This window comes from Phascolarctos cinereus, unplaced genomic scaffold (genome assembly GCF_003287225.1).
Source record: "Phascolarctos cinereus isolate Bilbo 61053 unplaced genomic scaffold, phaCin_HiC Scaffold_4;HRSCAF=312, whole genome shotgun sequence".
Taxonomy (NCBI): Eukaryota; Metazoa; Chordata; class Mammalia; order Diprotodontia; family Phascolarctidae; genus Phascolarctos; species Phascolarctos cinereus.
In genome coordinates, this window is record NW_027555847.1 from 310096282 (window position 1) to 310240460 (window position 144179).

The 144179-nt window shown below is 37.6% G+C and overlaps 1 long non-coding RNA gene and 1 pseudogene across 2 annotated transcripts; one reads left to right on the plus strand and one right to left on the minus strand.

Moving 5' to 3' along the window:
- The first annotated feature begins 12065 nt into the window (after positions 1-12065).
- On the plus strand, positions 12066-65681 carry LOC110221929 (adenosine 5'-monophosphoramidase HINT1 pseudogene; annotated as a pseudogene).
- A 14322-nt stretch (positions 65682-80003) lies between these two features.
- Positions 80004-83143, minus strand: LOC110222170 (uncharacterized). Of its 2 annotated transcripts, none has more exons than XR_002328295.2 (3): positions 82796-83143; positions 80808-80849; positions 80004-80211 (listed from the first exon to the last, which is right to left on the minus strand). It is a non-coding gene; the product is annotated as an uncharacterized LOC110222170 (long non-coding RNA). The 2 variants fall into 2 exon arrangements; XR_002328297.2 differs by having other exon boundaries at positions 80724-80849.
- Positions 83144-144179: the final 61036 nt, after the last annotated feature.

The following is a 144179-nucleotide window of genomic DNA, read 5'->3' on the forward strand; positions in this document are numbered from 1 at the left end:
ACCACCTAAACTAAAATAATAGAATTGAGACTCTAATGACTAGGAAGTCATCTCAGTAAAAGGTGGAGGTAGTTTCAAGAGGAAAGCTTGACCTTTAGGCAAGCTTCTCCAGAATGTAGGTGAAGGGTAAGAAGTTGACACTTACATGATGTGGAAGAGTATAAAACCTATGCTAGCTTGACTGTGTTTTAAAAATAAAATTAAAATCAATGTTTGATTTTATATCCCTATGGGACAAAATAGAAACACTTTAGCTTCACATTATGCCCCTCCACAATCTGATTCCAATTTACCTTATTTTATTTTACATTGTTCTCTTTGATTTTACAGCCACACTAGACTTGTAGCTCTTCTCTGAACTAGACAGCCATTTGTTAGCTCTGGACATTAATGTAGCCTAGAGGTGCCCACACAACTTCTGAGTGAAGCCAGAACCAACCAATCAATATTTCTTAAGTGCCTACCAAGGCACTTATTGTGTACAGAGTCCTCTTGGTTCTGCTCACTTCACTCAGCATCAGACCATATAAGTCTTTCCAGGTTTTTCTGAAGTCAGCCTGTTCATCATTTCTTACATTCATATACCACAACTTACTCAGCCATTCCCCAATTGATGGGCATCCTCTCAATTTCCAATTGTTTGCCACCACAAAAAGAGCTGCTATGAATATTTTTGCACATGTGGGTCCTTTTCCCATTTGTCTGATCTCTTTGGGATATAGCCCTAGAAGTGCTATTGCTGGATCAAAGGGTATGCACATTTTTGTAGCCCTTTGGGCATAGTTCCAAATTGTTCTCCAAAATGGTTGGATCATTTCACAGCTCCACCAGCAATGTATTAGTGTTCCAATTCATCACACCCTATCTTATAGCAGACTTCTCTCTTCTACTTATTTTTTCCTCTCTGGTAGATTGTAAACTCCTTAAGGGCAGATCCAAGTGTAATCTTGTCATCTTTCTGTCTATGGTGCCTTGCACAATATCTTATACATAGTAGGCTCTGAACAAATTTTTTTGAATTGTTAAATTAACTAACAGTCTCTTGGCTGGGATCCAAGGTACACACGCCTAATAGCAATTTAGCCTCTAATATACACCATTTTATAGTGAAGGTCTAATTTTTGAAAGTAAATAAACATTACCAGAAACTGAAGATTCATCCAAGACAAGAGAGAAAGGAAATTCTTTGGATAGGAAGTGAGAGTCCATGACTGCGCTATTAAAGATTTCATGATAGATAAGGGAAAGAAAGTAGGGCATAGATTCATGAATCTTAGATGTCAGGAGAGCTGATTTCAAAGACTTTAGAAATTGAAATGGTTGGATCTGATTTGCCTGGCATTCTAAATGAAGTCAACTCAAGAGGGATGGAAAGTTTCTAAGAACAAAATTCTGGTGACACAGTGGCAATTCATTAAAATGCGGAAGGAAAGAGGAAATTACCTAATGACAGATATAGCTTGATAGGGAGTTTATCCATGAATTCAGATTTATGAAGAAAAGTATGACAAAGTTTTCCATCTCCAATAGCCACATCTTCTCAGTTATGCTCCTTCTCAATTATGGTCCTTATTTGGTACAAAGGGCAAGGGGACTTGATGAGAGGATTCTTGAAAAGAATTCTTTCACCTTAACTCCAACCCGTGCCTTTGCACTTATGAGGAACTTAAGAAGATCCCCTAAGATGATCCAAAGAAACTCAGGCTTCTGACCCAAGGTATGTATGATAGGAATTAAAAGGAATTTTTGGACCTTAACTTAAGTACTGAGACTGAGATACTCTAGAGTGGTAGTGGGTAGAAAGGCAGTTCACAAGACAGGCTTTTAAATTCCTAAGAGTTTTTCCTAGCTAGCTGGCTGGGTGGAGTTGCTTGGGGTTTGTATCACAAAAGAGCTAAAAACACTCCCTGGGACTATCAAGGTAAAGAGCTGGTAGACCCCTTTCATGGCAGGGAAGAAGCTGCATCATAGCTTAAAACCTGAAGATGGCAGCAGAGAGCAACAGCAACTCTGCAGAGATTCTTAATAGAGAACAGCATGATGACATCATCAAAGACTTGAGGTAGGAAATGAAAGTAGTATATGTCAATGACACTTTCTAAGAGTTTGGCTATAAAAGAAAGAAAAGGTATAAGATAGTAGGGGTGGCAGAGTAAAGCGAAGGCTTTTTAAAGGTGGGAGAAATCTGAGCAAATTTGTAGGCAAGATGGAAGGCAAGAGGTCATTGGATAAAGATATTCAAGACTGAGGGAAAGGATGGAGCAGGAGAGACTGGAGGAGATGGGATCAAAGGCAGAAGGAGAAAGGTTGGCACTGACAAGGAGAAGAACTATGGCTTCATCAGAGAATGGAACACAAGAGAAAATTATTAGGAATGAGGGGTTTTGAGATGAGGAGTAGGGGAGAAGAGGGAAATACAGAAACAGTGGGGTTAAGCAGAAGAACCTGATCTGAAACTGTGGTGAAAAGTCATATAGGTAACAAAGAGCAGAGATTAGACTTGAACCCATGTCTCCAGACTCTAAAGTCAGTGCTTTTACACATGTTGAACTAGCTCTAGACCCTTAGCTCTCCTCTCCTCTTTCCTCTTAGCCATTCAATAATTTTCTTAAGACATATATATCTGATCAAATCATTCCTAACCTCAAAAATCTTCTTTATCCCTTCTAAGATAAAATACATACTCTTCAGCTTGACATTTAAAGCACTCTATGGTCTGGCTCCTATCTACCTTTTCAGGCTCATTTCATGTTAGCTCCTCCCCCCAACACACACACACACACACACACACACACACACACACACACACACTTTACAGACTCTATACTGTGAGATAGACTGGACTACTGTTGTTTTCTGAACTAAATCCTCCCTGTCCTGCTTCTGAGCCTTTGTAAGGCTCTCCTGAATACCTGGAATTCACTCTTTCCTTGCCTCTACCCCTTAGTATCCCTAGCTTCCTTAAAGGCTCAGTTCAAGTGAAATGTCTTTTTTGAAGCTTATCCAGCCCCCTGATTGTTTCCCTTTTCCCTCTTGTAATTATTTTTTATTTACTTCTATGTATTATATGTTGTATCCCATGGTAGAATGTTAGACTATTTCATGTTTGTCTGTGTGTCCCCATTGCCTAGCACAATATCTTGTACATAGTAGGTGCTTGATAAATATTTGTTAAATTGAATCTGTAGATCTCTGTATTTGACCTTGAGATGGCTTCCTGGTTATTGATCTCACGTTCTACTAGGCCCCTTTTCTTCAGGCTAGTTGACTCCTTTGGCCCAGAAATTACTCATAGATTAAAAAAAAACTATGCTGCACCATCCACTATCACTAACATTGTCAGGAAATAAGGACAAAACACATAGCCTGGTGAGCTAGACACTATTTCTGTAAAAATTCTGGATTAGATTATTAAAGGAATGGTTTATGAGCCATTGGGTAGGAAAGAGGTGATCACTCTAAACCAGCAAGAGTTTATTGAGAACAACTTATACCAGACTAATCTCATTTCCATTTTTAATAGTCTAGAAAATAGGAGAATGCTGTGAATAAATATCCTTAAATTTTAGCAAGGCGTTTGACAAGGTCTCCCACAATACTATTGAAGGAAAAAATAGACACACTAATATGCATTGTATAATAGTACACCAGGTAGATTGGGTACTGGTTGACTAATCAGATCCAAAGAGTGTTGGTTAATGGATCATTGTTAACCTGGAGGGAGTTCTTGAGAGGAATGCTACAGGACTGTGTTTTATTCTATTCTAGTCATTAAAAAAAAAACTAAATGACTTGTATGAAAGCCTACCTATCATATTGACAAGCTATACATGCATAGAAGAGGGTGATGGTAGATGACAGTACCACACATAATGGAAAGGAGTAAGAGGATGCATTGAGGGAAATGGGCATGTTTGGCTTGGAAGAATTAAGAGGGATGCAATAGCTGACTTCAAAGACTTGAAGGATCATCATGTAGATGATGGGTGATGCTTGTACTTGGTCTTAAACGGCAAAACTTCCACCAGGGGCCAGAAATTATAGGGAAGCAGATTCAGTTCAGTGCAGGGGAACTTCTTAATGATAAAAGTTGTCCAAAAATTAAATAGCTTGTTTTGACTGATAGCAAATTCCCATCACTTGAGGTCTTCAGATGGAGGCCAGATGACCATTTTTATGGATATTGTAGGGAGGGTTCATACTTTGGGTAGGGATTGGACAAGATGATTTCTGATGTTCCTTCCAACTATGAAATTCTTTGATTCTGTGACTCAAATTATTCTTTCATTTAAAAAAAAAGTAGAACCAAGCTTCTAAAAAACTTATATTTTCATTTTTGAAATCAGCAAAATTCCATCTTCTCTCTCTTCACCCCATCTTCCTCACCTCCCACCCAATTCAGAACAAAAGAAAAACAAAACCCTCATTACCAACATATATAATAAAGCAAAACAAATTTCTGCATTGACCATGCCCCAAAAATACATATGTCTTATTCTTCACTCTAAGTCCTTCACCTCACTTTCAGAAGATGGATAGCATAGTGGTTAGTCATTATGCTGACCAGAGTTCCTAATTCTTTCAAAGTTGTTTGTCTTTACAATATTGTTGTTATTGTATAAAATTGTTCTATTCACTTCATTCTACATCAGTTCATAGAAGTCTTCCCAGGTTTCTTTAAAACCATCCCCTTAATCATTTCTTATAGCACAATAGCATTCCATCACATTTATATACCATAACTTGTTTATCTCTTCCCCAATTCCCACACACTCAGATCCCCATTCTTTGCCAACTCAAAAAGAACTATAAATATTTTTGTACATCTTAGTTAAAGTTTGTCTTGCTTAGGACTAATCCCACCTTGAATTTTCCCTCTCTCTAGTTCCCCCTTTCCCCTTTCCTTACTTCCCAGTTGAGTGAAATGTAATTCTGAACCCAACTCTGCATGTCTGTGTATATGTGTGTATTCTTTCTTCCTTTGACCAGTTCAGATGCAAGTGAAGTTCAAGTGTCAGCCACTACCCAAACCACTCCCTCTTTGTTTGTATAGCTGTCCACTTTTATTTGTTTTTTTTTTAATTTTTAGGCAATTGGGGTTAAGTGACTTGCTCAGGGTCACACAAGTAGTAAGTGTCAAGTGTTTGGTCTGAGGCCAAATTTGAACTCAGGTCCTCCTGACTTCAGGGCCATAGATGTCCACTTTTGCATTGTAATTGTGTGGAGATAATTTTCCTTAACTTTTCTCCCCTAGTATATTCCTCTCCCCTTCTCTTTCCATTCTTCTCTTAAGATCAGAAACAAATAAAAAAGGCTTTGTCTAATTAGCTTCCTGTATGACCTCTGATTATGAGAAGGCTCAGAGGGGACATGTATTGTCTCCCCATATTTAATAATAAGCAATTTATCATTGTTTACTCATTTAAAATTTTTCATTTCTGTTTACCTTTTTTGCTTCTCTTAACTACAGTATTTACACTTCAAAGTTTCTATGCATCTCTGGTCTTTTCATCAGGAATGCTTGGAAGTCTTCTATTTCATTAACATCCATTTTCCGCCTTGTAGCCTTATACTTAGTTTTGCTGGGGTAAATTATTCTCAGCTGGAAGCCAATATTCCTTTACTTTCTGGAATATGATATTCCAAGTTGTCTGCTGCTTTATGGTGGTGGCTGCTAAATAGTTTGTGATCTTAACTATGGCTCCTCAGTACTTGAATTCTTCTCTCTGGATCCTTGTAGTATTTTTTTTCTTTGATCTAGAAGCTCTGGATTTTGGCTATTGTGTTCCTGGAAGTTTTCATCTGGGGATTTCTTTTAGGACATGACCAGTAGATTCTATTTTACTTTCCCCTTTGATTTGAAGAGATCTGGACAGTTTTCTCTTAAGATTTCTTGACATATGATGTATAAGCCCCTATTTTGGTCATAGAGTTCAGGTAGTCTGATGAATCTTTGATTTCTTCTCCTCTGTTTTCTCTTAAAGTTTTTCTCCTTGATCTATTTTCTCAGTCAGTTGTTTTTGCTATGAGGTATCTTACATTTTCTTCTATTCTCTCAGTCTCTTGATTTTGTTTTGATATTTCTTGTTGTCTCATGGAGTCATCAGCTTCTGTTTGGTCCATTCTGATTTTCAAAAAACGAATTGCTTCAATAAAGTTTTATATCTCTTCTGCCAAACTATTAATTCCCTTTCTTTTAATTATTTCTTCTATAGCTTCCAAACTTTTAATTATTTTTCCATGGCTCTCATTTCTTTTCCCGTTTTTTTCCTCTATCACTCTCATTTCATTGAAAAAATATTAAACTCTTTTTTAAAACTTTTGCTTCATCTCTTTCAGTAATCCTAGTTGAATTTGTGTCTCAGCTGTGTTTTTCCTTGAGGCTTTGCTTCTGGGTTTTTAATAATGGGATTCTCTTTTTGTTTGCTCATTCTTCTATCATATTTCCTCAATTCAGATTTGATGTTAAGTCCAGTATCTGTACACTTGTGGAGGGAAGACCTGGGCTGTCCTAGTGCCACTTTCTTGGGAGTATTGGGTTATACCTCGTTCCAGGATCTCTGGGGCAGCTCAAACAGGAGATGACAAGCTTTAAGTGCTCTCCAAATGGTCTGATACAGGGGAAAGTATGATTTCTGATCCCCTTCTCTGAGCTCTGCAAGTTCCCAACTTGGTTTGGGTCTGAGCAACAACTGACTGCTGCTATCAACTAGTTGGGAAGCTCTCCTGATTCGGAGTGACAAACCTGTAGGCTTCCCTTTGGTCTAGAATGGCTGCCCTAGAACCACTGCAGGCTTCAGAATGGGCTAGAAGCTGGAACTGGGGACTGTGCTTTTTTTCCTGAAATCTGAGTCATATTGCTACTGCTTCCTTCTGAAATTGCTCCTTTCTCAGTACACTGTCTCAGCCCTGTGACCACTCCTTACCTCAGAAAGCCACCATTATGCCCCAATATCCCACTTTCTGTACTCCTTGGATCTGTGACCCGAAACTAGGTAGTGGGTGACAAAGCAGTCAATTGGCACATGCTGCAGTTGTACTGCCGTCCTATGACTCTGGGACCTCTTCTTGCATTGGTGCACAGCTTCTCCTTTGCACCACAGTGCTCTCTGTGATGCACACCTGAACACACCCCACCCATACAACCAAATAAGCTCTGAGGAGCCATAGACCTGAGAGTATCCATAGACTTCTCTGTCTGTCTCCCTATGCTAACCTGGGCTAGAAAAAAAATGACTCACTGTGACTTTTTCTTGGATTTCCCCATTAAGATTCAAGCTGGTGCATTTTCAAGGTCTTTACAGAGAAGACGTGGTGGGGGAGCTAGGCTGGACCTCTTGTTACTCTACCATCATTGCTCTATCTCAATTGGATCAAGCTTAAATAGTACATGTGCCAAAGGTATAATACACTGTTCCTGGTTACTAGAAGTTTCTTTCTTCTATTTGTGGGGTCCTCTGGAAGTTCCTCTTAAACATAGTGAATCTGCATCCATTCATCCTTGGTTCTTGATACAGAAACTTCAAATGGGGACATCACTAGGGCCCTGATGGGAAGATAGGAGCCAGTTCTGTCCTAGGGATATGATGCTGGGACACTGATGGCAAGATGGGATATCCGTCATTCTTGGGACCGTTAGAGGCTGGCAGGGTCCTTGTCCAGACAAGGAGGATGGAGGAAGAACAGGCCAAAGCTGAAGCCAAGGCCTCTCCTTCTTCCTCAAGAAATCCTTTTTTAGGAGTTTCAGCTAGCATTTTGTACTGGTTTCAGTTTCTGGAAAAGCCTTTTCTAGTTTCTATGCTTTTAAGTAGGACCCAGTGATCATAATGAAATCCTCTGGCTAATTGTAACAGACCTCTTGTCTGATATCATTTCCCTTCATCATATGGTTTTCTAGGACTTTTTAGTCTTAAGGCCTATAAGTGATAGATTGAGATATGCTCTCACCTGCTTAAGCTATTAAGGCAAAAATGAGTTGGGATAGGGTGGTGTGACCTCACCCTTGCAAACACAAAAATCTATAACAATACATTAAGGATAAGATTGCCTCTGTGTGGAGGGAACTCCTTCCAATAGGTCGAAATCCATCTGCACAACTTAGTTGATGATGATGATGATGATAGCTAACATTTATATAGTGCTTATTATGTGTCAGGCACTGTGCTATGTATGCACTTTAGTGTGAGTAACAGTGACCTATTTCAACTTCTGGCCATATACATTTGACATTAAAGGAAGCTGCTCTCCAGAAGCAATTGCTGGAGGTTCTGAAGAGTTAATACCATGCGTGCTGTATGAAATAATGTTATTTTGCATTTAGGTTGCACATATCAAGTAAAAGCATTTCCTAAATTATGTTTGAATCAGAATTTTAGAGCAGGAAGAAAAATCTTAAGGCCCACAGAGGTTAAATGACCTACTTCAGGTCACATATTTAGCTAGCAACAGAACTGAAAATATAACCTAGGTCTTCTGACACCCTGCCCAGTGCCATCTTGCCTCTTTTCCTTAGTAGGATTTTACCCCAAGAGAGAGGACACTAGCTAAGTGACATCCCAAAAAGGTCAGGTATAATTTGGGGTTAGGACTAGGCCAGATAATTGAAAAGAAAAGAAATCGAGAGCTGAGTTATTAAAATGCCACATTCCCCAGATAATCAACTTTCCCATTTATTTTGTTCCAAATGATCAATGGCCTCATCTCCACCAGAAGGATAATTTTCATACCCACATCTATATAATGCAGTAGTCAAAGCCTTTTTGTTTTCTGTTGTAACATAAGTCTGTTGCTGTTTAGTCATTTTCAGTTGTGTCCAATTCTTCATGACCCCATTTTGGGGGTTTTCTTGGCAAAGAAGTGGTTTGCCATTTCCTTTTCCAGCTCATTTTACAGATGGGCTTAAGTGACTTGCCCAGGGTCACATAGCTAGTAAGTGGCTGAGATTGGATTTGAACTCAGGTCTTCCAGGGCCAGCAATCTACCATTGTACCACTTAGCTGGCCCAAACATAAGACTAGGCTGAATCAAATCAGCTTCATATCAGCCCAAGAACTTTAAAGCCTCCTGAAAGGCTAATTTTCTACTGAAGGAAATAGTGGCCTCACTGATTACTTGGTCGATAAATATTTTTCATCACTTATGATCTACTAAGATGCTAATCTGAGTTATAAAATTAAAATCTCCTCTGCAGTTTAATTTAGTTAGTACAATCTCAAAGAATTTTCATATTTGTAAGTGAAAAGCATATTTTGGCTGCTTAGAAGAATCAACCACAGGACAAGCAACCAAAAGTAAGGTATTGACCCAGTCAATATAGTCCTGGACAAGATAAGGAGAATTAATGCTACATGGGATCCTTTATAAATGTATTTTTTTTGTAATACCATGATATTGGTAGACATGTAATTCTGTTATGAGAATAATTTTCTGAAAACAGTGGATTGTGAACGATTCATTAAAAGATAAGAACTGGAATGTAGGAGGCTTTCTCTCTAGGCATCTTCCTCGTTAATTCTTCTTCATCAGAAACCAAAAATTAAGTGATGCTATTTTGCTAAATTCCACCAATGAAGTAAGAAAAACTAATCAACTCATGCTTGAACATCATATTTATTTGGCTGTACAGAAACAGAGTGAATGACATAAACATAATTGCTTTGTGAATCTTTTGACTTTGGCCAGGTTATTAAACACCGTTAGCATCTCAAAATATTCTAAAGGAACCTAGAGATTATCTAGACTACCCCCTTCAGAGGACCAAGATCAGGATGAGACATCCTAGCTCACACAGCTAGTTACGGACAGAGCCAGAACTAGCATTGGAGTCCCTTCATTCTGGTCCACTAGATTGCAACATGCTATTTTGTTGAAATTTGTTATTATCATCATCATCATCATTAGTATTACTACATAGTAATCCAAGAAACTTGTGAATTATTATTACCTAGGAATCCAATAAAGGCAGTTAGGTGGTTCAGTGGGTATAGCACTGGGCCTCGAGTCAGAAAGACTAGAAAGATCATAGTTCAAATCTGGCCTCAGACACTTACTAGCTTTGTGACCCCGGGCAAGTCACTTCACCCTGTTTGCCTCAGTCTCCTCATCTGTAAAATGAGCTGGAGAAGGAAATGGCAAACCACTCCAGTATCTTTGCCAAGAACATCCCAGATGGGGTCATGGAGAGTCAGAGTCAACTGAAAGAACCAAACAACAACAGAGAGAGAAAACCTTTGTTTTGCAAGGAGGCTGCTGTGTTTTCCTTCCCCAGTGGCAGCAGGAGCAAAGAGCAAGAGGAGAAATAGATGAGAAGGAACAATGATAGTGAGACAGCACGATGGAGCATGCCTGCCTCAGCTCTACCAGGGTGTTGAGAGGCTTTGTCCATAGGAGCAGCCCAGACTTCAGTGACCATGCAAGGAGGCAAACTGAAGTGTTAATGAATTGTCCCCACACCCCAAATCCAGTCAGCTGGTAGGATACTCTTCCATTCCATTTTCTGTCCCCTTTCCTCACTCCATCCTTTCAAATGGAAAATTGAGCCTGAAGCTTTCTGGGGTTTTTTTTTTCTGTTTTCTTATGGTTACAATAGTATGGAAAGCCTGCTTTCTCTAAATAAATGATGGGGTCAATTCCAACAGTTTTTTGTGTGTATCTTTAAAAGCATGTCAAATATACAGGTGGTATAAGCTCTGGGTGGGGGGTGGGGTTAGCTTACAGGAGATAAATAGTTAGAACTCTCCCTTTCCAGCTTGGTGGCTTAGATGCCACCTGGGAGCACTTCACATGATGTTGGCTTTATTTATATTTTACTAATAACCTGATAAATCTCCTAACAAGGCAGACACCCTTGAAAATGGCTTTTATTTTCTGCCTCTGGATATAAATGAAACTATTCTGTTGTAATCCCAGTGAGCAGCCCCTGGGGCTAAGTTCCTTTCTGCTCCAGACCCTTGTAAGGGAAAGAGGGCAGTCAGAGGAGGAGGCAGCGGCCAGGAAGGCCCTGCCCTCATACCCTGAGCCGCCCTTGTGGACAGAGATAAACATGTTTTGGGAGGATCTTATTTCCACCTTTTTTCTGGAAGGTGGGGAGAGAGGAGAGCCCAGCCAGTCAAAAACAGACTGTAAAATCCTATCATAACTATATGAAAATAGCTAAAAGGAAAACAGGAATCTTTGGCTCTGTCTGATTGGATGGAAAAAGGAAAGAGGAAAGAAAGTGGGACAGGGAAGGAGTGTCATCACAAGTTACCTGGATTTTAAAGTCAGAAATTGTTCATTAACATTTGGGTTTGCCTCCCCACCTGCTCACTGTTGCCCAGCCCCATCCTGATGGAGAATGCCTCAGCCACCTTGTTAGAGCCTTTGTATGCTCACTCCCATTGCACTGAGACTGAGGTTTCTAACCTCTCTATCACCTCTCCATTTTCTTTCAGCTGCTGCTGCTACTTTTGGGGGGGTGCAGCTGTTTCCCTTCTACTTCTGTTCATTCTCTGTCACCCTCAGTCCCCCAAACTTCACGGGCTTGCCTAAATTTTATATCCCTTCAAATTCCATAATCCTTCTTTTGGTCTTTTTTTTTTTAATTCAAGCTAAGAAGACTATTCTTTAAGCTACTGCACTACAAATCCCAAGATGCTTAGCTATTGTTCAAACTATCTGTGGCCTGAGTCTTTGCCACACAGGTGCTACATGCAAACCTTGCTTAGGTAATGTGGCCACAAGCAAATGTAATCATTCAAGACCTCTCTTTTTGTCTTTTATATGTACTCTAAAGCCAGCTTTAAGAAAACTTTCCTCAAGTACATCCTGTTTCCATTTGCCTATGTCTCTGTTCATCCTTAGAAGTAGAGTCACCAGGTTGCCTCCACATTTGTTGGAAGGATATATGTGAAGGTGCTTTGAAAGAGTTTTCACAACTGCACTGCTATAAGAAATCTTGGCGCCAATGAACTCTAACCATTCTAAGACCATTTACAGATGAAACTGGAATTAGGACAGCAGATGGACAAAAACTAGAATAGATTTACCAGCATACCTCTAATAATATTTTTTCATCAGTAATCACAATGAAGACTCCATATTTGCTCTCTAATACCTCAGTACCAAATATGCCATATAAGGATGTGGAGATAGTAGTGAAGAAGATAAAACCAGAAGGAACTGGGCAAGAACAAGAATACACAGAAGGCATCCATGGTGCAGGAGACTTTGGTAAGCACTGAAGGACTGATTCTGAAGATGTTTGAAGGAGGAAAAGATATCAAACAAAGGGGGAAAAATCCTAGACAATATGATAAAAATTTTAAAAGTGGTCCAGAAGACCTAAGTAACTGCTGACTCATGCACTATTTTTCTCATCTTTCCAATTTTTTAATGAAATGCATGTATTAAAGATACTTAAGATGAAAATATGAGAAGGGAATAGGAAACCTTCCACCAAAGATATGTATAGCAGGTCTTATCTTCATTGTCACACGTGTGATTAAGAATTTTAGAGAATCAAAGATTTTACTGTGCTTATTGTTTATTGATAATAATTATAATAGTAATAATAAAATACACTTGTGAATCCTTGATGTATTCCCTTCAACAAGTGTTTTTCATGCCTATAATATGAATATACAAGATTAGTAGATGCAACCACAAAGATAACTTTCCTTATCAACACACTGATGAGTATTAAATAAACTATAAAATAGGGAAATACATGTTCACTAAAGGTGTTTGCCATTGTCATGGAAGATATCCTGTGTGGAGTCCAAATGGAAGAGAGACCCCTATGGATGGTGAAAACCTTCAGAAGCTTTCAGTTTCAGATGATATTGGGCTGATTGCACCAAACCCCAGAGTACTAAAGGGCCTCCTTAGCGAGATCCATAAATAACAGTCATGTTCTAGTAAATGTTTGACAACCATTTCCCCAAGAGAAGAAAGTATGCTGGTCATACTTTAAACTTTAATCTACATTATTACCATTTTCTCCATTACTTTTTAAAGTCTAGACAATCAACAAAACTAAATCAATCATTTTTTCAGTTTCCAAGGTAGAATATGCTCCCATTGAAAATCAAAGGATGGGTTCTTATATAAGCTGGTTCAAGCTGGCCTTCTGAACTGAACACTCACAAAAGATCAGCCTACCAATCCACAAGGGAAAAAAATCACCTTACATGAACAATGGCTCTTATCCAGATGATGGAATTCAGTTGGATGGGAAGGCTGTTGAGTTAGTCCATGAGCATAAACGTCTTGGCCAGGCATTACAGATGACAGTGAACTGGGCCCAAAATTGAATAGGAGGAAGAGAAGGGGCAGAATGGCATTTGGAATATTGTGCAGAAAATTCATTATTCTTAAGTTTCCTCCAGAAACAAACACCCATCTTTTTTTTAACACCAAAATTCTTCTAGCGATACTATATAATTGTGATTCGTGCAACACTATAATCTCTAAAGAATTAAAACTATAGGTCAACCAAAGGGATGTTTGTAGGCCACAAATAAGCTGTAGGATGTTTCAAATGATGATTTACATGCAAAACTTGGCATAAAATGTTTCCATGAAATCACCATGAAATAGGTAATCAAAAAGAAGTGAACTGGTCATACAATTAAAGAAAGATATATCAGAAGGATGGCCCTAGTGTTACCCTAGCACCCATAATAAAAGACTCAGAGGGAGGCCACCAGTGCTTTGGAGAGATATTGTTTAAAGGACTTATGGGAACATGTGGGCACCCAGGATGAGAAATTGTGAATGTATGATAATCTGCATTGGTAGAAGGAATGGCTGCTTTAATGAGATCATGGATATGATGAACTCTTGAAGTAAATACAAGATAGGGCGATGATGATGATGAGGAGGAGGACATAGACAAGCATTTAACAATTTATACAGTTTTCCATTAGTCATGGTAATGGGTAACAGGGACACCATGGTTAAGTTAAATCTAGTTATGATCCCAAATAATAACTTTTAAAAACTTAAAATGTTTTTATTGATAGAAAAAAAATTTTGGTTTGTCTTTACACAGAATCACAGACCTAGAACTGGAAAGGACTCAAATTCCCTTCAAAGATTTAGTACAACCCCCTAATCTTACAGATGAGGAAACTGAGGCCAGGGAGCAGTGACTCACTCAAAATTGCCCAGGTTGAAAGCATCAGACATAGGATTTAAACCCAGGTTTTTTGACTCCAGAGTCACATTCTTTCACCTATAGTACAAGAGACACTACCTGACCATCATTCAAACAAAAACCTTTCAAAGAACATTCCTTCAAGTCAAGTAAAGTCAGCTAAATAGACCCTGGGTTCTTAAGGTTTTGTGTGTCATGGATACCTTTGCCAGTCTGGTTAAGTCCTTCTTAGAATGATATTTTAAAATACAAAAAATAACATACGTGGGATGACAAAGGAAAATAATTATGTTAAGATACAGTTATTAAATATTTTTTAAAAACTTCACAGACCCCATCTTAAGAATCCATGTTGGACTAGTCTTGACCTAGAGTAAGTACAGTAGAATAACATCTTACATAAAGGTTAAATTCTAAAGTCATCACATAAAAATTGAGTTTACTCCTGCATGTACTTTCAAAATGTTGTATCTTGTACGTAGTTAGGCATGTTGTCACTGTAATATTCTCTTATGTGATACTCTGGATATTTCCATGTCTACTGCATGTACTGTTGAAGTACATTTGTTTTAGTTCAGTTTCAGTAGAACCAAAGGTTGGTTACCTAGACACCAGGAAAATCACTCATGTTTTAAAGAGCTGATGCTCATATTTATACTGTAGAATTGCAGGTTTTAGACTTGCCCTAGCTGATCTTTGCAAGAAACTGCAAAGAATTTGGGTCCAGGGAAGGAATGTAACATGAGTGCCAAAGCCTATTGGTATGGGACTCTCTCCTTGTTGGTGGAGATCAATTCCCTGTGCCTGCATAAGAGGCAGGACAGAGTTAACAAAAGCAAAAGGGAAGAATGGTCCAGTCTCTTCAGATCTTTTCAGCATCTTCAGGTTTCCTCAATCTCTTTTGGGCTTTGAGCACTTCTGACTTCCAGCTTTGAGAAAGAAGATGGATGATACCAACCCTACTTCAGGTTGCTGAAGGGAAATTAAGACTCTGGGAAGAAATTAACAAGAGAGAGCTGGCAGTCTCCATCATGTCTCTATCCCTAGATTTTTGCACCAGAAATTTTGGGGACTTTCCCCTTGTATAAGATCTAGGACTTTCTCTTTTTTGAGCTGTTACCTTGCTCCCAATGGGAGTGTTCCTTTACTGTTTATTATCTGGTTTTTATTCTCTTAAGTACACTTTCTCTGATTTCTATTTTGCTTTTGACTTGTATTTCTTTGTGTAAATGTATTTCTTTGCTAATTTTTTTTATTGTGCTCAAAATTACCCTTGAAAATCCTTTAAATCAACCTCAAAGTATCATACAGTATCTTTAGTCAGTCATAGCTGGAAAACAGCTATGGTCTCTTTAAAAAAAAAGGAAGTCTGTATCAGTGAGCTGATGAATCTGAAATGGTTGCTAAGGAGACTATCAAAGTAAATTTATACTTCACTATACCCAGCTAAGCTATTGATCAGGAGAAAGGCAGAACTGAGAATTTTACTCACAAAGAAGGAAAGACAAAGGTATAGTCTTAGCTGGCAAGAAAACTGGTGATTAAGTTGAGGGGCAATTTCCTTAAAAGAATTTCTTATGGAAGGGTGATATATTGGAGAATAATCACATCACCATATCACTGTTGTTTCTTCTTCCTGCTTCTCCAGGGGAAGGGAAGAAACACAGAACACAGCAGAGACAGGCTGGCTGGCCAGAGATGCTAGAAAGGTCAACTAAAGCTGTCCCTCTCATTAGCTTTACCAATCGGAGCAGAATAAGTAGACTGTGGACATGATGAAGAAGAGATTCTAGAATCACACACAGCTGTAGGAGATGCTCACCCTGCAAGAGGCAGTTGGGAATAAAGAGCAACTAAAGAAACAGTGTATTCTTGTTTCCCATTTCACATCCATTAGAAGGAAAATGGAATGGCAGGCAGAACAGCCCGCATTATTTAAATTGGCCTCTCTCTCTTAATACACACATTCACACACACACACACACACACACACACACACACACACACACACACACCCCTTCTCCCTCCCACGTTCTCACTTCCTCTCTCTCTTTTGCTACACATAAATACACATAGGATATAACCCCATTATTATACCATTTGCCACTTTGGCAGTTTACTGTTCATTAATATAAAGGATGTGAGCTTTAAATTTGACAATTTGGTCCCCATGTTGTCTGCCAAAACACAAATTCAAAAATCAGATTTAATTTTGCTCTGTATTAAAGCCAAGTAGATAAGCTTACCATTTGGATCTCTACTTTCCTTTCTTTTCTTCCACAGAGATGCAAAATAAACATTGCAAGGCATGTAACAGAAAGGAAGAGTGGATGGAAGGAAGCTATTTAATTTGAGAGCCCAATAGTAATTAAGATGAGCTGCAGGAGGGGATTGCAGAGGTTGGCTCCATTATCAACCTTAGCATAGCACAAGAACTTAATAACCATGGTGGGTTTATTACTTCTGTCCCCCTGGTCACACAAACATCTATAATGCCGAGTGACATTCACTTGACAATATAGTTTTAGGCCAACACACACTCCAAGTGACTAACAAATCTCCATTTGACATTTACATCTAGGGATGAAGCAGTGGCATTAGGTGAAGTAGTAACAAGAACTTAACTTGTTAAGTAACAACAAGAACTTACTGTTGTTGTTATGAGTAAGAACAACATAGTCCCATATTCTTACTTAGAGTAAGAATGAGAAAGGGAGAAAAAGAAGAGTTTACAAGGAAGATCATTTTTGGTTGTTGGAACTCAGCCTAAATTCAAGGGTAAGATGCTCAGATTTCAAATGTGGTATTAATATGGAAACTGACAACCTATCTGGGTTTTCACTTCCTAATATCCAAATTAGGAAAAATGATTTTTAGCCTATTTAAAAGCCAATTTAAAATTAAAAAAAAATTTTTTTTGATTTTTGGTGAGACAATTGGGGTTGAGTGACTGGCTCAGAGTCACACAGCTAGGAAGTGTAATGGGTCTGAGGTCAGATTTGAACTCAGGTCCTCCTGACTCCAGGACCATCTAGCTAACCCTAAAATTAAAAAAAAATAATAAATTTTAACCAATTAAAATTTAGCAATTCTAATTATCACAGCAAATAAAAATGTTTTACAAATGGCTATCAGATAAGTTAATGATTGATAATATATTTTCTTGTGCCCCTTTACCATTCTCAACCTGTGAATCTTCATTCCTAGGTAACATTCACCATCTTCTCTCTTCTGCTACATGGTTACTAAGCATTTGTTGAAGAAAAAATGGAATTGATCTGGCATGCAACTTCAGCTGGGCTCTTGCTCCTATTTGAAAATTCTTCTGCTTTACCTTTATCAACTCTCTTAATCAATCAACAAACTTTTATTAAGTACTATATATGTGTGCATGTGTATACATACATATATATTTATATATACTTGGCACTGCCCTAAGGGATGAGAAGAAAAAGAAAAATCTAAAATCTCTGCCCTCAAAGAGCTTAGAATCAAATTGGGGAGCAAATATGTCCGTAAGTATACAATATATCCATGCTATATAATATAAGTCCACAAGATACATTCAAAATAGATACAAAGTACCACTGAAGTGGCAGCTAGGAGTCTGGGGAAAAAACTTCATGTAGCAGGTATTATTTGAGCTAAATCTTGAAGGAAGACAGGATTTTAAGAGATGGGGATGAGGAGCGAGTATGTTCCGAGCATGGAAGGACAGAAAGCTCAAAGACATACAGATGAAATGCTATGCATGACAAATAGAAGACAATATGACTGGACTATTGAGTGTGAAAATGGAGGGGCAAAATGTAAGAGATTGAAAAAGCAGGAAAGGGTCAGGTTGTGAAGATCTTTAAATACCAAATGAGGAGATCACGTGTGATCCTAGCAGTAATTTGGAGCCACTAGAATTTATTGAAGGAGAAAGGGATAAACATGGTCAGACCTGGACTTTCTCCATAAAACCCATCCTCCCAAATTTTCTTTTCTCCTCTTTCCTACAACTGCATAATGTGTCCTGATTTTTATAGCCTATGGCATTGCTTTCTACTTCACTTAGATAGGGAGGCCATTCAGCAGGAGTTCCTGCAGCCCCTATCCGCCATTTCTCATAACTTCTTCATCTCATCACTTACCGTCATATCTCTCCGTGGTCATGAAACAAGAAGAGCAATTCCTACCTAACTAAACCTAAGCCCATTTACCCCTTAGATCCGATTTCCTCCTGCCTTCTTCAGGGACTTGCACCTGCAATCATCCCCTCTTTCATTCATCTTCAATCTCTCCCTTGCCAATGGCTCTTCCCTATGTGGTGTTAATGGATAGAGGGTTGGCTTTGGAGTCAGTAAAACCTATGTTCAAATTCTCCTCAGACACTAATTGTGTGAATCTGGACAAGTCACTTATTCTCTCCACCTTTGTTTCCTCAACTGTAAAATGAGGGGATTGGCTGTAATGACCTCAAAGTTCCCTTCTACCTCCAAATCTGTGTTCCTCTGATCTGCCTAGATACATGCTAAAATCTCCTTGGGTCCCTCTATCATACCCAACTTTTGTACCAAAACTTTTTTCCCCTTACTAGCTAAACTTCAAATAAATGATAGAAATGGAAAGAATGATGTACTTGGAGTCGAGACACCTGCCTTCAAATCCATATTCTGGAACTTATTAGTTATGTGACCTTAAACACAACACTTAGTCACTTTCAGACTTGGTTTCCTCATCAATAAAGGGGGAATAAAATAATAATACCAGCAAACTCCTTACTTCATAGGATTCTTGTATCAAATGAAATAATGAAGATAAAAAGAAAGCATTCTATAAATATCAGTAATAATAATACTAATAATGAAAAGGCAGTATGGAATAGTGAGTAGAGTACTGGCTGGCCTTGGAATCAAATCCTGAATTCAAGTCCTGCCTCTAACACATACTGACTGTATGGCTCTGGGCAAGTCACTTAGCCTCTTAGGGCCCCAGATACCCCTGTAAGACTATGAGAGGCAGAGCAAGAGGTGATCTTTGCTGGTAGAGGGATTTCCTCACAGGAGTTCTCTAACAAATTTCAGGCCCAGTTAAAAACAAAAGAAATAATAATAGTTATTATTAGTGACACCTTGATGCCTTTTCTCACTATCTCCTTGCAATTTGTCTTCTGTCTTCTCTTGCTACCAAAACGGTTCTCTCAAACAAAGGTAACCAGTGACTTCTTAATTGCCAAATACATTGCCAATTTTTTTTCGGACCTCACTTTCCATGCCTTCTCAGAAGCACTTGAAGCTGTTGACGATCTCCTCCTACTTTCCTAACTTGGTTTCTAAGAGGCCCACTCCCTGCCTGTTGTACCCCTTTAATCACTCACCTGTCTCCTTCACTAGCTGTTCATTCTCTTCCTGGATGTTCTCCAAGACTCTGTCTATGCCCCTCTTATCTTTTTTTTTTTCTATTTTCACTCCTTGGAAGCCTCATTCTCTCCCAGTACTTTGGCTACCACCTCTGTGCAGATTACACCAAAATCTTCTATTTCTTTTCCAAGCTCCAGACCCACATCTCCAAATTCATACAAGATATTCCCATGTGGCTGAGCCCTAGAAACTCAAATTCATTACCAAGACTGAACCCATAAGTCCTATCCCATTCTCTCAATTTGCCCCTCCTTCTAAATGCACACTTTTTGTGTGGAGCACCACCATTCACCCAGTCTCCCATGTTTGTAACCTTGGAGCTATTTTTAACTTTTCCTTCTCCTTCTTTTCTTGTGTTTAGCAGTTGACAAACTGTTGATTCTACCTCTTCAAAATCTTTCATCTCTGACCCCTTTCTACTCACTGCTTCCACTGGCACAGACCCTCCCTCCCACTCCCCAGGGACTATGGAAGTAGGGTCCTTATAGGTTTTCTTGCCTTTACTCTCTCCTAAGATCCATCCTTTGTAACGCTAACAGAACAAATTTGCTTATTCTCAGAAATCTTCTATTTCAGTGCAAAAAAACTTTAATGGCTCCCTGAAGTAAGTTCAAACTCTTCTGCCTTGCATTCAAGGCCCTCCAGTATCTGATATCATCTTACCTGTCCAGTCTTATATCATATTCTTGCCCTCAATGCAACTTCTAGTCAAAGTGGGCTTTGTTGTTCTTGTCACTTCAGTCACGTCCAACTCTTCATGACCCTTTCTGAGTTGATTTTTGTTTGGTTTTTTTTGGCAAAGATACTGGAGTGGGTTTGACATTTCCTTCTCCAGGTCATTTTACAGACAAGAAACTGAGGCAAACAGGGTTGAGCGACTTGCCCAGGTTAATAAGTGTCTGACGGCAGATTCGAATTCAGGTCTTCCTGACTCCAAGTCTGGCTTTCTATCCACTGTGTCACCTAGTTGCCCCAAAGGGGACCATACTCCCACCACCCGAGGTTTGACTCTGGGGATGCCTCACTTAAAAGGCATGTAGCTGTACAGCAGAAGCTGAAGCAACTACTAGGTACTCATAAATGTTAATTAGTTTAATAGGGGTTGAGGTACATTGGCCCCTTTCTCACTCACTATAACACCCTTTCTGTATGTGCTTTCACTAATCAAGGTTTATTCTCCCTATTTTGGAGGCAAACATATGCTTCTAAAGCTCCTCAGCTGTCATATCCATAACCTGCTAGGGTTCTACACCTAGACCCACTCTTACCTTCACTGATTCAGTCCCACCAAATATTATTTCTTCCTCTGGTTCAGACTTGTCACTTAATTCTACCAAAGATAAAGCAAACCTTTAAAAATAAAGCAAAATTTTAAAAAAAGAATTCAGTGTATGCCTTGATGCTGATAACGATAATTGGCATTAGTTCCCTAGTGTGTGTGAGGGAGAAGTAAAATGTAAACTTCTTAATGTCAGGGGCTATTTTGATTTTGTCTTTGAATCCCCAATGATACTATCATAAAGTAAACCTTTCATAAATGTTTGTTAAAGTTGAAGTAGAGAAGAGGTTCACTTTATCTTGGGTAGAATTAAGTGATGAGGAAGAGTCTGAACCAGAGGAAGAGATAATATTTGGTGGGACTGAGTCAGTGAAGGTGAGTGAGAGTGGGTCTAGGTGAGGAACCCCTGAAACCTGGGTATGGAAACCCCAGCAGGTTATGGATCTGAGAGCTGAGAAACTCTGGAAGCTTGTGTTTGCCTCTAGAATAGGGAGCTTGAGCCTCGATCAGAGAAAACACACAAAGAAGTGGTGCTAAAGTGGATGAGACAAGGGCCAGGGTGCCTCTACTCCTGTGCTTCAAGCCTTGAGACTGTGTGAGTTCTGGAATATAGCCACCTCTCACATACCTGTATCAGTGTCAAGGGACCATTGATGACAGGGCTCCATCAGTTGCCACACATATGAAGGGTCAAACATAAGGTCCAACAGTCTTCACATGGGAGAATAAAGTGCCTGGTGTTGGTGGGAGGGAGGGCTTGTCAATAGATCTGGAGTTCAGGTGAAATTGAGAGCAGTGATATGGGGAGAGGGGATATAACATCTCTATTTGCTCTACACTCTTCTATCTGTGCTTTTGCTTGGTTATTCCCTATGCCTAGACAGGGGTGGGCCCCATGTGGCCTCCACGTTGCCGGTTCCCCACTCCTAGCCTAGAGAATCTCCATCTCCCTCTTTATCTGAATTCCTACCCATCCTTTAAAGTACAACTCAAAGGCCACCTCTTCCAAGAAGTGTTCCTTGTTTCCACTGCAGATAGTAACCTTCTCCTTCAGGCTGTAAATAGCTCTTTGTTTTGCAAATCTTAACATCTACTTAACACCTACTCTCATATAATGTAAATTAGAGTAATCTGTGATTATGTCAACACAATCCTGCATTTTTCCTCCCTGGCACTTCTCTGTAGGAGTAAGTTTGAGGAACTGGCAGTTCTCTAATTGTAGCAAAACTGTTTAAAAAATTGTGATGAGAAACACATATTTCTAGAACTCCTTGGCACTCATCAACTCTGAGACCTTGTTGTGTCTAAACTTTGTGTGGAGAGGCAGAGCCAAGATGGCAGAGTACAGGCAACAACCCAGCTGAACTCTCCCAACATTCCCGTCCAACAATTTTAAAGTAACTCCTCAGATCAAATTGTGGAGCATCAGAACCAATAAAAGGTCAGAGTGAGACATTTTTCTAGTCTAAGACAACTTAGGAGGTCAGCAGAAGAGATGTGACACTGAGGTTGGGGCCAACCCAGAGCAAAGCAGTAGAAGCTGAGGACCTTGGAGGTGGCTGTGCTGGTAGCAGCAGCTTTTGGGGCTGTCAGCCCAGAGATTTTAAGGGGATTAGACAACTGGCAAGAAGGAGATTACAAGGGACCCTTTGCTTCTTGACTGGGTGCAGCTGGCACTGATTGGCAACTCTATTGCCCATATGTAGTTGCGGGTTGCAGTCCCAAGGCAAAGAGGAGAGGCTGTGGATGATCACAGGGTGCAAGGAGTTTGTCACAGTTCCAAGGCAAAGAGGAGTGCACTAGTGCTTGTGGCTGCAGGAGAAGGGGACCTGGTCACAATTCCAGGGCCAAGAGGAATGCTAGCCCTTGTAGCTTCAGGGGGACAGGAGCTCTTCCTGGGTAAAGACCAGAGCACAAACTAAAAGAGCAACGACCACATCTCTCCCTGGATCACATCACCTTGGAAGCGCTGAAAGCTTGCAGATTCCCAGAACTAGCTCTGAAAATAGCAGTACACAAAAAATGCCTAAAGCTTGGGACAGTGCCTCACCTTCACAAGGTGAGCAGAGCTGAACTTTAACACAAAGTTCGAAGTCAAGAAATAGGCAGGGAAATGAGCAAATAACAACAACAACAAAAGAGAACTTGACCATACAAAGTGACTCTGGTGGCTTTTGTCCTGCCACTGGACTTCAATGACTCTGGAAGAAAGAGTGAAACTAAGAACTTTGTGCAACTCCATCTCACTTAAATCTAATTCACCCACAAGTTAAGACATCATCCATGATGTCACTGGATTTCTTTGAAAATGAAGGACAAACAACAACAACTATGATGGCAGGGAAGACTAAGACATAAACTCAGAAAAAGACAACAATGTGAAAACAGCTACAACCAAAGCCTCAAAGAAAAATGCTAATTGGATCCAAGCCTAACAAAAATTCCTAGAAGAGTTAAGGAAAAAGATTAGAGTAGTAGAGGAAAAGTTTGGGAAAATAAATGAAAGTGATGCAAGAAAAATTATGAAAAGAGAATGGCTTGGTAAAAAGGCAGAAAAAAATACTGAAGAAAATAACACCTTAAAAAAACAGAATTGGCCTAATGGTAAAACACACAAAAATTCACTAAAGAAAAGAACTCCTTAAAAAGCAGAATAGACCAAATGGAAACGGAGGTACAAAAGCTCGCTGGAGAAAATGATTCCTTAAAAATTAGAATTGAGCAGGTGGAAGCTAATGACTCCATGAGACATCAAGAAACAATAAAACAAATTCAAAATAATGAAAAAAATAGAGGAAAATGTGAAATATCTCATTGGAAAAACAAGAAACCTGGAAAATAAGGAGAAATAATTTAAGAATTATTGGACTAACTGAAAGTCATGATCAAAAAAGAACCTGGACTTCATATTTCAAGAAATTATAAAGAAAAACTGCTCCAAATATCTGAGATCTGGAAGGTAAAATAGAAATTGAAAGAATCTGCCAATCATTTCCTGAAAGGTATCCCATAATGGATTGAATGAACAATAGCCAAATTCCAGAGCTCTCATGTCAAGGAGAAAATACTGTAAGCAGTCGGAATTAATTCAAATATCATGGAGCCACAAATATCAGGATCACACAAGACTTAGCAGCTTCCATACAAAGAAATGTAGGGGTTGGAATATGATCATTCAGAAGGCAAAGTAGCTAGGATTATGACCAAGAATAACCTACCCAGCAAAACATGAAAGAGTAACCACAAGGGACTTAACAAAGTTAAATTGTTTACATTTTTATATGGGAAGATGATACATGTAATTCCTAAGAACTTTATCATTATTAGGGCAATTAGAAGGAGTCTGCTTTGAGGGTGTATGTGTGAGTCAATCATATTGGGATGATCTCAGAAAAAATGAAGGAGTGAGAAAGACAAATGCACTGGGAGAAAGGGGAAGTGAGAGGAAAATGGGAAAATTTTCTCACATAAAAAAGGCACACAAGAAAGAGCTTTTATAGTGGAGGAGAAAATGAGGGGGGGGGTGGCAGGTAGTGATTGAACCTTACTCTCATTGGAATTGGTTCCAAGAGGGAAGAATATATATACATACTTAGTTGGATATAGAAACCCAATGAAGAAATAGGAGGAGGAGGGGATAAGATAAAGGGGGTGGGGGATGATAAAAGGAAGAGCAAGTTAAAGGAGAAGTGGTCAGAAGCAAAATGGATTTTTGGGGAGGAACAGGATAAACAGAGAGAGAGAGAGAGAAAAAGGATAAACAGAAGAAAATAGGATAGAGGGAAATACATAGTAATCTTAACTGTGAATGTGAATGGGATAAGCTCACCCATAAAATGGAAGTGGATAGCAGAATGGATTAGAAACCAGAATCCAACAACATTTCGTATACAAGAGACATTCTTGAAACAGAAAGCCACACTCAGAGTTAAAATAAAGGACTAGATAGGATCTATTAGGCGTCAGCTGAAGTAAAAAAGGCAGGAATAGGGATCATGATTTCAGACAAAGCAAAAGCAAAAATAGAACTAATTAAAGAAATAATCAGGGAAACTACATTTTTCTAAAGGTATCATAGACAACGAAGTAATATCCAAAAAATTTATAGCAAATTTCTCTGATAAAGGCCTCATTTCTCAAATATATGGGAAACTGAGTCAAATTATAACATTATAGAATTATAAAATTATAATTATAAAAATTATAAAAACAGAAGCCATTCCTCAATTAATAAATGGTCAAAGATATGCACAGGTAGTTTTCAAAAGAAGAAACCAAAGCTATCTATAGTCATGCAAAAAAAATACTCCAGTTACTATTGATTAGAGAAATGCAAATTGAAACAGCTCTGAGGTATCATCTCACAACTATCAGAAATAACAAATGCTGGAAGGGATGAGGGAAAATAGGTACACTAATAAACTATTGTGAACCAGTCCAACCATTCTGGAGAATAATTTGGAAATATACCCAAAAGGCTGTAAAACTGTGCATACCCTTTAATCCAGCAATACCACTACTCAGTCTGTACCCCAAAAAGTTCAAAGGAAAATGACCTATATGTACAAAAAGTATTTATAGAAACTTTTTTTTAGTAGCAATTGAGGGGATGCTTATCAATTGGGGAATGGTTGAACAAGTTGTGGCATGTGACTGTGATGGAGTACTATTATGTTGTAAGAAAAGATGAGGGGGGTGGTTTCAGAAAAAAAAATCATTTCAAGATCTATATGAACTAATGTAAAGTGAAGTGAGAAGAGCCAGGAGATTACTGTACACAGTAGCAATAATGTTGTAATGATGACCAACTGTGAAAAACTTGGCTATTGTGATCAATACAATGATCCAAGACAATTCCAAAGGACTCGTAATGAAAAAATGCTATCCACCTTCAGAAAACTGATGAACTCTGAGTGCAAATTGAAGTATAATTTTCTTTTTTTAAGTTAATTTATTTATTTTTAGTTCAACAGTCACTTCCATAAGATTTTGAGTTTTAAATTTTCTTCCTCCCCCCATCTCCCTCCCTGAGACAGAACACAATCTGGTATAGGATCTACATATATATTCCTATTAAACATATTTTCACATTAGTCATGTTGTAAAGAAGAACTGGAACCAATAGGAGGAAACACAATAAAGAAGAAATAAAACAAAACAAAAGAAGAAAAAAGAACAAATAGAATGCTTCAATCTACATTCAAACTTCATAGTTCTTTCTCTGGTTGTAGGTAGCATTTATCCATCTTGAGACTTGGAGATGTCTTAGATCCTTGCATTGCTGAGAAGAGTTAAGTCTATCAAAGTTAGTCATCGTATAACATGGCTGTTACTGTGTACAACGTTCTCCTGGTTCTGCTCACTTCACCTAGCATCAGTCTGTACAAGTCTTCCCAGGTTTTTCTGAAGTCTGCTTGCTCATCATTTCTTATAGCACAATACTATTCCATTACATTCATATACCACAACTTGATCAGCCATTCCCCAATTGATGAGCATTCCCTCAATTTCCAATTCTTGGCCACCATGGAAAGAGCTGCTATAAATATTTTTGTACATGTGGGTCCCTTTCCTATTTTTATGATCTCTTAGGGATACAGCCCTAGAAGTGATATTGCTGGGTCAAAGGGTATGCACATTTCTATAGCCCTTTGGGCATATTTCCAAATTGCTCTCCAAAATGGTTGGACCATTTCACAACTCCACCAACAATGCATTAGTGTTCCAATTTTCCCACATCTTCTCCAGCATTTATCATTTTCCTTTTTTGTCATGTTAGCCAACCTGATAGGTGTGATATGGTACCTCAGAGTCATTTTGATTTGCATTTCTCTAATCAATAGTGATTTAGAGCACTTTTTCATATGACTAGATAGCTTTAATTTCTGCATCTTAGAACTGCCTGTTCATATCCTTTGACCATTTATCAGTTGGGAAATAACTTGTATTCTTATAAATTTGACTTAGTTCTCTATATATTTTAGAAATGAGGCCCTTATCAGAGACACCGATTGTAAAAATTCTTTCCCAGTTTTCTGCTTCCCTCCTAATCTTGGTTGCATTGGCTTTGTTTGTGCAAAAACTTTTCAATTTAATGTAATCAAAAATAACCATTTTGTGTTTCATAATGTTCTCTATCTCTTGTTTGGTCATAAATTCTGTTCTCCATAAATCTGACAGGTGCACTATTCCTTGTTCTCCCAGTTTACTTATAGTAACAGCCTTTATATCTAAATTGCGAACTCCGTATAATTTTCTTGCTTTATTTTTGAGGATTTAAAAATTTTTTGCAATAGAGATAGTATGTTTTGCATGATTTCACATGTATAATTGATTACCTTCTTAATTGGTGGGGGAGGGTGGGAAGGAGGGAGATAATTTGAACTCAAAATTTAAAAAGAAAAGAATGCTAAAAATTATTAAATTTTAATGAAAAAAGTAAACTTTGTGTGTTCCTCAGCATCTAGCTGAGTGTTCTATGCACACTATGCCCTTGAAAAAAAGTAGTTATCATCTACTTTATCAGTAATGACAGAAAAGGATATACGCATGTAAGGGCCATGTCCAGGACTGGAGCCCATTGACTGTGATACCACAGCTTGCTTCCTTGGAATGAGCTAGTTGGGTTACATAAGATGTGTATGTCATCTTAGTTCAGTGCCTGGCAAATAGTAGGCATTTAATAAATGCTTATTGACTGACTACGATACCAGGTAAGATGTAGACACAAATGGAATGCTTTCCCTCCATATACACAACCATCAGTAACAGATAAAAAAGAGGAAGCTGTTGCAGCTGAAAGATTACTTCTGGTCAGAATGAAGACCCTAGCTTCACAAACTCTCTTCCAGTCACCCTTGCTGTCTAAGCTATTAGTCTGACTCCTGAAAGAGCGACAGAGCCTCAGGTTGACCAAAGGGATATCCTTGGCAGCCAAATTGCCAATTCTTACTGTGCATTATAGGTGAGAAGTAGAGAAATTTACAGCTCAATTGTTTCAGGCAGAGCAATTAAAAAATAGAGAAAATTAAGTCAACAAGCAAAAAACAACAACAACAACCCAAAATAAAGCAAAAACAAACAAACAACTTCTTCAATGCTACAGAAAATGTATCTATTTTTGGTAGGATGATACCAAATTCATGAAAGGCTGAGGTGAAGATAAAATGCAGCATTTGTCTATATACATCCTTCAAAGTGAAAGTGCCGCTGTCTTCTTTGTCACTTCTGCAGGAATAGGTTTGGTAACCTAGCAAATTCACTAATTGTAGTAAAACTCTCTTTAAAGATCATGATAAGAAATATACATTTCTAGGACTTCTTGGCATTCATCAGCTCTGGAACCTCCCAGATTTGTAATGTATCCTGTGTAATGCAGCACTTCTCAACCATGACAGAATACGTGGTAATAGAATGTTACAGGAGAAATACAATGCACATAAGATGAATAGCAGCATGTTCTCCTTCTGTTTATTTTGGGTGAGGGTTTTATAATTTGATATTAAAATAGTGTTTTTATGATTTTAATGTGGCATAGTTGACAATGCAGAGTTCTGTGATGAAAAGATAATTGCTATAACATTTAAAATATTTAATTAAGGCACTCTAAAATAATAAAAATATTAAAGCCTGCTTTTGCATTTTCAATCTAGCATAAACTTTAATCGTCATTCTTATTCAAATGACAAGCTGTAGAATGCTTGAATGTTATACCTACACCCATGAATGATTTTGGGAAACTATGAAATTATATCAAATTTGAAGAATACAGCTTAGTGAAGGGGGGAAAAAAACCTAATGACTTCACCAGAGAAATATTTATTGCACTATTGTATTACATTTGTTTGTAGAATAATGGTCTCTGTGGGACCCAGTGAGATTGTTTTGATGGCTACATTTATTATATAGTTTGCAAGGGTCTGCACCTGAGGGATCTTGTTGAAAAGGGTTCTATGAACCCAGACACAATGGGGAACTTCAGCCTCTCCCTGAGAGATTCTCTGGTAGACAGAGTCAATGCCCTTGCCAACCCAAAAGCTCCACAACAGATGCTACAGAGAACAGAGGAAATGTTTCAAATAAGTGTTAGCTCAACAAGAATGCAGAGAAAACAGGATGTGTCATATTGACCTGAAGAACAGATACAATGTTGTTTTTCCAAATCTGATTTATATAAAACCTGAATAAGGTCAATAATTAGTTTTAAGGTTAATACATAAACACATATATGTGTGTATATACACATATGCATATACACTCAACTATATATGTACACACACACATATATAGCACAAATGTACACACAGTTTAAGATTATGTATATATACATATACATAGATATATAATACGAAATTATATGAGTATATACATCTACATATATATTAGAAAGGGAGTTTATTGGGAGGAACCTTAGAGCCTGTTTCATCCAACCCTGTCTTTACAGATGAGGGAAGAGAGGTTAAGTGATTTTTCCCAAGGGTTCAAGGTTAATGACAAGTACAATTTGAAATCCAGGTCCTCATTCCAAAGCCAATGATTAATTTTATATGATTTATATGCACATATACATGTATATGTGTGCATGCATGTAACTTATATGCACATATACATACATATATGCACACATATGTATATATGGCAGCTAGGTGATACAGTGGTTAAAATGTTGCATGTGGAGTTAGAAAGACCTGAGTTCAAATCCAACCTTAGACGCTTAGTAGCTGGGTGATTCTAGGCAGGTCTCTTCACCTCTTTCTGACTCAGTTTCTTCATCTGTAAAATGGAGATAATAATAACACCTACCTTCCACGGTTGTTGTGAATAGGAAGTGAAAGAATATTTGTAAAGTGCTTTGCAATCTTAAAGTGTGCTATAAATGCTAGCAATTATTATGAGTTTTTCTTTAATGGACTTCTCTCATCCTAGGGGAGCAATACATATTTGGGGACAGCTTATGTTTGGGTCAATTTGATATTTCTCTCACCTGCAAAATAGTATATTTCATTCAGCACAATGGATGACTAAAAGTTCCATGAGGCTTAATTCTTCCTAGTCATCCTTCTATAGGTCACACTCTGGAAACATCTGGGGGGAAAGTCCTTATCTTAAAGGGGCTACTTAGTGTACTGAGAGTAAGGTCAAACCCCAGGATGGTTTCTGAGCCCTCAGTCCTGCTTCAAAGTTGAGAACAGTCCTGGGGTCTCTCCTCTGCTTCACAGCACCCCTCCCCTCAAGAGGTTATATTTTGGGCACCAGAGGTAAAGAAAAGCCACCTTGAAGGAGACCCCCTAAGAAGGTGGTAAGCTAATTACACTTGTCTCAGCCTTCCCTCAAATCCCCAGAAGTCAAAGAATATCCAGTAATATTCTGCGATCAATCGATTAAACGAATGAATGAAAACACATTTACTAAGCTATGGCTTATGACTTCAAATATGCCCAAGTCTCCCCAATTCTTTAAAAAAAAAAAAGGAATCATTAGACCTGACCATTCCCTCAAGCTGTCATCCTGTATTTCTCCTCCCTTTCACAATCAATATCCTAGAAAAAGTTTACACTTTTTGACTCCACTTCTTCCTTTCTCATTGACTCCTCAAACTTTTGTAATGACTTCAACACTCAATTGAAACTCTTCTCTTCAAAGTTAATAAATCTAATGTTCTTTTTTTCACCCTCATCCTACTTAATCTGTCTGCTGCATTGACACTATTGATGAACTGCCTTCTTCTATATACTCCCTCATCTCTGGGATTTCATGACACTACTCTCCCCTAGTCCTCTTGCTACCTGTCACATTCCTCCTCAGTCCCCTTTGCTAGTTTATCATTCATAAAATGCTCTCTAATTGGATATTCTTCAAGGCTCGTCCTTGGTAGTCACTTTCTCTACATTCTCTCTCTTAGTGATTTCATCAGTTGCCATGGGCTTGATTATCATCTCTATGTGAATGACTCACTCATTTATACATCCAGTCCCAATTACTTCCCTGAGCTTCAGTCTCACATCACCAACTACATACTGGACATTTTAAACTATGTGTCCCAGAGACATCTCAAACTAAACATGTTCAAAACAAAACTTCCTATCTTCCTTCACCTCAACTCATCCTTCTCCCAAACTTCCGTATTTCATTGAATAGTACTAATATCTCCATTCTGTCCTTTCAATCTAGCCAAGGATATGGATGTCTTGCTCCTTCTTTCTTCACTTGCCTTCATGATATCTCCTAATCCTACATAGATTATTGCAATGTCCTCCTAACTGAACTTTTGTTTTAAGTCTTTCTTACTCTTACATAGCTGCCAAAGTGAGTTTCCTTAAGCTTAAGACTGATCATGTCACTCCCCTCTACTCCATAAATTCCAGTGACTCTGCACTGTCTGTAGGATGAAATACAGACTCTTAAGTTTCATTTTTAAAACTCCACACAACCTGGCCCTATCCTATCTTTCAAGCCTCATTGTGACCCCCATCTAGCCAAACTGCCTCCTCTTTGTTCTTTATATATGATGCTTCATCTCCCATCTTTGAGCTTTTTCATTGGCTGCCTTCCTTGCCTAGGATTCACTGTTTTCTCACCTCCACCTAAAGATGTTCTGGAGCTAGCTTTGACTAGCTTGAAAGCAGATTGTCAACTTTTCAGTGTAATCATTCACACCGCAAAAATTAGCAATCAATCACTACAAATCAGGGCTTGATTTGTTGTTTTATTGATTATCTAGACTTAATAAAGTGTTAATAATGAAGATTAAACTTTAAAATGTATATACATAAATTTCTTTCCCAACCCCAGATCATTTAGCACATTTAACAGAACCACCTCTGCCTCTACCACATAGAGTCTTTCTACCACCACATTCTTTTTTAAAATTTTATTTATTTTATTCTGAACTTAAGAAATAAAACAAGCATTTTTGTCACATAATAGAATAGAAAAAAAAAGATGATTGCTTTTCCCAATTCTCTCCACTGCTAGTATCATCTCTTTCTAACTAGCTTGTATTTTGGATAGGGACCACAGATACCCTGTATTTATTTTAATTTATTCTGTATATATCTTATATATGTACTTGTTTCACCATTAAAATGTCAGCTTCTTGTGGGTGGAGATTGTTTCACTCCTTGTATTTGTATTCTTTGCAACTAGCACAGTGTCTGGTATATAGTGGCACTTAACAAATGCTTATTGATTGATTAGTTAACTGCTAATAAAACAACTAATTGGCATTTCTATAATGTTTTACAATTTATAAAGGGCTTTGACAAGTATCATCTCATTGGATGATTATAGGCTATAAATGAATATTCTTTGCAGCCAACAGAGGACTATAGGATAGTACTAGCACCAATCAATGCTTATCATGCTCCTGTGAAAAGGGGTGTCGCATGGCAGGCAGCAAATATTATTAGATGTTTTCAAACTGGGATGTTTTGTCCCCAGCATTTGAATGTTCTGAATGCAGATGTCGGCAGGTAGCCAATCATTACTACATACCATAGTTAGAGAAACTGCAAAAAGGAGCATATTTGGACCACTGTACCATTATTAATAGCTATGGAAATAAGCACAGAGAGTTTAAATGATTTGTCTAAATTGCACAGCAAATTTGTGGCAGCAGCACTGGCCTGACCCACTGAGGGTGGCTAAGAGGAAGTGGCCAGCTAGTGTGATGTGACATTAAAAGGATCCCCTGCTCAAATATCTCCTCTACCAAAGTGTTAAAGTGTTTGAAATTCTACCGGTATATATTTATTCCTTTGAATTAATAACTATTTCTTCTAGATTTTCTCTTTAAAAATGAAAATGCCTCCTGAGAAAGTTATCACTAATCTCTTGTTGTGAACATGTTAATGGATTTTTCTTGAGCAAGAATCATAGGATCAAAGATTGTAAGTTGGAAAGGACCTAAGAACCTGTCTTAGTTCAACTTCCTCATTTTACAGATGAGGAAACTGAGGCCAATAGGGAGAGCAAAAACAGAGAAAGAAAACTATAGCCCAATTTCCCTAATGAATTATGTAAAATTTTTAAAGAAGGTAAGAGGTGGCATGCCCAAAGTCATGTAGGGATAAAGTGGCAGAAACAGGATTTAAACATATGTTCTCTGACCACAGATCTAGTACATTTTTCAGTGTGTCATGCAGTCTGGAACAGGAAGTGAGATACCATGCCATGCATCTGGAGGGTGAAAAGAAAAGAGAATTCTTGCAAACAATGGGAGGAAGGGTGCAAAACAGGCATTGAGTTGGCACCAAAAGCAACTTCTGCCTGCTCCATCTTTTCTGAGGACTAGCTTTAGGGGCAGTACAGTTATCAACACATGAGAAAAGACAAGCAGACAGGTCTTCAATAATTTATTATTTTATTTGTTGTTGTCCTTCATTCTGTTGTTGTTGTTGCTTTGTTTTGTTTTTTTGCTTTTTTTGGCAAAGCAATCGAGGTTAAGTGACTTGCCCAGGATCACACAACTAGTAAGTGTCAAGTGTCTGAGACTGGATTTGAACTCAGGTCCTCCTGACTCCAAGGCCAGAGCTCTGTCCACTGTACCACCTAGCTTCCCCCATCTTTCATTTTTGAAGAAGACCAAAATGTTGTCACTATTCTAGAGTCAAGTTTTAGTGTGTCCCACTGTGGCTGATTAGACCAATACAAGTTCAGAATGTTCTACCACAAGTCGGGCACAAATAGTCCATGTGAACCTTTGGGGTGGATTCTCTAAATTTATATATCTTGCATTTCTCTTGAGCTATTTCAATTCTGCTTTGCTCATAGAGTGCAGCACCTTTTCTGATGTGAGCACACCATGCTGAGCAGTCCTATGCTATTATCTCCCATGTCACACAATCAATTCCAGAGTTCTTAAGAGAGACCTTGAGAGTGTCCTTGTATTGTTTTTCTGACCACCATGTGAATGCTTGCCCTGTGTGAGTTCTACATAAAATAGTCTTTTTGGCAAGCATACATTGTGCATTCAAACAACGTGGCCAGCCCATCAGAGTTGCGCTCTCTGAAGCAAAGTTTGAATGCTTGGCAGTTTAGCTCCAGAAAGGACCTCAGTGTCTGGTATTTTATCCTGCCAGGTGGTCTTCAGAATCTTCTTAAGACAATTCAGATGGAAGTGATTGTTTCCTGGCATGGCACTGGTAGGCTGTCTAGGTTTCACAGGCATACAACAATGAGGTCAGCACAATGGCTCTGTAGACCTTCAATCAAATACCTCTTCTCTCCCATACTTCCCTTTGGAGCCCCCCAAACACTGAGCTAGCTCTGGCAATGTGTACATCAACCTCATTATCAATGTGTAGATCCCTGGAAAGTACAGTACCAAGGTAAGTGAACTCATCCACAGCATTCAAAACTTCTCCATTTGCTATAACCAATGGTTCCACATATGGATGGTGTGGTGGTGGCTGATGGAGTGCCTGTGTTTTCTTGGTGTTAATTGTTAGGCCAAAATCAGCACAAGCAGCAGAAAATCGATCCATACTTTGTTGCATCTCAGCTTTAGAAGCTGTATTGAGTGCACCATCATTTGCAAACAGAAAATTGTACGTCAACACTTTCTCTATTTTGGTCTTGGCTTGTAGCTTTTTCAGGTTGAAGAATTTACCATCAGTGCTGGAGCTGACCTTGATGCCATGTTCATCTTCATTGAAAGAATTTGACAACATGGCTGAAAACATCACACTAAAAAGCATGGGAGCAAGCACACAGCCTTGTTTCACTCCATTGGTGACTGAAAAAACGTAAGAGCCCTGTCCATTATCCAGAGCCTGGGCAAGCATACTGTCATGAAATTGACATACAATGCTGATGAACTTCCCTGGACAACCACATTTTGACATAATTTTCTATAAGCCCTCACAACTGACAGTGTGAAAGGCCTTGGTCAGATCTACAAACGTTGTGTACAGACCTCTATTCTGCTCTTGGTATTTCTCTTGGAGTTGTCAGGCAGCAAACACCATATCAACCATTCCTCCTCCCTTTCTGAAGCCACACTGAGGTAGGTGACCATCTTCCAGATGAAAGATCAGCCTATTAAGGAGGACTCTGGCAAGAATCTTGCCAGCAGTGACTAAGAGAGAGAGAGAGACCCCCCCCCTGTAATTGTCACAGGACAATCTATTTCCTTTACCTTCATAGAGATGGACAATGGAGGCATCCTTGAACTCCTGGTGGATAATCTCCTCTTGCCATACAACCTGGAAAATTTCAGTCAGCTTTTGTATGCCCAATGGACCCCCTACCTTGTCAATCTCAGCTGGAATAGAATCAGATACTTTGCCACACAAAAGGAGCCTAACGGCTCATTAAAAACCTGTTCTTCAGTTAGAACTTCAGCTAGGGAGGGATTGACTTCAACTTGAGGTAAATGGTCAATGGCTTCACCAGTGATTGATGATGGTTTATTGAGAACCTTATGTAAGTGTTCAGCCCATCTCTCTAGAATTGTGCCCTTGTCACTAATCTATGTGGCTCCATCAGCACTGAGTAGTTGAGATGCACCATAGTTCTTTGGCCCATAAATAGCCTTCAAGGCATCATAAAAGTGCTTTGGATTGTTACTATCAGCATAAAACTGAATTTCATCTGCATTCTTACTAAGCCAAGAATCCTGCATCTCTCTAAGCTTTGCTTATACTCTACAGCCAGTATTTGGGACCTAGCTGTAAATACAAGAAGAGATTATTAGATGAATAGGAAAAATGAAGGAAGGAATAAGGACCCAAAGACATAGAAGGGTCCTTGGCATTGGAGTTCGGGTATTAAAGTAACAGTTTAATGATGACCATTGTAATGGATCCCCATATTTTTTCATTATTTTTATTTTTAAAAATTTTATTTAGTATTTTATTTTTCCCCAGTTATGTGTAGAAATACTTTTTGACATTCATTTTAAAAACTTTGGAGTTCCAAATTTTCTCCCTTCCTCCCTCCCCATCTCCTCCTCATTGAGAAGCCAAGCTATTCAATATAGGTTATATACGTGTAGTCATGCAAAATATTTCAATATTAGTCATGTTGTGAAAGAAAACATAGACAAAAAAAACCTCAAGAAAATAAAGAAAGTAAAAAAGTATGCTTAAATCTATATTCAGGCACCACCAGTTCTTTGTCTGGGGATGGATAGTATTTTTCATCATAAATCCTTCAGAGTTGTCTTGGATCATTGTATTACTGAGAACAGCTAAGTTATTCACAGCTAATCATCACACAATACTGCAGTTACTTTGTACACAGTACACTTCCCTTTGCATCAGCTCATGTAAGTCTTTCCAGGTTTTTCTGAGAGCATCCAGATCATCATTTCTTATAGCACAACAGTATTCCATCATAATCATATACCAGTTTGTTCTACCATTCCCCAATTCATGGGCATCCCCTCAATTTCCAATTCTTTACCACCAAAAAAAAGAACTGCTACAAATATTTTTGTACATGTAGATCCTTTACCTTTTGGGGTTTTTTTTATCTCTTTTGGGATACAGACCTAGAAGTGGCATTACTAGGTCAAAAGATATGCATGGTTATAGCCCTTTGGGCATAGTTCCAAATTGCTCCAAAGAATAGTTGAATCATTTCACAACTCCACCAACAACATATTAATGTCTTATTTTTTCCCACATCCACTCCAACATTTGTCATTTTCCTTTTCTGTCCTGTTAGCCAATCTAATAGGTATGAGGTAGTACCTCAGAATTGTTTTAATTTGCATTTCTCCAAACAATAGTGAGTTAGAACATTTTTTCATATAACTCAGTTCTCTATATGTTTGAGAAATGAGGACTTCATCAGAGAAACTCACTTCAAATTTTTTTTCACAGTTACTATTGCTAACTGTATTTCCCTCCATCTTATTCCCCCCCACCCTGTTTATTCTATTCTCTCTTTCCTTTCACCCTGTCTCTCCTCAAAAGTGTATTGTTTCTGACTACCCCTTCCCCCAATCTGCCCTCCTTTCCGTCATCCCCCTTCTCCTATCCCCTTCCCCTCTACTTTCCTGTAGGGTAAGATAGATTCCTATATCCAGTTGCTTGCCTATGTTATTCCCTCTTTGAAGCAATTCTGATGACAGTAAGGTTCACTCACCCCCCCTCATTTCCCTCCTCTTCCCCTCCACTTTTTTTCTCCTCTTATATGTGAGATAATTTAACCCGTTCTACCTCTTCCTTTCCCTTTCTCCCAACACATTCCTCTCTCACCCCTTAGTTTTATTTTTCTTTTGGTGTCATCCCTTCATATTCAACTTGCAACTGTGCCCTCTGTCTATATATACTCTTTCTAACTGCCCTAATAATGAGAAAGATCTTTTTAGTTATAAATATCATTTTCCTGTGTAAGAATATAAAAAGTTTCACCTTATTAAGGCCCTTATGATTTCCTTTTCTTGTCTATCTTTTTATGTTTCTCTTGAGGCTTGTATTTGAAAGTCACGTTTTCTATTCAGCTCTGGTTTTTTTCATCAAGAACGCTTGAAAGTCCTCTATTTCATTGAATATCTATTTTTCCCCTGAAGGATTATACTCAGTTTTGCTGAACAGTTCATTCTTTGTTGTAATTCTAGCTCCTTTGTTCTCTGGACTATCATATTCCAAGTCTTCTCATTCTTTAATGTAGAAGCTACTAAATCTTGTGTTATCCTGACTGTGGCTCCACACTATTTGAATTGTTTCTTTCTTATTGCTTGCAATATTTTTTCCTTGACCTGGGAGCTCTGGAATTTGGCTATAATATTCCTAGCAGTTTTTATTTTAGCATCACTTTTAGGAGGTAATTGGTGAATTCTTTCAATTTCTCTTTTACCTGCTTAGTTTCAGAATATCAGGGCAGTTTTCCTTGATAATTTCTTGAAAGATGATGTCTAGGCTCTATTTTTGATCATGGCTTTTAGATAATCCAGTAATTTTAAAATTCTCTCTCCTGCATCTAATTTCCTGGTCAGTTGCTTTTCCAACGAGATATTTCACATTGTCCTCTTTTTTTCATTCTTCTGATTTTGTTTTATTGTTTCTTGATGTCTCATGAAGTCATTAGCTTCCAGTTACTCAATTCAAATTTTTAAGGAATTGTTTTCTTCAGTGAGCTTTTATACCTCCTTTTCCATTTGGCCAATTATTTTTAAGGAGTTTCTTTTTCTTCAGTGAATTTTTGTTCCTCTTTTTCCATTTGTCAGATATTCTTTTTTTAAGGCATTCTTCTCCTCATTGGTTTTTTTTTGTACCTCTTTTATTATTTAGCCTAGTCTGCTTTTTAAGGTTTTATTTTCTTCAATATTTTTGATGTCTCCTTTACCAAGCTATTGACTCATTTTTCGTGGTTTTCTTGCATCACTCTCATTCATCTTTCCAATTTTTCCTCTACCTCTCTTACTTGATTTTCAAAATCCTTTTTTGAGCTCTTCCATATTTTTCTTGGAGGCTTTGGATGTAGGAAATTTGATTTTGTTATCTTCTTCTGAGTATGTGTTTTGATTTTCCTTGTCACCACAGTAACTTTGTATGGTCAGAATTTTTTTCTGTTGTTTGCTCATTTCCCCAGATTATTTCTTGACTTTTAACTCTTTGTTAAAGTGGGGCTCTGCTTCCAGGATGAAGAGCATACTTCCCCAAGCTTCAGGGGTTTTATCCAGCTGTTTTCAGAAATACTTCTGGGGACCTGTAAGTTTTCAGTTCTTCAAAGGTGGTATGATCTAAGGAAAGTTGTGTTTACTACTCTCCTGGCCTGTGCTCTGGTCTGAGTGACCACAAGCACTCTTTTCTGCCCTGGAACTGTGAAGAAGAACCACTCCACTGCAGCTACAAATTCTAGTGTGCTAGTGCTCTCCTCACCCTGGGACTTTCACCCAGGACTGCAACCTGGATCAAAGTATGGACAAAGCAACAGAGTCCTGCCCCCAGAGCCAGGGAAGAGACCCCTGTAATCTCCTTCTGATCAATTGTTCAACTTGCTTACAGTCTGAGGGTTGAGAGCTCTGGAAGCAGCTGCTGTCATTGCTGATTCAGTGGCTCCCAAGGCCTTTTCCCAGTTTGCTGGGGCCTGATCTGTACTAGTGTGACCTGAACTGGACTTTGTTCCACTCACACTGAGGCCTGATCTTTCCTGGTGACCTTCTAAATTGTCTTTGGCTATAAAATTATTTTACCCCACCCTTTTGTGGGTTCTTCCCCTCCAGGAATTGTTTTATGGAATTATTTAAAAGTGTTTGGAGGGGTTTTGGTGAGAGCTCAGGCAAGTTGCTGCCTTTTCTCTGCCGTCTTGGCTCCACCTATCCATTTATTTATTAACTAAATGGTGCAGAGGCAGCTAGAAGGTGCAGTGGCCCTGGAGTCAGGAGAACCTGAGTTCAAATGTGGCCTCAGACACATAACACTCACTAGCTGTGTGACTCTGGGCAAGTCACTTAATCCCAATTGCCTCACCAAAAAACAGAAACAAAAACAAAAACAAAACACCCTAAATGGTGCAGTGGACAGAATGCTGGGACTTGAGTCAGGAAGACCTGAGTTAAAATCTGACCTCAGATACTTAATAGTTGTGTGACCCTGGGCAAGTCATTTAATTTCTGTTTCCCTCAGTTTCCCCTAGAGATGATAATAGTATCTGTCTCTCAAGGCTGTTGTGAGGATCAAATGACTTGATCGCTATAAAGCACTTAGCCCAGCGTCTGACATATAGTAAATGCTATGTAAGTATTAGCTATTATTATTATTGTTTTAAAAAAATTAACAAGCATTTATTTTCTCTCCACCTCACATCCCCTTCCCCTCAATTGAAAAGAAAGAAAGAAAAAGAAAACTGTGGTTAAAAAAAATATGCATAGTCAAGCAAAGTAAATTCCCTCATTGGTCTTTATGTTTTAATTGTCTTATCTGCCAGATAGAAGTGTATGATGTCACCAGGTAGGGAATTTGAGATTAATTCTAGAAAACAGATAATGTTGGAGGCTTGAGCACTGGGAATGAAATCAGGCTGCCTTGTTCCAGCCTTGCATCCTCCTAGACTTCTAGGGAAATTAGTTAAATTCTCAGGGTTTTGGAATTAGGAGCATCATAAAAAATTACCAGTCTCACTGGAATGCTGCAAATGAATCTTACCTGTATCAGAAGAGATTTTCTGAGCTAAGATGCCAGTAAAGTGAAAACTGAGAAAAACACTCATGAGAGCTTATTCTCCTCAGACTTCTAGATCATAAAATTTACCCTAAATTCCTGGAAGCACCTATAAGACTGATTAACGTGAAGGCAAATCTTCAGACATTCAATAGTTTGATGCCTTTCAGGACAAAGTAGAAGCCCAAGAAAAATATCTAGATTTTTTTAAAAGTGAAAGTAGGGAAATTTGCTCTATATTTCTTCAGAAAATTAAAATATAACAATTATGGAATAGGCGACTGGCCAATGATGGCCCAGTCCTTGGAGCATACTCACATTTGCCCTTCCTTGTGCATTATAGAGAATGTGCCTTATTCCTGCCTCCAGGAAGGACAAGAAGTAAAGGCCAAGGGAAAGGGATATGGATCCTTTCATATTCAAGTTGGCCCCTCACTTACCAAGTTATCGACCCTTCTGGGACTTCAGTCAACCAAAAAACTCTTCCTCATCCCATAGTGCCAGCCCCTTAGTCCCTCATGGCTGGAAGTAGACTCACCAAGCCTTTGTTTGTTGGGGTAGAACCAGACAAGGAATATTACTCATTAGAAAGGGCAAATCTGACTGTCTTCTAAGTCTGAGTTAAAAATCCGGTCTTAGATACTCACTGGCCGTATGACCCTAGGGAAATCAGTTAACCTCAATCTACCTCCATTTCCTCATCTTTAAAGTGGGGAAAATAACAGCACCTAACGCTCAAGGTTGTTGTGAGAATAAAATGACATACTATTTGTAAGGTGCCTAGCAAATCTTAGGGCACTATGTAAGTGCGAGTTATTATTCTTATTTTCTAAAGATTGGGCCTAATCTCTCCATTAAATGTAGTGTTTTCCAAATCTTCAATGCACTCATTTAGCATCTGATTTGTAATTTTCTATTTTTAATCCTGTACGTACATTTCATCACATTAAATATTTTCATTTAAATTTATAAACATGTTACAATAAATAGTAATTCTACATAAATGCAGTTCTAGACTGTGAATATTTACACAATTTGGCTCAATTCAACAAAGATTTGTTAAATACCACTTTGTATAAGGTAGTATACTAGGAACTGAGGATACAAAGATAAAGAACACCATAGTTTCTGCCCTCAAGAAGTTTATCTTCTACAAAAGATTCCAAAATAAGGTTTGAGGTATTTTTGAAATATTCAATCCCAGCCATCCTTGTTTTCCACTACTAGTTTAGTAGCTGAATGAAATACTGTAACATGATTACCGAATTTGAAGCCAAAGGACCTCTTCAAATTTCAGCTGAACCAGTTTGGAGAAACAGTATGGCCTAGGGGATAGAAAGGCATACTTGAAGCCATTAAGACCTGGGCCCAAGTTCCACCTCTGAATCATAATGGTTGCATAAACCTGGGTAACCACTCAATACATATGTCAGTTCTCTAAGACTTAATTGCAAGGTAGGTTTTAGATCTGCATTGGGAAAGTTCCTCAACTGGGAATCTCCTTACATAGATGAAAGCACAGTTGAGTGCAAGAACCAAAAAAATCTCAAAAACCAAAAAACAATAACAAAACAATACCTTCCCTTTATATAGTGCTTTTAAGGTTTTCTTTCTAGGAATGTTTTAAGTACCTTTTTTATTGAACGTTCATAGTTTGTCACTAATGATTAGGCTCACATTTGCAGGGTAGGTCACCTTGGGTTGCAATTTGATCTCTTATGCCCTGCAGAGCACATCATAACATTTCCTTGTGCAGTTTCTGATGGGTACAGAATAGTCTTATGTTTTATGAATTTCTTTTTCTTTATATTTAAAAGTTTTTCTCATAGCTTCTTGTAGAATTTGGTGTTTGTCAATGGAATGTTAAATGTAACCACTCTTTGTTTTGGAATTTGCAAGCTATGGTTTCTGTTGTTGTTATCATTCTTGAGGAAATCCATGGATTCTTTTGACTGGTATTTTATTTTCTGTATTAACAAGTTCTGGGCAGTTTTCTTGTATTATTTCTTACATTACAGTGTTCGGGTTTTTTGACTTGTCAAGTTCTCTTGAGAGACCTGTGATCTTTAAGTTATCTCTATATATCCTGTCTTTGAGATTGATGTGGTTTTGCTTTTGGTAATTTCATCCTTTTTTCCCTTATATTCTCCTATTACTCACTTTTTGGCTCCTTCCCCTTCAATAGCAGTTTCCCTGGAGGCTGGACCTCAAAGCTGTCTCAATGTCCACCTATACTGAGCAATTTCCATTTCATTAGTCTCAGTTTCTGCCCTAAGCAACTTCTGGAGGCAAGGCAGGGGCAAAGGGAACTGTCACAGCCTGAGCATGCTTCTGCTTTTTGGCTTTCAGGGCACTGGAAGAAGAGAGAAAAGGGACAATTGAGTTTTGTTGCAAGACTGTGGGTCAGCTTATGTAGCTCTGCCCAAGTCTAGTGGGCAGTGGTGTAAGAGGAGCTGAGTGAATTTATAGTAGTTAGCATTTCTGTCTTGTTAGTTCATTGAATTGTTACCTCATTTGGGCTTTCAATGTCCCAGATTGCGAGAACAGGTGAAGTTGCTTTATCTCTTAATTCCTATTTTATATAGCTTTGATAGGTTGTAAAGATTGGATAAAATGCCTGATCTTCCATTTTGTGGTCATAAGACTTGGAAATTGACTTTTGTCACAACAAACCTATAAGGTAGGGACTATTCTCCCCACTTTTTTTTTAGCTAGGCAATGGGGTTAAGTGACTTGCCCAGGGTCACACAGCTAGCAAGTGTTATGTGTCTGAGGCTGGATTTGAACTCAGGTCCTCCTGACTTCAGGGCCAGTACTCTATCCACTGCACCACCCAGCTGCCCAATTCTCCCCATTTTATAGATGATGAAACTGAAGTTCAAAAAGGCCTTACAGAGGGAACAATACTGTTATTAGAGGGAGAAGAATGACATACAGTAGAAGTGGCGTGAGATTTGGAGTCAAAAGACCTGGTTTCAAATCTCAGCTCTGTCACTTACCATTTACATGACCTTGGACACATCATTTAACCTCACTGGACCTCAGTTTCTTCATCTGTAAATATGAGGAAGTTGGACTTAATGATTGCTAAGGTCCTTTCTGGCTATAAATCTACAAGCCTATGCAATGCTGATTATCAAGTCACTTCACATCTCTAGGCCTCAGTTTCTTCTTTAATTAAATAAGAGAGGTAGATTAGATGGTATTTAAAGTCCCTAAGGGTCTGGCCTCATTTCCTGAATCCCCTTGGTGCAGCAAGGAGCTTCAGGGAATGAGTTGACTCTGCTTACTTGTATTGATAGAATACAACAAGTCTGCATGATTTTAAGTTCAACTTGGCCCATGACTCTGCAGACTCCTTCTTGACCTCTGTCCCAGAAGTCTTCTCATTTTGGCAGCACCTCCACTTCTGTAGCCTCCTCCTCTTATTGGTGAGTTTGTCTCTGAGGAACTACCCATTGCAGTCATGCTTAATTCAAACCTGGATCAGCTCATTACTCTTTTGACTAATTTTCTATCTTAATCTTAATCTTCTCCACCTTTTCAGCTGTCTTTTATGTATGATCTTCCCCTACTAGGATGTAAGTTCCTTGAGGACTATCCTTCTTTTTCTCTTTCTTTTTTTTTTGTTAAGTATCCCTAGTACTTAGTATAGTGCCTAGGACATAGTAAGTGCTTAATAAATTATCTACCTACCTACCTATCTATCTACCTACCTACTTTCCTATCTTTCTTTCTATCTATCTATCTATCTATCTATCTATCTATCTATCTATCTATCTATCTATCATCCCCATGGCTGTATCCTGACTATGATTCATATCAAATTCTGACTTCTTTCTTTTAAAAAAATAGCCAAAGTATTGATTTTTCAGAAACTTGGACAAAGCAATTGAAATTTTAAGAGAACTAAGAAGCTTCAGTAATTGTTCTCATGGCTTCTATGGGCTTCTTCTGTGTCTGATGCTGATGGGTTTTTGAAGAATTTCAGTGCTTGAATTTTGCTGATTTGTTTATCGTCTGTCATCTGTGCCATAGTCATGTCAGTTGCAACTATTGAAAACTCCTTTTCTCTCCTTGGCAATCTGTTCAAAATGAGATCAGGGTAATTTTTCTCTCTCATCACTCCAATCACATTCTTCCTCCTTTTCATATCCCTTCACCATCTTCCAGATTGAAAATATCTTTCCCCAAAATTGATTTTCTTCTTCATCTTTCCCTAGGCCACCAGAACAATCTCAAAAATTCACAATGTCAGAGACAAAAATAATAAAAATTATTACCTTTCTCTGTTCTCCCTTTCAAACTTCTATTCTTCTCCTTGGTTATATAATCTGTTTAAATTGTAAGCTCCAATGAGAGTGCCCAGACATCTAATTTTATGTGTTCATTGTTATTGCTAAGAAACAGAAACTATAATAACACATTTGCTTTCATATATGGAGGTGACATTACTGACCCACTTTCAGCAGGACATGCATTGTCTTGTAAGTAGGGGCCATGAAGAGCATTGATTTGTCCACACTTTCATATGCCCTTGTGAGATAGGTGAATGAATACATTTTGTGAGATGGGAGTTATAAGTTCTGTCTGGGTAAACCCAAGTGGTTCTAATAGATGGAACCTGTGCCATTAGTTATATAACACCATGGATGCCAGGTCCCAACAACCTCTGGCACAATCCAGTAGAATATAAACTCCACGAGGGTAGAGTCTATTTCCATTTTTATCTTTGTCTCTGAAATACCTAGAGAGTTAGATGATACACTATCTAAGATACCTTTCAGCTCTAAATCCTAAAGGGTAGCTGGGTAGCACAGTGGACAGAGTGCCAGACTTGGAATCAGAAGACTTATCTTCATGAGTTCAAATTCAGCCTCAGATACTTACTAGCTATGTGATCCTGGGCAAGTCACTTCATACTGCTTGCCTCAGTTTCCTCATCTGTAAAATGATCTGGAAAAGGAAATGGCAAACCACTTCAGTATCTTTTCAAAGAAAACTCTAAATGAGGTCACAAAGACTCTGACACAATGAAACTGAACAACAACTAAATCCTAAATATCAATTGCCACAGGCAATATGTCCGATGACTTTGGGTGGCACTCAGTTGATACCACCAGGGACCTGAGCAAAATTACAAAGGAGGAAGCATTTGTCTGTGGCAACCTTACTCCTTCCAGTGCCTTTCAGAGTCAAATCACCAAACTTTCTCCAGTTTGCTCCCCCTCCTCATCTACTACCCTCTAAAATTCCACACTAAAGGAGCATGGTTCTGCAACTCAGTAACCTCTGCCGAAGCATGGTTCACTCCTACTCAAACCAATTGAGTTCACTGACTCAGTAAATAGTGACAGATTGCTAGCATGTGAAGTTTATTTGTGGGTTAAAGGTTTATTTTAATACTAGCCCAATTTCAAAAACTATCTTTTAAAATTAGACATAGAGATATGAGAGTTTTGTTCTCAATATTTTGAGTTTAGCACTTGAACAGAGAAGCCCTCCAGAGGAGAGTCTGCATGCCTTCATTTTCTTTTCTTCATTCTACCTGCTTCCATAGGCTATGTTTATGATCAAACATTTATGATCCACATACTAGTAAATACTGTAGCCCTACATACCTGTACCCTTACGGCCTGCATCTCAAGATTAAGAAATGAAAGAGGCCAAAGGCTCATAGATCACTCAGAAGCCTCATGCTATTCTGTCTTGAATACTTTCTTCAAGAAAAAAAAAATCAGAGGGCATTGGACATGGTTAGAAAAAGAAAAAAGCATTGCAAAAAGGTGAAATAAATTATCTCTTAAAAGATAGGAAGTTGGTGATTACTGAAAACTATGCAGCCAAAGTTCTTGATACAGGAAGCTGTCAGCTTTTCAATTTAATTCAAATTTATTAAATGCTTACTAGGAGCCAGACAGTGCAAGTTGGTAAGAACACAAGAGTTGTACCTGCATAGGGCCTCCACTTAGGGCATGCTCAATAGGCATTTGAGGAAGTAGATAGAGAATTGGGAGCTTATTTCCCTTGGGGAGGGATCAGGCTCCCCAGCTGAAGCTGCCTAATCTTCCACGACAGGTTAAAAAAAAAAAGAGGCTGAGGCAGGTCTCCAATCCCTGTTGCCTTCATGGAGCAGTACCGAAGACTAGCTGTAGTAGACAAAGACAAAAAACCAAACAAACAAACAAACAAACTCTGCCCTCAAGGAGTTTACGCTGCCAGTTTGACTAGAGGAAGGTGTGGGGCAGAGGAACAACACATTTGAGGTAAATAAATTCAAAATAATACAAATAAATGTAAGGTGATGGACAGGGCACTCATAACTGAGAGAATCAGGAAAGGGGGGAAGGGGGTCACTTGAGCTGAGACTTAGAAGGAGCTAGGGACTCCAAACGAGGAAAGAGAGCATTCGGGGCATGGGAAACAGCCTATTCAAAGACATGGAGGGGGAAAATAGTATGTCATGTGCAGGGAACATTAAATGGGCCAATTTGGCTGGAACATAAAATTCATGAGGGGTTATAATGGGAAATTAGTCTGGAAAGTTAGAATGAAACTAGACTGTGAAGTTATTCCCAAAACTTATTTAAGAAGGGTCAGGATGTGCCTTGGACTCTGGTGCACTATTAGCTGCAGTGGAGGAAAGAAGTCCTGAGGTTTGGCATGTGGATTATTGATAAGACAAAGTGAGAAGAGAGCATTTTGAGAGAAAGTTGTTTACTGGAAGAAAATGTGCCTAGATGATGTGGAACAGAAGTAATCTGTACCTGGAAAAAAGAGAGTTGAGTTAGAATTGGTAAATGAAGGATTATCAAGAATTTGGAGCCATAAAGGTTTCGACAGAATAGAGTCAGGGTGTGTTCAAGAGAAGAACTTTGAGTAAAAGAATTAGTGTGTGAACTATACAATCACAGAAGGACCCTAGAAACCATGTAGCAGAACCCCTTTATTTTACAGATAAAAAATCTGCCACCCAGAAGGGTTAAGCGACCAGTACACAATTATTAACATCTACTATATTCCAGGAACTATTCTAGGTGCTGGAGATAGAAAGACAAAAACGAAACCTTCTCAGCTCTTGAAGAGCAAGCATTTTATTTCAAGGTAGCCAGATATTTCAATGGATAGTACTCAGGACTTGGAGTCAGGAAAACATGTGTTCACAACCGACGTAAGACACCAACTGTATGACCGGGGACAAGTCACTTAGACTCTGTCTGCTTCAGTTTCATTATTTGTAAAACAGGGATAATAATAGCAACTATCTTCCAGGGTTGTTTTGAGGAAAAAATTAGTTAATGTTTGTAAAGTGCTTTGCAAACCTTTAAGTGATATATTTTGTTGTTGTAGTTCAGTTATGTCTGACTCTCCATGATACCATTTGGGATTTTCTTGAAAGAGATACTGTAGTGGTTTGCCATTTCCTTCTCCAGCTCATTTTACAGATGAAGAAACTGAGGCAAACAGGATTAAATGATTTGCCCAGGGTTACACAGCTACTAAGTGTCTGAGGCTATATTTGAACCCATGTCTTCCTGCCTCCTGCTACCTGGTGCACCACCTAGCTTCCTCAAAGTGTGATATAAATGTGCTGTTATTATAACATATCAGAATCATGATCTCAGAACTGGAAGCGACGCCAGAACCCATCTAGATCAACCCACACCCTGACAGTAATCCTCTTTAACACACATCTGACAAGTGATTTGCTTAGCCTTTGCTTGAAGGCCCCAAGTGAAGGGGAACAGCTATTTCTACTCTGAAGTAGCCAGAGCTGTTAGAAAGGTTTTTTTCCTTATATTTATTCTATTTTTTTTACCTCTATTCATTTTCCCCAGTTTTATCTTCTGAGTCCAAGCAGAATAAGTGTTAATTCCTCTTTAATTCCTCTCCCAGTTGTGCTTCTGCATCTCTAGCCTTTCCTACCTCAGTTGCCTTCTCACCCTGGAACATCCCTCTGCCCCTTTTTTCCATTGGAGAGCTCCTTTCAGGGCATCCATTTTGGGGAGGGGCACAGGTTGACAACTTTCCTTTTTCTCCTGGTTGTGCTTCTGATGCTGAGCTTCTCCACCACGCCCCTCACTCAAGTTCTCTGCTTCCCTCCCCCACCGTTTAGTTCTTTTCCTTGTGTTGTCTTTGCTGATTGGAATGGAAACTCATTGAGGGCAAGGGACCATCTTTCATGACCCCATTTGGGGTTTTCTTGGTAAAAATACTGGTGTGGTTTGCCATTTTCTTCTCCAGAATAAGCACAAAATAAATAATTGTTGCCTACCTACCTGTCTTTTCCACATGGCAGGACTTTAGGTACTTGAAGACAGTTATTATGTCCCTACAAAGTCATGTTGAACACGCCCAGTATATGTAACTGGGGTATTATCTGTATTTAGAATATGAGCAGACACCTTCAGACTATCATAAGCAAACAACATTATAGCTCAATGGGAAATAATAATAAATAACATCTATATCTTACCATGTGCCATGCACTGTGCTAGGCACTTTGCAATTTTTATCTCATTTGATCCTCTCACCAGTCCCAGGAGGTAACAGTAGAAACTTGAACTTGTGCTTTATTTTGAAGAGAAAACGAAGTTAACTTTTTTGCAGTTGATACATATTTGTTTCTTATTCTGAATCCCATGCCTTTTTTTGGCTGGTGTAGGGTCATTTACAATGATAAAAACTAAACATAGATTTCTCTTTGTTGTTTTTTTCTTAATTGTTAAATTCTATGAACATAGGAATGTTGGACTAAGAGTTAGGTACTTTCCTAAACTTTTCTAAGACGTCTCTGTGTCTACTCTTCTTTCTTACTACTCCATTTGTTTGTAAAATGGAATGTTGTAAGAATGAAAAAGGCCTTCAATTTTTTTTTTATTTAAAAGCTATACAGGTTGTATGCTGTGAGAGTGCTCCCCTAGAACCATGAGGACAATAGTAAAGGAAAAAAACACTGAAAAACATAAAACCTCTAAATAGTGCAGTGACCAATCTTGACTCCAGAGAACTTGCAGTAAACATACCTCCCTCCTCTCGGTTGAAAAGTGGTGGACTATGGGGGCATAGGTTGTTATACATGGCCAATGTCTTGGTTGGTTTTGCACAGATGTACTTTGTTTCAACAAAGGGTTCTATTGTGCTGGGGAATGTCTGTGATATTTTTAAAAAATCAATAAAATTTTCTTTTAAAAAAGTATTCTGATGTAAGACAACAATTTTATTAGTGTTTGTAAACAGGATTTGGAAATTTGCAAAATTCTAACACATATTGTTCATAAGGAAAGTCCTTCCTAACTCAAGCACCACTGTGCTGCCCTGGGTTTAGGAAACCTTTGTTCTGAGTTCTTCTTCCATTTTGAAAAGATTCTTAATTTGTATCCTCTGTGGGCAAGCTTAAATTAAGTAATCACATTCCTTGCTTATTATATTATTCTTATTTATAATAGGAAATTTTCTCTGTTATTATGCATCTGCTTATTATCAAATATCACTTTAGAGTTGAAGGTTAATAGCAATGCTTATACTTGATAATATCACTATGTGTTTTAAGATTTTTTTATTGAAAACAATCATCTTTCGCTAAAATTCCATTTTAGAAATTCATATTTTGTTTTCTTTCTAGATGAACTTTTTTATTTGCTTTAAGGATGAAAATTACATTGGAAACTACTAAATGTTATAACTTTCAATATTATAACTCAGAAAAACCTTCACTGAAGTCTCATTACAATGCATCATCATGGTTTGTAGGTGACTCTGGGTTCCTAAGGACTGTATCAGCTGGGTGTAGCCTTTGGTAAATCTAAGCAAGCTAGAAAGGCATTGAGTGTCCTCCCAGTGTAATCCAAAGAGTAGCCGAGCTAAATTAACAGGAGCATTTCACCAGAAGGTTGACCAAGAGCAAGCAAGGAAATGACCCATTAAGGTGTGGGAGGGGTTACAATCTGCCCCAGTAGGAGGACAATATACACAGATGAAGTCACAGATCTTGAAGCAAGAAACTAACAAAAAGGGATGACAAACTGTAAAAATCTTTTTTAGTCTTCATTTTTTATAAGCTGCAGTTTCGAGCAAAATAACATCTGTTTTGTGACACAATACGTTCTATGCTACTTCCCCATTTATAAGTCTTTAAAGATATGGCCTAATTTTTTTTCTTAAAAAGTAATAAAGGAATTTTGCTGTTCAAAATAACTCCTTCACACCTTTTATTCTATTTAAAAGAACAAAGCAAAACAAAAAACAAATCCCAGTTACCTCCAAAATATTTTGAGGACATTTTACTAAATCTGTGTCTATGCATGGATCAATCTGTGATGCCACTGGTGTGGGCATTCTCTTGGCCAGTACAGGTCATAAACCTTCCGTGCCTTCTCATGCCTTGAAATTTTTCTCTGTGTCTATCCAATAATCATCAAAGAGGCTCTACTCAACATCTCTAAGGCTCTATCTCTCCCTTTCTCTGTCTCTGTCTCTTATCTCTTTCTTGTTCTATGTATATGTCTTGGTTTCCCTTTTTTTTAACAATATCTCTAAGATGTTAATCTTATATTTGGATTTCCTGATAGTACGGGGGTTGGCCTTAATGTATTATCAGCCTACTTGCTTTTACAGTCATATATATCCTTGATGATATTTTGCATTCCTTCTCATGTACAACTCATTGTTAGTCATATGCCATATACTACTTGTACCCACTATGTTTTTCCATTGCCATTTGGATCATTTGTAATTCTGATTCTTCTCAGATCATAAGCCGTAGAACATCACTGGAAAAATTAATATTTTTAATATTAATTAATTAATACTGTTAAAGAAATAACTTTTGTGGCTGTGAAAATGCTATGCAGTTTGCCAAATAAAATCCACTCCAATCTCTTCCTTCCATTCAATTCTAGGCCCAGTTCACTGTCATCTACTGCTTCCATTCAGTACATATAAGATGATGGATTTACTCAATGGGCTCCTTGTCTAGCTGCCATAATCTAGAGAGCATGTTTCATCCAGTTTGTTTTGCTTGTGTAGATGGCTAGATCAATCTGAAGTTTTCATTAACAGAAAGGAAGAAATGTTTTATGGATAAAAAAAAAACAAGAAAAAAGAATCTTAAGAAACAGAGGTGAATCCTAACCCTTCTCAGGATGTTAACACCAAATATCAAAAGTTTTATGATATACATGTCTCTTCCTGTAGAGGGGGGAGCCATATCCTTACAGGAGAAAGCAGTTTCTTGTTCCCTAAGGAATGATGATCCACAGTTACTCCCAGGAGAATTGTTGTAGAATTACTAATCTAGAAGTAGAAGGGACCTCCAAGGTCATCTAGTCCAATCCCCTCCCATGATGTAGCCAGTACTCTTTATACTATCTGACTGGGTAGATAAAGGGGGACACTTCCTCTCCTATTTGCAGTTTAAAGCCTCCTTGATCAGATTCACAAGACTTCAAGAATATATCAATTTATCAGCCTTTCTTAGGCACACTTCATCCCTAGGTAAGAGTTTATATCCTTCCTCTAATACTTACTATCCATGTGTGGGATATTCAAGAAGTACTAGCCCCTCTGGTGTGAGGGCTTGCTTAGTCCTTTTCAGGGCTGCTCATGCCAGGTGTCTGCCTGGCACTCAACTCTCACCTGTAGGTAGCTCTAAGAAGCTTAGCATGCACAGTGGCCACACCCTGGAAAAACGATGTTGGGAGATGGGCTGAATTAGGTTGAGGGTAACCGACAGGCCTCAAACCCGCCAGTGAGTAGGGGGATGTCTATCCCAAGTATGTGAAGACTTTCCCTGGTAGAATCGGCAAATGAGAACAATTTGTTCCAATGGCTGTGAAGGGAGCTGAAGCAAGCACTATGGAGTGCTTAGAGCTTGGTCAGCCATGAAAGATGCCAAGCTCATCCACTGCATTCCAGGCCATTGCTGGTCATCTTGCCTTTTTTTCTTGCTGCTAGACTCCAATGACTGAGAAAGAGAGTGAGGCTGATGACTGTGCAACTCTGCCTCACAAATGTAACTAACAGGAGAGTCAACACATCACCCTGTGATGTCATTGATCCTCTTTGAAAATTAAAGACGAACATCTCCAAGCTGTGTGACCTTGGGCAAGTCACTTAAGTTCTCTGTGCCTTGGTTTCCTCTTTTGTAAAATGGGGATGAAGAGAGCATCTACCTCTTGGAATGTTGTGAGGATCAATTGAGTTAACGTATGTAAAGTACTATATAAAAGTATTTTATAAAGTGTTTTAAGTGTTATATAAAGGCTAGCTATTATTTCCATATTCTATCCTGTGGCAAAAAAAAAAAATCCAGATGTCATTCTCATCACCACCTTCTTAACCAATGGATTTTAAGTGAGGCAAACCCAGAAAGATGAAGTCCCTTGCCCAAGGCCACATAGTATTAAGAATCAGAGGCAGGATTTGAATCCAGGTTTTCTGGCTCCAAGGCCAGTGCTGTCGCCCTCTATACTGTACCACTGCTGTCTAGTAACGGCCAGAGGAAGAAGTGCCGAGTGCTGATGTTCTTTACTCTGTGTGTGGATTACCAAAGCCGCTAATTATTCACCTGACCTGAACAACACAGTGGTCTGCTGTCTTCCTGAGGGCACGCATCTGAAACACGAGGAAGAGCCTCCTAAAACTTGTCAAACCTGACAACCCCTACCTATGCCTGGTGATTCCCATGGCAACAAATGATAGCACCAGGAGAACTCTTTAGAAAGCATCAGTAGGAATTTTGAAGACTGGGCAAGAAATTGAAGACGGGGGGTACAGGTGGATTTTTTGTTTCTTTGTTTTGTTTCTTTTTTTTAAATCACCACTGCCCATTGATTGTAGAGGCTTCAGAAAACAAGACAAATTTAGTACATCAACCATTGGTTGATGGGGTCTGAGAATGGGATCCAGATTTTTTCCCCACAAAATAGAAATATAAATAACAACTAGCATTTATATAACACTTTAAGGTTTGCAAAGCATTTCACATGTATGTTAACTCAATTGATCCTTATAACATCCCTAGTAGGAAGATTCTATCATTATCTCCATTGTACAGATGAGGAAACTGAGATACAAAGAGATTAAGTGATTTGTCCAGGGTCTCACAGCTAGTAAGTGTCAGAGGAAGGATTTAAGTTTTTGATTAGGGATGAAGTGTACCTAAGGAAGGCTGGTAAATTTACATATTCTTGAAGTCTTGTGAATCTGATCAAGAAGACTTCAAATTGAAAATAGAGGAAGAGGAAGAAGTGTCCCCCTATATTTGTCAAGTGAAATAGTACAGAAAGTATCAATTTTAACATGGGAAGGAGAATATTGGTTGAAAGTTCCAGTAATTCCCAAGAAACATCAACAAACTGGTAAAGGCAGATGTTTATACATATAAATAAGGTGAACTAGATTGTCCTAACGCAGGAAAGATAATTTGACCTCTCCAAGATTTGATGGGAAGATACTCATGATTGACATATGTCTAAGTGTACTTTATTTCAAAGGAACAACAGAATTTAAAGTGAAAATGGAACAGCCTTAAAAATATACCTTCTTGGAGCAGCTAGGTGGCGCAGTGGATAGAGCACTGGCCCTGAAGTCAGGTGGAACTGAGTTCAAATTCGGCCTCACACCAAACACTTGACACTTACTAGCTATGTGACCCGGGGCAAGTCACTTAACCTCAATTGCCTAAAAAGAAAAAAAAATAATATATGCATATATATCCTCTTGTGGGGGAAAAAATGTGAAGAAATCAGAACATGTTAGAGGATCAATGAATTCAGAAATAAAACCCACAAGATGAAGAGTGTAAACTACAAACCAACAGGACAGGAAGAAACAGATGAGTTTGTGAAAGAGAGCACAACTCTGATATAGGGATATAGTAGTGATGGAAGATTTCAAATACCTGGATTATCTGAGGCAGTCTCTCTCTCTCTCTCTCTCTCTCTCTCTCTCTCTCTCTCTCTCTCTCTCTCTCTCTCTCTCTCTCTCTCTCTCTCTCTCTCTCTCTCTTCTCTCTCTCTCTCTCTCTCTCTCTCTCTCTCTCTTTCTCTCTCTCTCTCTCTCTCTCTCTCTCTCTCTCTCTCTCTCTCTCTCTCTCTCTCTCTCTCTCTCTCTCTCTCTTTCTCCATCTCTCTCTGCTCTCTCCTCTCTTTTTCTCTGTCTCTGTTTTTCTGTGTCTTTTTCTTTCTCTTTGTGTCTTTCTCTCCCCTCTTTCTCTTTTTCTTTCTGTCTTTGTTTCTATATCTATATCTCTGTCTCTGTCAAAAGCAGAGCAATTGATCAATTCTTGACTTGCTTTAATTAAGACTTTGTTCTTCAAAATGTGGAGGAGATGACAAGGGCAGGTTTTATTCTAAACTAGACTCTCACCCAGAAGTAGGAAGTGGTTGCTAAAACAGATGATGGGAATCCTAAGAAGAAACAGCCACTCCATCTTAGAATCTGTGATAGAGAAGGAAAGTCAGTAATACATGCTCCAGGTTTGGGGAGTGTATAGCCTTTTAAAGGTTCAGAGGAAAGCATAAGTAGAATCCTAATGATTTACAAATCTACAAAGTCCAAAGAAGAAGGATGAGAAAGTTTTAAGAATGAAACTCTGAAAACACAAACAAGTCTAGTGAGATAAAAAACATCCCATCTGAATCCTGTTTGAAAGATCGCTATGAATACACAGGTGACTCCAATTAACTCAGATTTATTTTTATTTTTTTAATTTATGAAATAAAACAAGCATTTCCATAGCACAGTACAATAAAAAGATGATTGCACATGAAACTGCAAAGCCATTATGTTCAACTTGCTTTTGCCTTCAAATATATAATAAAGTTATCATGCAAATTTCCCTTTTTTCTTCTCTCCCTCTGCCCCACCCTGGAAATGGCTACCATTGGACACTAATAGGTATGTATGTATATATATGTGTGTGTGTGTGTGTGTGTGTGTGTGTGAGCGTAAAATTATTCTATACATACTTCTTATCAGTTCTTCCTCTGGATGCAAATAGCCTCTTTCTTCATATGTCCTTTGTAGTTAATTTGGGTATTTATAATAGTCAAAATGACTTATTAGCTCAAAGTTATTCTTAAAACAACATTGCTGTTACTGTATCCAGCATTCTCTTGGTTCTGCTCATTTTGCTCTTCATTATTTCGTGCAAGTCTTTCCATGTTTTCCTAAGATCATTGAGCTCATCATTTCTTATAGCACAATAATATTCCATCACAATCATATACCACAACTTGTTCAGCCATTTCCCTAATTGGTGAGTGTCCCTACAATTTCTAGTTCTTTGCCACCACAAAAAGAGCTACTATAAATATTTTAGAATATATAGGTTCTTTTGCTTTTTCCCTAATCATCTTTAGAAATAGACCAAATAGTGATATTGCTGGTCAAAGGGTATAGACAGTTTAATAGCTCTCTGGGCATAATTCTAGATTCCTCTCCAAACTGATTGAATTGGTTCACAATTCCACCAAAAAAGAAATGCAAATTGAAACAACATTGAGATAACTTAGATTTTTTAAAAAACATACTTAGGCCAGTTGTGGTGGTATATACCTGTAATCCAAGCTACTGGGGAGGCTGAGGATAGCAGATCACTTGAGCTTGAGAGTTCTAAGCTTCAGTGTACCAAGCTGATTGCGTGTCTATATTAAGTCTGATACCAATGTGATAATACCTCCTCTCCCCAAGAGTGAAGGGCCATTTTGCCTAAGGAGGGGTGAAGTGTCCCAGGGCAAAAACGGCAAGTCAAAGCTTCTGTACCAATTAGCATTAGACTCAAACCAGTGAGTGGCAGCTTTCCTTCCAGTCTGGTGAGTTAGGAATACCTAGTTACAACATAATACACACATATACATGCATGCCTATATGTGTACACATGTGTATAAATACATATGTATATGTGCACATATAATTAAAAAACACAGAAGATAAAGGCAGGCAACAGAAACTGGGGGGGAAAAGAGGGAACACAAGAGTGACATGGTCCTACAACACTTTAGTTCAACTCAAGAAACATTAAATGACTGCTATGTACAGGGCATTATGCAATGGTCTAGGTTTAGGAAAACAAAAATTTTAAGAGACACAACTTCTTCCCTCAAGCAATTTACATTTTACCAGAAAGAAAAATATTGGCAAGAGTACTAATGCTTAGCACGAGCTGAAGCTGCTGCTGAATTCAAGGGACAACAAAAAATGGACTTTTAAAGACTATATTGAGATCAAGAAAAATACCGAAAGGATAGATGGGACAATGATAATTTATGATAGAGAGAAAGCAGAATTACTCAATCCTTAGTTTGCTTTTGTTTCTTCTGTTGAGGAGAATTATCTTCTGACTTGGAAGGATAGAATTAAAAATAATTAGCAAGGCGTTAAGACCTATGACAAGTGAAGTGATGGTAGGATAGCTGCTAACTACTCCCAATGACGGCAAGTCTGAGGCCTGGACAAGGCTCAGGGTGCCAGAACAACTCAATGATATGTTATTACTGAATACTCTCAGTGATATTTGAGAAATAGTGAGAATTAGAAGGTGCAACAAAGCTGGAAATGAGAAATGCCTTGATTTCCACCAAAATAAAAAAAAATTATTGTTATTAAGTCATTTCAGTTATGTCCAACTCTTCATGACTCCATTTGGAATCTTCTTGGCAAAGATACTGAAGTGGTTTACCATTTCCTTCTCATTTTATAGATGAGGAAACTGAGGCAAACAGGGTTAACTGACTTGCCCAGGATCACACAGCTAGTAGGTGTCTAAGACCAGTTTGAACTCAGGAAGATGACTCTTCCTGACTCCAAGCCTGACAGTCTCCCCACTGCACCACCTAGCTGCCTACAGAAAAACCATAGACATCTAAAGTGTAGCCAAAGTAACTTCACTTTGATTTCTGTCAACTGGAATGTATGATTTTAAAAAATGGATTGTGAGCATTAAGAAAAGGAAATGATGATTATTTGGCTTCATCAAGAATAGGGGACAACAGAGAGGCGGAGCCAAGATGGCGGAGTGAAAGCAGTGACTTGCTTGAGCTCTCCCCCAAACCCCTCCAAATACTCATAAAAAATGGCTCTAAACAAATTCTGAAGCAGCAGAACCCACAAAAAGACAGAGTGAAACAAATTTCCAGCCCAAGACAATCTGAATGATTGATCAGAAAGGTGTGTCGCACCAGGCTGGGAGCGCAGCACAGCGTGGGCACACAGGCCACAGAAAACCTGGAGCAGGCCTCAGAGGACTGAATCGTGGGAAGCTGTGGAGGTTTCCAGACTCCTCAATCCACGAATGCCAAAGACAACTGAGAAGGTCAGTGGGAAAAGTCTGTTTCTGTCGGTGGTCAGAGAGGAAGGTGGGGTTTCAGCTCCATTCCCCAAAAGCATGGCCCCGGGGGGCGGGGGGCAGCTGCTTCCCAAGCTTCTGGCCCACAGACTGAGGGGGAATCCAGTGGCTGATCAGAGAGGGATTGCAGGGATCTCTTTGCCAGTGCTGAGGCAGGAATCTCTTGCTTTGCCCTGTGTGGATCTGGGTCACAGTTCTGGGCGCAGTGCTGGGGTGAGGAGGAACGCTGGCATGGTGGAGCTTGTAGTGGCTGTGAGAGGACCCCTCCTCACAGTTACAGGACAGAAAGGAGTACTTGTGGTCACAGGCCAGGAAAGGAGTAAACACCTCGCCCCTTATCATACCACCTTGGAAGAACTGAAAATTTACAGGTCCCTACAAGTATCTCTGAAAACAGCTACACAAACCCCTGAAGCTTGGGACAGTACATTCTCCACATTGGAAGCAGACTCTTACCTTAACAAAGAGTTTAAAACTCAAGTAATTAGGCGGGATCATGAGCAAGCAGCACAAAAAGAGTCAGACTATATTATCTTACTTTGGTGACAAAGAAGATCAAAATATACAACCAGAAGAAGACAACAAAATCAAAGCTCCTACATCCAAAGCCTCCAAGAAAAATATGAATCAGTCCCAGGCCTTGGAAGAGCTCAAAAGGGATTTTGAGAAGCAAGTAAGGGAAGTAGAGGAAAAACTGGGAAGAGAAATGAGAGTGATGCAAGAAAATCATGAAAAACAAGTCAACAGCTTGCTAAAGGAGACCCAAAAAAATACTGAAGAAAATAACACCTTAAAAAATAGCCTAACCCAAATGGCAAAAGAGGTCCAAAAAGCCAATGAGGAGAAAAATGCCCTAAAAAGAAAAATTGGCCAAATGGAAAAGGAAGTCCAAAAGATTACTGAAGAAAATACTTCCTTAAAAATTGGAAGCTAGTGACTTAATGAGAAATCAAGACACTGTAAAACAAATCCAAAAGAATGAAAAATTAGAAAACAATGTGAAATATCTCATTGGAAAAACAACTGACCTGGAAAATAGATCCAGGAGAGAGAATTTAAAAATTATTGGACTATCTGAAAGCCATGATCAAAAAAAGAGCCTAGACATCATCTTTCAAGAAATTATCAAGGAAAACTGCCCTGATATAGTAGAACCAGAGGGCAAAATAGAAATTGAAAGAATCCACAGATCTCCTCCTGAAAGAGATCCCCAAAGGAAAACTCCTAGGAATATTATAGCCAAATTCCAGAGTTCCCAGGTCAAGGAAAAAATATTACAAGCTGCTAGAAGGAAACAGTTGAAGTACTGTGGAAACACAATCAGGATAACACAAGATTTAGCAGCTTCTACATTAAAGGACCGCAGGGCATGGAATATAATATTCCGGAGGGCAAAGGAGATAGGATTACAACCAAGAATCACCTACCCAGCAAAACTGAGTATAATCCTTCAGGGGAAAAAATGGTCATTCAGTGAAATAGAGGACTTTCAAGCATTCCTGATGAAAAGACCAGAGCTGAATGGAAAATTTGACTTTCAAATACAGGACTCCAGTGGAACATGAAGAGGCAAACAGGAAAGAGAAATCATAAGAGACTTATTAAGATTGAACTGTTTACATTCCTGCATGGAGATGATATTTGAACTCATGAGAACTTTGTCAGTATTAGGGTAGTTGAAGGAAAAAAATTATATGTATGTATATATAGAATAGATAGAGGGCACAGGGTGAGTTGAAGATTAAGGGGTCATATCTGGAGAATAAAATTAAAGGAGAGGATACTCGGAGAAGAAGAAAGGGAGAGGTAAAATGGGGTAAATTATCTCACAAAAAAAAGCAGAAAAGTCTCTCACAGTGGAGGGGAAAAAGGGGAAGGTGAGAGGGAATGAGGGAATCTTTTCCTCATAGGATTTGGCTTAAGGAGAGAATAACATACACATTCAATTGGGTATGGAAATCTGTCTTACCCTACAGGAAAATAGGGGGAGAAGGGGACAAGAGAGCAGGGGATGATAGAGAGGAGGGCAGATTGGGAAAGAGGGTAATCAGAAGCAAATACTTCTGAGGAGGGACAGGGTCAAAAGAAAGAATAGAATAAATGGGAGGGCAGGATAGGATTAAGGGAAATAGAGTTAGTTTTTCACAACATGTCTACTATGGAAGTGTTTTGCATAACTGCACATGTACAACCTATATTGAGTTGCTTGCCTTTTCAATGAGGGTGGGTGGGGAGGGAGGAAGGGAGAAAATTTGGAACTCAAAGTTTTAAAAACACATGTTTTAAAAAAAAAATGTTTTCACATGCAACTGGGAAATAAGAAATACAGGAAATGGGGTACAGAAGTCTATCCTGCTCTACAGGAAAATAGAAGGGGAAGGGGATAAGAGAAGGGAGGGGGGAGAGATAGAAGAGAAGGCAGACTAGGGGAAGGGGGTATTCAGAATGCATGCCATCTTGGGGTGGGGGGAAGGGTGAGAAATTTGGAACTCAAAAACTTGTGGAAGTGAATGTTGAAAACTAAAAATAAACAAATTTATATTTAAAAAAAAAAGAATAGGGGACAACAGATAAACCTCATTTTCTTTTTTTAAAAACATGGTTATTAGTTTAGTGGAATGTCTTAAATTCAGGCCACTTCTCAGGCTTTTGGCCAAGTGTTCAAGTCAGAGCTTTGCTGTGATAAAAATTTCTGATGAAGAGAAACTGAGTCATAAAGTTTCCAAGCGTGGTAATTTATTTGCAAGGCTAGCAGTTGCCAATAAGTAAGATCCCAAAAGCCTCTCAGTGGCCAAGGATGCATCAGAGCAGACAGAGCAGTCTTTTATGCCATTGGTAAAGGCACAGGGGGGGCTTACATTTAGCCTGATTTACAGGAGGGGACTTCCAAGACTCATGACAACAGAGTTAATCAGCATTTTCCAGAAAGTCCAGTGTTGAGCAACCCTTGACTTATGACCAGGTAGAATATCTTATGACTCCAGGAACTCATCCTCCTCATCCATCCCCCCACTCCCCCTCCTCTCCTCTCATCTGGGGCAAGAGTCCAAGTTGTAGTCCAGAGAAACAGGAAAGCTACTCTTATAAAGAAGTCAAACCATCTTATAGATGCTAATGTTAAATAGTCAAACTGACTTTTAAATCAAACTGATTCCTAAGTACTGATTCCAGTGATTAGATACAATTCTTCATCAATAATTAATAAATAATTTAGCAATTTCATAGGCTGATCATGTAACATTACCTGAAAATGCAATTGCTTCTGGGCCTTCAGAGTCTGACGGTGTGCCATTAACTGAAAACTGGCATAAGTCTGTACAATTTAAACATCAAATGAATGAAGATAAAATAGCTGGATTCCAGCAAGCCATTAAAAATTCTCTTATGCCATCCTTGGAGAGTGTCAGTTATAATTTGGGAAGGCCCGTAATTGAAAAAAGATACTAACAAACCTGTGAAGTTAGATGTTTATACACAAAAATGAAGTGAACTAGATTGTCCTAAAGCAAGGAAAATAATTTGAACTCTCTGAGACTTAGTAGGAAGGAGAAGGAGAAGAGATATAAGATGCTAGCTAGTAGGGATTGATGAAACAAGTGAGGGATTTCTGAGAAAGAGGGAGACATGGGTGTTTGTAAACAGTAAAGAAGTCTGTAAATACGGGGACATTGAAAATAAGTGATAGAGTGGGGATAATAGAAGGGGCAATCATCTAGGGAAGATGGGATGGAATGGGATCATTTCTGCATGTAGAGGTGTTTCATGTGAGCCATGAGTAAAGGAGGAGATAGTAGCAGAAGGCATCTGACTGATGTGAAATGAGGACAGGAAAAGAAACAGCTCTCAGTGAATGGCCTATATTTTTTCAGTGAAATATGAGGTGAGGTTCTCAACCCAATAAGTGGGGGAAAGGGGGAGTAATGGGAGGTTTGAATTGGAGTGAAAATCTTTAGAAGAGCCTCTGTGGTAGTTAAGTGGGATAGCAAATTAATTAGGGATGTGTAAAGGAATTGCCTTGCCACCATAAAGGTAGTTGAGATTGTGTGTGTTCAGTTGTGTCCAACTCTCTGTGACCCCATTTGGGTTTTCTTGGCAAAGATACTGGAGGGGTTTGCCATTTCCTTCTCCAGCTCAAATTTACAGATCAGGAGACTATGGCAAATACGGTGAAGTGACTTGCCCAGGGTCATACAGCTCATATGTATATAAGGCCAGATTTGAACTTAAGAAAACAAGTCTTCCTGACTCCAAACCAGCGCTCTTACCACTTTAATACCTAGCTGCCTCCAGCTGAGATTATTTAACATAAATTGTCAGTAAACCTTGTCACCATGCTTTCATGATTTTTCTCTGGCTTTGTTCAGCAGCGCTTGAGTAGAGGTGAAGGCAACTTGGGAGAAATCTGAGATTGATGCTTGTGATGGCAAACAGCCAAATAAGATAATGGGGCAAGGGACCTGAGAGGAGAGGACAGTGTGGAGTTATATTGTTTCACCAAGGGGTAAGGTGGGAAAGGTAGGAGAGTGTAGCCAGTGCAGTGATGGTGAACTGGGAAAAAACTGAGGGTTGGAGGGATTGGAGGTTGGGATGAAGAGGAAAAACAATGTTGAGATGCAAAACAGAAAAAGAAGTGGAATAACAACAGATTATGAATAGATAATTATCATTATTTCAAAAGGTATGAACAATTTGATGATTTTGAGAACATAATTCCAAATTGCTTTCTGGTGTTTGAACCAATTCAAAGCTCTACCAACAATATGGAAGTATGTCATCCTCCTACAACCCCTCCAACAATTGCCATTTCCCTTTTTTGTCTTCTTTGCCAATCTGATGGATATTAGGCAGAATATGATGGAACATTTTAATATGTATTTCATTTTTCATGTGGTTGTTAATGCTTTCATTTCCTCGGAAAACTACCTGTTCATGGATGGCCTTTGACTAATTATTTATTGGGCAATGGCTCTTGATATTTGTATCAATTACAAATATATCTTGGGTGTCAAACTATTATTAAAGCAATCTACAGTAAAATTTTCCCCGATGAACTATATTCCTTCTACTTCTTTTTTTTTTAGGCAGGGGAAGAAGACAATTGGGGTTAAGTGATTTGTCCAGGGTCACACAGTTAGTGTCAAGTGTCTGAGGCCAGATTTGAACTGAGGTCCTCCTAACTCTAGGGCCAGTGTGCTATTCACTGCACCATCTAGCTGCCCCTATCCCTTCTAATTCTAACTACATTGATTTTGGTTTTTGCTAAAGGAAAAAAAAATCTTTTCAATTCCACTCGATAGAACTTGATCATTTTGTCTTTTATGATCATCTCTATCCCATGTTTAGTCAAGAAATCCTTCTCTATCAATAATTGTTAAAGGAACATCCTTGCCTTCTCCTCTAATTTATTTATATGACTTAAAATATCTGTTATATACCTATTTGGAGCTTATTGTGGTATGTGGGGTGGAGTGCTGGGCTACACTTAATTTCTATTAGACTTCACTCTAATTTTCCCCATAGTTTTTATTGACTAGGAAGCCTTCAACCAGTAAGTAGTGACCATGAATCCATTGAACAGTGTGCTACTATGTTCTTCTGCTCTTGAATTTGTTTACCTTATTTATTCCAGGGCTGTGCCTATAGTTTTGATGACTTCTGCTTTATAGTGTCTTTTGAATAGAGTATACTGCTAGGAACCCTTCTTTCTCATGTTTTTTTCATGATTTCCCTAGAGATTCTTGACCTTTTCTTCCTCCAAATGAATTTTGTTATTCTATCTTGGTCTTTTGGTAGTTTGAATGTTATGATAAATTAATTTAGACAGTATTACCATTTTATTACATTTGCATGTCCCAACAATGAGCCATTAATATCTCTCCAATTATTTGTCTTCCTGTATTTGTTGAAAGAGCATTTTGTAGTCATATTAGTCCTAAGTATGTCTTTTTTAAATTAAATTTTATTTTATTTTCAGATCCACATTTTCTTCCTTTCACCAACTTTCCCCCCAATTTAGATAGCAAGAAAAACAAAAACCCTGTTACAAATATATTTAGTCAAGCAAAATAAATTTCCACACTGGCCATTTCCAAAAAAAATATGTCTCAGTACTCTAAGTCCTATCAGGAAATGGGCTGTATGTTTCATCTTTAATTCTCTGGAATTGTGGTTGATTATTGTGTTGGTGAGAGTTCCTAAGTTTTTAAAAACTGTCTGTGTTTACAATATTTCTATTATTGTATAAATTGTTCTAGTTCTGCTCACTTCATTGTGAATCAGTTCATGTAAGTTTTCCCACATATCTTTTTTAAAATTCATTCATTCATTCATTTTTAGTTTTCAATATTCATTTCCTTAGGATTTTGAGTTCTAAATTTTCTCCCCTTCCTTCCCCCCCCTCCAAGATGGTGTGCAATCTGATATAGACTATACATATACATTCATATTAAACATATTTTTACATTAGTCATGTTGTAACAAAAAATTAGAACCAATGGGAGGAATCATGAGAAAGAAGAAACAAAAAAAGAGAGGGAGAATAAATAGTATACTTTGACCTGCATTCAGACTCCATAGATATTTTTATAGATGTGGACAGCATTTTCCATCATGAGTCTTTCAGAGTTGTCTTAGATCCTTACACTGCTGAGAAGAGGTAAGTCTATCAAAGTTAGTCATTGCGCAATGTTGCTGTTACTGTGTACACTGTTCTCCTGGTTCTGCTCACTTCACTCAGCATCAGTTCATGTAATGTCTTTCTAGGCTTTTCTGAAATCTGCTTGCTCATCATTTCTTATGGCACAATAGCATTCCATTACATTCATATACCACAACTTGTCTAGCCATTCCCCAGTTGATGTCCCATGTATCTTTGAAGCCATCCCCTTCATCATTTCTTACAGCGCACCAGTACTCTATCAAATACACATATTAAAATTTGTTTAACCATTCTCTAATTGATGGTCACCCCCTCAATTTCCAATTATTTGCCATCAGAGAAAAGGCTGTTATAAATATTTTGTACATATGAGTCTTTTTCTTCTTTCTCTAATAATCTCTTTGGTATATAGATTTAGTAGTGGTATTGTTAGGTCAAAGAGTATACACACTTTAGTAGCTTTGGGGACATAATTCCAAAGTGCTTCCCAAAATGGCGCAAGTATATCTTGATAGGTAGACTCTAAGAATTTATACATGCTATAGTTATTTTGAATGGGATTTCTTTTTCTATCCCTACTTGCTGGTTTTGTAGGTAATGTACAGAAAAGTTGATGATTTTTATGAATGTATTTTATATCCTGCTACTTTATTAAAATAATCATTAGTTGCTTTAATAAATTTTAGTTGAATTTCTAATATTTTCTAAGTCAACCATCTTATCATCTATAAAAAGTGATAATTTTCTTTCCTCAATTTCTTTGTCTTATTATAATAACAAACATTTCTAAAAATATGTAAAATAATAGTAGTAACAATGGATATCTTTGCTTTACCCCTGATCTTATTTCATTTTCTATTAAATATAATGCTAGCCCTTGGTCTTAGGTACTATTTACAACATAAAGCAAAAATCCATTTATTCTTATGTTTTTAAGTTTTTTAACATAGAGAGATATATTTTGTCAAATGCTTTTTTTTTTTTTTGGTGAGGCAATTGGGATTAAGCGACTCGCCCAGAGTCGCACAGCTAGACGTATTATGGTATTTGTATCTGAGGTCGGATTTGAACTCAGGTCCTCCTGACTCCAGGGCCAGTGCTCTTTCCACTGCGCCACCTAGCTGCCTCTCAAATGCTTTTTACGCATCTATTGATAGTCATGATGTGCATTGTTATTGTTACCGTTTTTTTGTGGTTTTAGTTTTCCTAATATTGCACCAACCCTAGATATCTGGTATAAAGTCAAGCTCATCATACTATGTAACTTTTTGAATATATTGCCAGAGTCTCTGTGCTAGTTTTTAATAAATATTTAAATCAAGAGTGCGGTGGAGGCTATAGTGGGAGGTGGCAGGAGCCGGCTGTGGGAGCTGATGAGATCAGCAAAGTTCAGACTGTCCAGCCCAGGGGAGACACCATCTTCAGGAAAATAATTTGCAAGGAAATCCTGGCCAAATTAATTTTTGAGGATGACCGGTGTCTTGCTTTCCATGATGTTTGCCCACAATTCATTTCCTGGTGATACCTAAGAAACCCATTACCCAGATATCTGTTGCAGAGGAAGATGATGAAAATCTTCTTGGACACTTAATGATTGTTGGCTAGAAATATGCAAATGACCTGAGTCTGAAGAGAGGATACCGAATGGTGATCAATGAAGGTGAAGACGGGGAGTAATCTATCTATCATGTTTATATGCACGTCTTTGGAGGATGTCAGATACAAAGGCCTCCTGGATAAATTGTTGGAATGATCTGTTTTATTTAGGGAACAAGGCAGGTTTACACAACATATATGTTAAGCTGAGTATACTTAATGTTTTCTGTGAAACAAGAAATTGGAAAATCACTTCAAATATATATACAATAAAAGACAGTTATGTGTTAAAAAATAATAATAAATATTTAAATCAATATATTCATAAGAAATAGTAATCTATGTTTTATCTCATTTTCTTCCCTGGGTTTGGATAGCAGTACTATATTTGTTTTATATGGGGAGTTCAGTAAGATGTCTTTATTATTGCAGATAATTTATGTACTATTGGAATCACTTGTTCTTTGAATTTTGCTAAAATCACTAGTAAATCAGTCATAGTTTTTAGGAATTAATGTATGGCTTATTCAATTTCTTTTTTTTTAAGAACTAGTTAATACAAGCATTTTTAATTTTTTGAATATTCATTCATTTAATTCATCAATTTTATTGGCTTACAATTTCACAGGGTTTTAATCTAATGAATAAGTCTAATGAATAAGTTCTCTTTCACTTGTTCTCTAAATTCTTAAATACAACACCATTCAGTGCATATATAATAAATATTGAAAATATTTCATTATCTTTAGTGCCTCTAAGTATAATATAGCTTCACGGATTATCTCTTTTAATTATAGTATGTCTATTTTTACTATTACCTTGTCTGAGGTCATGTTTCCCACTTCTGCTTTTTTAGAAAATTCACCTGAGGCATAATAAGTTCTGCTCCAGTCCCTTATCTTCACCTATGTGAATCTTTGTTTCAAATGTCTTTCTTGTAAACATCATATTTTGGGATTCTGCTTTCTAATCCATCCTGCTACTCTACTCTGTTTTATGGGAGAGTTAATCCCATTCACATTCATGATATAATTATTGTGTTACTCTGGCCATTATGTCATCTTGTAGTTTTTCCTCTCTTTGCACCTCACTTTGTCTTTATAAAGAAAAAAAAAGTAGGGAAGAAAAGGAATGGGATTAAGGGAAATTTATTACTAGAAGAAACTGATTCTACTACTCTGCCTCTCTTCTCTTCACTCTGATCATTGGTTGCCTTTTTATGATCTACTTTCTGTGGTTGAAGTTGATTTTTCATGTAAATTACTCTTGTAAATAATATATTCCCTTTTAAACACTGTCTTCCTTTCCTTATCTTCTTCTCTTTTTGTATTGTGGTTAATGTACTCCTATGCCAAATTCTATGTGTTTTATTCAACCCTACCTTGCCCAGTTCAGCTAAAAGTAAGGTTCATAAAACCACCCTAATCCTAACCCTTCACTAATCTCCATGCTTATGTTTTCTTCTCCCAGCAAACTCCAATTATGAGAAATAATGATTTCCTCTCCTCTTCCTTGTTTCTTCCTTTCCCTGCTCCCTTTTCTTTTTCTCTTAAAGCTAACAAAACAGAATAAAACCAAACTCACCTCTGTTTATCTTTCTTTGTTCTTTCTGTAAAGGGTGTTTGAAGGCAATTGGATTTTGAAGGGACACTTTTCTTTTCTTCCCCTATTAGAATGTAATTCTTCATTTAGTCCTATCCAATTGCTCAAAGATATTTTTACTTCTCTAGTTCCTCCTTGTTTACTGTGTTTACATTTCAAAGATTCTTCCCAATTCTGGACTTTTCATCAGGACTGAATCCATGAAATTCCATGAAAGGTTCATTTTTCTCCTCACTAGGATTATCTCAGTTTTACAGAATAAATTAGTCTTTGTTACATACCTTTTTCTTTTGCCTCCTGCTCTACCATATTCCAAGATTTCTTTTTCTTTAAAGTAGTTGCAGCATAGTCTTTATGTGATCTTGACTCTGATCCTTGGCACTTTAACCTTTTCTTACTGTACTTTTAAGTACTTTTTTTTTGTCCTAGAATAGAGAAGTCAAACTTGTGACCCATAGGCAGTCAAGCTACCACAAAACTCCCAAGCACAGCCTGAGCCAGATTATAACGTAATTGGGAAATGTTTAACAAAAATAAATAAAAATGCAATATAACATACATAATGTTGATTTGTGGTTTTCTAAATCAATATGTAGCCCACAGAGATCCACTTCTATTTGACTGTGATACCACTGTTTTAGAAGATTATGGGTTTTTCCAATTGGTGTTTCTTTTTCAGTAAGTGACCTGTGGAATCTTTATATTTTCATATCACCATCTACTTCTAATAGTTCTTGGCAGTTTTCTTTTATGATTTCTTGAAATATAGTATCCAGTTTTTTCTTTGCTTGGTCATTTTTTTTTCAGGGAATCTAATGATTCCTAAATTATCTCTCCTTGACTTGTTTTCTAGGTCAGTTGTTTTTGATAGTGTATATATATCATTTGTTCTAATTTTTCAGTCTTCTGATTTTGTTGTAATATTTCTTACTGTCTCATTGAATTTTATCTCCTTCATTGTATTTTTCAAATAATACTTGAATAATATTTTCTACTTTCTCTTCTGTGCAGTTTATTTTCCTTCCACTTTTCCCCTCAAGCATTATAATTTCCTTTTTAGATTTCTTGCTTCCTTTTTCCAAATCTACCCTTTGAGTCCTTGTGGTCTTGGTTTTTTTTTCTTTTGAGAATTCTATTTGTGCTTATGGAATTATTTTCTTATTCTGTGCTTGCCTCTTGACCTTCTTGTAACTAACTGGGATTCTGTGGACCAAACTCTTGCTCTGTTGGCTGGAGTGACAGGGTCTAGGTCCTGTCAGTCTCCTCCAGACTCTGGATACCACTGGCACTCACTGCCTTGCCACAGTCCTGGGCTGAGTGACTGTGTCCTAGTCTCCTCCCCACTTTATTCTGCAGACCTAGCCTGAACCAGGGGGCAGGACCTGAGCTTGGCTCTGGGTCCTGCCCCCTGCCTCACTCCCAGGCTTCTGTCTCCATCTCCTGGGAGCCCAAGACAAGCATTGGCCTCAATCTCATCTTCATCTTCTCCTCCTTTGTCTTAGTCATGAACTGGGAGCTGGCTTGGTCCCCTACCACAGCACTGACAAGTCCTGACACGATACCTAACAGATACCGGTTTGCACCGGCTGCTGGCTTCCTCTAGAGCTCTGGCAATCTATTCCTTCTCTACCTTCTCATGCTAAGTCACCCACTAAAAACTAGCTTTGTCTCCTGCCGCAGCTGTGACAGGCCTGGACGAGATATCTCACTGACTTCAGTCCTCTTGGAGGGCCTCAGCACGGACAACCCAAGTCTCCTCTGCCCTGTCTCCATTTCCTTGCCCTCTGTCACAGATCTGGAGCTGTGTTTTCCCCCGATTTGGCTCTGACAGGCAGAAACTGAGCTCTTCCTGGCTTGGGGCCCCATTCACCAGAGATACCAGAGATCCTGCTGGCTTCAGGCCCCCCTGGCGTACCTCCAGCCTGGGTGCCTGCGTTCTTCCTGCTCTCTTCTTGTCCAGTCCTGGGCTGGGTGAAGGAGTTGACTAGTGTTTCCCTTTGGTTTTATTGGCTCATTGCTTCACCTGGCAGCTTTTAAAGTCTTTTCTGAGGCATTTCTGAGGGGAACTGGGCTCAATTTGAAGCTTTCATGTTGCCATCTTTGCCAGAAATGCCCTGGGCTAGTCTGTTTGGAGCCTGAATGGACAACAATTTAAAGAATCCTTAGACAAGCAGGTAATTCTAGATCAGCTCCGATTTGCTCCTCCTTCTACGCCCACACAACACATTCCACTTCTTCCTTCTTAGGATTTTGATTCATTCATACAGACCTTTCCTTGTTCCCTACAGCCTCATCTAAGAGAATGAAAGCCGTAGGGTTCAATATCTGCAATTGATATATGCTTAGGATCCCCTTGGATCTATGTGCCTGGCTTAGTTTTAGAATAAATTTACCAGACTGTGGCTAAAATTGGGTAGGTTCCTTATGCTCACCGTTGGATTATAAGATTTTAGATCAAGTGGGAAAGGACCTTAGAAATCATCTAGTCATTTTATGGATGAGGAAACTGAGGCCTAGAAAAGTGATTTGTAACAAGTCACAAGCCAGGGATAATTCCAGTTCTAATGGTTACTCCTTGTGTGATGCTGAACAAGACCCCATGTGACTTTTTGTTATAGTAAGCATTAGAAACCAAGTTCCCCATCCGTTGGGGAATGGCTAAACAAATTATGATATATAAATAGAATAAAATAATGGCTATGAATTCAGGGAAGCAAGGAAAGATTTATACAAATTGATGCAGAGTGAAGTAAACAGAAACCAGGAAAACAATATGTACAATGGTTTCAATAATGCAAATGGATAAATCAAAAATTAAACTGAATGTTTTATAATTAAAATCACCAAGTTTAGCCACAGAGAAGATACGGATGTGGAATATTGTACTTCCTGTCCTTACTATCAGACTCAGTCGTTCATTTGGTTAGTTTTGCTAAAGTGCTTTCTTTTTCTTTCTTTCCTTTTTTATTCTTTGTTCCTAGGGGAGAGAAGAGGGGCATGACAGGAAATAAAGGTGATGGAAAACCAAAAGGTGTCTTTGGGTCAGCCAATAAACATTTATTAAACACTTACTACTACCAGGCACAACGCTGAGCCCAGGGGATACAAATGAGAAAAAAGAAAGACATCCCCTACCCTCAAGGAGCTTACATTCTAAAGGGGAAAGACAATGCACAAAAGAAAACTGAGAAACAGGGTGGGTGGAGTGGAGGTTTGGGGGGAGGAGTTAGAGAAGTCCCACTGGAGGGTGAGGAATGAGATGTTCTGAATGAGGTGAGCTCCCTCCTTAAATGGAGGATTTGGAGTTCATCGTCCCATCTGTGAGTCAGAGGGGCAGAGGATGCTGCATTACTCACTCATAGCAAGAGAGAGTGTTAGGGGGGGAAAAAAAGACACTATGATCGTAGACAAGTCATTTAAACTGAGTCTAAATTTTTTTAATCTGTAAAATGGTGATAAAAGTATTTATGCTCTTTACCTCACATGGTTATTGTAAGGACAATTCTCTTTAAACCTTGCTATATAATTGTCAGCTACTATTATATACATATGTATTTTGTTGTTGTTCAGTCATTCCTGTCATGTTGTGATCCTATTTGGGGTTTTCTTGGCAAAGATATTGGAATGGTTTGCCATTTCCTTCTCCAGCCCATTTTACAGATAAGGAAACTGAGGCAAACAGGGTTAAGTGACTTGCCCAGGGTCACACAGCTAGTAAGTGTGTGAGGCCAAATTAGAACTCACCAAAAGGAGTCTTCCCAACTCCAGGCCCAGCGCTCTGTGCACTATGGCGCCACCTAGCTGTCCTCTGAATATGCAATAGCCTTTGTAAATAAAGACAACTAACTCCTCAGCGGGAGGGCATACACTTTTAATTACTTTTTCAGTAGTTGTGGAAGATTTTGTATTAATTATTTGGACACAGGGGCAGGAAATTTTGAAAGCCTGCAGTATGGAAGTTGAGCGAGATATTAGCTGTGTTTATTTCTTTATTGGATAAAACAGAATAGGAGGTCTTGACCAAAAAAAAAAATCCTATGTGAGTTTCAGCTAAAAGGTATTGTAAGAAGTCAGGTCTAAGCTAAATTCCCCTTCATCACTTAAAAACAGCAAAATATGTATAAAAGGGAAAAAAAGAATAACAAACCACAGAGAAGTTATGAAAAAGAATCTAATCATAAGGAAAACCTCCCAGAAATACTAGCAGATGGAAGAAAAAAAGGAATAGACTAAAAGAAGTAACAATATAATGAATGAGTGTTGCGAAACAAAAATACATATATACACACACATATATGTACTTACATATATGTGTGTGTATGTGTATATGTATATATGTATAAAACTATAATATGAAAAACCTCAGAATAGAAGGGAAATACCATACATAAACGCTGCCTACAAACATGCCCATGTCCCCCCATCCTGAAAAAACCCTCACTTGATCCTTCCATCCCTGCTAACTATCATCCTTTATCCCTTCTGTTCTCTATAGCTAAACTCCTCAAAAGGGTCTACAGCAGGTACCTTAATTTCTCTCCTCCCACTTTCTTCTTAACCCCTTACAATCTGGCTTCCAACCTTCTCATTCCACCACAACTGCTCTCTCCAAAGTTACTAATGATTCCTTAGTTGTCAAAACCACTGGCCTTTTTCAATCCTCATTCTCCCTGACCTCTCTGCAGCCTTTGACACTATTGATCATTCTTTTCCCTTGACACTCTCTTCTCCCTAGGTCTTCAGGACACACCACTCTTGCCTGGGTTTCCTCCTACCTAAGTGACTGCTCCTTTTCTGTCTCCTTTGCTGGATCCTCCTTCAGATCATGCCCTCTCACTGTAGGTGCCCCTCAAGGCTCTGTACCTCTTCTCTTCTCCCTCTATGCTGCTTTACTTGGTGACTTCATCAGCTCCCATGGCTTTAATTATGATCTCTATGCTGATGATTCCTCAAATTTACCTTTCTTGCCCCAATATCTCTGCTGGCCTCCAGTCTCACATCTCCAACTGTTTCTCGGACATCTTGAATTGGATGTCCTGTAGACATCTTAAACTCAATATGTCCAAAACTGAACTCATTATCTTTCTGACTAAACCTTCCCCTTTTGCCTACCTTCTCTATTAACATAGAAGGCATCACTATGGTCCTAGGCCCTCAAGTTCACATCCTAGGAGTCATTTTGGAATTCTGGATGCCTCTTTATCTCTCACTCCTCATATCCAATATCCAACATCTCAAATGCAGCCCCTTCTCTCCTCTGAAACTGTGACTATCCTGATGCAGACCCTCATCACCTCACACCTGGACTGTTGCAATACCCTAATGGTCTCTCTATCTGCTTCAAGTCTTTCTCCAGTCCAAACCATTCTCTTCAGCCACTAAAACACAGGCCTGATCATGTCACACACCCCTCGCCCCCCTCACTCAATGAACTCCAGTAGCTTCCTATTTCCTCCAGGAGCAAATACAAAATGCTCTGCTTGTCATTCAAAGACCTTCATAACCCAGCTCCTTCCTACCTTTCCAGTCTTCCTCTACCTTGCTCCTTATCACATCATGTTTGTTCCAGTGACACTGGCCTCCTGGCCGTTCCACAAACAAGACACTCCATCTGTCAGCTCTGGGCATTTTATCTGGCTGTTCCCCGTGCCTGGAACATTCTCCTGACACTTCCCTCCACCCCACTGACTACTGACCTCCTTGGCTTCCTTTAAGGCCTAACTAAAATACTGCTTTCTACAGGAAGCCTCACCTAACCCTTCTTAATTCCAGTGCTTACCCTCTTTAAATTATTTCCTATTTATCCTGTATATAGTTTATTTTTTTTTATGTATTTGTTTGCCTGTTATCTCCCCTCTTAGATTGAAAGCTCCTTGAGGGTAGGAACTGTCTTTTGCCTCTTTTTATATTCCCAGTGCTTAGCACAGTGCTTCGCACATAGTAGGTATTTAATAAATGTTTATTGAATGAAAGAATGAAACACAAAACCCACAGAAATAATAATGGAACAACCACAAAATCTTCCAGGGTACAATGGAGGACAAATCAAATTGTAAATGAAGAAATAATGATGGACATGAAGACAAATATTTAAAAAGACATAATATGTCTAATATTATAAATAATTTAAAGAATTTTATAATAAATAATAAAGATAAATAATTTCAAACCAATAATGAAGAAATTCTTTGAAAATAATAGATTTTTTGAAAGAGATTTTAGCAAATCTCAACCTCAAAAATTCAGGGACAAAAGAAAAACTTTTAAAACAAAAATCAAAAGCCAGTAAGATTGGAAGGACACCTGAAATTTCTACAAATCAAAGCAAGTGATCTTGAAGAAACAATATGAGAAAATCTAAGAATTAATGGTCTTCCTGAAAAATAATACCATATGATACCTTTAATTTCATCAAACATCTAATGTAGGGAATGAAAAACATGGTAGATATAATTCACATCCTAATAACAATAGTTGCTCTAAATAGGAGGAAGTAGTTCCCACTCCACAAGCAATACCACTTGAGATCATTACATTACTTAATGAACAGGTCCTTTGGATTTATGCCAAATTTCTTTAAGAAAACTGTATTCAGTAGAAATGTTTGCACTAAAGTTTTGAAATTTTGGATCCTTTGGTGATAGAACTTACCCCAAATTTGAAAAACCAAGTTTTCTAGTTTAAAAGTCACTTCTAGAGAACTTGTATCAAACTTTTCCAATAAATAGTTGAGGTCTTTTGTATTTTGTGACAAAATGTATCAATTATGAAACACTGAACCTGGTCAGTGGCACAATAGTTACTCACCTCTGCTGGATTAAACGTGGTGGCTTCCATCAGGTCATGGATGAGGAGAGGCCATATCTATGACCTTTCTGGACACCTAAACATCCCCACCCTCCCCCTTGAATATTTGATAAGACACCCTTCCTGCTCTGAACAGTAGAAGGACTGCTGAGCTAAAGATTTGATTCACAGTGAGATAGTTAGATGAATATGAATATTTTGAACATGACTGGGAATTATTGCAGACAATTGCAAAATTACTGCAGGGTACTGAAACCATAATCCAGTTTTTGCTGGATGTGTTCTCAGTATGGGAAACTTCGGTATACTTGTACACAGCAGGGGGAAATTAGACATTCCATAGTGACCTTACATTAGAACATCCTTGCTTTGAGGTTTATTTTAATGTATCTAGTCAAGCTTAATTATCATCAACTGAGGTTAAAATAGCACTTAGTCAAAGCCCAACTTAACACCCCAAAATGAGTCTGTTGTATAATTTTTACTGTGCAAAGGCAGCACGACCAACTATATTGCCTATATAATGGGCTGGCACACTGAGTCCTAATTTTGGTTCCAGTGCTGACTCACAATTTGACCTTAATGGATTCACCTACATCTCTGCTCCTCAGTTTTCATATTTGTAAAAGGGAAACAGATACCAGTCTTCCTCTAATGATTTTGTAAAAAAAAAAAATCACCAGTTTTTGCTAAAGTCTCATTTCTTTAAAAAAAATACTTAAAAAGTAAATAATGGTATTTTTAGGTTTTGAAACTGGCATTCACCTCTCTAGAACAAAGAAAACTTTTCAGCAAACTTCTGATCTTTAAGCGCCCTGTGATTTATTTGCATCAGTACCAAAACTGCAATTCGTTGCAATCAACAGTCAGGCAAAAATGAAGTCCTGGGAATCTGTGTTGAATGTACCAGCAAAGGAGAAAAAGTACCTTGTTATATCAGCTAGTAAAGAGCAGTATGGAGAGAACAGAGAGGTACAAAATGTAACTGAGTTCCATAATCAATAGAAGGCTTTTTTTCTGTCTCTCTTGAAAAAATTTAAATCTAGGGTCCAACAACATGGTTAATTATTGTCACATGGTTCAAATATGTTCGTGGTTCATAAACCTTCAGCCAGACTGAGGTGAGCAATAGAATTTCTGCTCAACTAAATGTGAGGTGGGGGTGGAGGGCCGGAAATAGGAGGAGGGAGAAAGTAGGGAAAGAAAAGCAACATGATTCTTTGAAAGGTCCAAAGTCTTCAGCTGCACATTTTTATTCTGTTTACCTCCAGAGAGCCTATAGAAATAGGCAGTCAAGATACCACACACACACACACACACACACACACACACACACACACACACACACACGTTGGGGCGGTCACCTTCAGGATGACAGACAGGGCATTTGACTCTCAATGTATAGGTGCTATTACACAAAAATGTCTCTTGGTCATTTTTTATGTGTTTTAATTCTGCTGATGCAAAATATGAGGACAATTACAGGTGCCAGTTTCCAGTGTAGAATGCTGATAAACAACTTACCATTTTTGCAGTGGCTGGTCACATCTGGAGCTTTTGGGATGCAAAAATACTGGAAGGATTATTGCAAAACTTAAAGACACTTCTGCCGCAATTACTTTTGTTTTTAACCTAAATTAGTAGGGTTGTTTTTTAAACTTTTTAAAGGGTTTTGAGGTTTATACTGTACATATTTAGCTAAGCATTTAATTGAAGGACAAAGTGGAAGGAGAGCTTGGAGTAGTTGTTTGAAAGGTTTTCTAGAATGACCTTACAGAGAGATTGGCTGGTATAAAACTATGGATCACTGGATTTGAGTTAATCAATTGTGGCATGCCGTCAAATCCCATAATTTAGGTAAAGTCCTCAAGTCTGTCCTGTTTCTGAGAGCTGTCTTATGATGTCAAATTTAAGATAATAAGCTGCATTAAAAAAATTATAAATTATAGTCATGGTTCCTTTTTTCTTTTTGAAGATTAGAACTTACAATAGCAAAAATAGAGGGAATATCTTTAAAAGAACTTACCAGAACTTATTTTGTCTCCTAACCCATCTCATATTAAAATTTTTTAAAGAATGGAAATATTTCTTTATATTACATCTATTCATTAGTTCTTTGCACTAACATAGTCATGACGGTTATTAGCTGTGACTATTGTCATTTGGTTGATCCATACTCTTTGTGATCCCATTTGGGGTTTTCTTGGCAAAGATACTGGAGTTGTTTGCCATTTACTTCTCCAGTTCATTTTACAGATGAGAAATTGAGGCAAACAATATTAAATGAATTGCCCAAGGTCACACAACTAGTAAATGTCTGAGGTCAGATTTGAACTCAGGAAGATGAGCCTTCCTGACTCCAGGCCTAGCACTCTATGCACTATGGCACCACCTAGCTGCCCATTGTATGACCATGGGCAAGTAAATTAGCCTCTCTGAGATTCAGTTTCATTTGTAATATGGGGATAATGATAATTGCACTACTTACCTTACGGTTGTATGGAAAGCATTTTGTGATCTGTAAAGTGCGATATAAATGTGAGATGATGATTATTATTACTGGCTAGGGAACTACTCATAAAAGCACAAGGGTCCAAGAAAAGTCTAGTTCTTCATAAAAGTGTTTTGAAAGCCTTGCAGGTTTTGCATTAGGTTGCTGGAATAATAATCATGCATATATGCAGTCTAAAGCTGTCAGCTTAACATCCCCCTCTCCTATTCTGTGTTCTCTTGTTAAGATCAGACACAGAGAATATAGCACAGCAAAACTGGTCGAAACCAACTAAGTTTAGATTCCAAAAGATTACTTGCTGTATCTATCATGTGGAAAACCAGACATTTTAATGAATGCACATTTTTAAAATATAATGTTACATAGACTGACAGTGCTGGAGATGTTTGAAATGATTTGGTTATACTCTTTGCAGTTGTCCAGAAATCATTTCCTGTGATATCATGTAGTGCATTTCTCATGGGGCTTACTTGTCAAGACTATCTTTCTTTTGAGCTAAATGACAACTTATGGAGATTAATATATTTTATTACTGAACATAGAAGCACTGTTCCTTGCACGAGAGACGTTAGGTTTCTCCATGCAAATGATGCGAAATGATGAACGAGTCAGTCCTGAATATGCTTGGTTGAAAGAAACAAGTCGCTATCATGTCTTGTTAGTGCATAGAGAGACACCAGCATACACTGGCTCAGACATGTATTATTATCAGATTTTACTCCACCAGGGGTGCTGCTCTTGTGGGAAGCTAGTTAATGGACAGGCTCTAGAGACTGTGTGTTACAGCAGAGATTCAATAATGTCTCCCAACAAAGACCCACAAAGACAGTGTCAGAGGCCTGTGTAGCCATTTTTATTGAGCAAGGCTAACAGACTGCAACTGTAAGGACCGAGCGCACGCTTAATGTTGCTGATTCACTTACCAAAAATTTAAGTTACGCTATTTCTTATCAGTGTGGCTTTTCAGCTCCAACCTCTGACCAGGGCCCTAATTGTCCTTTAGATGTTTGCATCTCTAACAGAAAGTTGGAAAGCCTCCTCAATGATTAAGTCAGGGCATCCTGAGAACCTTCTGCCTCACTAGCTCTGCATTTCCTTTCTTATGGATTACAAGTAGATTCCTGTGCAGTCAGTTGTAAAAGATCAGTTTCACATCTATCTTAGAATAGCGGTTCTACATGGACCTGGGATTTGTGAACTTGTTTTTATGTTATTTTTTTATGAGTCTGTCCTCTCCACTACCTACGTCTCACTGAGCAAAACAAACAGCAATTTTTTTTAATTTAGAAAGTAAAGCTCTCGATACATAGCTAAATAAATAGTCCAGCAAAACAACTCCCAACATTTTCTGTGTTGGAAAGTATTATCTCTTACTACATTTTAAGTTCATCCCCTTCCGTCAGGGAGGGAATGATGTGCTCCATTTTCATTCTTTTGGACATATTGTTTTTTGTAGTGTTGATAAGAGTACTAGTCTTTGAAGGTTGTATTTTTCTCCTTGCAAGATATTTTGAGATTTACAGGCTAGATTTCTTTTTTATGGACATGCCTTAAACCCAAATCACTCTGGCTCTCATTGATTGGCCAACAATAGGTCTCAGCACAAGCCTCAGTTGGTCATTGTTCAGATGCTGGTAGCTCAGAGTGAGTGTAAACTGTAATTGTTTCTGCTCTGGCCGGAAACCCTGAGTGTCTTCCCATCCAAGACTGATTTTGTTATTTTTTTTTTACTAGGTAAAAGAGGCCATTCTTTACCTCATTTTTACCAAGACTTAAACACTGAATGGGTGTTGCCTTAGACAAACTGAAACCTAGGAAAGACCCTAGTTTTAAAAAGCCAAGGCCTCCCACTGTATCCAGGGCCATTTCCAGTCATCTTGATCTATGTGTTGCCACTGGACCCAGATGGCTCCAGAGGAGTGAGGCTGGTGATTTTGCACTTAATCCAATTTACTTGCAAGTCATGACATCTCCTTTCTGATGTCATGGTCCTCTTTGAGAACAGAGGGCAAACAACAACAACAACAATCATTGTACAAATTGTTCTCCTGGTTCTGCTCACTTCTCTTTGCATTAGTTCATAAAAGTCTTCCAAGTTTTCTCTGAAACTGATCATTTCATCATTTCTTATGACATGGCAATATTCCATTAAATTAGTAGATCACAATTTGTTTAGCCATTCTCCAATAGGAGAACACCTCCACAGTTTCCAGTATCTGGCTACCACTAAAAGAGCTGATATATATATATATATATACACACACACACACACACACACACACACACACACACACACACACACACACACATATAGAGACAGAGACAGACGGAGAGACAAAGACAGAGAGATTGTTTTCCCTTTTCTTTGATTTGTTTGTAGCTGTATGGCTGGGCCAAAGGGCATGAACATTTTAATAAAGTAACCCCACGAAAATTAGTCTTAAAAATATTTTCATAACTATGTTTCAATATAATTAATTTCCTTTATAATCCTGTATATTTTATTTTATGCATTAAAAAAAATCATTCTAAGAAAGGATTAATATGTTTCACCAAATTGCCAAGAGGTCCATGATACAAAAAAAAGGTTAAGGACCCCTAACTTACAAACTTCAAGTGGGGTGGGAAAGGGAGAGATGGTCCTTTTACTGGTGCAACCTTGTACCATTTGCACTTAGTTTCCAAACTAGGTGGTGAATTTGTTTTCCCGTCCCCCATTTCTCACTAAAATTGTGCCTAGCACCCAGGTTTAGTGCTTTAAAGGATGAATCCTGCAGATAACGATTGGAGAGGTGTATTTGGGAAGTGTTTGATCTTGCCTACCACTAAGATGAGTTTGTAATGTTTGCTTCTAGCATGACTCACACTGTGCTTCACTCTTCTTGCTATGAGACAGCAAGAAATAGACCCAGCTATGAGAGTAATTTTCCATTCATAATGAAGCAGCCAGGCAATGCAGTGGGTAGAGTGCAGGGCCTGGAAGCAGGAAGATCTGAGTTCAAATCTAGCCTCACATACTTAGCTGTATCATTCAACCTGTGCCTGCCTCAGTGTCCTTAACTGTAAAATGGGGATAATAGCACCTACCTCCCAGGGTGTTGTGAGGATTAAATAAGATAATATTAGTAAAATATTTAACACACTGCCTAGCACATAGTACTCACTATATAAAATGCTTATTCCCTCCCCTTTCTGCTACAATATCTGACTTAGATTTGGCAACCATGAATGCATTTATGAATTTAGATGTACAAGGGACATCAGCTGAGCTTCATACATACATACACCCATATATATGTTTATAAGCACATATTTTGAACATATGTATAAATATATAATGTGTATGTATACATTGTATATATGTGTGTGTGTGTGTCTACACACACACACACACACACACATATATATGTAAATGCACATTTTTCATTGTATACCCCTATTTGGAGACTATAAAAACTTGGCTTTGTGCACTTATGATATGGTCTTACAGCTAATTGTGAATGTTTCGTACCCACAGTGAGCGGAAATGAGTTGGACAATCTGTATTGGGTTGTACAACATCTATGGTTTATATTCTGTGTAGGTCACAAGATATGGCTTTTAAATGCCATGAAATAGTCACACAGTTCAGTTCAACTAAGAAGTTTTCACTTGAAAGGCATAGGCTTGTTAAAGGTAGGTCAATTCTGAAGATCCTTTTCCAAGAGCTTAGAGAAATCCATTCATGTTCTTTCAGACTTCCTTTGGTCAGTTCTACAATAAAAAAAAAATAATAAAAATGATAGCTAGCATTTCTAGAATACCTACTATGTGCCAGGTTCTCTTAAACACTTTACAAATATTATCTCATTAGAGCATTACAACGCTGGGAGGTAGGTGGTATTATTATCGCTATTTTACAGATGAGGAAACCGAGACAAACAGAAGTTAAATGACTTGCTCAAGGTCATAAGGATAGTATGTGTCTGAGGTCAAATTTGAACTCATCTTCCTGACTCCAGGCCTAGCCCTCTATTCACTGCACCACCTAGTGGCTTCTACAATACTGAAATTATCTAGTTATTTGAGGGTATGTAAAGAAAGACTTCAGTAACTTGCCACTCCATAAATCTCAAAACAAAAAGCACCCATGAATAATTTGATTTTTTATTTATTTTTATTTTTGCAAAAGTTTTGCCAAGACACATAAATGTTAAAACACTTTAAAGATTCTTTTTCAGAAAGACAAGCAACAAGTCAAGTATGATGGATGGACTGATACATACCAGAAAATCAACCTGGTCAGCCTTTATTTTTATTGTTACTGTCTGTCTTTAATATCACTTCATTTCTGAGTATATCACACATACCTTTTCCTAGCAGAGAGCCAACTCTTATAACAAAGATGAAAGCTAGAAGAAAAAAAAAAGACAGTTCAACAAAACTAACACATGGATCGTGTCTGACAAAATATGCGACATTCCACACCCAGAGTCACTGTAAAGAAAGAGGAGAAATGCATTTTTCCCAGTGTTTTAAAGACGAAGCTTACAATTACAGAGCACTGAGCTTTGTCTTTATTATCCTTTCCATTTATTTCTTGTAGTTCCTGAGTATGTTCTTTTCCTGGTTTTGCCTACTTCATTCTGAATCAGTCCATATAGGCCTCCCCACATGAGTTCTTCACATTCATAACTTCTGATGGTGCAGTAACATTTCATTACATTCACATACCATCATTTGTTTACCTACCCCCCCCATTGATTCTTTGCTACCATAAAGGAATCTTGCTGTTAACATTTGGGGATGTATGATGCCTTTCTCTCTTTGTCCACTTTGGGGTATATACCCAAATGATGTCTCTGGAGTCAAACAATACAAGAAACAAGGCTGGCTTTATAGTCATAGGACTTCAATTTAAACATAACCTTTGATATTTACTGTTTATCCCTGATAAATTTCCTTAGATGCCCTGGATCTCTGTATCTTCAGTCATAAAAGGAAAAGGGTGAACTTCAGATGGCCTCTGAAGTCCCTTTTAGCTTTAAATCTAAGATATTTTAGTCACTTTCTAGGGTAATTTCAAATTATTCCATAATGGTTGGATCAGATCACAGTTTCAGTAATAGCACATCAGTTTCCCCATCTTCCTGTAGCCCTATTCAACACTTTTACTGTCTTTTGTTATCATTTCCAATTTGCTAGGTGTGAGATAAAACCTCAGAGTTCTTTTGATTTTATTTGAGTTTATATCATTAATGATTAGAGCAATCTTTTATCTGGTAATAGTTTGCGTGTCTTTTGAGAACTATTTGTTCACATACTTTTGGCTACTTCTCCTTTGTGGAATGTCTCTTGGTCTTTTCCCCGTGTTATCTTGGATATAAGAAATTCATCAGTTGTTTGATTTAAAGTAAACTTTAAAGTTAAAGTGTACCCCTCAAAATCTATGGTTTTCCTTCTATCTTAACTCCATTGATTTTGGTTGCTAGCAACAAACACAATTCTAAGGAAAACATCTACTAGGAGTTTAATAATAACAATAATTAGCAATTATATAGTACCATAAAGTTTGCAAAGCACTTTATAAATATGAACTCATTTTATCCTCACAACATCCCTGGGAGCTAGGTGCTATTATTCTCCCTATTTTAGGAATGAGGAAACTGAGGCACACAGAAATTAAGTGACTTGCCCAAGGTCACACAGCTAGTAAGCATCTAAGGCTGGATTTGAACTTAGTTCTTCCTCACTCTAGGTCCAGTGCTAAGTCCACCGCACCCCCTGAGAACCATTTTATAATGAAGTATGATGATTTCAGATCTTAGAACCACTCATTTCCACCATGAAACCTATTTACCAAATACCTATTGTGTGTGTGCTATTGTGTTTATGTTGTGTTTGGTGCTGGCTGGGTTACAGAGATTTAAATACATCATACCCTGACCTCATGGAGCTTATAGTCCAGAAGAAGAATATGGCATATGGAGTATTATAGAATGTAATATGTGAATTAGGTTTAAAGAGATGAATTAGGTTACAGAAAAAGCACTAAAGAGCACAGGATAACTCACCAGTTATATAGTGTTTGAAGCAACAATCTGTATGACTCTAGAAAGGAAACTTCAGCAGCTATTTGGTTAATATCCAGATAGGAAAGAATTCAGCAAAATAGAAACTGTTTAAATATTAAACATAATTTGCTTTCCTTGAAAGGGCTTATAACTCAGCCATAAAAATTGTCTTTGAAACTTGCTATTATAAGGGCTTGGCCAGCTAGTAGATTTTATATGAAAATGTGTAGGCTGTTAGCATTTAAACAAAATTAACCCGGTTTGGTAACCTACCCAAGACTCACCTTGACCAGACAACAGATTGTCTCCTTTTACAAGCAGCTGCCATGCGCAGGCTGCTGCCTGGCAGAGGCTCCTTCTCAGCCGAGCTGTTGCTTGCAAAGTGAAAGCGACTACAATCGATGCTGCAGGGGAAGAGCTTCTGCGCAAAAGCCAGCCGCTAATCAAGTTCTCCCGCTGCTGCTGAACTGGCCCTCCTCAGTGGCCGGGCTGTAGAAACACGGAGGAAAAGCTGATGAAGGACCAGGAAGGGAGGATCCTAACACAGATGCTCTGGTCTTCATAAGAGTGATAAATAGAACAGAAATCAAACTTTTCTCAGAGATCCCAGAGAATAATTCATCATAATATTCCCAAACAGTGTGTGTGTTGTGTGTGTGTGTGTGTGTGTGTGTGTGTGTGTGTGTGTGTGTGTTACCATGACTCCAGTTTTGGCAGTGGAGAAACTGTCTGAAAGACCAAGGGGAAACTGCTAAGGTCATGGGCACTAGGGGATGGGGGATTGTTGTTCAGTCATGACCGGATCTTCATGACCCCATTTGGGGTTTCCTTGGCAAAGATGCTGGAGTGTTTTGCCATTTCCTTCCCCAGCTCGTTTTACAGATGAGTAAACTGAGGCAAACAGGATTAAGTGGCTTGCTGAGGGTCACACAGCTAGTAAGTGTTTGAGGCCAGATTTGAATTCAGGAAGATGAGTCTTCTGGATTCCAACTGGTCCTCTATCCACTGTGCCACCTAGCTGCCCCATGGTGGGAAGAGGAGGAGTATAAAGGCTGTAGGCCTGACCGCAGCTGTTTCTTACCTAGAACTCTGCCCCATCATGGATGCTAAAGGTGTCAGACAGCATATTTGACCCTAAAGATGGGCAGGCACAGTCTAGGTAAGAGAGGGAGGGGGAGGGCAGGAGAGAGTGAGGAAACAGTCCTCGTTTTGAAATGAATGTCCCATTAAAAAATTCCAAAATATTCTGATGAGTCTGCAAGAAAACAAGCCTAGGCCAAAAGAGTAGGTTACCAATGGATGAATCAGAGAATTATAGAATGTTAAGGTTAAAAGAGATTTGGGGGATCTAGTCCAAGCTCCTCATTACAGGTGAGGAAATTGAGGCCCATACTTCTCTAAGTATAAAGTACACATTAATGGTAAAACCATGTCTAGAAGCTAGGTCTTCTTAATTCTAGTCAAATATTCTTTGAATCCCATTAATATGTATTCTATATGGATGCATATATGTGTGTATACATATTCAATTAAAATGTGAGTTCTTTGATACCTATGACCACCTCACTTTCCTATCTGTAATATCATATGATGCTTAATAAATTATATATGTACATATACTTATACATATATATGCATATGTACACAAAAGTGTGTATATCTTCAGTCTCATGATCATTTTGCTATAATCCATTATAAACAAAAGTGAAAATGAAAAACTATTTGGTCAAATTAGAAAGCATTGAATTTTTAAAAATAATGACAAAAATTAGAATTAGAGTAACTTACCAGTTATAATTGAATTAAATTTAACCACCATTTGTTAAAACCTGCTGTGTGAAATACACTGCGCTAGGTGTTACAGATTAGAAAAATACTTCTGCCTTCAAGGAGCTTTATTTTCCACTAGGAAATATAATATATAAACAAATAATTGCAAGATAAGGTAATGAGGAGGGAAATCAGGTTTCCTAGAGGATCTGGTACCTAAAGCAACCGTTGGAGAAAGTCAAGGATTCTAAGAAATAAAGATGAGAAGGGAGAACATTGTGGGCATGGGAAACAGCCTTTGCACAGGCAGGAAACCTAGAGATTCGATGTTGAATTCAGGGAAGAGCAAATAGTCTAATTTGGCTAGAATGTAGAGTATATGAGGAAGAATAATATGACTATCTTGAAAGATAAACTAGTGACATATTGTGAAGGATTTTAAATGAAAAACAGAGGAGTATCCTAAGGATAATAGGGAGCCACTGAAGAATCTTGAGCAGGGTAGTGACATGATCAGACTTATGCTTTAGGAAGGTTATTTTGGCAGCTGTATGAAAGATGAATTGGAGAGAGGAAGATCAGAAGCAGGAAAAAAAATGATGAGACTGTTAATAACAGTCAAAATGATAGATAATGAGGGCTTGAACTAGGGTAGAGTCTTATATAAGTAGAAATAAGGACACACAGATAAAAGATGTTATGGAGCCCAAGTTGACAAAACTTGGCACCTGATTAGATGCAGGCTATAAGGAAAGGTGAAGATTCAAGATTGACTCCTTAGTTGCAAAACTCAATGATTGGAAAGATGGTGATATATCAAGGAGGAGATTTACCATTCCATGAGTTTGGGGGCATTTGAATGAAGAGGAAAACTAGCTGTTTCCTCGTGGGTGGCCCCCAACCTTTGTGGGGGTGGAGCCGAGTTTTCCAATTCCTCTCTTCTGTCATCCTTGTAGGCATGATTTTCCCTTAGTCAGTGTCTTCCTTCTGAGCCTTTTTGAGGAGTGGATGACCCCTTTCAGTGTGGGAGAGAACAAAGGAGACAAAAGACTGCCTGAAGCTAACTGCTTCTGAGGGAAGCCACAATTCTCCTTAGTCATCAAGCTTCCTACCACCACTTAAATCTTCTTACTTATATGGTTCCGGCTTTTGTCAAGGGAAAATCACAGATTCAGCTTTTGCCCTGCTTGAAGAAGGCATAGAATATAAAATTAGGAAGATTCTCTCTCATTTAGTGCTGGAGCCCCCAGGTGAGACAAAATCCTGACAATTCCAAATGAGAATCCATGCTCTTGGTCTCTCTGTCACTCTCTGTCTCTGTCTCTTTTTCTTTCTCCCTCTGTCCATGCCTGTCTCTCTTCCTATCACTTTTCTTATTTCTGACTCCCCATTCACAGTAATGAAACACATACAAATCAAGAATGGCTATAATGTGTCCTGCTTTATTGTAAGCTGAAATGTGGTAGTAATTAAGCAGACATGTAAACATTTTAGAGAATAAAGAAAAGCTTTAGATGTATTTGGAGTGATATACTATCCTGGATGAGGAAATATAGGAGAAAGGCAGATCAACATATGAGACCAGGATCGGGGGAGTTGGGAAGTGAGGGGAGTTTAGCAAGGACACCACAGTCCCTCATGCCTCAGACTACCCAACAAAGATGGCAGGTAGAAATGGTGGAAGCATGGGGCTCCAGTGGCTTCTTAATATAAGATGAATACTGGATTCTATATTCCTTCTAGACCTCTGCTCTAGTCTCCATGGGCAGAGACTTAGATAAAGGTATGTTTGGCCACAAAATCTATTAGAATTCCTAGAAGAGATAAAAATAAGAGTAAAAAAGATGTTATAAATAAAGTGAAGGCTATATAGGAAATAATTGAAAGGAAAATAAACAATTGAGTACTGGAGGTGCAAAATTTTACCCAAGTAATAGACTCCCATAGAATTAGAATGGATCAAACAGAAATCAATGATTCCATGAGAAAAGAAATATGAGAACTAAATAAAAAGAATGAAAAAAAAATTGGTAGTTGTCTCCTACCTAAAACTCATCTACGAAATAAGCCCTAGAGATAACCCAAGAAGCACTGAACTACCCATAGTCTGTAACCATAAAAAGTCCTGGATATTGTATTGCAGGAACTTGTAAATAAAAGCTGTCCAGATTTACTGGAACCAGAGGGCAAACTGAAAATAGAATCTACCAGTCAACTCTCGAAAGAAATTCCAAAATGAAAACTCTGATGCACATTATAAGCAAAATACAAAGCTTCTAGGGTAAAGAAAAAATTTTTGCAAGCAGCCAGAAAAAAAAAAGAGTTCGAATGTCTAGGGACTAAAGTCAGGGTCCTGTAAAACTTGTCAGCTATAAGAGACAGGAGTGCTTTGAATATGATATTCTAAAAGGCAAAAGATAAAGGCTTACAATCAAGAATGACATCTCACAAAACTAAACCAACAAGTAGAAAATGGATTTTGAATGAAATAGAGGGCTTCCAAGCATTCCTGATGAAAAGGACAGAACTTAATAGAATCTTTGAAATGCAAAGACAGGATCCAAGAGAAATGTAGAAAAGTAAATACATTGACTGGAACAACTGGAAGGAAATGTTTGTACTCTGATGGGGGGGGAGAAATGAATATCCCCTTAGAACTCTAATGTCTTCAAGGATCATAGAGGGAGTTAAAATAAACAGAGGACCTAAGGATGGTTTTGATAGGCTTTGATGATCTTAAAAGGAAGACAGATGGAAGAATGGAGAAAAATACATTAGGGAAGAAAAGGGGGAAGGAAGGACATGTAACTTATGATTTTATATAATGGGATGTTCTAGAAATAAACTTACAAAAACATGGATGAAAGGGTGGGAGAGTCAGATGATACATGAACCTCACTTTTATCTGAACTTGACAAAGGACATTGAACAGTCTGTCTATCTGTCTCCCCCTCTTCCCCCCGCCCAGAGTTTGGTGTAGAAAATAGGAAACTCAACAGGGAAAAAAATGGGAATAACCAGAGGAAAGAAGGAAGGTAGAATAAGAGAGAGATTACATATAAGCAAAACAATTTCCAGCTCTAGAGGCAGGGTTGTGAAGTGAGCATTAAAATGAAAGAAAGGATAAACCTGTGATTTGGGTATGAGTGAGGGGAAGAGAAGAGGGGCAGTGGAAAAGAAGCAGATTGCTTACTACTATTGAGCATATTATTCTCCATCACTACCTTTTTTGTAAAGATAGTAGTAGATAATGAAAGGAAAATATATCCATCAATCAGTATATATTAATTACCTACTAAGTGCCAGGCACTGTGCTAAGCACTGGATGTACAAATAGATAAAAAAAAAAACAATTCCTGCCCCCAAGGAGCTTATAATCTAATGGAGGAGAAGGTATGCAAACAAATATATATAAAGCAAGCTATATATAGGCTATGCAAATTGAGAACAAATTGGAAGCAATTAATAGAGCAAGACACTAGTATTAAGGGGATTGGAGTAAAGCTTCCAGTAAAAGAATGAATTTTAGTTGGGACTTAACAGAAGACGGCAAGAGGGAAAGCATTCAAGACATAGAGAAAAAGCCAGAGAAAAGGTACAGAGCTAAAGATGGAGGATCTTGTTTGTGCAACAGCAAAGAGTCCCGTGTCACTAAAGCAGGAAGTAAGGTGTAAAAGAACCAGAAGTAAGAGAGGGCGAGGTTGTAAAGGGCCCTGAATGCCAAACAGAGCATTTTGTATTTGGCCCAACTGGCAATAAGAAGCCACCAGAGTGTATTGAGTAGGTTTGTGTGACATGACTGGAATTGAGCTTTAGGAAAATCATTTTAGTGATTGAACAGAGGATGGATTGAATGGGGAGAGGCAGGCAGACCCACAAGCAGGCTAGTACAATAGTCCAGGCATGAGGTGATGAGGGCTTGCACTAGGAGGGTGGCAGTGTCACAGGAAAGAAGGAGACATATTGGAGAGATGTTGCAGAGGTGAAATCAACAAGCCTTGGCAACAGATTGGATATGGGAGTGAGTGGTGAGAAAAAGTGAGGAGTCAAGGATGACTCCCTAGGTTATAAGCCTGAAGTACTGGGAGGATGGTGCTACCCTCTATAGTAATAGGAAAGATAGGAGGTGGGGGAAGATTTAGGGGAAAAGATAATGAGTTCCATTTTGGACATACTGAGTTTAAGATGTCTATTGGACATCTAGTTTGTGATGTCTTAATGGGAGTTCATATCTGAAAGGCAATATCTTAGAGAATAGGATAGATGGAAACATACAATTAAAATGAATGAGATGAACTCATCTATAAAATGAAAAAGTAAAATAAATGGAGTAGAAAGCAGGATACAACAATGTTTTTTAAATAAAACACACTGATAAAAATCAATACAATTAAAATAAGGAGCTAGAACAGTCATAATAAAGTAACAGCAAAAATAGACTTGATTAAAAGAGATGACATGGAAACTACATTATACTTTAAAATACCTCAGACAATATATTAATATTAAATACATGATAAATGTATGAAATAACATAGCATCAAAATACTTAAAGACAAATCAATCAATTTACAGGAAGAAATAGACAATTTATACACATCTAACAAATATAAAAATAATAAATAAATCAATGACTTGAGTAAAATTTAGAAAAGCTAGATATGACAGCTCTGTAACAATTACTGAACAGAAATAGGAAGGAATATCCATATTTCTCAGGTGCGCATAGTACCTTTACAAAATTTGAATTAAATTTGTCACAAAAACCTCACAAATGCAGAAGCAGAAATGGTAAACACTTCCTTTAATGACCACAACACAATCAAAATTATATTTAATAAAGGGTCTTTGAAGAAAGGACTAACAACTAATAGGAGATTAAATAATTTAACCTAAAAAAAATTTGTGGGTCAAAGAACAAATGAGAAAAACAATAGAGAAAGTCATCAAAGAAAATTTCTGTGATGAAACAACATGCTAAAACTTTTGGAATACAACCAAAGAAGGCCTTAAAGAAAAAGTTATATCACTAAACACTTTCATCAACAAAAGAAAGAATTGATCGATGAACTGTCCATGTAACTAAGAAAATTAGAAAATCAACATCTCAAAAAATCTCAACTGAACTCTGAAACAGACATTTTGAAAATCAAAAAAAAGCCTAGCAAAATTGAAAGCAAAAATATCATTGAATTGATAAAACTAGGAGCTTGTTCTTTTAAATAAAATAAAATAAAATAGATAAAAGTTAGCCACTCTGATTTTTAAAAGAGGGAGAAAAACCAATTTTCTTCTATCAAAAATGAGAAATGACAATTTTCAACCAATGAAATGAAATAAAGGAAATTAATAGAAATTATTTTGATTAATAATGTGCCAACAGGATAGATGGGAATGGGGATAAAGAATGGCCTTATGATTTCATTTATATGAATCAAATGAAAGAATTCCCCCTGTCAACAACTTATATGAAATGGATGAGATCTCTCACAAAAATATAAAATAAGTAGTTGAACAGAATAAAAACCAATGAATTCAAATAACCCAGTTTCAGAAAAAAAAATTAAATCATAAATTAATTCGCAATGAAAAAAAAAAGCCAGGGAAGAGATGATTTTAAATAAATTCTTTCAAACATTTAAAGAAGATTTAGTTTCAGTGTTATATGAATGGTTTGAAAAAATAGGAAGAGATTCTACTAAATTTTTTTGATGCAAATATAGCCTTTATACCTAAAACAGGGAAAAGGTTGAGAATAAAAACTACAAACCAATATGCCAAATAAATGTTTATGCAAACATATTAGCATAGAGGCTACAACAACAAATCAAAAATACGCCCTATCACCTTGTAATGTTTATACAGGTATATAGTTTTAGTTCAATATATAAGGAAAACTATAAATATGAGACCATATTAATAACAATACAAATCATAATAGATTCTGAAAAAGCTTTTGACAAAATATTTTTGATACCCACTTTGGCTAAAACAAACAAAAAGGAATAGAGAAACCCTCTTCTAAAATGGTAAATAGTATATATATAAAACCAGGGTGTAGCATTATAATTAATGGAGAAATACTAGAGGCCTTTTCAATAAAACTGGAGTTAAGCATGAATGTCCATTATCACTACTATTTTTTGATATAGTGCTAAATATGCCAGTTTTAGCCAAAAAAAGGAAATAAAACTGTTGATTTTTGCAGGTAGTATGATGGTCTATCTAGAGAAAACTAAAAATTCAAATAAAAGTGTTGAAATAATAACTTCAACAAATCAAGAAGACATAAATCCATAAAAATAATCAGTCTTCTTTTATATTATCAATATAACCTAACAGAACAAGATAGAAAGAGTAGTTCCATTCAGATTAACTACGGAATATACAAAATATTTGGGAATGTACTTACCAAAGTACACACAGCAACTATATGAATACAACCATAAAACACTCTCTATGGAAGTAAAGAGAAACTAAAATAATTAGAAAGATACCAATTGCTTGTGGTCAGGCTGTGCCAACCTAATGAGAATGCTACCTAAATAATTTATTTATTCAATGCCATAACAGTCAAACTAGCAAAGATTTACTTTATAGACCTACAAAATAATAGCAAAATCATATGGAAAAACAATAGGTTAAGAATATTAGTGAAATCATGAAAAAAGTGGGAAGTATCAGATCTCAAACTATACTACGAAGCATCCAAACTCTTCTGCATTCATTAAACTGGAAGAGTCAATCAGTGGAATAGTATAGCTAATGGTACACGATATACAGAAGCAAATGCACATATAATAGCAGAGTGTTCAGTAAATTCATAAACTCTAACTGCTGCAATAAGGGGTTACTATTCAACAAAAACTCTTGGGGAAACTGGAAAGCCATCTGGGAGAAATTAAGTTCAGACCAATATGTCACATAATATACCCAATGCAGCATAAACTCTATAGCTTCTCTCTCCACCCTAATTCAAATTAGAAGCTCCAATCTCCAGAGCTCAGGTGTTTCTCTCAGAGTTCTAGCTGTTGCCTGAAGTGGTTGGGGGTAGTTTCCTAAACACCTCCCCCAGTGTACTTCCTTCTCCCCACGATTATTGGTTTATATCAATGAGTCAGCCAGACTAAATACACTTTAGTGGGTATTTAGTAAGGTAGTTAGGACACGTGTCGCGAAACATCATCCCACTCAAACTTGGTGAAACATTTTCTCGTCAGTATATGCAAAGTTTACAGGAAAGTGAGTTCAAGCTTAGAATAAAGAAAGTAACCCACAGATCCTGGAAGTCCTTTTTTCTCCTCGGTCTAGTTCTCCAGATGTCTTTTTCTCCTCTGGAATTGTAAACCTTTTCTGCTGGTCTCCTTGTAGAACCTGGAATCTGCCTTTCTTCATTGCATCCAATTTGTTCTTGACTCCTGATGTAGATGCTGCTATCAGCTGTTCCTGAGACATTGAAACTCCAAAAAGTGATGGACCTTTTTGAAGCTCACAAGGTCCTTTTCTGGCCAAGATGTGATGAGGAAGAGACCAAAATCAAGGCTGAGGTCCAGGTGGAACTGAGGCTCTTCTTTTCATCTGCATCCATCCTTTCCAAGCAATTCCTTCTCAGGGGCTTGGCTGAAAAGCTCTCCATAGCTACAGGAAAGTTGAATCTCCATTTTTCAAACTGGTCTGTTATTCTATACAAAATTCACACAGGGTGTGACTATATTTCCTCCATGACTATAGACACATTTCTAATGTAATGCAATATCACCCCAGTTCATCCAATAGCTTTCAAAAGTATTTCTATTAGGGGCAGCTACGTAGCGCAGTACAGAGACCTGGAATCAGGAGGATCTGAGTTCAAATCCCACCTCAGACACTTGACACTCACTACCTGTGTGACCCTGGGCAAGTCACTTAACCCCATTGTCTAGCCCCCCCCCAAAAGTATCTATATTGATAAAGAACTTTTTCATACCAAATCTAAAGTCCATGATGGATTTGTTCAATCTCGAAGTGTTCTCACCTTGTTAATGCATCAGGGTATAGCATCTTTACATTTACTGTAAGTGAAGTGATGGTGATTTGATTGGTTGATTCAATAGATCCTCATCCTTACAATAGAATAAGCTAAATGATACATAACTTAGATACAGAAGATCACATAAAAAAATTAGAAGAGTAGAGAAGGAAATCTTTCATAGTTATGAATTGGGGAAGAGTTCATGACTAAACAAGGGACAGAGAATGTTGAAGAAGGTGAAATGGGCAATTTTGATTACATAAAATTTTTTTCAAAATTGTGTAAGTAAAAGTGAAGTCCAAATTAGAAGGCAAGAAGTTAACTGGGGAAAAATCTTTGTAACAAGTTACTCTGACAAATAACTAATTGCCAAGATACATAAGAAAATTATTGAAATATGAAAGAAACAAAAAATTAAATTCAAGCTATCAGTAGCTATATGAAAAAAGCTCCATATCACTAATAATTAGAGAAATGCAAATTAAAATAACTCTGAGGTTTCACTTCATTCCCAACATATTGGCAAAGATTACCAAAAAAGGAAAATGACAGTTATTGGAGGAGTTTTGAAAAGACAGACATAATAATACATTGCTGGTGGAGATACAGGTTGACCCCAGTCTTTCTTGAAAGCAATTTGGAACTATTCTCACAAAGTTACCAAAATATGTAAATATTTTGTCCCAATGATACAACTATCATGCCTGTACTCACAAAGAGACAAAGAAAAAGAGAAAAGACTCATCATATGTACAAAAATATTTATACCAGTTCTATTTGTCTTAGCAAACGACTAGAAACTAAAGGGGGGCCATCATTTAGGGAACGTCTAAATAAATTATTGTATATTAATGTAATGGAATATTATTGTGCCATAAGAAATGATGTAAGGCACGGTTTCAGGGAAACTTGAGAAGACGTGTATGAACTGACTGATGTAGACTTAAGTGAGCAGAACCAGGAGACCCATTTACAAAAAGCAACATTACAAAGAAAAACAATTTTGAGAGACTTAAGAAATTTGCTCTCTTACAAATGTTCTGTTTATTTTGTTTTGAGCATATTAATAAAATGAAGGTTAACAATATTTTTATGATTTCAAATAAAAAATAGGTATAAAGCAAATAGAGAATGAATGACATTCTCCTAAGGAAGAATGAGCTGGAGGAATTCGTGGGCAGGTATGGGCAGGTTCATTTAAAAGTAGGCTCAAAGGCTTCAAGACCCTGAGCAAACAACTTATGTCACATAATATTCTGAGCTCTGTTGGGGCTTATCCTGATTCTGTGTGGCCTGTTTTGTAGACTTTGTCACCTGATTGCCCACTTATCACCTGCCTATTAACTGGCTAAGAACTTAATTCAAAGATGGCCTAAATATTACATACCAAAGTTAGGAATGGGGATGACTACTTTATAGTGAAGTTATAGCTCCATATTTTACTGATGCTGCACTATAGTTAAAATTTTTTCATTCTCTCCCTCTCTCTCTCTCTCTCTCTCTCTCTCTCTCTCTCTCTCACACACACACACACATGCACACCCCTAGTGCCTCCCCCCTACCCTTTTAAAGCAAACTGGTAAGCATCTTTTTGGTATTGAGGGAAATGTCTTTCAAATCTACATTCAATTTTCATTAAGGCCTGAGTGATCTCCTGCAGTACCTTTAAACATAAAAATAAACCAAACTCTATTGAAACCCTGAAAAAAATGCTATTCAGAGCCATCCCTACCTTGTTGTCTGAAAGTTTGTTTGTAAATCAATCGTTTGGCACTTGGAAGATGTCTTCCCATAGAGATAATGGATAATTATTTGGGGCATTATGAATGTCTGGGACCACACTGCTACAGACAGCAATCTCTGCCAATACCATGCAGACAGAGAGAGCTAGAATGGCCCTGACTTCAGTTTCATCTTCCAAACCTCTCTCTTCTAGCTTAGGTGCAGCAGCACATTAGCCCAGCCTAGGGCAACACAGGCATCTACAAACATCCCCACACACAAAGATAAGAGGAGGAGACCCTAGCAACGCCATGGCTGCTTGAATCTTCCAGACTTCTCAGACTCGCCTTCTCTTTTCCCATAATCACTCTTCTTCTATTTTTGAATAAATGTCCTTTACACTGAATGAACTTTACCCCAGTCAAGTAGTAGATAGTCTCTCTGACTCCACAAAATGACTGGTATTGTCTTCTTATTCCATAGCATCCCAAGTAGTCCAATGTTACCTTCTTCTCCCCTCACTTGTTCTTCACAACATTTAAGAATTGTAAGCAGGTAACCTCCATGCTCACTTTTGCCTTCTAGAAACTCATTACTCTACTGAAAACAGACTTATGGTCCAGGTCTTAGAATAATGATATAAAGTCTGGTCAGATTGCAAGACCAGCCCACAAAAGTCTACTTAACCCATAGTGCAGATAAGAGAGTACTAAGGATAGTTCTGAGTCTGGGGCCACACCGAACTTTGAACTTTTATGAGTTTATGTCTAAGCTTGGAGCCTGAACTCTGAGTCCTCTGAGTCTATGAAGAGTAGGAAGGGGCAGGCAGGTGTTAGGCAAAGGGAGACTTTCACCTGAGAGAGAAAAGAGAAGGCCTGCTGGTCTACAGGGGGCTATAATGTTTCCCACACAGAGAGGTGGAAAAGAGAGGAAAGAAAAGGGGGGAGGGTAAGGAGTGTGGACAGAGGAGAAAGAAAGAGGGGGGAGGAAAAGGAGAGAAGGAAGAGAGGGAAGGGAATAGGAGGAGCAAGAGAGGAAAGAGAAGAAGACCGAGAGAGAAGGGAGGGGGGGAGGGGGAAGGCAGAGGGAGAAAGAGAGAGAGAGAGAGAGAGAATTAGAGAAGTAGGAGTATGAGAAGGGGAGAGGAGGAGGAGAGATTTAATGGTAGGGAGCAGGGTGCTGGCAGTTGTACTATTCATATGAATGAGTCATTTGTGTCAAGAGCTACCTATGTTGCTTAGGATATATTTTAGTAGTTCTGATCTCCAGGAATAAATGAATTCATGTAAGTATTTATAAAGTTCAAAGAAGGATTTTCTCTTTCCCTATGTAAAGAGTACCAAACAAGTTACAGAACATGGAACCATATCCATTAAGTAACATTTAGGCTGCCACAATAATGGATAAAAGACAGGAATGGCCCCACCCTCTCTTCTTTGTCCCTCCATTACCAAACCACCAAACCAGCAGAAGAAGGGAGACTGTAAGAGCCAGGGAGGTACAGGTCAGGACTGTGGTGCACAGCCTCTAAGCCTGGGGAAGCTGCTGGCACTCTGGCTGTCTGCACTGTGTTGATCTTCTGGTCTGGTGCTTGTTTTTAGTTTCATTTTCTTTTAATTATGCTCTTTCCATATCTGACCTGAACAGCACCATTCTTCTGGTTTGTTAGTTAATTTTAATGATAACAGTGTATTACCATCAGAGTGGCTTTTCAGGTCACAGTATATTACAGGGAGCAGATTGTTAATTAAACAGTAATGGTTTTTTTCTTAATTTGGAAGTAATTCTTAAAGTTAATAGTTATTAGTTACCTTGAAAATGTAAAATAATAACAACAATAATAATAATGATAATGATAGTAAATGTATATAATTAGAAATCTGCCCTCCACGAGGCAGTTCACAGCACATTCTGCCCAAAAGGAACAGCTCGCCTGAAGAGGCATTGACATAGTTAAGAGAAATCATGACTCACAAGGGGCCAGGAAAATGGTGCTGCCCAGTTCACATTCAGAGGCAGCATAATTTATGAAGCAAGGAAGACAGTAGGAGGTAAGCTGTCAGAAGTGCTAAGTTCTCTATGGAATTATTACATTCCCTTTGAAAGATGTGATATCATTGAAACTATGTGAATCTGGGGAGATTGGGAGGTTCTATTCAGTTTAGAAAAGGACAAAAAGATTCGGAAAAGAGTCCAAATTTCTCCAGGCTTCTTCCCATTGGAAATCAGGCCTAAGATCTTGTGAAAACAGATTTTTTTTTGAAGAAACTTTGGATGCGGTGCTGGGAATAGGATACCTATGTCACTGTGCTACTTTCAGGCATTTAGATGGCAAGATGGAGCGGTGGAGAGAATACTGAATTGGAGGCAAGAAAATCTGAGTTCAAACTTGCTCCCACACTTACTAGCTGTGCCCCTGGGCAAGTCATCTAACCTCCTAAGCTTCTGTTTTCTCATTTGTAAAATAGGGATAAAAATAGAACCTACATCCCAAAGTGAGGAGGATAAAATAAGGAATTTGTAAAGCATTTTGCAAACCTTAAAGTGCTAGGTTAACGCTAGCTTACCATCATACACCAGGAAAAGTCAGAGCTTCACATAAAGGCATTAACCAAACTTTTAAAAACCAACATTTGTATAGTCATCCATAACTCCCACTTTTATAACAGTCAAAGTTGCTCAGGAATAGAAATTAGCTATGGATACAGGGGTAGTAGAGACAGTAGGTAAAATTCCTAAGTTTTTAGAATCACAATTAATAAGAGGACCCAGTCCCAATCTATTTTAGTTTTCTGGAGCTTTCTGAAATGTATCAATTTCCATCAATTTTTTAAAAAAAATTTGAATTACTAAATGCATTTGGTATTTTGGAATGGTATATGGTTCACCTTGAAGGAGAGTACTCTAGTCTTTGGCATGGCAGATTGACTATTTCCTTTAGACAACTCATTTTTATACAACTCTTGTCTGATCTGTAATGGCTGTGTGGCATGTACTCTCTGAATATGGATGAAATCATTCCATTGTCAACACCTCAGCAGAACATTTCCCTCAGAAAGAGAGAAAGTTAATTCAACTTTGGAGAGTGGTATGCTTGCAAACTACTTCAAAACTGCTTAATATATATTTTTTTTGCTTTGCTTTTTTGACTTTTCTCTTTTGTCTGCCAGCTCACACCCCCAATTTGTCCATTAGAAAAGAAGAGATTTCTTCTTATGGGTCATACTATTTGCAATCAAGTAGCCCATTATTTCCTTGGAGATCCATTGTACCCCATTACCATTACCATGGGTGTAGGTAGCCCTATTCCTGAGGAATCTCTAAGAAATTTTACAACTGTTTCCATGGTGATGGAGGATGAAAACATTGCTTCAAGCCACTTAGAATAATACTGCCCCCCAAATAAATGCATATATTTTTATTTATTACCTGGCTATTGAAAGGTCCAGAGTATCTCAGTTTGGCAGTCAAAAGAAATATTCTGCTGCTCACTTCTTTGCATCAGGCAGCTACCTGATCTGAAAACTGATTTCAAGAAACATGACTGACCATGCAGCAATTTTAGAAGCAGTTTTTGCTGAGCCTTTTGTGGTAGACAATGCTGTTTACAGGGTGCTGAGTGATTGGACTTCAAAATGAACCATCATCAGAGGCCTAGAGGCAAGTGTAGTAATACCACCCTGCTTTCTAGTATACTTAAGGTGCTTATTTTGAGTCACACAAAACATCAGTTCTTTCATAGCGAACTTTGACACTTCACTAAATCGAATCTCCTTACTGTCATCAGCTGATCAACTCCATTGATGGGACTTCTTTGTCCTTGACCTTGAATACCTTCTTTGTACAGTAGTATACCACCAAAATGTCAATGGATTGTGCACTGTTTATTATTTCTATTAACATTTGCTGGATTTGGAGCCAGAGGACCTGAGTCTAAGCCCTAGTTTGGTACTTACTACCTATGGGACCTGAGATAAGTCACTTACTCTCTCCCGGTCTTAGTTTCCTCATCTGTAAAATAAAGAAGTAGGACTAGATGGCTCCTTTCAATTCTAAATCTCTGATTCTAGTTTGATTTGGATAAGGAAGATAGCAAATCAACAAGTAACAAGTTGGTTGACCCATTAAGGAAAATAATTTTTTAAAGAACCAGGCAAAGGTTTTGTAAGAGAAAAAATAAATCTCTTCAGACTTTTTTTTTAATTGCTCATTTTTTGATTGATCGTAATACTGGCTAGAATCCTATTTGTAGACTATGAAGTAATTTAAGAGAAATCAATATATATAAATGTACATCATCTCTTCCACCAATAATGTAATCCATAATGAGATTAAGTTATTAAAAAAGTATATATTATGTGTTTATTGTAGCTTAATTCCATCTAAGATCACATTAAGATCACACATTATTTATGGCTGGAAGGGACTTTAGATGTCATATATTACCCCCTAGAAGCTCAGCTAGGATGAGGTAGCTAGAACTTTGTCCCAGAGAACTGACATGGAGGGCTGAATTTCCTTCCCATGGTGGCTCTCCACCCAGTGGTGTGAAAGAGAGGTAGATTCCAGGTACCTGGTGGGCCAGTACTAAAATAAGGAGCAATCAGAGATCACTTAGAGAGTCACAGTCCTAAGCAGAGGGATAGAGTAAATCTTAGGCAGCCCTGAGATGAGTGCGTTTTATAAGAAGTCCTCTTCCAGACCATGATTGTGCCCCAACTTAACTGATTTTTGACCTGGGCCCTAGAGTTTCTAATTATAGCTCAATTCAACTGCTTTGTTTTGCAAATGAGAAAGCTAAAGCCTAGACAGAAGTGACTTGCTCAAACTTTCAGGCATAGTAGCTAACAGGGTTAATCAGAATTCAAACCCAGATCCCATTGACTCAAAATCCAGTGCTTTTGTGGTTGTTCAGTAATGTCCAATTCTTTGCGACCCCATGGGCCATGGCATGCCAGGTCCTTCTATCCTTCACCATCTCTCAAAGTCTGTCCAATTTTATGTTCATTGTTTCCATGACACTATCTATCCATCTCATTCATTGCCATCCCCTTTTCCTTTTGCCTTCAATCTTTCCCAACATCAGGGTCTTTTCTAACGAGTCCTGTCTTCTCATTGTGTGGCCAAAATATTTGAGCTTCAGCTCCAATGCTTTACCACTCTCCAATAAGCAACAGTTTGTTCCTCTAAACTGCCTTCATATAGCAGGTAAAACAATAGAGTTGTTGTCCTTCATTTTTGAAGAGGACCAAAATGACATCAACATGAAGGCAAGCCATACTAAGTGGTGCTGTGCCAGTGTCTCCCACATCACACAATCAATTCCAAAGTTCTAGAGAGTGTACTGGTATTGCTTCTTCTGACCACCATGTAAACATTTTCCCTGTGTGAGTTCTCCATAAAATAGTCTTACCACACCATCCATTCATGGAACCACTGGTTACAGCAAATAACAGAAGTTTTGAATGCTGTGGATAAGTTCACTTACCTTGGTAGTGCACTTTTCAGGGATGTGCACATTGATAATGAGGTTGATGCACACATTGCCAGAGCTAGCTCAGTGTTTGGGAGGCTCCAAAGGAAATTTTGGTAGAGAAAAGGTATTAGACTGACTATCAAACCGAAGGTCTAGAGAGCCATTGTGCTGAACTCATTGCTGTATGCCTGTGAAACCTGGACAGTATACCAGTGCCATGCCAGGAAACTGATTCACTTCCATTTGAATTATCTTAGGAAGGTTCTGAAGATCACCTGGCAGGATAAGGTACCAGACACTGATGTCCTTTCTCAAATTAAATTGCCAAGTATTCAAACTCTACTTCAGAGAGCACAACTCCAGTGGGCTGGCCACGTTGTTTGAATGCAAAACGTACACTTGCAAAAAAAAATTATATATATTTTTTTATATTTGTCTACTAGTAGAAAATATGAGCACTTGGTGTGTACAGAGGACATATATTGTTTTCATCATATTTGCCAATGTACAATGGCTTCTGTATTCAGTACTGTGGTAAGAGCACAGGTCTTTGAATTAGAAAACTCTGGTTTGAGTCCTGGCTCTGCTACACAACCTTGGGAAAGTCAGTTCACCTTTAGAGGTTTCAGTTTTCTCATCTGTAACATGAGGAGGTTGAACTGGATAAATCCTTTCCAACTTCAAAATCCTATGACCTCAGGCTAAATATGGGGCACTATAGTCAGTGCCCAGCACCTCAGTAATATGACCTGTGTCTGGATTCTATAGAAGTAAAATTTAATCAAACAACTGCATAAGTTAATTCAACAATTACCAATACACCCAGTCAACCCACTGTATACAAACACCACTTGCGTCCCTTTCATCACAATCCCCATCTGCTTGGAGGGCTATTGGTCAACTATTTTTAAAAAATTGTGTGTATATATAATATATATATATATATACATATATACACACACACACACACACACACACACACACACATACACACATATACATACATATATATGTATGTAGACATACATACACACACACACACAGAGCCTAGGTCACCACAAACATTTCACTCTACCGCTCAAACGAGCCCTACCGTCACACTTTCCCCCATGCCTTTCCTTGTAAGTAACCAGACATTTTGGAAGGAGAGTGAGGCTGACAACTTTGACCTCTGCTCTACTTAGATCCAATTTACACACAAGTCCTTTTTGAGAACAAAGGAAAATAAAAAAACCACACTTTCATTGTATTATATACACCATCAATGTACAGTCTACTTAAATATATTCATTTCCAGTACCCTAGAATGAGTGCTCACACTGGTAGACTGGACCAAATAGTGAAGCTATTCCAAGGAATCAGGGAACCAGATTTCAGAAGGATTCAGGAGGACTGAGTCAGGAGAGAGCAGTGTTTTCCTATTAGAAGTTTAAAGAGCAGAGATATTTTGGTTGTCACTCAATATCTAATATACCAATCAGCTGGGATTCTAACATATAGTATAATTGGGCTTATATCTCATTAATAGCTAATTCCAACTTTAGCTAAACCTAAACATAAAAGTTATTTTTGTGCTAAACCTAATTATTTGTCTTATTTTGGATTGAATGTTCTTTTCCCTGTAGTCTTAATGAGGAAAAGTAATAGAAAACAAGCTTGGCTCAGAATCAGGGAGCTGGATGTGACCTTGAAGATCACCTAGACCAATCTCTTCATTTTATAGATAAAGTAAGTGATCTCCAGAGACATTATCATGCTGTAGTGAACTAGCAACAGAGCAGGTGTTAGAAGTCTTCCTGTGATCACATGAACAACAAGATGGAAAACTAGGCATTTTCTCAGATCCTCAGAACCCCATAACCTTTTCAAAATAAGAATTATAAGCAAGAGCTAAAGCAATTACAACTGCTTTCACAGTCTAAAACACCCAAAACCCAAATGAGGCAACAATTCCATGAACTAATACTTGGAAAGACTAATCCCTAACCCCTAATGCATTCATTCAGTCCATCTTCCCCTGCCACCTACTACTCTTGAACAGGGCTGCATAAACCAACCATGGGTTTACAACAGAATTCAACTCTACCTTGCCCTTTACTCCAAGTGTCATGAAAAATTAAAAGTAAGAAACTTGTCCTGGCTGGGAAGCAACAAGGCATCACTCTGTACTGAAACAGAGCCTAGCCAGAGATTTGAGACACAGAAAATTGGTACAAGACACAAGTATGTGTCTAAAAAGCACTCCACTAAGCCTGAGAGAAAGAACTCAGCTAGGGGCTATTCTTCCCCTCCAGAAGTCACTTAGGGCAGACACTGAGGCCAATAAAACATGAATTACCCAGGATAGGAGGAAGCTGAGATGGCTTTAAGGTCCAGCCAGCAAGGAATCCTGTCATCAAAGGGGAATGAGTCAGAAAGTGAGCAATAGGGGAATATAAGGGAAAAAAAAAACTAAATTACCAAAGGTCTTAGGAACAAGAATACTCAGTTAAAGATCTTGAGCAAAAGCAGATAAACTAATTGGGGAAATGTTAACAACAAAAGGAAATATGTCTTCCAGATCAACTGAGTCCAGATATATGTATATATGTATGTATATGTATGTATGTATGTACACACATACATACATACATACATACATGTATATATATTCAACTCCTGATGGGGCAAAGGACCCTATAGATTTCCAAGAGAGCATGCAACTACAGCTGACAATTGTTCAATAACCAATCAATAAGCATTTATTAAACACCTACTCTACCACATTTTGCTAAGTGCTCATGATACAAAAAGAAGCAAAACACAGTCCCTGCCCCAAAGAAGCTCACAATTTAATCGAGGAGGAAACAAACAAACAAATATGTACAAACAAGCTATATATATAGGCTAGACAGGGAAAAAATAAAAGAGGTAAAGTACCAGAATTAAGAAGAGAATGGGAGAGACTTCCTGTAGAAGATTGGGTTTTAGTTGGGACTTGAAAGAAGCCATGGAATCCAGAAGGAAGAGATGAGGAGGGAGAGCATCCCAGGCACTGGAGATAGCTAGAGAGAATACCCAGAACCAAGAGATGGAGTGTCTTGTTTGTGAAACAGCAAGGAGGCCTGTGTCACTGGATCCAGGAGAATATAGAGGGGAATAAGTTGCAAAAAACAAACAAGCAAACAAACCTAGAATGGTAAGGAAGGAGTAGATTATGAAAAGCTTTGAACACCAGAGAATTTTGTATTTTACCCTAATGGTGATAGGAAACTAATGGAGTCTATTGGGTATGGGTGACATGACTGGACATCTGTTTTAGGAAAATCACTTTGGTGGTTAAATGGAGGCTGAGACGAAATAGGCAGACTCATCAATGACCTATTCCTATGGTCCAAGCCTGAAGTGATAAGGACCTGCACAAGGCTGGTGTCAGTATTAGAGGAGAAAAGGGAACATATTCAAGAGATGTTGCAAAAGTGAAACTGATGGGCCCTGGTAACAGATTGAATATAGGGAGTGAGAAATAGTGAGGAATCAAGGATGACATCTAGGTTGTGATCCTGGGGGACTAGAAGGATGGTGGTGCCCTCAATAGTAATGTGGAAATGGGAGAGACAATGAGTTCAGTTTAAGACATGTTGAGTTAAAGATGTCTACGTCACTTGAAGATGTCTGAAAGGCAGTTAGAGATGCAAAACTGAGGTCAGCAAAGAGGTTAGGAAAGGATAAGTAGGTTTGAGAATCATGAGCATAGAAATGGTAATTAAATCTATTGGAACTGATGAAATTACCATGTGGAATAGTATAAAGGGAGAAGAGAAGAGGGTCCAGGGCAGAAGCCTATGAGACATTTATGGTTAGAGAACATAACTGCAAAGGAGACTGAGAAGGAGTGATTGGATAGGTAGGGTGAGAAGCAGGAGAGAGCAGTAGAGAGAAGAGAATACCAAGGAAGAGAGGGTGATGAACAATGTCAAAAGCTAAAGAAAGGTCAAGGAGAATAAGGATTGAGAGGTCACTGGATTTGGCAATTAAGAGATCCTTAGCAACTTTGGAAAGAGCAGTTTTGGTGGAATGATGACATCAGAAGCCAGATTATAAAGAGTTAAGAAGAAAATGAGAGAAGAAAAAGTGGAGGCACCCATTTGAGATGGCCTTCTCAAGGAGGTTAGCCATAAAGAGCAAAAGACATATAGGATAATAGTTGGCAGAGATACAAGGATCAAGTGAGTGTTTTTTGAGGGTAGGAGAAACATGGGCATGTTTGTAGGCAATAGAGATGGAGCCAGTAATGGAGATGACAGCAGGGGCAATCTGTTGGAGGAGATGGGATGGAACTAAATCACTTGAATCTCATTAAGGGAGTTAGCCTTTGTAGTAAGTAAGGCCACTTCTTTGTGTGAGACAGGCATGAAGGAGGAAATAGTGGCAAAAAGCATTTCAGTGATAGGAAATGAGGAAGAGAGGAGAAGAAGGAGTTCATGGTCTCAATTTTTTCTGTAAAATGTTAGTCAACATTGTCATCTGAAAGGTCAGGGAAGGGGAACCATAAGAGGTCTGAAGAGGGATTAAAAGGGAGGTTTGGAAGAGCTACTGTGGCAATTGGGGCAGTGAATTGATAAGGGATGAATAGAAAGATTGCCTAGCATCATTGAGAGCCTAGTTAAGGTCATGCAATATAAAATTTTAGTCAGAATGTTTATGTGATTTCCTCCACCTTTGTTCAGCAGCACATGTGTAGAAGTAAAGATTGCTGATAAAGGGAGTTATCCAAGGCTAAGGCTTGACAGGATGTAATCAGTGATGTGATAAGGGGACCAAGGACTCAAAAAAGACAGCATAGAGTTGAATTGCTTTACCAAGTCAAGATGGGGGGAAAGAGGAGAAAGTGTTTAGTGCAAGAGTGATGGTCTAGGAGAAAACTGAGGAGTCAAGGGATTGGAGGTCATGTTGTGGGCAATGGTTCCTGAATAGCTTAAAAGAGAAAAAAAAATTATGAAAGCAGAATTTATGACCTATATAGCAGAATTTATTGGCAGAATAGAATACCTTAGATCCATAGCAGCAAGCCTCACCAAAGAAAACAAAAGAAAGAATAAGTGATTGAGAATGCAGATACACAAAATTAAAGAATGACCTAAAAGAAGAGAAGCAAAAAGCACAAATGATAAAAGAAAACATGATTTCTGTATGAACAAGACATATTTATCTTGAAGAAAGACTGTTTAGAGACAACTAAAGGATTGTAGGTCTCCCAGAAGAACATGACAAGTCAAAAAAACCTAAACAAAATGCAAGAAATAATACAAGAAAGAACTTTTGAACATAAAAAACCCAAGATTTTTATCAAAGGAATCTGCAGATTACCTCAAGGGAAAAAAGCCCTGTTCTGCATACTTCAAGACCTATAGTGACTAAATTCAATAATTCCACTAACAAACAACAAATTCTACAAACTTCTAATAGAAAGACCTCCAAATACAAAGGAAAGGAAATTTGAATTACATAAGAACATTCTGCATCCACCAGAAACCACAAAAGTGAATGGAATAATGTGATCCAAAGAGCAAAGGAGATCAAGATGCAAACCAAGGCAATCTACCCGGCAAAATTGAGACCAACCAGGGGCAGTTAGGTGGTGCAGTGGATAGAGCACTGGCCCTGGATTCAGGAGGACCTGAGTTCAAATCTGGCCTCAGACACATAACACTTACTAGCTGTGTGATCCTGGGCAAGTCACTTAAGCCCCATTGCCCAACAACAACAAAAACAAAAACAAAACTGAGACTAACCATTAATGAGAAAGAGATGGATGCTCAATAAAAAAAGATTTTGAAGGATTTCTAGAAAGAAAACTAGACCTAAGCAAATGCTTTTCTTTTCAAACTCCTCAAAAAATAGAGATATCAGAAAAATAAACAAATATAGCATCCAAGGAAAACAACAAAAGAACAAGACGGACCATTAAGAGTATTCTTTCTAAAAGTACACAAGAAGAAAAGAGTGAAAATAGAAGTCAAATAAAAGGAATGGTGGAGAAACAGTTCTGAAACATCATGAATTAAACTTCATTTGCCTACAATTGAATCAGTATTTTGTGAGACTAAATTTATGGGGAGAAGAAAGATAGAAATGAATATGTGATATATACTAATCAAATCAAAGGCTAACAATGAAGGGGAAATATTCCTGCAGCCTCTTAGGAAGAAGAGCCTATAAGAAAATTGGTAAAGAAGGGACTGAAATAGGAGGAAACAAGAAAATCTTGTTTCATTGATGGGAGGGGGCACCACTGATGAACCATGAGGTTCCCGTGGTGGAAGAGAGATATTCTATATAAAGAGATGAAGTTCTTATAATGGATATAATCTGTAAGGATTTGATACTTAAGAGTACTCATCCTGTTTCAAGATAAGAAGAATCAGAGTCCCTGGGGACAACTGATACCCAGAAGAGCGGGAGAGAATGGACCCATGAAAGAGATTTCATGGCAAATGAGGAAAAAATGACCATGGGGAGAGTAAAAGTTAATAATGAACTGTGCAATCAGGGACATAAGAAAATTCCTATCAAGGAGCATCATTCTCTCTGTCACCTGAAGGAACTGGTATTTTTAAGAGTGAGGCACAACAGAAAAATGGGTTGGGGGCAAGATCTACAAGGCAATAGTTTAGAAAAAGGAAGCTAAAATAGGTGCCTTAGAAGCTTTAATTCCATGAGAAATATAGAGACTACAGAAGAAACAAATAAAAGTAAAGATTATGAATCAGAGAATAAAAGTCAAAAATGGATAAAAATAGATAAAAATGGAAGACAAATAATGAAAAGAACAAGGGGGAAAATCCTTTTTAGAAAAAGGCACAAGAGGGGCAGCTAGATGGCGCAGTGGATAGAGCACCCGCCCTGGATTCAGGAGGACCTGAGTTCAAATCCAGCCTCAGACACATAACACATACTAGCTGTGTGACCCTGGCCAAGTCACTTAATCCCATTGCCCAGCCAAAAGAAAAAGAAAAAAAGAAAAAAAAGAAAAAGGCACAAGAAAATGTAGAAAACTAACAAAAAAAACAAGTTGAAGGAATAGAAATAGGAAGGTGAATGTTACTTGATTATTTAGCTGAGAATAATGGGGGGGAGAATTAAATAACTAGATAAAAAGGAAAAAGAATTAATAAGTTAATCAAAACTCTAAAACTAGGGAAAGAAGTAACAAAGGGAAAGTAGAAGTAAATGAAGAGACAAAGTATTATGTTTATAGAGGAAGAAAAGGAGGGAAAATTTTAATTTGGGAGGGAAATAATATTGGAGACAAATAGAGGAAAATACAAACTTAACTAACCATTTTAAATGTGATTAGATGAAATAATCCATCATAATAAAAAAGTGACAGATTAGATAAGAAAATAAAGCGTCACAATCTGTAGCTTGCCAAAAACACCTAAAAACCAAAGATATATACAATATATAAATGAGAGGCTAGAAAGAAATTTATAATGCATCAAATGAATAAAAAAAATCAGTACTTGCAATCATGCTATCAGACAAAACAAAAATAAACATCCACAACACAAAAAGAGACAAACCAGAAAACTACATTATGTTGAATAGAACCTTAGACAGGGAAACAATATCAATTTTAAACTTCTACGTACAAGATAACTGATCATCTAAATTCATAAAAGAAAAATTAACTGAACTACCAGAAGATATGGACAGTAATACAATAGAGGCAGGAAATTTCTGTTTTGCTTTCTTAGTTTTGTGTAAATCTAACAGAAAAATTTAAAAAATAGAGAAAGTATAGAAATTTAAAAATTGCTAGAGAAACTAGAGCAAAAAGACTTAAGGAGTCTTCCTAAAAAGACTGCTAAAGAATAAATATGTTCTCAGTACCTCATAGAACTTAAAAAAAACACTGACCATATATTAGGGGCACAAAAATATTGCTAACCAATGGGAAAATGAAAAAGTAGTAAACACGTCCTTTACAGACCATAACAATAAAAATAGTAACCAATTCATGGAGCACAAATAAGAGACATAGACTCAAATGAAACTCAACAATGAAATCCTAACTAATGGATGAATAAATAAGCAAATCATAGAAACAAACAAAAAAAAATACAAGCAACAATAAAAACAGTCACTAATGTGAGAAAAGGTACCAGAACAATGAATAAATGTAAACTCTAAATATAAATTTCAAGTATTATAGAATGAGATGGACTCATCTGCTTTGCAAGAAAAATAAGTGGAAAAAGTTTGGAATATCATAGGGACTTTTGGGTGACAGCTAAGGTGGTGGATAATAATTATGCGAAAGAAAATTATAATGACGGCAAAACATGCCAAAATTTCTGGGATGTTGCTAAAACAGTCCTTGGGGGGAAACTCCTATCCCTACAAATATACATTAACAAAATAGAAACAGAAGATTAATGGGCCAAATATGAATTTTTTAAAAAATTAGAGAGTCTACAAATAAACTAACCTAAAATAAGCACATATAGGAGATATTAAAAATTAGAGAAGAAACAAACTGGCAACAAGCAAAAACCTGATGAAAATGATAAATAAAACTAAAAGCTGGTTCATGGAAAAGACTAATAAAATTGACAAATTTTAAGTCAATTTACTTTGAAGAGCCAGAAAATCAAATTAATTAAATAGCAAACAAGATGAAATCAGGAAAAAAACCCCAAGGAAATAAAAAAAATTATCAGAACCTACTATGAACAATTATATGCTAACAAAAACTGAAAACCCTAAAGAAACAGAGGTCTGCATTCAAAAATATAAAAATTCCAAACTAACAGAAAAATAGAGATCTTAAATAATCCAAATGCAGAAAAGGAAATATAACTAGGTGCAAAGGAACTATCAGAGGTGGGGGATGGGGGGTATGATTCTAGTCCTGATGGATTCACAGGAGAATTCTATCAAACTCTCAAATAACAATTAGTACTAAAACTAAAAAAAAAAAAATCTCAAAAATTGAGAAAGTATCCTACCAGATTCTTTCTACATAGAAAAATGTAGTCCTAAAATCTAAACCAAGAAATGATAAAGCACAGGAGAACTATAAACCAACATCATTACTGAATATTGATTAACAAATTTCAAATAAAATCTCGTCAAACAAGCTACAATGATTCATTCGTGCAATCATTCACCATGATCAAGTTGGATTTATGTCACGGATACAAAGATGGGCCAACATTAGGAAAACAATCAACATAATCATCTTAAAAAAATGCAAAACCACACAATTATCTCAATAGATGCAGCAAAAGCTTTTCACAAATTACAACATTCATTTATGCTAAACATCCTATAAAAATAGGCATAGAGGTGCTTTTTTTATATTATAAAAAGTATCTAAAATCTAAAAGCATATATTGTATTCAATGGGATACACTAGAAGATTTCCCAATAAACACAAGAGTAAAACAAGGGTGCACAGTCTTTCTACTATTATTTTATTTAGTTCTGGAATTGCTAGTAATGGCAATAAGAGAAAGAAAGTAAAGATATAAAGTTAAGTAAAAAGGAGATAAAACTATCCCTGTTTGCTAGCAATATAATGGTTTACATAGAAAATCCTAGAGAAACAGCAAAGATGGTACTTGAGACAATAGCTTCAAGAAAGTTGCAGGATACAAAATAAACCCTCAAAAACAAATACTATTTCTATATAATAGTAACAAGATTCAGGAGGCAATAATATAAAGGTAAATCTCATTCCAAATAACTACAAGATATCAAGGGATCCGTCCAACCAAATGACAATACTACCAAAGTTAATTTACGCTTTTAATGCTATACCAATCAAATTATGAAAGGGAAGCTTTATAGAACTTGTTTTTAAAAATCATGTCAAAAAAATAAAAGATCTAGTATATCAAGGGAAATCAGGGAAAAAGGTAGGGGAGAAGGGGGAATAGTACTTCTAGACCTCAAACTGTATTATAAAGCAGCAGTCAACAAAATAATTTGGTATTTGTTTAAAAAATAGAGAAAATTGATCAATGGAACAGACTAGATAAGAGAGAATAAGAAACAATAGAAAGCAATGACTCAGTGTTTGATAAAGCAGAAAGCATAAATTATTTAAGAGATTACTGCCTATTTAATAAAACCTGCTGGGAAAACTGGAGAGCAATCTGGCAAAAATTAGACTTAGATCAAAGCCTTACACTAGTGGTGTCAAACTCAAACAGAAATGGATCCCTGTAGGCGGACACATTGACTTAGAAAACCACAAATTAGCATTAATTATGTTTTATTATATTTTTATTTATTTTGTTAAATATTTCCCAATTGCATTTTGATCTGACTTGGGCCACAAGGCAGTTTTGTAGGCCACACTGGGGCCCCTAGGCTGTAAGTTTGACACCTCTGACTTATGCCATATTCCATAACACATTCTAAATGGCTATGTGATCTTAATATTAAAAATCACACTATTAAAAAATTAGAAGAGAAGAAGACCATATGCCCTTCAGAGCAATGAGTAGGTGATGTATTCTTTTTGTGTGTATAGAAAGTTTTATATATTTTTTTCAAATTACATGTAAGAAAAATTTTTAACTTTTGGTTTTTTTAATTGTCAGTTCCAAATTCTCTTCCTCCTTCCCATCCCCTCCCCCGACTTGGTAAGCAATTAGATAAATATAGATTATACACATGTAGTTATGCAAAAGATATTTCCATGTTAGCCACATTACAAAAGAAAACACATACCAAAAGAAAAGAAAATAAAAAAAGTTTTAAAAGTTATCCTTTGATCTGTATTCATACTCCATCAAATCTTTCTCTGGAGGTAGATAGCATTTTTCATAATAAGTCCTTCAGAACTGTCTTGTATCATTATATTGCTGGGGAAAACTAAGTCATTCATAGTCAATCATCATATAATATTGCTGTTACTATGTGCAGTGTTCTCCTGGTTTTGCTTACTTCACTCCACATCAGTTCATCTAAGTCTTCCCAGGTTTTTCTGAAAGTACTCTGCTCACCATTTTTTTTTTAAGGCAATTGGGGTTAAGTGATTTGCCCAGGGTCACACACCTAGTAAGTGTCAAGTGTTTGGTCTGAGGCTGGATTTGAACTCAGTTCCTCCTGACTTCAGGGCCAGTGCTCTATCCACTCTGCTTGTCATTTCTTATAGCACAATAATATTCCATCACAATCATATACCAAATTTGTTCAGCCATTCCTCAACTGATGGGGATCCCTTTAATTCCCAATTGTTTTCCACAACAAAAAGAGCTGCAATAAATATTTTTGTACAAATTGTTCCTTTTCCCTTTTCTTTGTTTTCTTTGGGATACAGACCTAGGTATTGCTAGGTCAGAGTATACACAATTTTATAGTTCTTTAAGCATAGTTACAAATTGCTTTCCAGAATGGTTAGATCAGTTCACAACCACAACAATTTTCTGACATTACTTCCAAAATTTGTCATTTTCCTTTTCTATCATATTAGCCAATATGATAGGTAAGAGATGGTACCTCAGAGTTGTTTTCATTTGCATTTCTCTAATCAATAGTAATTTAGAGCATTTTTTTCTTATGATTATAGCTATCTTTGATTTCTTCTTCTGAAAACTGTCTATTCATATCCTTTGACCACTTATCAACTGGAGAATGATTCGTGTTCCTATAAATTTGACTCAATTCTTAATATATTTGAGAAATGAGGCCTTTACCAGAGAAACTTGCTATAAAATTTTCCCCCACCCATTTTCTGCTTTCCTTCTAACCTTGGCTGCATTGATTTTGTTTGTGCAAAACCTTTTCAATTTAATGTAATCAAAATTATCCATTTTACATTACATAATGCTCCCTTTCTCTTGTTTTGTCATAAATTCTTCTAAGGAATATATAGTTAACCAAACAAGAGATGGGGCAATTACAGAAGATAAAGTAAATCATTTTGATTATGTGAAACTAAGGAAAGGTAACATATTCAGCATTGGAATGGAAGCAGTTGAATGGGGAAAAAAACCTTTGTATCAAATTTCTCTGATAAAGGTTTGATAGCCAAAATATATAAACAATTATACATATATGTGGGTATACATATACACATATGCATACATATACCCTCATGTATGTACCTATATACTCTTGTGCAATTACATGCATGTGTATGTTTATATGTGCATCTATGTGCATTTCTGTACATGTGTGTATATGTGTGTGTGTGTAGATATAGATATGTATCCACAAATCATTCCCCAAAAGATAGGTGGCTAAAGGAAACAAACAGTTCTCAAAAGAACTGAAAATTGTAAACAACCATACGCAAGAACATTCCAAAGCACTAATAATAAGAGAAATTTAAATCAAAACAACCCTTAAGCTTTACTTTATACGCTGCAAATTGGCTGAGATGACACAAGATGGAAATAGGTGTTGGAGGCACACAGGTGTTTAGGGGGCACAGTAGATGGAGTGCTGGGCCTGGAATCAGAAAGACTCATCTTCTTGAGTTTAAATCTGGCCTCAGACTCTTACTAGCTATGGGACCCTAGACAAGTTGCTTAAGCCTGTTTGCTTCAGTTCCTTATTTGTAAAATGAGTTGGAGAAGGACATGGCAAACTACTCTAGTATCTTTGCCAAGAAAACCCCCAACGGGGGTCACAAAGAGTCAGACAAAGCTGAAACAACACAACCACCACTACCACCACCACAACCATTTTGGAAAGCCATTTGGATGTATGCAAATAAAGTGACTAAAATGTCTATCCCCTTCTGCTTAGAGATTCCATCACTAGCTTATACTCTAAGGAAGTCGTTGATATGAAGAAAGTCCCCATACATACCAAAATATTCATAGCATCACTCTTTGTGTTTACAAAGAATTAAAAACAAAGTAAATGTCAATTAACTGGAAAAATAGCTAAACAAACTGTGGCCCATGGATATAATAAAAATATTATTGTGCTGTAAGAAATCATGAATGTGATGAATAAAAGAGAAGCATGGAAAAATCCACATGAACTGATGCAGAGAAAAGCAAGTAGAGACATGAAAACAATATACACAGTGACTATAACAAGGTACATGGAAAGAAAAACCGTATAAAAATCAAAAGTGATTGCTGCAAAATTATAAAGAGTAAGCATGACTCAAGATATGAGAAGTACCCCCTCCCCAAACTTGCCCTTTGATGAGGTGGGAGGTTTACAAGTTTTGTACTTTGCACATATTCTTAGACTTTAAAAAATGTATTGATTAGTTTTGCTGATTTTTTTTCTTCTTTTTTTTAGACTTTTATAAAAAATACTATTTGTTATATAGAATGGCTCTCTAAGAAGGGGAGGAGAAGGAGTACTGGGGGATATTATGGTGGTCTAAAAGAAGATATCAATAAAAACTTATTTTAAAAATATGGAATCTCCCTGACAGTACGGCCTCCTAACCCTTAATTCCTTTCTCATTCTACTATGTTGTGAAATAACCCTTTAGCCAGCTGTCTTTCTTTTCTCCCTCCATAGACATAAAAGCTGCCTAATCTAATTCAAGGAGCATTGATTGCAAGTGGACTATAGCAAAGGTAATGGGGTATTCCTTTTTTAATTTAAATTTTCTTTTTCTGTATTATGACTTTAATCATCAACTAGCATGAATATTTCAGAATAAAAAAAGAAAGATAGTATACGAAAACATTAACTTCTGTTACATTGTTTGCCTTTAAGTGTCTCTACATTTAGTATAGAAGTAGCAAAATGCCTCCTTTTGAACTTTTTGCTTTCTTATATATATATATATTATATATATTTTAAATGTTTATTGATTTTTTCTGTTTTTCGCATCTGTACCACTACCTGAACCTCCCTTCCCCCAACTAGAAACACTCCCTCATAACAAATAAGTCTAGTAAAGCAAAACAATCCAACACATTTGCCATGTCTGAAAACGGATATTTCACTAAAGAACTCTGAGCATCTCAATGATCAGCTACGACTCCACTCTTTCTGCCACTTGGCAGAGAGGTGATAAAGTATAAATACAGAAAGGGAAATATATTTTCATACATAGTAAATTTTTTTACTATACTTATTATAATATAGGACCTTTATTTGTGGGGGGAATAATAGTGATGCCAAAAAAATAAGAAAAGAAAATCAATGTAACTCTTAAATATAGATAGTAGAGAGTAGAGGTAAGTTCAGGAGACAGAGGCAAGCAGGGCAGTGTTGATACTTTTGTATTAAATTTAATATAAACTTAAAAATGGAAATTTACAGTTTCATATTAATGCTCATTATTTGTTCTGCTATGTTAAAATGTTCACATGGATTATGTTTATAATAAAAAATAAAAATAAGTATGTCTCATTCCGTACTCTAGTCCATCACCTCTCTGGCAAGAGGTGAATGGCAATTTTCATGGTCCATCTTCTGAAGTCATGATTGGTCACTGGTAATGGGGCACTCTTCTGAAATGTGTATGAAAGCTCAAATTTGTTGCTATGACCCTGAAAGCTCCCTAATACTCATCATGTCAAATCCAAAGTTCTTGGCTTAGCATTCAGCCCCTCCAGCAGCTATACTCTCGATATCCTATCTTGTCAACCTCATTTTTTATTCTACTGAAAAACTCTTAGCTCTCTAGTCATGTTAATATGTTCTCTATACTCACACAATTTGCTCATTTCTGCTTCTATCTCTTTAGAGTCCCTCTATATAGAATGCCTTCTTGCTTCCTCTATGTCATTTCCCTGTTCTTCACCTTAAAAACCACAGGTTCAAATTGTATCCCTTCCAAGCATATCTACTGTGTATGGAGGACTGTAATAAACTAAGTAAATTACAAAGTTCAGATAAGATTTTGTCACTTAACTTCATGGAGTTACAGAATTGTAGGGGGATATGACATACACATATGATAATTGTAATAAAAATAGTGCATAAGAAGTGCATCAGAGATGCATTTGTTTTCATTTTAGAGAGCAAACTAACAATTATTCCAAAAGATTAGGGAGGATTTCCTATTTTGAACAATCAGTAGTATTTCCCTGACATTAATACATAATATTGAGTGGCATATAGCACTTGAAAAAATTTTGCTCATGTTTATATGGCTTTAAGGTTTACAGAGCAAACCCGCAAGGTAGAGATTGTGAGTAGTACTATTCTCAGTTATGAAAGCCAAAGCTCAAAAAGGCAAGAGAAAGACGACTTGCTCTAGGCCCCATAGTTAGCATAGGAGCTAGGATTTGGACCCGAGAGCTCTACTCCAAGCCTGGCACTACTTTCAGTCCACCAAACTTGCTCTCAATGTTCTGAGTCTCTTCCAAAGTACTTCATTTTGGTAGTGAGAAGAGCAATGAATTGGATCATTGATTCAGAGCTGGGAGGGACCTTCAGGGTCATCTAGCCCAATTCTCTCATTTTACAAATAAAATCAATACCCAGAATAAATGTTAACATGACTATTATTATATGGTGTATTTTTCCCTTGTTTCCCTCATTTCCCTCATTTATCATATTACCTTAGGATGTCATCTCCTAGAGGGTATGAACTTCGTCATGCATGTATTTTCTATAGTTCCTAGTACACAGGGAATGCTGAATAAACACTGAACATGGACGTCTTAGAAAAACAAAAAGAAAAGGGAAGTTCTGCTGCAAAAATGGAGGTTGTATCTCTCAGGAGGGCAATTTCTGTTCTACTTGTGTAAAACTGAAACCATTATAATCCACTCTGCCAATATCATCTGTACCTTTTCCTGACTAATATAGTACAATGTTAGATAGGGAATAGGTATCATTAAATACCTTTTACATACTGTTGGCTGTTATTTACTGCAGCAGAATTGGGAATGTATGCTCTCTTGCTTGCCAAGAGGGACTATCTGTAATTCTAGATAGCATAAATACCTTTTCTTAACTGACTCACTAATCCACCCATTGGGGACGGGAATGCAAGGCTACAACCCCAAACTCTCTTTTCAGTAAATAATGTCAATCTTTCCCCCTACTGAACCTTTTTTTAAAAATTAGAACTGTTAAAGAGGAAAATTGATGAATCTGAATTTCACTTCCTTTTCCTTTCCCGACCCTCCCTCTGGTGGAAGAGAAGTGAAATGGCCAGAAAAAAAAAAAAGAATGGAGGGGGAGAAATACAGGGCCTGAAGGATTATCAAACTGGATAATCACCTCCTTCATAAGAGTTAGCACCAATGCCACATTTGAACAAAATTGTAATTTTAAAGATAAATGCAATTGAGTAAAGTCTATCATTGACAATATATATACATATATACACATATACATACATATAAGTGTGTGTGTATGTGTGTGTATATATGTATATATGTATGTATGTATGTATGTATGTATGTATGTATGTATGTATGTATATGTATATGTATAACTGTGGATTCAAACCCTGGTATTCACTATCCTCATCATATTCTAATCCAAAAGGTCACTCATGAGTTAACTAATGTTGAAATGTGGTCCCATCTTTTTATACCAAAACTAGTCTTTTGTTGTTGCCACATTGCACAAAAGAGCGGAAAAGGTAGGGCACATTTCTTACCATCTTTTCCCTGTTACTTACTCCAGCCCATAAAACAAATAATACCACCAGGCCATTGGATAGCCACACGGGACCGTTTCTTGGCACTCACAGCTCTGCAGACACCAGCAGCTTGACTAAGAGGAGGAGGACTGTGAATAGTCTGGGAAAGATTCTTTCATCTGTAGGATTGTTGTATGTTAAACCTGGACTGGCAATTAAGTTTAATTTCTTGCTTTATTTGTTTGTAAATGGAACCCATAACAAAAGTGGATTGCTGTGATGGAAATAGTATTTTTGAAGCAATCTTCATTATTCCTTGATTTAATGGTAGAAATCATGGACTGGTCTGTATTTCTACACTGCGCAGACATGAATGTGGAAAGCTCAATGTTTCATTGTGCTTCTGTGCTTTTAGTTTTACTGGCTATTTATTTCAAGGAGAGGGGATTTCATTCTTCCGTAGATAAAGTTGATTTGCATCTATTTTGGCAACGTTTTCTCCAGGTCATCTAGCCATTTCCTTTAACTGGAACCAGAGTTGTGCAGATTCCTTTCCTTTTACTCTCCATCCTTTCTACATCTCTTCACGTGGTAAGAGTCAAATATTTCATGAGGAAACATTGAAGAAGTATGTTTTGAGTGGGAGCAGTTTTTTTCATTCTGATTATAATAGTACTATTTGCATTTATATTATCCTTTTCAACAAGGGATCTCAAAGCACATTAAAAAGACCAATTCATTGACCTTCCAAGATGGATGGGAAATAAAGCTGCTTTCTATTTCACTGACAAAATAATTGATACATATCCATTCAATATTGCATAGTGATTTAATATGATCTATGGAAACACAACCACTCCTTATTCCATTGCTATACTCAACTCTCTTACCAACTAGCATTTGCAACATGTTCTAGTAAGTACTTCAATGCTTCAGGGATCCATGATTTCTCTGTTGTGGCTACTCCTTCCATTGATGTAAACAGGTACTCTTCCACAATTTAGGAAATGGTCTTAGAGTGTCTAAAAAAAATCTGTAACTCTGCAGTTAACCTGATGATAAGCATTTCTGAATTTAGTTATCTTGGACCTTGAACAGCAAACATCCAATTCATTACCAGACCAAAACCACAAACATTTGCATCTTGTTAGGGCCTGCAGGAGCTTGTACTCCATTAACATTGCCTTGCAGAGCTCAGGGTCATGTTCACTCCTTGATGAGGCATCAGAGGAGTAAGCTAGTAGAGAGACTTAGCAATTAAAAGGTGTTAGTAAGGGCTATATAAATGTTACTAATCATTATTATCATTATTGTTAATTTTCCACATTAGTCATATGTAGTATCCTAAATCAGTAAGCAAACTTTTGTAAACATATGGTTGGGCTGAAGAGAGTTGGGAGGAAGCTAGATGGCACAGTGGACAGACCACTGAGCCTGGAGTCAGGAAGACCTGAGTTCAAATTTGGCCTTGGACACTCACTAGCTATGTGACTCTGGGCAAGTCACTTAACCTCTGTTTGCCTTAGTCCACTGAAGAAGGAAATTGCAAACCATTCCAGTATCCTTACCAAGAAAATCCCATACAGGATCAGGAAGAATTGGATAGGACTAAAGGACTGAACAGGAATATGAAATGAATAAGAAAGGAGCTGGGGAAACAATAACAGAGGTGATTTTAGGGAGCAGGGAAAAGAAGAACTCATTGTGCATTAAACTATCAGATAAAAGTTCAATGGAAGGAAACTCCGTAGTGCAGAAGAACGTGAGACCTGGAGTACAGAAGAACAAGAAACAAAAGGAATTCCTAATGCTGGCTCATGAAATTTGACTCACAGTTGGATAAGAATTCTATAAGCTTTTGCGCACGCCATTTTTGGAAGGACATCAATCTCTCAAGTTTTTCTTCCCCCCCACCCCCGCCCCTTCCCCGGTCCTACTGAACAAAAAAGAATGATTGAAACTGAGCTTGTTCAGGTTTTTATAAATAAAAATGTCATCAAAGGATACAAGCACTAGTCTGGTTGCAACAAGAGACAGCAGTTTACAGAACAAAATTAGCCTGTTTAAAAAAAAAAGATCTTTTTTTTTTCTTATGGAAAAAAATGTCATATTAAGAAGCTCCCTGTCAGGTATTCTATTTTTATTCAGTTGTTTCATAATTCAACTACAATTTTTTTCTCTCTCTAATTATTAGCATATGCATAGTGCAAGGGCTTTAAAAAATCTGCTTTTTCCCTAATAGTTTATTCTCAAGCTTCTATCAGGAGGCTGATTGGGCCTCATGTCAGACTGCTTTCTTCTCTTACCCATATTCTAAGGCATTAGTTAGGTCTTGGAGAGAGCCCTGGCCACAGGCCTTACTTAATCGGAGTTCTCCTTAACCAAGGGCAAGGCAGGGCCCTTCCCAAGTGCACTGTCTTGAAAAGGCACACCCAGAACTGGAAGTGAGCTGGAAGACTTCCAAAGCACACCACAGAAGCACTTCCCTGCCTCTCTGACTTCACTGGGATAACTGGGTATTTATTTTTCCTGGCCTTGTTGGAGCAAATACATTCTGTAAACTCAAAGCATTATACATGGCTTAAAGTTTCTTGAACTATGGAGATGATAACTTTAGCCTCTCTTTTCTTTCTGAATTAATTAATATATCTTGGAATAAATAAACTCTTGGGTTAAAGGCCAAAGTATTTATAGGAAACAATTATCCAGCAGTTTCTATGCTTCCTGGATTTTGATTTGTTTTGTTTTAAATTTGGGAAATATATATTTACCTGTTCTCAGATTTCTTCTTTCCCACTGTCCCAGTTTCACAGGGCACATGCACAATTAGGAAGGGATAACCATTGCGTATCAGACAGGCCAGAAGATTACAAAAGGCAGGGTATGCAAACTTGTCACTTGGAGTAATAGAGTCCAAGTTTGGAATTGCATTCTGAATAGCATTCCGACACTTGATTTTTCAGATCATTCCCTCTTTTCCTGTTCTCTCATCCCCATGAGATGCGCTGAATCAATATTCTAATTGCTACTGGGATTCTAATTCACTTCAACAAGGATTAGGATACTAGATTCAGATCTGGAAGAACCTTAGAGATCATCTAGTATAGCCCCCTCATTTAAAAAGTGAGGAAAATAAGGTCCAGAGAAGTTAAATAATTTATTCAGGATCACACAGGTAGTAAGCAACAAAGGCAGAATTTGAACCTAGGCCCTCTGATTCTCAAATTCAGCATTCTTTCCACTGCACTATATCTCATTGAACTACATTCTATTCTACACTACAGACTACACTATATTATACCTCCTTGCTACAAATTCCTGGTTTATAATTTCCAAATCTCCCTTGTCAGAACTCCTTCCCCATCCCAAATTCTCCAGGAGATAATTCCTGGTATTACAAATCACCTTGAAGACACCCCTCCTTCTCTGAATTGGCCAGCATGCTCAGAAACACCATAGTCCCCACCAAAATACCCATACTTATCTGCAACACTCCCTCCTCTTTGTCATTTCTGTTACTTTCCTGCCCTGACTTCTCCAAGGCATAAATGGGAGAAAAAGTCAAGGGTATGAAATGACTCATAGACAATGCAGTAAGACCTCACCAAAAGTATGGGGGAAGGAGAAATAATCCTGACCAAATTAATAAAGAATTCTAATTACAAAATAGTTTTAAAGTAGATGCAGTTTTATTAATTTAAAATACTTCATATACTATAGGGCCTGGACTAGTGATTTAATTGCTAACAGGGAATTCCCCAGATAAGGAAATTCCTTCTACCAATGCAGGTTGGCATCTTCTCTGTAACTCACACTCTTAGAGAGTCACCTAGAACACTGAGAGGTTAAGTGTGTCACAAAGTTAGTATGTATTAGAGGCAGGAACTAAGTTCAGGTCTTCTTGGCCATCTCTCTAGCCACTACTATACCAACTTACCTGTGTACATACTACATATGCTGAGAGAAACTAATACTAATAATATAGTGAAGTTAGTTGATAAAAATGATAGTTCCTAATATCTGCATATTATAAGAAAAAATAATCTACAATTTTGTCAGCACAGAAAAATGAGTACTTTAATATATATATAAGAATTAACTCTGTTAAATCTAAATTAATTAACTAAATTAACTCAGATCTAAAAATCTCAGATTTTTCCTCTTGCTATTTTCATATCTTGGGGTGCTAACATACAATATACATTCCATTTGGGTTATCCATCCATTGTTTCTCATTCTTGCTATGACTAGACTTTCCTGACCTATAGGCCATTTCTGGCACCTAACAATTGTTGCATAGTTCAACTTACTTATGACCATTATTCATTTTTTTTTCTATTGCCATTTGAGGCATTTTCAATGATCGTTTTTCTAAGATGGTGGTGTTCCATTCCTTCCAGCCACATGGCATCAATGGAAGATGATCAGTGTTAAAAAGAAAAGAGTCTTGTGACAACAGGCAGGCAGGTCAGTTTCATCCAAAGCACTGTGCAGTTCCTTAAACATAATCTAGCCTGATCTTTTTCTGAGCACTTATGGGCCTACCTCATCGTTTATCTTCAGTACCTTTCCCAGTTATACACATATAACAGAGATGATCTCTGGAGTTGACTGGGGATGGCATCAGTGAGGATTGTCCACTGAGCAACTCTGGGGACAGACCCATCCCCTGCCCCCTCCCCTCTAGTCTATGAGAGGAATAAGATGAAAAGGTCTATCTTCTTATTTGGCTGGTCAAGGAACCAATTAGGAGTTGTTACATGATCTCAGCAAATGCAGGTCACTCAGAAGAAGGCTACTACACAAATCCAACTATAGGAATCCTCCCTCTTACACATGCTTATGGTTAGAGCCATCTCTTGCATTGTGGATTTCACTGAGGAAGCTATAAGTGCAGTTATGTTCAAGAAGTGATGAATGGTCCAGTTTGATTGTCTTGTTACCTTGTTACTTGTAAGGGTACAGTGTAAAATAAGGCTAGAGATGTAGCTTGGCTCCGGATTAAAAAGGGTTCCAATTGCAGAGCATCTAGGTGACATAGTGGATAGATAGAGCACCAGCCCTGGAGTCAGGAGGACATGAGTTCAAATTTGGCCTCAGACATGTGATACTGACTAGCTGTGTGACCCTGGGCAAGTCACTTAACTCCAATTGCTCCCCCCTAAAAAAGGATTCCAATCACCAGGCTAAGGAATTCAGACTTTATTCCATAGGAAATGTGAGCCACTGAAAACAGTGTTGAGTAATGATATGATCAGCTCTGTATTTGGAGAGTACGGTGTAGTTAAAAGAGCATGGATTAGGAATCATAGTATGTGGGGTTCAATTACCAGCTCTGCCACTTCTTTGTAACCCCAGCACCATCACTCATGGTGAACTGAAAGGGAGCTCAGAGAAAAACCAGTCTTACTCCATAATTTTACAGATTAAGGTCTAGAAAAGTTATATGATTTGCCCAAGGTCACACAGATAATGGCGTCAGAAGTAGTATTTGAATCAAGGTCCCCTGACTCCAAAGTTACTGTACTACAATTTATTTTCCCACTGAACTACAGTGTATCTTATCTGAGCCTTAGCATCTTCATCTGTAAAATGGGGATAATAATATTCAAACTACTTACTTTAAAGGCTTGTTATAAGGATCAAATGAGATAATAATAGATGCAAATTACCTAGTCAACCTTAAGGCCCTATATAATTGTGAGTTCTTATTATGCAGAGAATTAATCAGACAGTCATACATAAAATTCGTTATCAGATCATAGGTTTAGAGTTGGAAGGCCCCTTAAAGGGCACCTGTCCAACTCCCTCATTTTATGGATAAAAAATGCAAGTCTGGAGAAGTTGGGTAAGGATGGTTAAATTTAAGGGAAGGGCCATTGGATATTTATGAAGGCCCTGACAGATACACAAGCCTCTTCTTAAGGGAAATGAATCTGAATCTTGGTAGGTAGTCCTTCTAACTTTGTATCTCCTCTCTATCCATTTCAAAAGCCCAGGCCAAGGATGTAATCCAAGTTGTATTAACTGACTGTGGTACAATCATGATCCTTAATATATCAATGGAACTGGGGCAGCTAGGTGGCACAGTAGATAGAGCTCTGGCCTTGGCATCAGGAACACTGGAGTTCAAATCTGGCTTCAGATACTTGATACTTACTAGCTGTGTGACCCTGGGCAAGTCACTTAACCCCAATTGCCTTACCAAAAAAGTAAAAACAAAACAAAACAAGCAAACAAATATATATATATATATGTATATGTATATACGTGTGTGCATATAATATATATAATATATAATATACGTGTATATATGTGTGTGTTGTGTGTGTGTGTGTGTGTATATATATATATATATCAATGGACCAACAAGTAGACTGAGCAAGGAAAGTTCAAAGTCCGTTAAGGAGAGATTTTTAGAGCCAGAATAAAGTCCTTATCAGTGGGTGGCAATGAAGAGCCAGGACAATACTTGGAATTCTGAACATATGACTCCTGAAATCTCTCTCTCTTCAGGTCCTTGTAGTTTCAGGTTTATACCTCTTTCCCTTCCTCCAACTAAAAAAAGCAACTTAGGATTCAAAATCAAGAATTCCAGAACAGCCATGGTTCCATAATTCTCTAGGATCATTTTCCTGCAGCAGATCTTCTGATTCAGATCAGTTACTCCCATCTTACACCTAGTGAGAAACAAAAACACATTCTAAAAGATCTCTAATGCCTGGGATCTGTTCACTGTTGGGAGCACAGCTGCCATTGCCTTGTCTTCTTCAGGGGAAGAGCAGATGAACTGGAGAGCAGACAGAGCTTTTTTGGTTAGGGTAGGGATGGAATGGCCCATGGGCTTCTACCGATGAATAGGATCTCAGAATGAAGAGCTCTCGTGTTCACAGCGTTCTACATTCCTAATTCCTTAAATATGTTCATTTGTTTCCTTCTTTTTCATCCTTTATATTATAATTTCTCCATGACAGTATTTTTAAAGCATTCTTTTATTATTATACTCTGATGTACACAGATTGTTCAAGTGATTTGGTAAAGACCCCTCAGTAAGTCTTTAACAATCAAAAGAAAAAGAAAAAGAAAAAGAAAATCATCACTTTTTACTTTAAATTGAAGGATATACCAGATGATTTCTTGGTAGTCCTTATAGCTATGTGAGCTTTGCTTAAGTGCTTTATGATTCCTTGATTTCCACTATATATAAAACAAAGAAAGGAAAGAATGTCTTCATTTATTTTTTGGCTTTTTCTTCCAAATGGCTTTCTTACCACTTTAAAATTTTTCTGCATCAACGTTGGACTCATATTTATTCTAAGCTCTATCACTGAGTTTCTATAATATTATAAGTAATATTTTAAGTAGAGGTGATACACAACTGTCTAGGGTAATACAGATGAGCATCTACCCAAAGAAAAAAGAATCAACTAGATTAACCCCTTGAGGTCCCATTGAAAGAGAATGAGAGAAGAGAAAGAGAAAAGAGAATTCAATAAAGTCTTTAAAATAAGACTCAAATTTTGTAATTATAAGTGTCATACTAAATATATAAATATATTGAAAATGTACATTTTACATAGTGTCACATAAAGTTATACTCTGATGATTCATTGTGGTGGATAAGTATCCTTGTATTCCTGAAGACTAAGCCCTGGCAGGTTCTATGCTGTAAAAGCTTCTGGGATGGTTCTAGCAACCAACCCACCTAGTTAACTATAAAGAGATACATATCTAATAGCTTGTCCATTGAGGTTAATTTTTTGGGATAGCAACCCATAAAACAAATAAAAATTTAAATTGTCCCTCAGTCCTAGATACTCCCATTCTGTTTCAGCAGTGATGGTAATGGTGGCAGGGAAGGTGGCAGAGATGCTAAGAAATATTCAGTTTTTGTCCATCAATAAACTTTAAGTTGACTGTTGGTACTGTAAACTTGAGATTTTGTCCAGTGATCATAGAGTAGACATATCAACAGAACAGTTGAGTCATATCAATTTTGACATTTTTGCTCTCAACAAAACCAGAACAAAGAAGTTGAAGCTAAATGAAAGGATGGCCCATAGTTACTCTTTAGAGAGATAAGGAAAGGAACTAACAGGGTAAATTTATCATACAACCAAAGGCAACAAAAAATATTATTTCACAAAATTTTGTTGTCCTGTATTTCAATATTAATGATACATTTTTGCAAAAAGTCCACCATGAAAATATCTGCAATTTATGTTCCAACTTCCATTGTAGAGGATGAAGTAGTAGAAAATTCAATGAGTAGCTTGAAAAAACCTTACAAATCAACAATATTTGACAAATCCAATGCAAAGGTGGGAAAAGGTGAGGATGTAGGAAGAAGCAATGAGAGAGGCCAAAGACTTACAGATTATATAGAAGTCCCATGCCTTTATATCATGAACACTTTCTTTGAGGAAAAAAAACTGGTAGGTGCTAGACATAGAAAGCACCAATTAACACCAATAAGGATGAAATAGGTTACATTTTAACAGACAGGAAAAGGCTTGGTATTGATGTGGGAGTATCCCTGAATCAACTCTATGTGTATAGTCAGACCACTGGTTCATCAGAGATGAGATCAGAATTAGCAAAGAGCAAGAAGAAAAATAATAATGAGAAAAATAGATGGCATACAAATGAAACAACAACATTGGGCTATTTAAACAAGAAATTGAAAATAAAAATGGGAAATAGACAAAAGAAATTACATCAAAGCCCACTATAAAATTTTTATTCATTAATTTAACCAATATAAATTAATTGCCACAAGGACACCAAATAACCATATAAAGTGCCTTGGTCAGCAAATACCTGACTTATTTGCCAGAGAGAGATGTCTTTCAAAGGCAACATTAGGGTAGAATATAAGATTGTTTTGTAAAATCTTAAGAAAAAGGATGGAAAATTATGAGTAGCCAAATCTCATAAAATAGAGAAAAATCATGGAGCATAAAACCAATTTAAAGAAAACTTGGCAAGATGTCCAACTCTGTAAAGTTATCCCAAGGACATTTAAAAATGAAAACAGGAAGACAACAAACAGAAGAAAAAAAGGAGGGGAATTTTGTAAAAATCATTATAAAAAATTATTTTCTCATCATGGATGTTTGAAACACAATAAAGACCTTAACATCACAGTCTCAGATATGCTTATAGAGGAGGTAGAAATGGCACCAAAAGGAACAAAGATGGAAAAAGCAGGAGATTGGAAGATTATAAATATATATAAGAGGTTGAATAAGAATTTAAGGAAAGAGCCTCTCTGACTCCAAATACCTCCTACATATTGCCTCAAATTCCACCAATTCAAGCATTCTTAGAAGGGTTGGTAAAGGGGAATATACCAGCATTGCTCACAATTTAATACTTTTAGGATTTGTACTTTCATCAATATGGATATTCCTTTCACCCATGCTGATGCTGATTTTACCCACTCCATTCTCTTGAAGTTTTGCCACAACTGAAAAGTTTATTACCCTGTGGCAAACCAGATGATGAGTCTTTCCCATTTATCTAGGAGGCTCCTCAATAGACAGGCACAGCCTGGTACTACACTTAAACTCTAATCCCTTCCAACTGGGTAGGACCTGCCAGAGTTTATGATGTGCCAGGCCAGTTTGTTTGTTGTTCCTTGTTTGTCTTTCCTTCTCTAAGAGGACCATGACATCAGGAAGATGATGTCATGACTTGCAAGTGAATTGTATTTAAGTGAGGGAGGGCTGTGCAAAGTCGTCAGCCTCCCTTTCTCCTCCAGAGCTATCTGGGTCCAGTGGCAAGATATAGATCAGGACAACTGGAGATGGCCCCAACCAGGCCAGTGGGATTTTAGTGGAGGTAGTCAACAACTTAGCATAAATTAATTTGCTCACTTCTTTAACAATTAACTTAGGTACTAAAGGAGTGGGAGAATTGTTGGGAGTGGAGAGCAGGGAATGCAAGGCAATTGTGGAATATAGGGCATTTCAGGGTTAACTAGGGCTAAGGTCTTTGGAAGAGAGAGAATTTTTAAACTGATGGACTAGTTAAGAAGCTCTTACAATTATTAGAAAGTAAATCAAGGTTTATTAACACAACATATCCTGTGAATTCCTTTTGAAAAGTATTGAAAAATAATGTGGCTCCTTTAGCTAATAAGTTGTGCTAGGTGTTTGAAGCTATGGCATAGTAAATATGACTAAAATTTGGTTCTATGGAATCTTATGATAATTACTAAGAAAATGGAAATTAACTTTTAATGCTATTAATATATTTGATAAATCTAAATATATTTAGTGAGCTATGTTAAATATTCAAATAGTTCTGTGATCTCAAAAATTCAGAATTTCCTTCCAATGATGCAGATAACAACCCCTCCAAACCTGACTATCCTGAACAATTCTTGTCCATGTCTCCCACAAGTCTGTCGTGGGGATCTGCCTGATTTTCTGGTTTTCTTCCTTGCTTTCTCCTGATATCAGGAAGGTGCTAGTACAGCACTCTGGATGTCCACTTGTCAAATCTTACTCTTGCCATATAACCAGCCCATTTTTTCTTCCTATCTTACAATAGGATGTATTTTTCCTATTCCTTGATGATGCGTTTTACTCTGTTCTTCAGAAATCCTCTTTGGTTATATGTCACAGGTTTTTCAAACCCACTATACTGCTTTCTATTGACCCCTGTATCATGATTGTCTGGAGAATGTTGTATACTGTGTATCACTCCCATAGAGCAACATTGGCTGTCACTATTAAGGTGGCCTTTTGTTTTCATGAGAAACTTAAGCAAATAAAAGAGATTTTCAATTTCCCAGAGGCAATGCAACTCAGTCTCCTCTTCCTCCTTTTCAATTCTGGGCCTCTTTGTCCATCTGTACTGTCTGTTCTAAATATGTATACCGATGAAAAAGATCTATAGGTTGTCCATCCCAATACACATTGAAATCTGAGCAGTAGACATTCTTCAACCACTTGGTTTTGCCTACACTGAGGTATAGGTCTAACTCCTTTGAGTGATTACAGATCTCTTCCAGAAAACTACAATGTCCTGGGCCTTGTTGAAATCACCATGTTATCTGCAAACAGGAACATCTGAGTATCTCACCATACACAGGAAATCCCTCTTTGATTTGGAATATGTGTTGGATCTCCATCACGGTGATAAATGCCTTAGGCAAGCATACGTCCCCTTTTTATGTCTCGCCTGATGTTTATTATAAGAGGGTCATGGAACAGGGTTATTTCTGTTATTACATCTTCCAAGGAATCTTGAATAATTTTCATGTATGAATGGAAGACACCTTGTTGTAAAAGAGCCTGAAAGGTGGCATATTTTTCTACTGAATCAAGTGCTTTTTTCACAATCAATGAAAAATAAGCACAGAGAATATTCTTTCCATCATTCAGTTAATTGTGAGATGGTAAAGATGTGCTTCATTGTTAAATATTAATTGTTAAAACCTGCTTGTTTCCTACTAATACTCTTGTCAAGGATTCCTTTGATTCATGTGTAGATGACTGTCATAAACATTTTGTATAAAAGAGAGAAAGGAGATATAGATCGGTAGTTATTGATGTTCTTTTGGTCACCTTTTTTTCAGTGTTAATAAAGTACAACATTTTTTCTTTCCCTCCTTTAGATGCCTTTTATATTGGGCCCTCAATGCCCTCACAATTTTGTTGTCTCTAGCAATCTCACAGGGTCATTGTGAGGATCAAATGAAAGCAGTATGGGTAAAGTACTTCATAATTAACCCTAACGTTCTACAGGAAAGAAGACTAAACTATCCCTTACACAATCACTTTCTTTAAGCATGTATGAAGGCAAGGATGAAGAGAATACTTATTACTTGTTCTATAGTTCTAGAGAAGAGCAAATCCAGAAAGGGGGCTCAATAGGGCTCAAATGCGTCAATAGATACATCAATAGAGTTAGTTATAAAGAATTTCTTGATAAAAACAGTGAATAATGGTGTCCTCTTTTTTCCTGACACAACTGCCTCACATCCTGGATGTAGCAGAAGAGACCGGATTTGTCCACAACTGCAATTCATCCAGAAAAACAAGGGCACCGAGCATAGAAAATCAGAAGGGACCATTGAGATCATCGAATCCAATCCATATATAGAGATAAGTTCTTTCTACAATATCTCATCTTTGCTTGAAATGATTAATGATTCATTCCCTACACAAGCCATTTTATTCTACTTTTGGATAGCTCTGTTAGGAAGTTTTTCCTTACATCAACTCTTTCTCTATGAAACTTCTACCCAGTGCTCCTGGTGCAACCTTCCAGAACCAAGTGAAACAAGTTAAATCCTCCTTTTACATGACGATATTTCAAATATTTTGATAGATCTAACATTTTGCCTTTAAGTCTTTTAGTCTTAAGAGTAAATATCCTCACTTCAACCAGTTCTCATATGCTCAAATTAGGTAATCATATTAAGCAATTTGCATACCTTTAAGTGCTATATAAATATGAGTAATGAAGATGTGGTTAAAAGCAAGCATTATGTGCAATAGGGATATAATAGAAGTTTTCCCAATAAGTAGAGGAGTAAAGCAAGAATGCCCCTTTTCATCACTATTATTTGATACAGTTCTAGAAATACTAGCAGTAGCAATATGATAAAAGAAAGAAATTAATGGCATAAAGATGGGAAAGGAGGAAATAAAATTATATCTATTTGCTGATAAGACTTAGAAACTTAGATACTTAAGTTTGCTTGAGAAAATCCTAGGGGATTAACAAAGAAAATAATGGCAACATGACTACACATGTATAACCAATATCGAATTGCTTGCCTTCTCAATGAGGAGGAGTGGAGAGGGAGGAGGGGGAGAATTTGGAATTCAAGTTTTAAAACGAATGTTAAAAATTGTTTTTACATGTAACTAGGGAAAAAATAAAAGCTAAAAAAAAAAAGAAGAAGGAATCCTCTACCAGAAAAGCCCTCATGCTTAATACAATGACTTTGGATTTTCATATAGCTTTGGGACTGATGGCTGCTCATTCAGTAATTTTTGTTCTGCTTCCTTCCTTTTAACAAAACTTTTGTAAAATAAAAAAAATGACAACAAATAACGTTTAGCTAAGTTGCAGCTACAAAATGATACTCCATACCCCATTCAAATAATTGTATTTATATATATACATATATGAAAAAACATATGTATTCTATAAAACATATAGAATATCAAGGAAATATACAAAAAAGTAGGAATGAAGAGGGGAATAGCACTTCTAGACTTCAAACTATAATATAAAATGGCTATAATGAAAAGTATTTGGTATTGGTTAAAAAAATGGAAAAGTAATTCGGTGTCCTCAGGCTTGTTCTCCAATGACAAGTTCCTGTAGGTATTGCTGTTTCTTAAAGAGTCTTAGAAAAGGATCAGAAAAAAGTAGCTTCTCATGTCTCTTCTTTGGAATGAAGCTTGTTCTTTATAATTTCATAACATTCACTTTCAGTTGTTTGCTTGTTGTTCTTTCCATTTACATTGTACTAATTATTGTATGTATCATTTTCTTGGTCCTTCTTATATCAGTTCAGGTAAATCTTTCCATGATTCTCTATATTCATCATGCTGGTTGTTTCCTATGGCACAGTATTATTCTATTACTTTCATTTTTGTTTAGTCAAAACTCAATTGATATTCATCTATTTTGTTTCTAGTTCTTTGCTACCACATACAAAAAAAATACTACTATAAACATTTTGGTGCGTATGTAGTATTTCTTTTTTTTGTCAATGACTTCTTCCATGGATTATATGCCTAGCAATAGAATCTTTGAATCAAAGAGTACAGGCATTTTAGTTTCTTATTGTTACAATTCCAAAATGCTTTCCAGATTGGCTGCACCAATTCATAGCTCCACCCTTCTAACAATGACTATTCCTGTTTTTTTTGGTTATCTTTGCCAATATTCTGGATGTGAGGTGAAATCTCAGAACTGTTTTAAATTGTAATTTTCTTATTATTAGTGATTTGGAGCATTATTTTATTTGGTTTTTTTTGATAGTTTGCAATTCTTTCAAGAACTTTTCATATTTTTGACCACTTATATATTGTGGAATGGCTTTTGGTTATGCATGTACATGTTTGTGTGTGTATATGTGTGTGCATGTGGAGGCATACATGTTAGTAGTCTGCATATCTTGTGTACTAAACCCTTATCTGAGAAAGTTGTTATAAAGAGGATTTTCCCCTTTGCTTTCCTTTGAAGAAGACAGGGCTCATATATATAAAACATTGCATATAACATCGGTTTTTTTCAATGTATTGATTGATTTTGCTGAATTTTTTCCTTTCTGCTTTTTAGTTATTTTTTAAGAACCGCTCGCTGGTAGGGAGAGAGTAAGGGATACAGGAGAAAATCTAGGTGATATAAAAACAAAGATATTCCATATCTATTTTTAAAATTATGTTTTTGATGATCTGAAGATTATGGAATCACAGGATCTTAAAGCTGGAAGGGACTCCAAAGGCCATCTAGTCTAATTTACATCAGATTGAGTCCCTCATATAATATCCCTTATAAGTCTTTATTTAGCCCTTATTTGACAACTTCTAGTGAGAGATAAGTTGTCAAACAAAAGTAGAATGATCTTCTCTTTGGGCATGTTCCAGCTTTGAACATCTTTCTTTAAACCGAAATAATCTTTCAGATGTGGTTTGACCCAGGCAGGATAGAGCAGAAATATAACTTTGCTAATCCTAGTACTGATGCATTTTTTGGATCTGCTCTGATACACTCTTTACTCATAAAGGACCTGAAACCCACTAACAGCCCCAGATTTTTTAAAGAATGAATTGTTTTCTGACAATGACTCTATTTACTTGATTTTTTGGAGCCAAAATCTAAAACTTCACCCCTGTCCCTCTTAAAATTAATTTTATTAGATGTAACTAATCATTGTTCTATCATGCTTAAATATTTTTGGATCTAGTACTGTTAGAGACTTTGTCCTGAACTTTTTCCTTAGACCTATGATACCTTCTAGCTTTAGATTTATGATCTAATGATCTTTGGATCCTTTTCCTTAATCTGCTGGTTTTACTAGCTCCCTAGATCCTAATGACATCTTATTGCTGACTATGTCTTCCCCATCTACAGATATTTTTCTTGCCTCTGACCTTTTTCCTGGATTTGGTATTAAGTTATTTAGTAACATTTCTTCTTGCTTTCTATGGACTTTCATACATCCAGACTGCATTGCTGCCCTTACCCCAAATAGTCCTAACCCTAATTCTTCCAGCATCATATCCAACAGATAAGCCAGACAATGGAAGATATCTGACCACACCAAATCACTAGTCCTATCCCTTACTCCTCTCCAGACACATGACAACAGGAACTAAAGGAATTTGTGTAATTTTCCTTCAAAATTAGGACCAATATTCAGATTTATTATACATTATTCCCCTTCTTGCCATTTATGATCTAGCCACACTGACCTTTTTGCTCTTCTTCTCATGTATAGCTCCATTTTTCTCCATGCTTTTGCAATGGCTGTGCCAGATGCCTGGAATGCTCTCCCTTTAATTTCCACTTTTTAGCATCCCTTGTTCCCTTCAAGTCTCAGTTCAAGTATTGCTTTCTATATAAAGCTGTTCCTGATCCCCTAGTTCTTAGTGTTGTCAAGGCCCGTCAATTTCACCTTTGTAACATCTCTAGAATAAGCCCTCTTTGCTCCTCCTACCACCTCATCTCCTTATGTCTAAACTATTGCAACAGCCTGCTGTTTGGTCTGCCTGCCACTTTGGGGAAAAGTTCAATAATGATACAAGGATGTCTATTGCTAAGTAAAAGGAATGGTTCATCATTATGAGTTGGCATCATCATGAGATGGGACTCTGGGTGAGCTCTGAAGGGTTTGTAGAATTTAGATAAGGGATGGCTTAGTGGTTAGCCAGGCTAAATACACAGAGATGGTTGTCTGAACAAAATATAGAAAAGGGAATCCCTATTCTTGGAATAAGAAAATCTAGATTTGAATTTTGCCATTGGATAAGAGTCTTCTTTAGCCTCAGTTTCCATATTTATAAAATAATGAGACTGGACTAGAGCAGGGGTGTTGTAAGTTTCAAGTGTGATAATGCATATAAATTACTTTGTAAACCTTTATTAAAGAGCTATATAAATACCAGTTATCATCATCATCATCATCATCATCATCATCATCATCAGTTTGCAGTTACTAGGCTTCTGGTCTGGTGATGACTTCATCCCTGAGCCGTTTACCGTATTCCTAATGAGCTCAAGCAGTATTTATAGAGCAACAGAGGGGGGTGCTGGTAAATGTCTAACAATCTGTGCTCTCAAAATATATGTGCACACACTTTTAAGATTAATCTGTATTAGTAACACTTTCTTAAGTCCAAACACCAACAAAACAATAAATTAAGCCCTGATTTTTTAGTAATTGCAATTTCTGAAAATGTAACAGCTGGCTTCTAGACATCCCTGTACTAGAAGATCCATTGGTTTTAACATTCTATGATTCTATAAAAAAGAAATAAGCATTATATCTCTTGGGAATAGTGACAAGAAGAAAATTTGGGTAATAGTGGAGGACAAGTTTCAAAAATTCAAATCAGTAAACATTTATTAAATTCAACCATATGTAGAGAATTAGACCAGACACTGGGGAAGATAAAAAGCTAAGTAAGACAAAGTAGTTTCTGTCCTTTTGGTTTTTGCAAAGTAGAAGGGGGGGATGTGGTACAAATAACAAATAAATGACAATACAAAAGAAAAAAGTGCTTGAAAGGTACAAATAATGGGAAGTCAGAGGAAAGAAAGACTATCTCTTAATTGGTAAGAGTGAAGGGGATTGGAAAGAGTTTCATTAAATGAAGAACCCTGAAGTTTAGCTGAGTTTAGAAGGATAGATAGAATTCCAGTAAGTGGAAAAGGAGGGAGCAGACATTCTAGGCATAGAATGGCAGGGAGGCATATACTTTGGGACCAGCAAGCAATGTGGATATTATCTAGGAACCATTGAAGGTTTTTGGGCTGGGGAATGATGAGATGGAAATAAAGTGCCTTTTGTGTCTGTATCATATGCATAATTCACTTGAGGCTACAAGCAAATTTGCTTTGCTAAGAAGAGATCAATGGCTATGGATAAACAGAAGAGATTCCTTTCTCACTTTCTAGACAAACTAGGTCGTCTAAGTTTGGTATTCACTGACAAAAATTTTGGAAGTAAGATGCCTGAAGTCAAGCATGTCACCTGGCTACTGTTCTCACGGTGTACAAAGAACTTACATTAACTGATACCACACACATTGACAAAGACCTACAGAATCTGGGGGGGTCATTTAGGCTTACATAAGCTGTTTATGTCATTGCTGGAATTAATGTGAGAAGTACCAAAAACCTTACTCATGCCATTTCTATCATTCAGTGCAATAGGAAAATATCTGAGCTTCTCTCTAGTGAATTCCAGGTCAATTTAAATATTTAAATGATAAACAATTATTCTGTCATTCAATGCTTCTCATTATCATTAAGTTCTTTCTTAATGGTTACCCTAAATTGTTCTTCTGAGTTGGACTGATTTGGGACAACAAATTGAAAATGCCCTCAATAATTTTTTTTTTTTAAATGGAGAATAAGGAAACAGGAATATGAAAGGGAAATCACAGAGGACCACCTGGAGGTATGTGTGGGGGAATAAAAAGCTGAAAAATCATGTGCTTTTATTAATTTAATAAACCTGTTTTGATGTCAATGTAATTGAATTGTTGCCACAAAATACCAGTCTCCTGTTGTTGCATAAATGTTAAAGTGAGGGATGTTATTTCCAAAACAGGAGACACTAATCCTTCTCTAATAGTATGTTACAAATTTATTATGCTAAGTAGTCAAAGTTGGTGTAATTGTTTGATTTTATGCATTTAGGTGCAGTCAGAATTTAGAATGAACTAGGACTGGCAGTTACAGAGGACTAGTATTTTCTGACCCACCCCTCTTCTTCCTCCCTTCCTCCCCTTAGTTACCCCATGGTTCCACTCTGTGTAACTACAGGTCAACCAGGGAAAACTCAAGGGATATCAAGTCTCTAGGTTCTTTCTTCTGTTATATCGAGATGAAAATCTTTGGCACTTTTTCTCTCTCCCCTAAAACAAAAAAGAACAGACTACAGATTAAAATGGTGAAGAATGATGGGGCCTCACAGCATAGGAGAAGCAGGAAATGTGATGCAAGGAAAGGGAAAGCGATACAATAGGAGGAGGAAGTGAATTGAGAAAAACAGGAGGAAGGAAAAATAACGTGAACAGCAGGAATGAATGAGGAAAAAAAATAAAAAATAGGTAGAATAGCTTTCCATATGTTTCAAGACTCAAAGACCCATTTTTTTAACCTGTTAGTCTAATTTCTAGAACTAGATAAATTTCTTTAAAAACTGAGTGAATAGATGGTGCTGCAAAGGTATTTACTTTATTAGGCAGAGGTGGCAGCACACTGATTAGACTATAACAGACAAAGAAAAGGCTGAGTATTTCTGAACTTTATCTTCAGCAAATCATATAGCGCCACAAAGACAGTCAGTATGATGCCCCACAGAAAGAATGGAAAGGAGTGATAATGGTGAAGTTAGGAAGACAAGAGCTGACCCATACAGAAGGTATAAGGGGAGGTCTTATCTCTTTCAACAGACAAAAGAGAGAAAGAAGGGCTTGCCACATTTCTTTCCTTCTTAGAAGCCCAAAGTGAGCAGAAACTACCATCTCAGTAACAGACAGAATGTGGGGAAATGAAGTTGATAAAGTGCTAAGCGTGAGGGGAAAATGGGTGTGACATCATGACTCTGTTGTTGCTTAGTTAGAAGAATGTAACCATTATGGTTACAGAGCAAAATCTACTGCTGCCAACTTTCAGTACGTGAGACTTCCTGAGCCTTTCTGTTGGAGCTCCAGCTCTTGTTTCGAATCCAGGCTGGCTCTGGAAGAGAAACATTATGGTGTAGTGTTTGTTTTTGGGTTCATTAAGGACTGAGTTTAAATTGTTCCTCAGACACTTACTATCTTCATGACCCTGGCCAAGTCACTTGAAAAAAGTCCCAGGTTCCTCGTCAGTAAATAGAAATGATATTAACTACTGCACCAGGTTGTTGTGAGGATCAAATGATATAATTTACAGACAGCATTTCGAGGAACATAGTTCCATATAAGGGACAGCCAGGTGGTGCAGTGGATAGAATGCCTGCCTGCCCTGGACTTATGAAGACTCCTCTTCTTCATGAGTTCAAAACTGGCCTCAGATACTTACTAGCTATTTGACCCAGGGCAAGTCACTTAACTCTGCCTCAGTTTCCTCATCTGTAAAATGAGTTGGAGAAGGAAATGGCAAACCAGTCCAGTATTTTTGCCAAGAAAACCCTAAATGGGGTTAAGAAGAGTCAGACACGACTGAAACAGTGGAGAAAAAAATTGCATGTAGATGTTTGATATTGCAAAATCATGGCATATGATAGATTAAATGTTTGGGTGATGTTTTAGGGGGGAAGGGAGGCTGGACTTGTGATTTTATTGGCTTAGAAAACTTTTGGTATGGAAATTTCCTCTATAAAAGCAAATTAGTAATTCATTTGTAGAGAATTTGCCTGGAGGCAAAGTTAATGGGAACTATTCACTCCTCCCCAAATCCTATCCAGTTTTCTTACAATTCGATCACTTTGTTGGGAAGAGGGGGAATTGTTAGAGAAGTTAAAGAGTGATGTCTTGAAAAGAAAAAAAGGAGAGGACAGAAAACTGGGAGGAGATGAAAGAAGGATCCTCTGAAACAATTCAAGATTTTTTCTGAAGGAATGGGATGAAAGTGAACCTTACATTCCCTTGAACCTTCTCTTAAGCACCTCCAGTACTGAATCATAATAATACACAGTCTTGTTCTCTAGTTCTATAGGAAAGAAAATCTTGAAAAGTAGATATTGTAAATGTCCCTCTCTGCCGCAAATGATAAACGGTCCTTTAGACTGTGACTGGTCTCTTCTAAAAGAAAAAAAAAATCTAACAACAAACAAATCTAAATTCCAAGACTTGACTAAGATGCACTAGCTTGTGAGAGAAAGGCAAGGACAATAGAAGACATTCAGAGAAGCTCAGGAAAATGGTTATAGCTGTCCTGGGGTGATGTGTGAGTGAAAGTTTACAAAACCAGAACCGTATTTTCCCTTGTCCATTTATCTTCTTAGAACCCCTATGCCAGAAATTGGAGAGTATTCTATGTATCTCCTTCCCAGAAAATGGACCACATTGAAAAATTATGTAGTACTAGTAAAAAAAAATCATAAGTAGATATATCTCCACTGAACCTTTAATTTCTAATTACCTCAGACAAAAAAAAGAATATTTCAGAAGTTATATCCCCTCTTTAGAGTATATTCTATCCAAGGAGTAGCAACAACTTTAGCCTTGAATAACACCAACGGTGTTATAAATATCTCTGGATGCCAAGGGCTGAAGGCAAGAAGAGAGGAAGACTCAGGAAGGGGAGAGGATGGAGAACCCCATGATTCAAAGCTTTCCTTTTCCAAATCTCTGTTTTTATTCTTGTCATCTAGTAAAAGGCACCAGGAGTTGACTGACACATCTGGCTTCCCAAAGATATTTAGGAGACCATTAGGATCTTAAATTTTATTAACATTTTTCAAATCCTTTCTAAAAATACTATTCCCTTCCTCCTAATTCCAAAATATTCCAGGCCATGTGGAACACAGGGTTCAAGGACCTTTAGGAATTTGGCCCTGGAGCCCTGAGAAATTCAGGTGAAACCATATTTAGTGTACTCATGCTACACATTAATGGGGTCTTTCTATCTTCTGCCTCCTAATCAACTTAAAGGATAGGCAGTCAGAAAATTCCAACTTGATATGGCAATGGCTGAAATACACTTGTCAGATAAGAGATTCTGGCTGTGAATCTGTGTAATTTGAAGGAACTTCCTAATGAAGTAGACACTTAAACACTGTACCTTATTTTTTATTTATGCTGTCTACTATTGTTATAAAATAACTGGCTTCATAGACATAAATTACTTAAATATTCCTTATACCTAAGGAAGTAAATATCCATCTAACTGATTCATCTAACTGCCAAAATATATTTGGATTTTTTTTTTCCCCTTTGCCTGTGATGTAGGAAACTCCTAATATAAAAACTTGCTTCACCAACGCAGATGAATAACCCTGTAATTCGATCTGGAGAGGCTTAATGGCTTTAATAGTCACACAAGTTCTCTATAAAGTCAATCATATTATATGAATAGCAGAAAGTAGTGGTTTGCAAATAATGTACAGGTTCCTACTGTGTTAGCAGTGGTGTGTGTCAGAGAAGTTGAACCTAAACCTTATAGAATTCAAACGCTGATCTTGGATCAGATAGGAAAACTCACTCTAAAAAACTCTCTCTCCAAATTCTAAGGGATAATGAACAGCAGATCCCAGTCTAATTAAGTTGGTGGATCAATTGCCCCACCCCACTTAAAGAAAATGATAAGATGCTACTAAGCTCTTAATGAGATGAAGATACTTCTCAAAGACCAAGTAAAGACTTTATTTAGCCTAAGTGTGAAAAGTCTTTGGTCACTTTAAGAAATCCTTGAAAGTCATTGGATGAATTCAGTAATATTGCTAGGAAGTCATATTGATTGGTTAAGAAAAGGTGGTTATAGCCTGTAGGCTTGCTTGAAAGGAGGGAGCTAGTTCAGAATCTGAGGGATTTCAGCAAGCAGAAAGGAAGCTACAATCAGGCTAAACTCTTGGAGAAGGAATTTACTGGGGTTGTGGGAGGAGTAGAGCTCTGAACTTTCAACTTCAGTCTCTTCTTTCCCCCTTTGATCACAGAGGGACCTTGTGGACTTCAGAGGACTTCCCATCTTCCCAGCACTTTTATTGTTGCTCAGTCACGTCCAACTCTTCCTGACCCTATATGGAGTCTTATTAACAAAAATACTGGAGTGGTTTGCCATTTCCTTCTCCAACTCATTTTATAGACCAGGAACCAGGACAAAACAGGGTTAAGTGACTTCCCTAGGTTCACACAGGTAGTAAGTATCTGTAGCAGGATTTGAATTCAGGAAGAGGAGTCTTCCTGACTCCAGGCCCAGCAGTCTATCTGCTGTGCAACATAGCTGCCCCTTCCTAATACCACCACCACCAACAACAACCTAAGGAAAATATTCTAAGAATTCTAGCACAAAGACTTCCAGGAGCAATATAAATTAATTCTTTGACACCCTTGTTCTCTAAGCTTGAGTTCATTTGCTCTCTATGTATTTGTGGGAGAATGCTACAGACTTTTGGGGGGACTTTTTTTCTAAACCACTTTTTCTTATGCCACTTTAATAAATACCCGTTTTTAAAAACTAAGTGAGCCTGGTCATATGATATCAACTGAGAGTAGTGTGTTTTCATAAGCTAGAGTACTGGAAAGACACACTCAATCTCTCATTGCTACCCTTTGCTGGATTTCTTAACCTGGGGTCCCTGAAATTTTAAAAAATATATTTTGATAACTATTTCCATATAATTAGTTTTCTTTGTAATCTTACAAATTTTACATCTTCAGAAACATTCTAAAAAAGGTTCCGTATATTTCACCAGATGTTCAAAGTCCGTGACACAAAATGCTAAGAAACTTTGCCCTAGAGCTCTGAAGGGAGATGTAGCTAGCTGTGCTGAGGTGGGGTGGAGGTACCTAGTCTGATGGTGGGAATTGTTCCTGAGTCCATACTTGCTAACTAGGTTTAGAGCTGAAAGGGACCTTAGAAGTTTAGCCAACCCCATTCAATCTACAAATTAGCCTACTAAGGCCCAGAGAAATTAGGTGCCTAAGGTAACAGTGGTATTAAGTGGCAGACTTGATTGCAACCCAAATTCTGACTTCAAATCTAGCATTCTTTGATAATACTTTCTCTCTCATATATTTTTATCAGCACTATTTTATTTAAAGAAAACTAAACATTCACTCAACAAACATTTTGAGGGCACCCATTCTGTGTAAGGAAAGGCACATTAAACTTCATAGCATCAAAAAAAATAAGTGCCCTATGCATTCTATATAACTGTTCAGAACTAAGTTTATAGACTACACTACCTTACCTTGTCACTGAGCCCTTATGAATATGAAGTTTTAAAAAGTGGCTAACTGAAGCAATGAATTTGTTTAAATCAACAATCTTCAGCCTCCATCAAACCAATTCTGAAATTCTCCCTTATTGTTTTTTCTATGACTACATATTTTGATGATTTGCATTATGGTGTGTAATGATACCAAGGAATACTATTTTGGTACATGGTAGCATGGCAGTTGGTCAATCTGACCACATTAGTTTGCTCTCTCTAAGAATAATGTTCCATAAGTGCTTTTGAATGACAGCATCTCATAGCATGCTCACATTTTTCTATTGAATAGTCACTTTTCAAAGAAAGAGGTGTGGTTTTTGTGGTGTAGGAATGGAACTTGCCGTTAGAAACAATAAATTCCACTGGGTTTTCTTCTGATTTTCTGTGTTCTAATCTAAGTTAATAGATTTTTCTAGGACTCAGTTTATCCCCCTGTGAAAATCTAGTTAAGAAAATCTAGTTACCAGGGGTTCTATGAATATTAATGAATAAATGCAAAATGCTCTAAAATGAAAAGTGCTATGAATATAATGAAGAATTCTGTTATTATTTACAAACTAATTGGTTTTTATGAAACAAATGAACAATTATTTTGTCCTTTGGAAGACTTTCCTAAAAACAAGGGATACAATTTTTATTCTTAAACAATTTTTTTTGAGACATTTGGGGTTAAGTGACTTCCCCAGGATCATGAAGCTATTAAGTGTCAAGTGTCTGAGGACGATTCTGAACTCAGAACTCCTGATTCCAGGGCTGGTACTCCATCCACCATGCCACCTAGCTGCTCCTGGGCTTAAACTCTTTTTAAAAACTCATTTTCAGTAGCTGAAAAAAATATTACTCTGTCAACAAATCTAAAGAATTATGGTTTCAAAATAAAATTACATGATTAAGATAATGAAATTTATCATTAGCATATACTTAACAAAGTGATATGCTCATCTAAATCTATCTAGAAAAGTTCCATTTTTATCAGGCATTGTACGAAGTCCGAAGAAAAACCTACATATATGTACATATATACTGAACATTTACTGAACTATACTAAAAATTACACACATATATGCATATATATGTGTATATATATACCTACATATATGTCATCAATCTAGAGTTCAGATGGTGTGGTATAACACAATGTCTGTTTTGAAATGATAAAGATTTCCAGGAATAAGAGGCAGGTTCCAGAAGAAATAGTTCATGCATACTCAAACAAAAGGAAAAAAAACCCAAACATTATTGAGTAAATTCGATGTTCTATACCTGGACGAAAAAAGTTAAAAAATATCAACCCCAGATGGCCCATCCTTGTGGTCATTATTCTCACACACAAATTCCAGTGTTCTTCATGAAGGTCCAAAGAAGTAAGCAATATTTTGTAAACTGTTAAAAAAAAAACCCAAAACTCTAAAATACATCATTAAGCTTTAAAATATCCCATTCCCCATGCCCTACCTCCCATTTTTTAAAAAATGAGAACAAACAAAGCAAAGGATCTTCAATCCTGGTTCTGGGATCTCAGATTTGGCTCAGTATATGTGTTTCAAATCTCATTAATTACAATATTGGCCCCATGAGATGCAGTTGCTGCTGCAAAGAACACTCTTTGTACTCAAAATGATTTGAGCAAGGGCAAAGAAGCATTTTATTTACATGTGTAAACACTTAAAGGAAAACAGAACAGACACATTCAACTTTATGAAACTACAGAGTTGTTTTAATGATAATTTATTTGATTACTTAAACTTTAAGATTACTGTACACTGTGTAGTTATATTTTTGTTTTGTGTATTTATTATATGATAACATTCTTGTAAAGGTAACTGTGACATTAACTTGGCAAATTCCGAACGAAGACCTTTTAGCATTTTGTTCTTTCCAGATACTAAGACCAAATTGTTCTGAATTCCATATCCCACTGTGCAGGTCTGTAATTTATTTATTTTGGGAATACAAGAAAATGTGCCACTACCCAAAGGCCTCTGTACATGTACCAAATTTGAGTCAAAACCAATAAAATGAATAAATTAAATAATGGTCAGTAAACATCCCTTCCATTATTCTTTCTCCTTCTCCTTACCTTAAACTTCAAAAGGTAAGCAAAAGTGATTGAACCATCTGGGAGATCTGAAGCTGTGGGTATATGTTGTTATGTATGGTGAAATTTTGTATATATCTTAACTATATGTTTTGCCCATACAGACATCCTCCATGTAAAGTTCATACAGCATAATCAATCCCCACCCTCAGGTTGGGGATCAGCTCAGGCCTGATGTACACTTTGATCCTTGTGTCTTCACTCATGAGTAGAGAAGGAGAACAAGGAGAAGGAGTCTGAGGAGAAGGAGGGCTTTGGTGAGGAGGACAAGGAAGAAGAAAAGGAGGAGGAGGAGGAAGAGGAGGAGGAGGAGGAGAAGAAGAAGAAGAAGAAGGTTCTCATATGAAAGTTATTATTCTAGATGGATCTTAAATTAGAAGAGTTAGGAAATCCCTGGGAAAAAAAAGAGCTCCTTCCATTCCCCATTCCATGCTGTTTCTGGACCCTGCTTTTTTGCCTTATAGCCAGCCACTCCCTGTCCTAATCCCTTAATTCTGTTGGCTTTCAGCTCGAAACATCAGTAGTCCCTCTGATAAATTGTGTAGCTCTATACCTTGTGTCAGTTAGAATTCTGCCCAATCCAGCCTAGCCCAGCTTAATCCAACTTTATCGTAGTTTGATGTCTCTGCTCTTGTAGTCTGCTCTTTGGCTATCTGACCCTGGAAGGTAGCTTCCATTTATAACATTGTTACTTGAAGCATTGCTTTACCTATTAATGATCAATCATTATTTAAAACCAATTAATGACTTTGTGCTGCTTTTTTCTACACTAGCAAGAGGTGCTATTTGCCACAGATTGCTTCAGTTGTAATGTTTACATTGTCTGCCATGAAGATAGCCAAAATATATGTACCACAGTCTTTGATCTTCTGCACAAACATGACAAATCAATCTCTCTCTTTCTCTCTCTCTCATTCCTCATATATATATATATATATCCAGGTCTGAGGGCAAAGATAGTGGCTAATGTGGTTTTTGAATCATTGAAAACCAGTGGGCTTTTCGATTTTCAGGGGAAATAATTTCTTCTGCAGGTATAGGCATGAGGATGGGATGGCAGCCAGAACTCTTCTCCCTGAAATCCAAGAGCAACAGCCTATAGGGTTCCGTGGCTGATGGACCTGTGGGTTAAACCCATAATTTTCTGGATAGGAGTCAATGGAAATCGAATATTTGAACACTGGTTAAATAGTATTAACCTGATGATAGACTTTGAGGAAGCAATAGCAGCCTTAAGAATCTGGTAGTTTTGGCCGAAAAATGAAGAGGAGGGAGTTACTGGTTTGATCTACCTCATTACATTTCTTCTGAATCTGTACTTATTGACCTCAAATTATATTACACAGCAATCAAATAGGCCATCAGAGATATGAAGGATGCTCATATTCTTACAAACAGCAAACTTTTTTCTTCGCTACTTCTTACATTTTCAAGTGAATGTGATTTTTCACCTTAGTTTTATACTCCTTTTTTCTATTTGCATATTTTCCCTTTTTTCAACTCTTTTTTTAAAACATAATTTCCTACATTACTCCCTTATTTTCATTCTTTATTCTCAGAGGAGGAGATCTCCCTGCTTATTTAGAGGCAGCCTTGCTATGGCAGAGTTGGCTTTCCAGCCAAGATGAGTTTTAAGTCCTACCTCTCAAAACTTATTGGCCCTTTGACCCTGGTCCATTCCTGCTCTAGCAACTCTCTAAAAATTCTAAATTGCAGAGAGGGAATTTCCTCATCCAAGAGCTCCCTATATCAATGAAATTACAAATGCTGTTCCTAACCCTATTCTCCTTTATTACTATGCTATCCTTGTTTCTTGATTCAATTCTATTCCTTTCATTTTTGTTCATTTCTTATTCCCCGCGGCCCCCCCCCCAATTTCCTCCTTTTCCCTACTCTCCATATACTTGGTCTTTGTTACTTCCTATTTCCCAAGTATGGTTGATTTATGCTTGGTGGAAGGCCTCCTTTCTGCTTCTGCCTCTCTCCCTCTCTTTCCAGTTGCCCTTCCTCACCCTTTTATTGCGATTTTATTCCTGTCCCTTCCTGCCAATCTTCCCTACAATCCCATTTCTTTCAGTTCCATCTATCTGTCTATGCATTTTTATGTCCATGCTAAGTGCTTAAAGCTAGATATCAGGAATAGCCAGGAATTCCCCCCACCCCCCCCCACCCCCCCCGCTTTTTGTGTTGCATCCCTCACCCTCCACTCCAGCTCTCCACCTTCTCTGCCGGTCACCCCCACACCCCCACACAAGGTCTCTTCTCTCCAGCTCTTTTTGCACATTTGCACCCAGCCTCATTTCCCAGCCGGGGATTTCAGCTGGAGACGAGATCCACTGGAAATTGGCTTGTTGTGTGTGTGTGTATGTCTTTTTAAACTTTTCCCACATATGCAGAATTAGGATGAGCAGGGTGGTTCCAAAAAGGACAATTCCCCCTTATTTTGGGGAGAGCTCTTTTGAGCCCAGCTTCCCAGTATCTCGGGCCTGGCCCCAGAGGCCATCTCCGGACCTCGGGTGGCTTCGCCCACGCCTGGGGGCCAAAATTCACGTGTGCCAGGGGGTGTGTGTCACAGTGCCCCCCTCACAGCCCCCGGGGAGGATGGAAGCGCCGGGCAGGGCCCCGGGGAGGCCTCCTCGGGCCTGGGACCAGGCTCCGGTCCGGGGTGGGCCAGGGGTGGGCGCCCCAGGCTGGGGAGAGGCGCTGGCGGGGGCGAATCACGCCTCACGTCAGCCGAGGCCTCCGGGAGCCGGGCTGGGGGAGCCCTGGGTTGGGGGTCGACTCCCCAGGACGGGCAGCCTCATGGGGTGTGGGGAGAGGCGTTTATCCCCCGTTTCCTTGCTCTCCCCTGCCTATGTTCCTAGGGCGCAGCGGGGAGCCCCGGGGGTGGGCTGGGGCCGCTTGTCTGTCGGGCGCCCCAGAGTCTGGGGGCCGCGTCCGC